The sequence below is a fragment of the Corythoichthys intestinalis genome, chromosome 7, assembly GCF_030265065.1.
Source record: "Corythoichthys intestinalis isolate RoL2023-P3 chromosome 7, ASM3026506v1, whole genome shotgun sequence".
Taxonomy (NCBI): Eukaryota; Metazoa; Chordata; class Actinopteri; order Syngnathiformes; family Syngnathidae; genus Corythoichthys; species Corythoichthys intestinalis.
The window spans coordinates 18,880,040-19,001,935 of NC_080401.1; the positions used below are offsets into that span (position 1 = coordinate 18,880,040).

General features: G+C 38.8%; 3 protein-coding genes and 1 long non-coding RNA gene across 4 annotated transcripts; 3 read left to right on the forward strand and 1 right to left on the reverse strand.

The window, feature by feature from the left end:
• The first annotated feature begins 57,309 nt into the window (after window positions 1–57,309).
• On the forward strand, window positions 57,310–58,396 carry LOC130919129 (uncharacterized). Its single transcript, XR_009063890.1, has 3 exons — window positions 57,310–57,392; window positions 58,062–58,144; window positions 58,235–58,396. It is a non-coding gene; the product is annotated as an uncharacterized LOC130919129 (long non-coding RNA).
• An 11,919-nt stretch (window positions 58,397–70,315) lies between these two features.
• LOC130919128 (uncharacterized) lies at window positions 70,316–77,120 on the forward strand. The gene is made up of 3 exons (XM_057841583.1): window positions 70,316–71,085; window positions 73,639–73,752; window positions 76,509–77,120. The coding sequence occupies exons 1-3, from the start codon at window positions 70,470–70,472 to the stop codon at window positions 76,601–76,603; spliced, it is 825 nt and encodes a 274-aa protein (XP_057697566.1). The 5' UTR covers window positions 70,316–70,469; the 3' UTR covers window positions 76,604–77,120.
• Window positions 77,121–78,394: 1,274 nt separating this feature from the next.
• On the forward strand, window positions 78,395–121,644 carry psmd1 (proteasome 26S subunit, non-ATPase 1). Its single transcript, XM_057841383.1, has 25 exons — window positions 78,395–78,562; window positions 78,862–78,905; window positions 78,993–79,066; window positions 80,191–80,360; window positions 80,454–80,662; window positions 80,759–80,902; window positions 81,031–81,257; window positions 82,538–82,598; window positions 82,695–82,823; window positions 85,919–86,007; window positions 86,096–86,174; window positions 86,312–86,485; window positions 86,568–86,679; window positions 86,889–87,085; window positions 87,226–87,321; window positions 87,712–87,776; window positions 101,533–101,647; window positions 102,953–103,069; window positions 104,338–104,440; window positions 112,808–112,977; window positions 115,968–116,060; window positions 116,142–116,228; window positions 116,524–116,685; window positions 121,183–121,334; window positions 121,496–121,644. The coding sequence occupies exons 1-24, from the start codon at window positions 78,547–78,549 to the stop codon at window positions 121,327–121,329; spliced, it is 2,880 nt and encodes a 959-aa protein (XP_057697366.1). The 5' UTR covers window positions 78,395–78,546; the 3' UTR covers window positions 121,330–121,334; window positions 121,496–121,644.
• htr2b (5-hydroxytryptamine (serotonin) receptor 2B, G protein-coupled) lies at window positions 88,383–94,453 on the reverse strand. Its single transcript, XM_057841384.1, has 3 exons — window positions 93,994–94,453; window positions 92,603–92,803; window positions 88,383–90,137 (listed from the first exon to the last, which is right to left on the reverse strand). The coding sequence occupies exons 1-3, from the start codon at window positions 94,244–94,246 to the stop codon at window positions 89,191–89,193; spliced, it is 1,401 nt and encodes a 466-aa protein (XP_057697367.1). The 5' UTR covers window positions 94,247–94,453; the 3' UTR covers window positions 88,383–89,190.
• Window positions 121,645–121,896: the final 252 nt, after the last annotated feature.

The window sequence follows — 121,896 nt, forward strand, 5'->3', positions numbered from 1 at the left end:
AAAATAAATTTAAACCATCTGGTGCACACTAGAAACTATCTGGTGCGCACCAGATAGTTTTCGCCGAGGGGCGGGGACCAAAATAGAAACTTGTTTTATTGTCATAGCATTGCCACGTTGACGTCATTAACGAGTCCAAAAGCAGAGGGGCAGGCGTACTGATATCCGTACTAACAGGCTGTTTCAGCAGACCGATACACAGAAGTCATGGTCAAGGATACCTTGATAAATGTGCTCTTGTTTTTTTAAGTTTTGCAAGCTCTGGGACACTCAAAAATGTGTCTGTCAGATACCGCGGGCATGCAGGTGGTGTGAACACAAACGCAGGGAAATGGAGAGAAGACAGACAGGCGGTTCAAAAATGTTTTAATTAACGCCAACAAAAAACAAAGTACGAACAAAACGACCAGGCAATCCAAAAACTTTTAAGGCAGACAATAGGATAAAAAATCAACTTACTGGGAACAAAGCAGGACGAGGACACAAGAACACCAGGAACAGGCAAACTGGCATAGACACTGACGTGAACATGGAAAATGTTGCCATAAAGACTCAACAAAAACGGGGAGCTTATATACACACAGACAAGGGGTAACGAGACAACGAGGAACAGGTGGGTGACACGGGAGGAAGCACGTTGGAGGTTGCACAAGGAGCAGGCATTACAGGCGAAATCAATGGGAAATCACAGGGACAAGTCATGCTAGGAGGAAACAAACACAAAACACAACTCAACTTGCTAAGGCTATGTCTACACTAGGACATATAATGGTCTTAAATGTGTAATTAGTTACACTAAACAGCATCTCGGCTACACTAATCTACCTCTTCTCCACGTAAGTTCTTGCAGGGAGTAGGTAGCCGGCTAAAATTACCTGCCGCTTAATATAGACGAGTGTATCCGTATAACAATCAGATACAAATGAAATGACGTACTGGAGCATGCCATTGCCATTTTTTGTGCGGCATGACGGCATTGTAAACAATGGAGGCGGACGATCAAGACGTGGCATTCCCACCCCTCTTCTCCACAACCATTGTTCACAGTTTATCCTAGAGTGTAGAATAGGTGTCAGGAACCTACAGTCATGTGAAAAAAATTAGGACACACCATTAAATATTCAGTTCTTTATTAAAAAATGTTCACATATTCGATCTTTTTTTTCTTTATCTCTGGAAAAGAAAGTGATTTAATTGCAGGTAAACAACAAAAATTAACTTTTTTTTTTACTCATTAAACCAAATATATCAACAAAAATGCATATTCTAACTGAGGAAAAAGTTAGGACACCCTACCACCAAATAGCTTGTGTTACCCCCCTTTGGCTGAAATAACTTCGATGAGACGCTTTTTGGAGCCATCTACCAGTCTTTGACCTCGGTTTGAAGAAAGTTTGCCCCACTCCTTAATGCAGAGCACTTTCAGCTGTGAGATATTTGAGGGGTTTCTTGCATGTACAGCCGTTTCAAGTCACCCCACAGCATCTCAATGGGATTAAGATCTGGGCTTTGACTCAGTCATTCCAGGACTCTCCATTTCTTCCTTTTCAGACAGTCTTTGGGGGATTTACTGGTATGTTTTGGGTCATTGTCATGTTGCAGGGTCCAGTTTTGCTTCAGCTTTAATTTTTTCACAGATGATTTCATATGTTCCTTAAGCACCCTCTGATACACGATAGAATTCATGGTGGATTCTACGATGGTGAGCTGGCCAGGTCCTGCTGCAGCAAAGCATCCCCAAACCATGACACTTCCACCTCCATGCTTAGCAGTTGGAATGAGGTTCTTTTCCTAGAATGCTGTACTGGGTTTATGCCAAACATGTCCTCTGTTCTGATGTCCAAACAATTCAATTTTAGATTCAACTGTCCAAAGAACATTACTCCAGAAGTCCTGGACTTTGTCTACATTAACCAGGTTGTCTTTCCAACCGGAAACTCAAATGAAAGCTACAGAACACCAAAATATAGTACAATTAGTGAAGTAAATAGGGGGTTCCAAGGATTAAGAATAATTTTTATTAAAAAACAACACCAGAAAATCTAAATAATAATCTGTTTATTTGAGTATATACCATATTGGCCCGAATACAAGACAGTGTTTTTTGCCTTGAAATAACACTGAAAAAGAGGGGGTCGTCTTATATTCGCGGTCAGGACGTTTTACCCATTCACGACGCTAGATGGCGGCGGATATCATTGAAGCGATGTTCTGTCATGACAAGTCTCAGCTACTCTCCCCATTAACGACGCTAGATGGCGCCAGATATCATTGAAGCGATGTTCTGTCATGACAGATCTCAGCTACTCTTTTTAGTTTAACCAGTTTGCATTATTTTATTGCAATGTTTTTCCTTACTCAGATTTGTTTCAAGACTACAGTTACAGTTAGACTTCCCTTTGATGGTTAATGCAGTTATTGCAATTTTGTGGTATATTCACAATTGATTGGTTTATTTACATTTCAGAAACCAGAAGCCATTCATTTACGAATGTGATTGCACTTTAGTTGACATATTTAAATGTTCAGATATAATAATAATAACATGCTTTTTCTCTCAAATATATTGTTATAATCATTTGTTTCGGATGTACTGTAATTATTATCTGTATAAAAAAATAATTTGGTGTTCAAAAAGTCTTTTTTCAAACTTGAGTCTTGAAAAAGAGGGGGTCGTCTTATAATCAGGGCCGTCTTATATTCGGGCCAATACGGTATATACAGTACATATATAGATATATATGAATATGTTATGAACACTGTCTACAATGAGATTTATAAGCACCAATTGCAATAGTATATTTGTCCAACAAACATACAGGTTCCTGATCCCTGACTATCTTTGAGTGTCGTGCAGATGAAGTCTTTCTTAAGGTGTTCTATGGCTGTTGCATGTGAGTGTGTGCTGATATTGACCCAATGATAAGGCCACATGCATACGTCAATTCACACTGATAAACTTCTAGAGATGGTCATAGGTGTCAAGTCAAAGGACTGCGCCAGACTTCTGGAGGGCCCGCCACCCTCCTTCCTTCCTCGTTCCTCCTCTTCCTCTTGTGCTTGTAATTGAAAATGTATTTATTGCAAGCCCAGAGGCTGGTCTGGAGAGAGGGAAGAGGGAGGTGCTGCAGCTTATGAAGATGTGGCTGAGGTGAGGGCCGCAGGGTTTGGCTGCTCTTCAGCGCCATCCACTCACTCAATCATACTTCTTTTTTTCCTTTTGGTTGTTCTCTTTGTTTGCTGACAGTCATACTTTGCGCTTGAATATTTACTCAAATTGCACATTTCTTTCTTCCGTTTCAAATTTTTTTGCCCGCTTATGCACTACATTCAATCAACTCCCCAGCATTTCTGAGTGTGCATGTTGTTTCTACTGACTAAAAGTCCAACCGGCATTACATTTTTTCAAAACATACTGTATTTTCAGCACAACAGCACCTTTGATTGTATTATTTTAGTTTTAGTGGCACCTTCAACCCCTCAACCAAAAAGATACGACATTTCTCAATAGCACATGAAAGTGGCTTTCGTGGTCTAATCTGTCACATAATGTCTACCTTTATGTCTAAAACGCTGTCATTTTATCTCTTTTCACACTCCTGATAGTAGATCAATCACCATAAACAAAGCCACTCCTTCGTTATTCTGGCTGTCTGCTTTGGGTCACTGACATGTTGAAGACCCAGTCACAACCCATTTTCAATGTTCTAACGAAGGGAAGGAGGTTATTCTCTCATATCATACTCATAATACATGGCACTGGCCATCCTCTCCTTAATACAGTGCAGTTTTCTAGTCCCATATGCAGAACAACACCCCCAAAGCATGATGCTACCACCCCAATTCTTCACAGTAGGGATGGTGTTTTTTGGGATGGTACTCATCATTTTTCTTCCTCCAAACACTATGAGTGACTCCTCTGTATCATCCAAATGGTCATTGGCAAACTTAAAACAGGCCTGGACATGTGGTGGTTTAAGCAGGGAAACCTTCCGTGCCATGCAGGATTTTAAACCATGACGTCTTAGTGTATTACCAGCCACCTTGGGAATGGTGGTGCCCGATCCTTTCAGGCCATTTACCAGCTCAGCTTAGTTCACAGTCATGTTTAGCTTCTTCCATTTTCTAATAATTGCTCCAACGGTGGATCTTACATCACCAAGCTGCTTAGCAATTGCACCGTAACCCTGTCTAGCCTTGTATAGGTCCACAAATCTGTCTCTGGTGTCTTTGGACAGCTCTTTGATCTTGACCGTCTTAGGTATTAGAGTCTTCCTGATTTTTTGGGGTGGACAAGTGTTTATATGCAGCTAACGCCTCAAACAGGTCAAAAAGTCAAGACTCAAAAGTCCACCTCCACTCCAATTATTCGTTGGACTTTTTAAAGGCGACTGACAGGTCATTGAAGCTCACAGCTCTAGCAAATAGAAACGTGTTCAAATACTTATTTACAGTAGTATAATACAATTGAATTGTTAAAAATGATATTCAGTGATTTCTGGATTTTTTTTTTTCTTTAGATTGTCTCTCACAGTGGACAATAACCTACCATGAAAATTTCAAACCCGCCCATCATTTCTCAGTGGGAGAACTTGCAAAATCGCAGGGTGTTTAAATACTTATTTTCTTCACTGTGTCTATGCTTTCAACTATTTCATATAAGCACTTTAGGTTGTGGGAAGCTGAATCCTTTCCGAGCTGACTTTGGGCAAGAATGGCAGTATTCTATACCCTAACTAATTTCCAGCCACTAGCATGCAGACAAAAACACATTTACCTTCCTAAAATTATCAAACCCAGCAATATTTACATGCACATTAACTGACCCCCAACGTGTTCAAAGGAAAAAAACAACAAACATCAATTTCACTCAAGAACAACACAATGTGAAACAAAAATTACTGCAAATGATTTGTTTATTTTCTGCTTCACCTTAGAAAATGCTACACTCATACAGTGGGGCAAATAAGTATTAGTAAATAAGTATTTAGTCAACCACTAATTGTGCAAGTTCTCCCACTTGAAAACTTTAGAGAGGCCTGTAATTGTCAACATGGGTAGACCTCGACCATGAGAGACAGAATGCGGAAAAAAAAACAGAAAATCACATTGTTTGATTTTTACATAATTTATTTGCAAATCATGGTGGAAAATAAGTATTTGGTCAATACCAAAAGTTCATCGCAATACTTTGTTATGTACCCTTTGTTGGCAATAACGGAGGCCAAACGTTTTCTGTAACTCTTCACAAGCTTTTCACACACTGTTGCTGGTATTTTGGCCCATTCCTCCATGCATTTCTCCTCTAGAGCAGTGATGTTTTGGGGCCGTCGTTGGGCAACACGGACTTTCAACTCCCTCCGCAGATTTTCTATGGGGTTAAGATCTGGAGACTGGCTAGGCCACTCCAGGACCTTGAAATGCTTCTTACGAAGCCACTCCTTTGTTGCCCTGGCTGTGTGTTTGCGATCATTGTCATGCTGAAAGACCCAGCCATCTTCAATGCCCTTGCTGATGGAAGGAGATTGTCACTCAAAATCTCTCGATACATGGCCCCATTCATTCTTTTCTTTACACAGATCAGTCGTCCTGGTCCCTTTGCAGAAAAACAGCCCCAAAGCATGATGTTTCCACCCCCATGGTTCACAGTGAGTATGGTACAATTCAGTATTCTTTTTCCTTCAAACACGAGAACCTGTGTTTCTACCAAAAAGTTGTATTTTGGTTTAATCTGACCATAACACATTCTTCCAGTCCTCTTCTGGATCATCCAAATGCTCTCTAGAGAACCGCAGACGGCCCTGTACGTGTACTTTCTTCAGCAGGGGGACACGTCTGGCAGTGCAGGATTTGAGTCCCTGGCGGCGCATTGTGTTACTGATAGTAGCCTTTGTTACTGTGGTTCCAGCTCTCTGTAGGTCATTCACTAGGTGCCCCCATGTGGTTCTGGGATTTTTGCTTACCGTTCTTGTTATCACTTTGACGCCACAGGGTGAGGAGGGAGTTGAAAGTCCGTGTTGCCCAACGACAGCCCCAAAACATCACTGCTCTAGAGGAGATCTGCATGGAGGAATGGGCCAAAATACTAGCAACCGTGTGTGAAAAGCTTGCAAAGAGTTACAGAAAACGTTTGGCCTCCGTTATTGCCAACAAAGGGTACATAACAAAGTATTGAGATGAACTTTTGGTATTGACCAAATATTTATTTTCCACCATGATTTGCAAATGCATTCTTTAATAAATCAAACAATGTGATTTTCTGGCTTTTTTTTCCGCATTCTGTCTCTCATGGTTGAGGTTTACCCATGTTGACAATTACAGGCCTCTCTAATATTTTCAAGTGGGAGAACTTGCCGAATTAGTGGTTGACTAAATACTAATTTGCCCCCTGTATTTTAACACCATAGTCGATTGTTTTCATGTGTACCATTCTCGTTCTATTGTCACACACTTGCATCACACTATTTACATGGCATAAATGTAACACAAATGTGCATTTGTGCCAGCGCAGTCAACACTTCGTATTTTTTAATTTGGTCGACTTGTCTGCACCATTCCAAGCTGCCTGGCAGAGTGAGGCTGCATCCTCAAAGATTTCCAAAAAGGTTTGCTTTACATCCTCATTCCAAGTGTGGGTTAACCTTCGACTGAGCAGACCAGCTTATAGAGGACTAGCAGTTAAAGGGAATGAAATAAAGCCTGTGGATTGGGTGCAAACCAGTCTAACAATTGGTATTAACCGCTACTTTGCCCGGCACACACGTTAGTCTAGATTTAGTCGGTGTACGAAAACAGGACCTTGCGTGTCTTAACTTCCACCCTTAAGCTTACTCACTGAACCTCTGGGTTTCGATCAAACCCGGGTTAAGAACTATTGATTTAGTCTAAAATAGCATAGTTTTGGAACTGAAGCCATGGTACGCAGAAGGGGTGTGACAAAATATCGAAACGGTGATATATCGTCATACTTGTATCACGAAAGGTTATTGATATGCTCCTGCCAAGAATCGAGATATCGTTTTAAAAAGGTGTCAATGTCTAAAAAAAATAATAATAAAAAGGAACCAACAAGTTGCTACCAAAAGCGTCCACCATAATAGTGTCTCAGTTAACTCTAAGACTGCATTGACGGTGCACGACGCTGAATCCATTTAGACTGGGAACGTTCGTTCATTCAAACCAGAGCATTCACAGTCATTTTGTCCGATTTTCAGGGCATTTATAGGTCATTTCCTGTTGAGTTTGAGTCACTGCCTATTCATTTGGGTGATTCCCAGGTCACTTCCTGTTCTGTAACACAAAATAAACAGGAAGTGGCCCGTAAAATATCCCAAAATGAACAGGAAGTAACTGAAAATCAACAGGTAAATCACCTTAGATAGCCCAAAATTACCTCATTGCTTGGCATTGGCTGCCACTGGCGGCCATAGACGTTCGAATGTTCATTCGCTGCCACCCTCCCAGTCTTCAAACGGATTGGACGTCTACTGGTGATAAACTCATTCCAATTCACAGCAGAAGCTTGTTTTTCTGTTTATTAGTTGTTTGTAGAATATCCTAAAATGATTTCTTGACCAATGTATCGATAATCGTTGCATCTCCATATTGTCATGTCATCATTATCGTGAGCTTTGTATCGCAAATCGTATCGTGAGGTACCAAGAGGTTCCCACTCCAACTGTGCAGACTATCAAAACCCTGCAGTGAAGTCTACTCTCGATCGCCTTTATCTCGCGTAGCATTATTATTATTATTGTTGGAAGTGAACAAACAAACCCACTGAAGGCTCAAGTACCAAATGCACAACCCATTGCTGTATAATACCGACTATGCCCTTGCATGTCTACCAGATAAGATGATCTTTCTGCATCACGAAACGAGTGGAACATGTTAAATGCCTCCTATAGTTGCAAAATTTCAGGAGTGAAGAGGGTTGCCCTAATGTAAACCCAGAAAATAAGGGTGGCGCCAGAGTGACGCTTTGCCAAGATGGAGAGTGACACGCCGGCACTCATGAAATGTGTCAGCTGCAAACAAAAATGATAGGAGTGAAGTACCTTGACGGCGCAATGGAGAAAAATAAGCCTCTGTGAATGTGTGATTGGTAGCTGGCCCCGAAGAGGCATCTTGGCAGGCGGCAGCATGACAATTGCGCTTCTCCAATACTGTAAGATGGAGAGCCGTTAGCATTGTCTTCCTAGCAATTCTTTGACTTCCCTATGACCAATCCCAGTAACACAGTCATTTGGCACGCCAAAGTGGGCCACCTCACGCTATAGAAGCGTTCGGCACATGAGAAGCCAAGGAGAAGATGTAATGCTGCTTTTTTATGCTCATTCTGGGCCTGTGATAGCTGCACTGGCAATGGATTTGTATCCCGGCTACACTGAAAGGCCTGCTCAATTGGATGGAGCTTTAAAGTGAAGCAAGAAAGCTCTGGAAAATCGGCCCTCAAAGGCACATTTCAACTGGAAAGCCTTCCTTTTAAGCTGTCACTCCTTGCTGCTCGACAATCCTATTATGGCACCAACTTATTGTAATTAAAAGGCTGAGGAGATATGCGGGCAAAACACATCCATCTGACCATCGGCGAAACAAAGAGCCGTGTTGTTGTCGTTCGCTGGCCAGTCAGATCGCCTTATTTGCGTTGACGTGTGGGATGGCGACAGAAGCCAGCTCTCCCTCCGTCCGTCCCGTCACTTAGCAGACATTTCTCCATCCTTTTCAACGGCGCTTCTCTTTTAGACGTCAGACAAACCAGAGCCTTCAAAAGAGAATCACCTCATCAACTCTTCCACTGAAGTTCAAATACACTTTGCTGGGAAATGGCTCCTCCTCTGAATGCTACTTTCTTAAAATGTGCCTCCTAGTAAGAGGATTGTGTCTCTATTCTTCACTCGCTTCACAAAGAGCAACTTTTGAAGGGGTTGACAGCCGGAGGTCTCTTAGCTAGGTCCTATACTCTTTGTTTGGACAGTTTAGACTGCAAGCTTTCACTAAACGAAAGAAAATGTCTGCTCAACAGTTTATTAACTCTGTGACATGAAAATAATAGGAGCAATAAAATCAGGTAATATACAGAAGCATCTCTTAGATCTCCACTCTTTGTGTTTTCTCTGTATAGGGGTCCTGTGTTACAAATGATGATGTGGAGAGAGCCAAGCCAGGAACTTTCGGAATTACCTACAGCAGCTGTGTTTCATCCCATCACTCATCCTACGAGAACCCGTCTGTATTGACGCTTTGCAGCTCTGTCATGAATCACAGTAAGGTATTTTTCTTTAGAGAAATTTCCATAGAATCTTTTTAGGAGGTTCACATACTACATTAGGTGGAACTGAAGCGTGGTATAAAATATGGCATCTAAGGCATTTACTCCCTTGCAGACTTTCTACAGGGTGTTGGAGCATTTGTTGACGGTGCTTGTTTCGATCAGAGCCTCATGTAAGCTTGAGCCCATATCAGCTGACTTTGAGTGTAAGGAGGGGTACTGGTAGTAAAGCAATGGCAGGGTGTGTATTAAGACTAAGGCTGTCCCAAACGACTAATTTCCTCCCGATTAATCAGCCGACTATTTTTACGATTAGTCGACTAATCTAATAATTTTCTATTTATTTTTTTTTACTACTTTAATAATAAAATTTTTGTTGAAGCTTATTAATTTACAAAAACATTTTGGAACACCTAAATTCTTTATTACCCCTTAAATAAATAACATAAATATCAATAGTAAATTACAAGCAATGAGGTCAAATGCTGCTGGCATTAATTAGTGCAACAACAAAAAAATGTAAACGGAAACACTCTGACTTCACCTCTTTAACAGGAGTCGAAACAATTCTTACTCTTTTTGTGGTATGTCTTTGTCTATATTGTTCTAAATGTTAAAATGAATTGCAGTGTCCCGGACAACCATTTTCAGAATACTTTGTGTGAGTTCAGATGCTTTTTCTGGTGTGCATTCTGCATTTTAGGGGGAGGGGAAAAACTGTTCAACTTTTGTTTTAAACTGAAAAGTAGAGGGCACACTGAAATATTCCCACAATTATTTTGAATGAAAGGCACACATACTTACAGTAACAAAAATTAAATATATATTATTAATTTTATAGTATACTACTATATGTATATACACAATAATACTTTATAATATAAAGTAACTAACATTAGTGCAGTCATGGATTACAGTAAGCAGGCCAGTGCTGTTTCCATATATATTTTTTATATATTATGTATATACAGGATATATGTATATATTTTGCCCAAGTGGGAGCTTCCATGATCCTAATAAATTCCATAATAATTTAAAAATATATATTTATATATATTAATTATTTTATTAATAAAAATGCACGTTGATACGACGCACATAAAGGCAACTTCCATTTTAAAAAATTGTTAGAAAGTTGTATGGACTTAAAATCCGCTAGCTTGTTGTTTCTTGTTGTCTGTCTTGGGTGACGGCGCTTCAAGTGTTCGTTCATAACCGACGTGCTACCGTGGTATGCGAGCTCAGCTTAGCAAAGAGTACACACAGTGGCACCCTTCATATTTTCCTTGAAATAATTCCAGGCTCTGGCTATTCTGGTCCGCTTTTTTGGCTTTATGCCGCTTTCACGTGTTACCAATTCTGCCCTTTTTGGTAATTGGCTGTGTTTTCACCTCCTTGCCGTAGAGTGGAGTGAGCCGGCGATTCACTTGGCTCGTTGTCGTCGGTTCGTCCGATTTCCTCCTCAGGAAGGCGGCGGCGTGCATAAAAACACCGAGAGGCGTCGGTGGGCTCTTTATGGATACTTTTATTGACCAAAACAAAAACGTGGTGGATGCAGTCACTCAACTCCGCGCTACCCGCGCACTTTCCCAATTCACCGATCTCGCTCCCTCTCTCTCGCTCGCCCACTTTCTTCCTCTTTGCTCAATCTGACAATGCCGGTCACATTGAAATAACAGCGGCCGCCTTGGGGGTGCCAGTAACAACCGCTTGCATCGCGAGCGCCCGCCATTCTAAACTTCATCCACATGTAATTTTTTTTTTTTAACCCGTCATTACCCGTCGACAGTATGTTTTGCCCGTCGACGAATTTACGTCATCGATGACGTCGACAACATCAACTAGTCAGGACAGCTCGAATTAAGACAACTGCAGGCACAATGAACCGAAACGATTGAACTTCGACAGATAGAAAACAACTGTAGTGTGTGTTGATTCTATACTTTATTTTGTTATTTAACCACAAAAACATGGTACAATCATCAAGGAAAAATCAGGTAGCCACAAAGAATTGAAAAACTGGAGGTAATTTGAATAGGGAGAGTGTGGGTATTTTGAGATCGTTCATCCCATTCACTGATGCCTGAATCCGTGCACGTCAGGAACACATGTTAGAAAGAAGAAACATTTACATATTCTTGATGTTCATACAAAACAATAAATGTAAAATAAATGGTCAAACTGTAAATTAGCCGTATCTGTAACTGCACACAGCTTGGAAAAAGCTTTTATTTATACCAACACTTGGTAACTTTTCAACTTTTATGAAATATTTTCATGACATTTGTGATAATTAGGGCTGTGAAACGATCAAAATTTTTAATCGAGTTAATCACAGCTTAAAAATTAATTAATCGTATTTAATCGCAATTCAAACCATCTCTAAAACATGGCATATTTTTCTGTAAATTATTGTTGGAATGGAAAGATAAGACACAAGACGGACATAAGCATTCAACATACTGTTCATAAGTACTGTATTTGTTTATTATAACAATAAATCCACAAGATGGCATTAACATTATTAACATTCTCTCTGTTAAAGGGATCCACAGATAGAAAGACTTGTAATTCTTAAAAGATAAATTTGAGTACAAGTTATAGTAATTTTATATTGAAACCCCTCTTAATGTTTTCATTTTGATAAAATATGTAAAAATTTCTAACAAAAAATTAACTAATTGCTCGCCATTGTTGACGTCGCCGAGCGGGACGTCATATGGGTTCCCTGCCGTTCTTCCACAGTGTCTTTAACTACGTAAGGTAGTGATTGAAATACACCACAAGGTGTCAATGGCGAGTTAAAAATAATTAGAGATCTAGCCAAGGCAAAGTCTGAGTACGTTTTATGTGTATTATGCATAGCTATTTTGATTGGGAATGCCAGTTCTCTTTGCATTGAGCGTTTTTCTTTTTGTGAACATTATTTTATTCAGAGATAGAAATATTATTTTTGTTGTGCTTTCACTATATGATACTGTAGCAACTTAACTGTTCCACCCAAATGCATGATGGGAAGTTGGGCAACCGTGACTGTCAGTGGTGGCTGCAAATGGTGTACAGTATGTTCTGCATTGTGTTCAATTAAGCTCTTAAGAAAAATATTGTCTCCTGCTCCGCCCAAATGCATGATGGGAAGTGTCTGCAAATGGTATACAGTATGTTCTGCGTTGTGTTTAATTAAGCGTGTTAAGAAAAATATCTCCTGCTCCGCCCAAATGCATGATGGGAAGTTGGGCAACCATGACTGTTAGTAGTGGCTGCAAATGGTATACATTATGTTCTGTTGTGTTCAATTAAGCGTGTCAAGAAAAATATTGTCTCCTTTTATTCTCCCCCTCGTCGTTCGCCACAATACTTATACAGTATTTGTTGTGAAAGAGTTGCCAAAGGTCAAGCCAATAAAAGATGCGGTCCAAAGAACGCATGTGTCCACTCGCATTTCCCTGCCTTTATCGCTCTCAATGTGCTAAAACGGCGTCATTGTAAACTGTTTGAGGCAAAGCATGAACGGGTCATTCCGTGCATGCGTTAATTGCATCGAATATTTTAACGTGATTAATTTAAAAAAATAACTACCGCCCGTTAACGCGTTAAATTTGTCAGCCCTAGTGATAATATGTCGACTGAAAACTAGTTGAATGACACCTCTTTTATATCTTGAGGGGTTCTGTATCGCTTTCAACGGCACTAATTATCTTTGAGGAGGTTTGCAGAAACCAGGACAAACACAAAAGTCTACAAATGTGCTGACTGTTTTACGGCATACGTCACTTCCACCTTTCCCCATTTATTATTAAGACGGAAGTCGATGCGAAAGCTTTCGCACAAATTCTGCAAAGATGGCAGAGCAACAAGAGGCAAGAAGTTTGGTTCGAGGAGGAAAAAAAGACACAGGCTACCAGGGTATACAGAATAAACACGGGCTTTCACTCCCTGGCATGACGCCCCCCCCCCAAACCGAACTCGTCAGTGCTGAGGAGTTCGGGTGGGGTCGTTGGTTAGCCACATTGAGCCACACGGTTGCTAACTGTCATATGCTATTGTTTAGCCACAACTGGATTCATTACTTTATTACTATTCGTCCTTCACACAGCCGCTGGAAACAGAAATGTTGTCTAATCCATCTGCAGGTGACCGGGAGATTGTTGCTTTTACAACACTGCGGGTGTGCGCCGGTCCTCATGGGAAACGCAGTCTTCCTCAAGGCAAAACAGTACCACTTTTGTCCAGCTGCTGCTTAAATCGACCAAACTGAAAAACTACCAAGTGTTTAAGTGTATGTTGTCCTCTATTTAGTCATATTTACCTCAAATTATACCACTGTCAGGGTATTGAATTTTGAAATGTCTACTGTATTTTCAGCTGTGATACCCTTAAACAACTCCCCACCCTCAACTTCCTTGACAACTGTCAATTTCAGAGTCCCACAACATACTAGTACAGAGGTCGGGAACCTATGTCTCGCGAGCCATATCTGGCTCTTTTGATGAGTGCGTCCAGCTCTCTGCCAACCCGTAATTTTAAATGTGGAACCGGCCGGCTCATTTTCTATGAACGTGCTGTGATGAGCTGATGGTTTTCTTGGACTTTCAAACATACGTCGCAATAACGTGCTTCAATCAAGTGCCAATTGGTGGTCGTCCCGTCGCGGATTGCTTGGAGCTGGGCGTAAGTACAATGCTCGTCTTGCGCCTCAAATCTCTGGCCCCTACCAACTCAATGCTGAGCGATTTGGAGTTTATAAAAATACGTAGCGGAAAAATGAAACCACGAAAGTGAACTGCATGGTACCTCAAGTCATAGAGGTGCGCAATCAGTTTGACTTCCATTACTTTTTCGCCTGTCGAAATTGTCGAGTTACCTGGTTGCGTTTTTATACTTCCAGGAAATATATGCAGTGCCACACCATGATTCTATTTGTTTTTTTTCAAGTGGTGAGTGCTTAGCGATTGTAACATACCAAGAAATGATGTCAGGCTTTCGTTGTTGCTTTCTAAAGATTTATTTCAATCACAACTTGGCGACTGCTCGTAAAAGCCAAGCGTGCCCTCACTCTCCCGCATGATGCATTCAAATGCGCTCACGAAAAAAAAAAAAAAACTGTGATCACAAAGCCGACAAGCTGGCAACAGAATATGTAAATATATATACAGTATACAGACACACACACACACACACACACACACACTGTATGGCTCTCGTGGAATCATAATTTAAAATATGTTGGGTTTTTTGGCTCTCTCGGTCAAAAGGTTCCCAACCCCTGTACTAGCAGGTAGTGGAATGCATTATCTGGAGTTTTTAATACATACATGTAAGTAGTCAGTAGTAGTGTGAAAACAGATGCCCTGTCACTGACACTTACACTCGCAATCCAACACATACTTTCTCAATCTGCCTCTCACTCCCACATTACAAGGGCTGAGGCTGAAAGGCAGTCAATCTTCACTCTTCCTGACATTCGCATGTGGATGGCCAACATCCAGCTGAGTTGCTTAACACGTTACAGCGTGGTACCAAATGTTTATACAGTATACGGCATCCATATTACCTTTTTAATCATCATCATCAATCAAGTTACCACTTTTTTTTTTATCCTTATTTTATCCATACATTTTCAAAGTCTTTATCTTATCAGTATCTTTGTGGGGTTTATTGTGGTAAATCAAGTCAGATTTCCTCACTATTTGTGTTGCAGCATCCATTGCTGAAAGGGAGAAGACACAGCAATAGCCAATCAATGGCATTTTATATTCTTTTTTAACATTAGATTAAGCATGTCAAAGAAAAGCAATGTTGTGTTGAATTTAGCCACCATACAGTGCTCAGAGAGACCTTATCAAAATCTTAAAACCAGTTGAAAAATAATTATTACACTTATGGATCTTAATGTAGTTTTAAGTAACACTACAACATGCAAAACCAAGAAGGGGGAGTGTGGCAATTAGCACTTTGAAAAAGTTGATCGGGTGTTTACTAGCTGATCAAAAGTTTAAGACTATCACTCAAAAAAATAACTAAACAAAACTAACTCTAAACCAGAACGAAAAAATGTTTATCACTCACTAATCAGTCCTGCCACTTTTCTTGTTAATCGCTTCAAAAATTTGTTTGGGCATGCATGATGCAAGTGTTTACAGGAAGCCAGCGTTAACATTATTCCAAATGTTCAGATGGCTTCATGAAGGGCATTAATTGTCTGGAACTGATGCCCATTTTTATCGACTTCCTCCCCAACCCCAAATGTTCTCTATGTGTTTTAAATGAGGGCAACATGCAGGATGGTCCAAAAGAATGATCTTAGTCTCCTTGAAGAAGTCCTTCGTCAAGCAAGTATTGTGAACCGCAGCATTGTCCTGTTGAAAAACCCAGCTTTTACCACACAGACAAGGGTCTTTAGTAAACATGTGCTCATTACCGGTTTCAAGGTATGCCATGGTATGAAGACGTCACAGTTTCGAAACCGTTAAAATTTTCCATCATATCGTCCCCAAGGTATTAGCTATTTTTTTATGTCCCAAAAATGCAAGGAGAAATCCTTTGCTATCAGCTGCAAGGCTCAACCATCCCCAACTGGTTGTTGCTCAGTGTCAGTGAGTCAGCTGTGCTACACAATGGCTGGAGGAGATGAAACTCCTGAACTTTTTTCCCCATCGAAGAAAGCGAAATCACTGGTATGGGAATATTTCAGCTACAGAAAAGCTGCAGCTTTGAGGAGGAGGGCCAACAGACATATTAAACATGTTTGCAGAGGATGGCTGCCGAGGAGGCAATACCTCCAATATGATTTCGCATTTATACAAAATTAAAGGTTAGTAAACATTGTCATGAACGTTTCCCACCAGCTACAACGGTTAACTCCAGCGTGTTTAGTGTGTCTAGCGGTGGTAAAACGTTTTTTTTTTCTCTCTGGCAACTGTCTGTGTTGAGAAAGAGAGTGTGTGTATAATGTTAACATTATACGAGTCATACACACTTGCTTTTTATGGAAAATAATTAAATCATTTTTGTTCTTATGGGTATAATGTTGAGCGGTGGGTTTAGGCTCACCTAAAGGACTGTATTTATTTAAATTTTATTTAGAACATATTTATTTTTTAAATTTAAAATTTTACTTATTTTTGCATTTTCTAATATGTTTTGAAAAATAGAAATCCTGTTCAATGGAAAAAAGTTTTTTAAACCCAGATTTCTCAAAGTAACACATTTTTTAGTTGTAATTGCAATACTGTGATCCCATGAAACCATCATATTTCAGCTTAAGGTTATCATATCATCAAAATATCATACCAGCACATGCCTACATACGACCATTTCGACTTACAAGCAGCTTCCTGGAACGAATTAACTTCATATGTAACAGAGTTCCTTAAAAATATCTGTAAGAAGAAATTATTATTATTTGTCTAATAATAATTATAATACAATTTTTTTTTTTTTTTTTGCTCTTATGTTGAGCTGTGGCTGTGGGCTTAGGCTCACCTAAAGAACTGCATTTATTTCAATTTTATTTGGAATATTTCAGGTATTTTCTGTTTTTTTTTATTTATTTATTTTAACTTAACATTATACTTAATGTTCCAATTTGCTAATATGTTTTGAAAAATAAAAATCCTGTTGAGGAGGGTCGGGAAGTCGAATCTCGGATTCAGGAGGAGCAGCGTCGGTTTTGTCCTGGCCATGGAACAGTGGACCAGCTTGGCAGGGTCCTCAAGGGTGCGTTGGGAGTTTGCCCAAACAGTCTACATGTGTTCTGTGGATCTGGAGAAGGCCTTCGACCATGTGCCTCAGGGAGTCCTGTGGGGGGGTGCTCCGGGAGTACGGGGGACTGAGCCCCTTGGTTAGGGCTGTTCGGTCCCTGTACGACCGCTGTCCGAGTTTGGTCCGCATTGCCGGCAATAAGTCAAATTCATTTCCAGGGAGGGTTGGGCTCCGCTACGGCTGCCCTTTGTTACCGATTCTTTTCATAATTTTTAAGGACAGAATTTCTAGGCGCAGCCGAAGCGTTGAGGGGATCCAGTTTGGTGGCCTCAGCGTTGCATCTCTGTTTTTTGCAGATGATATGGTGCTATTGGTTTCATCAAGGCGTGACCTCCAACTCTCACTGGATCGGTTCGCAGTCGAGTGTAAAGTGGTTGGGATGAAGATCAGCACCTCCAAATCCGAGACCATGGTCCTCAGTCGGAAAAGGGTGAAGTGCCCTCTCCGGGTCCGGGATGAGATCCTGCCCCAAGTGGAGGAGTTCAATTATCGTGGGGTCTTGTTCACGAGTGAGGGTAGGAGGGAGCAGGAGATCGACAGGCAGATCGGTGCAGCGTCTGCAGTAATGCGGACTCTGCACCGGTCCGTAGTGGTGAAGTGGTGAAGAAGGAGCTGAGCCGAAAGGCGAAGTCCTCGATATACCACTCGAGCTATGTTCCTACCCTCACCTATGGTCACGAGCTGTGGGTAGTGACCGAAAGAACAAGATCTCGGATAGAAGCTGCCAAAATGAGTTTCCTCCGCAGGGTGTCCAGGCTCTCCCTTAGAGATAGGGTGAGAAGCTCGGTCACCGGCAGGGACTCAGCGTCGAGCCGCTACTCCTCTGTGTTGAGAAGAGCCAGCTGAGGTGGCTCGGGCATCAATATCTCAAAGTAGCACATATTAGAGCTGTAATTGCAATACCGTGATACCATGAAACCGTGATATTTTGGCCTAAGGTTATCATACTGTCAGAATCTCATACAGGCACATGCCTAGTCCTCAGTCATGCCCGCTGCAACATCTGCACGTAACCAGCCGCTGTTTGGCAACCCTGCACCACCTGAAGCTCCAGTGTTCCACTGAATGAAAAGCACCCCATATCTAGATCGACCCCCTCTCCTCCGTGCTGAGTGGAAAACATCTCCAGATGGCTTCCAACGTTACTGGCATGACGAGTTCCCATCTGAGATGTGAAAAGGGTAAATTCTCGCTAATTTTCAACTTGTCTTATGATTTTAATCAGGTCTGTATGTCAAATATTTATATCTCAAATTGTAGGCTTAAACGTTACTTGTATCTTCACTCGTATCTGAAGTCACAGCTGTGAAAAATAATTGAAACTCAGATAGTCTGCAAGGGAAAAAACTTACTCTGCCCACACAATGATGAGCATGAACATAGCGTCTTTGTGTTGATGCCGAGCCTGATAAATGGCCTCAATACACCCACACACTTTCACACACGCCCAACCCCACAAACACACACGATGGCTGCTGTCTGCCTCTGGGAAAGCAAATAGAAGAAAAAGAGGTGTGTGACTCACCTGAGGGTATGTGTGTGTTTGTGGTTTGGAGCGTGTGTGAGAACATTCTAATGCTGCGTGTCCATGTGCAAAAGCGTGCCGTGACTTTGGGTGGAAATGGGCCTATAAATGGAAGGATGCTGTTCATTGTTTTTGCAAGCAAAGAAGAAAGATGGCTGCCCATGAGGGATTTCTGATCATCCCTGACGCCGTGTGTGCTTTAAGGGCCAGCAGCTGCACCAGGTGCCTGTCAGCCTGTTAAGAACATCCAGGTTGACTCCGGAGATGTGGAAGCATTCTATGTGAGTGTGTCTGTGTGTAGACATGCTAAACAACACCCCTGACTTGAAAACGAGGTACCGGCAACCAGTGTTGTTAATCTTACTTTAAAAAAGTAATGAATTACAGTTACAAATTACTTCTCCCAAAAAGTAATTGCGTTAGTAACTCATTTACCTGAATGTAAGAGTAATTAGTTACTTCGTAAAGTAATTGGTGATAATTTTCATGTTTTTTTTTCTCAAAAAAAAAAAAAAAAAAAGTCACACAATGTGAAGTTTAAAGGGTTTTTGGGGACAATTGGCCCTAACCCAATTCTTTACCCTAACTTTAACTAGACATAGGGGAGATAGTAGATAGTAACCTTTTGCTATGTGTGGAAGTCATTTAATGTTGTGAATCAACCGGTAAAGTTGTTAAAATTGGTCCCGTTATTGCATTAGTTCCCTTCTGTCTACTTTTGACATGTGTAAGTTTTAAAACTATTTCATCATTTAAAGAGAGATTTAAGTCAAGATTTTGCCGATTTTGGAGCATTTTAGATATAAAAGTTACTTAGGTCCGCTAGGAAGGTTCTCTACAACAGAGCCTTCCTGAGAAGGCTACTGCTTTAAGATGGCGGCTGTTTACTAGGGGTGCAACGGTTCAGTTAGCCCACAGTTCGGTTAGAACCTTGGTTTTGGGATCACAGTTTCGGTTCGGTTTCTATATGCGTTTTGCATTTTGTTTTTTAAAAAAACTGCCTTTATTTTTCTTTTTAAAAAATGAAATAAACACTTAAAATGTAAACATTTTCGACTGTTAAAATGCCTCTTAGCTCTTTGGCTAGTGTAGTGACTGACTACTGAAATACACACACAGTAGTAAAAAAGTTACTTGGCAAAGTAACTGGTGATACTTTTCATGTTTTTTTTTCCTAAAACAAACAAACAAACAAAAACAAAAACATAGTAACCTTTGCTATGTTTGGAGGTCATTTAATGTTGTGAATCAACCGTTAAAGTTGATAAAATTGCTCCCGTTTTTGCATTAGTTCCCTTCTGTCTACTTTCGACATGTCAAAATTTTAAAACTGTTTCATCCTTTAAAGATAGACTCAAGTCAAGATTTTGCCGATTTAGGAGTATTTTAGATAAAAAGTTGCTTAGGTTCGCTCAGAAGGTTTACTACAACAGAGCCTTTCTGAGAAGTTTACTGCTCTAAAATGGCAGCTGTTTACTAACGCTACTGAGGCTTTCATTTCGCATGTAGTTCTATATGCATGAGATATCTAGGCGTAGATTGTATGATGTCGGCTAAAGTCAGGCGTAGCCTAGCATCGCGTTTGCTACAGCGTCTCAACAAACACTCTTCCCTCTCCGTGTCTGACTTTTCTCGCGTCATTCAACCAACGTATTAACGAACATTGTCTCATTGCAGAAACGGTGACCAAATCCGAACGGATGAAAAAAAAAACGTAATGCATGAAAAACGTGCAGATTTTGAACGTAACGTACGGCGTACACATTTAAAAAATCAGTGCTCACTTGTACAAATCACGACAAGACCGTACAACTTGACAAGTATGAATTATAGTGGACCGTCACAGTTAAGTAGTAGCACTCTGTAGCACGGGACGTCCAACTATCAGTGGTCAGGGCGAAACTATGTGCTTTAGCGAAATCATGTTCGATGGCTTTGCGTGCCACTTCATAAATGTCGGGGATTACGTTGTTGGAGAAATATGTCCGCGAGGGAACAATGTAACGTGGGTCAAGTGTTGCAAATAAATTAATGAAGCCCGCCGTGTGTTTTCACTGGTGTCATCTTCGGGGTTGTCCTGCCCTGAGAAAGTGATATCTGTGGGTGATGCCGGCTGATGTGCCGGAGTCATGTTATAAAAGTGTTGCCATTAGCATGGGGAACAAGCGCTGAGCAATGCTTGCAATTTTTTTTTCTCAATATTTTCTCTCCCTCCGCATTGTAGTCCACGGGGAAACCAAAATGTTGCCACACCACAGATTTGAAAGAAGCCGGTGCTTCCTCACAATTCGGTCTCTCCACTCCTCCGCTCGCCATAGCTATTTGTTTTCTTTCTTGTTTCACTTTCACTTCGCTCGTAAGCGAGAGAGGGCGTTACTCGGCTTCTATTACACAGGTGCTTGACAGAGATCCGACATTTACTTGCGGGGCAGGAATTTTTCCACAGCGGTGCTTCACGTCACACACAGGCACACAGAGCTCGATCAATTCATTCCACAAGCGTTCGGAATACATTAATTGCAAAACCGAAAAGGCGCGGTTCATAAAGGCGTATTGAACCGTACAGGGCGAACTGTACGGTTCGACTTTGAACCGCAAACTGTTGCACCGCTACTTTTTACTAACGCATCTAGTTCTTTATTATACATGTTGCTAATGCAGCCGTGTCTGAAATTTGCATCTAGTTCTGTATATATGTGATATCTACCGTCGCGTTTGCAACGGCGTCACCCTCCCTTGCCTCCTCCCCACTCCTGCTCAGCTCTCTCGTCTCCGTGAGTCCGTCTTTCTCAGACTTTTCTCGCGTCAGTCAACCAACATAGTAACACACGCCTTTCTCGCCTCAGTAACGGTAATGGCGTTGCCGAGATGAGAAAAGTAATTAATTTGATTACTCACTACTGAAGAAAATAACACTGTTAGTAACGCCGTTATATTCTAACGCCGTTATTAACAACACTGCCGGTGTTCTGTCAAAATTTTCTCCCTCATAAAATTTTGCTCCCAAAACTTTTGTGGCGCTGAAAAAGCCCTCTTTTACATTCGGGTGGACTCTTAATGTTATCCAAAAATGCAAACTAAACTAGATACGTCATAAACATACATGTGCAACACAAAAATGGCGTAAATTAATACTTAACGACACGGCAAAGTCATTAACAGTGAGACAGCGGGGTGCAGTTGTTGTGTGCCGCTAACATGGTAGGAAAAGAACGTTTGTAGTGTTTACTTTGGAAACGCTGCATTCGCGGCCATTTTTAACGTTACGTGCATGCGCAGAACCACAAAGTAGCAGTTTTTGATGGGTTGCAAAATTTGTCAGAACGCCGGCAATACAAGATAAGGGCGAGGTCAGCCGCCGTCAACGATAGATATTGGACCCTCATGGCACGGGCACAATCTGTTCCATGACCAAACTCATAGCAGGAACATACTGGTGTCATGAATGTATTTTCTCTATAAGAAATAATTCAATTCCAGTTAATGCATGCAACACTTCCCACGAACACCCCCCCTCCCATGTTACCATAAAATAATAATTCAAGGCATTATTTTTCAGGCGAAATAATCTAAAATACAATAGTATAAACACAATTTTGTTTTTACTCAAGCACTTACCAGATTGTAAAACTTGAAGGCTGATACACTTTACAAAGTTCGCTAAGTTCTCTTTTCATGTTTTCTTATTGTGTTTTGCTTTGTTTCAATTCCAAGCATTCTTTTCTCTTTCTCACCATCGTCTTTGGTCACTGTTTAGCAGGAGGACATTGTTAATGTTCACTTGTAAGTAAAAATGATTCGGATGTTCTGCGATAAAAAAATTCTATCACTGGATACAACAACGATGAGAAAGAGAAGAGCAGATGGAGGATTCTTTGGATGCGAGATGCTGGTATGCCCCCAAGCGAGACCCCAAGACACTTGGAGTGACAAAGCAAGAGAGCGCTTGCATGCCACCTGCCAGGATGCCAGAGCACTTGGAAACTAGTGCTGTCAAATTTATCACGTTACCAGGCGGTAATTAATTTTTTTAATTAATCACATTGAAAAATTTGACGCATTTAACGCATAGACGGAATGACCCGCTCATGCATTGCCTCAAACAGTTTACAATGAAGCCGTTTTAGCACATTGAGAGCGAAAAGGCAGAAAAATGCGAGTGGAAACAGGCGTTCATTGGACCGTGCCTTTTATTGGCATAACCCACAGGTGTCAAACCGATTCCAGAAAGGGCCAAGTGGGTGCAGGTTTGCTTTCCAACCAATGAAGAGTCTTATACATGTGTAATCAGTTAAACTTTGTCAGGTGCTGCTTGTTTCAGCAGGAAGTTCATTGGTTAAACTCTCTGCGTTGTATCGGTTGGAACAAGATCCAGCACCCACTTGGCCCTTTCTGGAATCTGTTTGACACCTGTGGCATAAGCTTTGGCAACTCTTTCACAACAAACATAACTTTTGTGGCGAGCGCCGTGGGGAAGACTGACAAGAGACGATCTTTTTTTTAACATGCTTCGTTGAACACAACGCAGAACATATACCATTTGCAGCCACCACTGACAGTCATGGTTGCCAAACTTCCCATCATGCATTTGGGCGGAACAGTTTATCTTTAAAAAAAAAAAATGTTCACAAAAAGAAAAGTGCTCAATGCAAAGAGAACTGGCATTCTCAATCAAAATAGCTATGCAAAATACACATAAAACCTACTCAGACTTTGCCTTGGCTAGATCTCTAATTAATTTAAAACTCGCTATTGACACCTTGTGGTATATTTCAATCACTATCTTACGTAGTTAAAGACACTGTGGAAGAACGGCAGCAAGCCCATGTGACATCCCGCTCGACGACGTCAACAATGGCGAGCTATTAGTTTATTTTTTTGATTGAAAAGTTTACAAATTTTATTAAAAAGAAAACATTAAGAGGGGTTTTAAAATTACTTAAATTACTAAAAATTACTAAAATTATAAAATTACTATGACTTGTACTCAAATTTATCTTTGAGAACTACAAGTCTTTCCATCCGTGAATCCCTTTAACAGAAAGAATGTTAATAATGTTAATGCCATCTTGTGGATTTATTGTTATAATAAACAAATACAGCACTTATGTATAGTATGTTTGAATGTTTATGTCCGTCTTGTGTCTTATCTTTCCATTCCAACAATAATTTACAGAAAAATATGGCATATTTTAGAGATTTTTTTGAATTGCGATTAATTACAGTTAATTAATTTTTAAGCTGTGATTAACTCGATTAAAAATTTTAATCATTTGACAGGCCTATAGGAAACACTAAGCAAGAGGAAGGCTTTTATGGTGTTCGTATTGTGAAACATTGCTGGCGTAATGAGACTCATTTTTTTCTCCTGACAACGCTCGTATCTAGTCCTGCAACGATTAATCAATCAACTCAAGTAATTCGATTAGAAAAAGGCTTCGGATCAAATTTTGCTGCTTTGAGTATTCGTTTAATTAGAGTGGCGTTGTAATGGTTTGTTTTGAAAGTGTTTGCATTTAGTTTTATTAATTTGGGTGGATACACTGCTCACTAGTGGAAACAGTAAATATTACATAACTCATTTAACATGGCTTAATCCAGCTGCTCCCTGTTAAGACCAACATAAGGAAAGTTTTTGTTTGAGCTAATATTTTGTTTTTTTAATGCATTTGTAATTTAGTTTATAGGTATATTTAGACTTTTTTTTTTTTTGTTTGTTTTTTTTTTATGTGAGAATAACTGAACGGTTTGTTAAGGGCATTGTAAAACAACGTTAGCATTGTATAGCATTTAAGCTAGCGGACTTTCGCTCTGCAAGTTAGCCAATTGTTCTTTTGTTGTGCTTGGATCCTCATTTATTTATTTATTTTTTGTGCCGTTTGAAGCTAAGCTCAGGTATTTTAATTTATTTTTAAATGAAAGTGCAATTTGTATAGTTTGAAGAAACAGTCAGGGAATGTTATTTTGTATGTGCATTTAATGCTCTTTTGAAAGTACAATCTTTGTTTTACATCTCCTTAAATTTATTCTGCAACGCTTTAAATGTTCCTAATCCGATTACTCGATTATTCGGACTAATTAGTTGAAAGATTAATCGAATACTAAAATAATCGATAGCTGCAGCCCTACTAGTATCATGGAAAAACAAAAAAGGTGAGGTGCCTGTATCGCAAGTGTCCACTGTACTTATTGACTCCATTTATAATACTGTAGTCAGGGGTGAAAGTGGGCCAGAACGGTCAGGAACGTAGTTCCGGTATGAGATTCAGGGCCAGAACACAGTTCCGGTATAAGATTCAGGGCCAGAATGCTGTTCCAGTATAAGATTCAGGGCCGGAATGCTGTCCCGGTACATGGTGCTTTGATTCCGAAAATATGACAGCAACTGTCAAAACGCTATGTAAAAAAATGCTAAGCTGCCACACATGCATTTAATCTCCAAGAAGAAAAAAATCTACCAATATCAGAACAAGTGTTAACAACAAGCATAATAAAGTGCTTGTGTAGCGTAATCCGTTTCCACCCATATTTATTATTGATTTTATTACACGGATGGCATGGAGTTTTCCCCAGCTGCTGCAGTTGTCGGAGTCTGACGATGACGAGTCAAGTCAATGTGCGAATGCATATCCGTTCAATTGGCTGACATACTGACATATGATCAGCAGAGATCGTTAGCTCTGATTGGTTGAAATGTGCATGTTTTCTGGAACAGCAAAAAAAAATTTTTTTAATTGGGAACAGCAAAAACAAACAAAAAAAAAAGGTTGTTGAATTGAAACAAAAATGGGCAATGCAACATAAAATGGATCAAATTTTCAACTTTAAGAGCAACGAAACAGTTGAGGAGGCTTATTTATCATATTTAGTTTTATTTGCTCTGATGGGGAGGTTCAGAACATCTTAGCTGTCATTGTAAACTTTGGACTCATATTTGTTCATTTATGTTAGGCTACCTATTCATTTCCTTATGATTTAAAAAAGGCAATGTTTGCACGATCTTCAAGATATATTTCGTTTCACTCTGCATAATATAAGTAATTGGTACTTATTTTTCTGAATGTATGTTACTTATATCTTTATTATAAAAAAAAGTAAATGTTTACATTAACTTCAATTTTAATATACATCCTATGTTCTTAAGTAGTTAAAATTGAGATTTGGCATTTAGTATGTGAGGAAATGAGGGGAAATAAAAATTAGGAGATGGAGGTTGGGGTTATTGCTGTTTTTGTTAACTTTTATTTAGCAAATCATTGAAAAAATATTGAATGAAAATCAGTTTATGTATGTGTTGTAGAAATAACTGTTAAAAAAAACTTTTCTTTGCAAGAAAGGAAATGAAAGAAAAAAATGGATAAAAAATTAAATTTCCGTGGCTACCTTCACATCGGGGAGTTCGGGCAAGAAATTCTAGCCACTTTTACCCCTGAATATAGTGTATATATTTATAAAGAAAGAAATTTTGTGCATAGGATGCAAGCCTCCTTTGTGAGTCTGTGTGTTTGGACCACCACTCTACCAGTCTATTCAGAATCAGATGAAGCACACAAAAAAGCTCACCCTTTTCTTTGGTGGATCTACTATTAATACACGTTTAAAATATTTAACTACATTAAGAGAGTTAAGTCTTTAACTGTAATCTATAACTTGTTCTGCCCTAATACATATCCGTACATACTTACTATTAATTTTTATTTTGTGACTTACTAGTGTTCTAGTGTAGCATACAACAAGTGTAGTGGCTGCCGTTTACTACTACATGACCACCTAATTGCTGTTGTTGTTTAAACGACTAATAATAGCGACATCTTGTGCTAGACTCAGTTCTATTACATTTGAATCGATGATGCTTGATGTGGTGTTGAACTTAAGCAGGATGCGGTCTGACATTTTCCTGTATGGTTAAGTGTGTGTGGAGGGCTGACTGACTCAGACTTCCTATTTGGAAGTGTGCATGTCAAATACTCTGGAGGCTTTTCAAATCCAATACAGATGGATATGTTACAGACTTACATGCAAGAGATGAAAATCTGGAAAATATAGAGGGACCTGGTGATACAAATTTAATTTGTTGACCACACGCGTAACTCAAAACAATTGTGCTTTTTGAGTGAGTTAAGGTATACTGTATAAGCTGTGTTTTTACTAATAATCACTGCACACACCACTGTATTATTGTTTTGAATGAAGTCAATTCACATTTTCAACTAAGACCAAAAATTCTTAAAGCAAAATGCAACAATTTAGACCTTCTGAACAACAGTACAAATATGTCTCATAAAACTCTATTCCCTTTCTGTAAACATTTACAGAAGATTAAAACTTATATTAAGGGCACTTTTGTGAAAACCCAAACACTCATACAACTTCTAGTGTAAAGTTGAAAGAAGAAAAGAAAAACAGCAATGGCAAATCCTTCACGTAGATATAATTGGTGTGATATGATTTTGCATGCACGAAGAAAGTGACATTTCAGGTGCATCAAAACTGCTTTAAACTGTACCGGCCTCTAGTTTACAGAAAACAAAATTGTGTTGGAGAAATGTGTTGAGTGACTGTTAGCTTACAGTAACACTAGTGGGAAAATTAAATTTATTGGCTGACACACAAACAAGAAGTCTGCATTAGCAAACTTATTTACTTGTGGGTGAGGAATAGGCCTCGTCATTTACATTTTTCTGTTTTCTTTTTTGTACGCCTGATTTTGGGTGCCATAATGTCAATATTGTAGCGTCGCTAGAGACACTAGCCACGTTTACATGCTGACTTTTATTCATACCGATTCAAATCATTCCGAATGGAAATTTCAGATCAGCTGTTTACATGTCACTTCATCTATTCCGATCCAGCGTTTACATGTGACTGCCTTTATTCCGAAAGGACGTTTGACAACTGCCGTCTGACATGCGCAGATTAATTAAAACAAAGCGTCACGTTGCAAAACATGGAGATCGATCGTCGGAGTGCTGCTGTTTTAACTTTAACCCACTTGTTGTGTTTGTGGGGTCGTATCCGCTTCTGCTGTTTTGCTCTTTTGCCTTGTAGTAGCCGGTTTTCCACCAGTTTCTAATCTGGTCAACGCTCCGGTCTATTCCGGCTTCGTGTAACCTCTCGTGAACTTTTTTAAATAGTTCACTGTTCCTCGTTTTACGCCCGTCTAAGCGAGCAATTATATTCAATTCTTTTAAAGTTTGAATTAAATACAATCTTTCCGCCGGACTCCAATTAGGTGCACTGTGCTTGGAAGCCATGTTGCAAGTGACGTTACTTACATCACCAAGTGACGTCACCACGTCAGTACGGAGCATGTGCAGAAAGAACGCAACCAGACACCATTCCGCTTCCCTGTTTACATGATATAATTTTACTTCTAATCGGTTTGGGAAAAGGAATATTCCACCCCTGTGAATCGGAATGAAATTCCACTCGGTTTGGGCCTGTTCATTCCGAATGAGGTGTTTATATGGAACACATTTATTCGGTTTGAACAAATATTCCGATTGTAATTGGAATATTTGGCTCCATGTAAACGTGGCAACTGTCGGTCTCCCAGCCTGCTTACAGCACCATTAATTTGACTTCAGCCCGATTGGTCATCTTCACGTACCCGCCGAGAATGCTCTTTCCTCGGCTTGGCTATGAGCAGCGCCCCGCTCCGACGTCAGCCGGTTCGACTGGCAGATCCAGTCCGCTCTGTCATCTACGTGTACTCGCCGAGAATGCGCTTTCCTCGGCTTGGCTACAAGCAGCGCCCCGCTCAGAAGTCGGCCGGTTTGTCCGGCAGTGATTTTCCAGCTGCATCCCCGGCAAGGAGCACTCCTGCCCACAGCAGGGGAACGATGAGCCGAAACTTGCTCACCACCGGGGGCTGGGCGATCGGTGAAGACAATAAACCCCGCCACCATGTGTGACACGCCTCCTATTTTGTTTATGCTCTTTCCTCCGTCTCCGAAGCAGGGAAATGACAAAAGCTGGACTAACTCCGGTGGCATAAAATTAGGCAAATTTCGTAAAGTTAGGCAGTCGGCAGCTTTGACCATTTTGCAGTAGTTTTGCCTTGTCGTACTGAGTAAATGCATTTTAAATATTTCATATTCCATTTTGCACAAGACTTTTATTAGTCATGACTATACCATTTATTTAGCAAATGGGGAAAATACTTATATAAAAAGAATATCCTGTAAAAATGTTGGCGAGATGATGACATTTTTCTGCTCTGTGGAGTATTTTCCTTGTTCTGAATCTTTCCCCTCAGTGGGTTGAATTCTAAATCAGATGAAATCGTGACCCTGCCGACGTCATCATCCAGCTGGGGACGCTATTGAGCGCTATAATGACAGGCGGGTCCAAAGGGCAGATTAAAAGACTAATTTCTCGTCATCTGCACTTTGCCAAATTGTTAAATATAGTCGAATCGTCTCAAAATATGATTCTAATTCACATAATAATGCTATTTAAAAAAAAAAAATTATGCTGTCACGGGCTCTTTAAGGCAAAACACTACCTGCTGCTTTTAGCCACCGGTGTCGCGAAAATCGATCAAAACTGAAAAGTTACATAGAGTTGCTTTAAATCCCGTGAGTGCATCAATATTTTGTTCATTGTATTGCAAGATGTTTATTCGAAAATATTTCTGCATCAAATGATGAGAACTTGCTGAGGAGGGCTCGTGGAGTTTGCCGTTCGCTAGAACATAGATATCACATTTATGAGACTGGATGTCTCAAGGCGAAGTCGACTTGCTCAATTCTTGACAGATTTGCAAACAGTTTGGTTTATTCCAAACCGTATTATCGTCACTATTATTCAAACTCGATATTGAAAAAAATGTATAATTACTCTAAAGCAGGGGTCCCCAACCTTTAATGCACCACGGACCGGTGTCATTTGGGTGTTTTTTTCATGGACTGGTGTTCTGACAAATTTTGCAACCCATCAAAAATTGCAACGATGCGGTTCTGCACATGCGCGTAACGTTAAACATAGCCGCAAAATGCGCCAATGCAGCGATTCCAAAGTAAACGCGACAAACTTTTTTGAAAGAAAGGAATATTAACTTACGTTTGATCATGGAAGGACTTGTACAAAAGTTCTCCTCAGATACATCCTGCCATGTAAGCTGCACACAACAACTGCACACCGCTCTCACCATTAATGACTTTGCCTTGTCGTTAAACATAATTAAGAAGCCCGCTTCACAAAGATACGATGTTGGAAATTGTAGCAAGGTTTTCAAAGCTCTTGTAGCGATGTCAGGATATTCCAGAATGACTTTAATCCAGAACCTCGGTAGAGTTGTTGTCTCAAATGTACGTTTAATAAGGTCGCCGTCATTTGCGATCTCTACAAGTTGATCTTCCTGTTGCACAGACATGCTCGAATCACTCGGTTTATTCACAAACGGGTCACGAATCCACTCCTTCGCCGTTCGTGGGTCTTTGAGGTTGTAGGCTCGTCAGGTGCCCTTTTCGCCATAAAAATATCTCCAAAGATGTCTGTTTTCCCGTCATATTCGCTCGTGTGGGGGCTAATTATTTCCGGGAACAAATGTGCTGTGCCTGCGGCCCAGCAATACGTTATTATCGAGGACAAGCGCACATAGATATATTATATACACAAACAACTTGTACTGCTAGCAGTCCAATCAATGGATTTCTATGACGACATTCTAATCTATCCTGTAGTATTATATCTAGAATAGACAGGGATACTGGTGTGTTAAGCAGGGGCACAGGGGTTAATTCAGCCAGAATGCGGTCGTTATTAAATCATTATTTCTATGCGGCCTAGTAGCAAATGCGCCACGGACCAGTACCGGTCGGCGGCCCGGCAGATGGGGACCCCTGCTCTAAAGTATGCCGTAAAATGACTGAATCTCAGACGTAGAAAAAAAAAAACATTAGAAAATTGGTTGAAAGTTGATCAACCTATAACTACTAGTCCTTCTCCAAAAAATAGCATATTGTGATAAAGTTCATTATTTACTGTAATGTACTGACAAACATTACACTTTCATATATTTTAGATTTGCTACCCACAGGTGAAGTAGTTCAAGCCTTTTATTGTTTTAATATTGATGATTTTGGCAAAAAAGTCCAGAAAAACCAAAAATCCCTATCCCAAAAAATTTGCATATTTCATCCGACCAATACAAAAAGAGTGTTTTTTAATACAAAAAAGTCAACCTTCAATTAATTATATGAGCTATGCACTCAATACTTGGTCGGGAATCCTTTTGCAGAAATGACTGCTACAATGCGTCGTGGCATGGAGGCAATCAGCCTGTGGCACTGCCGAGGTGTTACGGAGGCCTAGGATGCTTTGAAAGCGACCTTAAGCTTATCCACAGTGTTGGGTCTGGTGTCTCTCAACTACCTCTTCACAATATCCCACAGATTCTCTAAGGGGTTCAGGTCAGGAGAGTTGGCCGGCCAATTAAGCACAGTAATGCCATGGTTAGTAAACCATTTACCAGTGGTTTTGGCACTGTGAGCAGATGCCAGGTGGTGCTGAAAAACGAAATCTTCATCTCCATAAAGCTTTTCAGCAGATGGAAGCATGAACTGCTCCAAAATCTCCTGATAGCTAGCTGCATTGACCCTGCCCTTGATAAAACACAGTTGACCAACACCAGCAGCTGACATGGCACCCCAGACCATCACTGACTGTGGGTACTTGGGTACTTGACACTGGACTTCAGGCATTTTGGCATTTCCTTCTCCCCAGTCTTCCTCCAAACTCTGGCACCTTGATTTCCGAATGACATGCAAAATTCGCTTTCATCTGAAAAAAGTACTTTGGACCACTGAGCAACAGTCCAGTGCTGCTTCTCTGTAGCCCAGGTAAGGCGCATCTGCTGCTGTTTCACCCACGCCTGTGCACGGTGGCTCTGGATCTTTCTTCTCCAGACTCAGTCCACTGTTTCTGCAGGTCTCCCAAGGTCTGGAATCGGCCCTTCTCCACAATCTTTCTCAGGGTGCGGTCACCTCTTCTGGTTGTGCAGCGTTTCCTGCCACACTTTTTCCTTCCCACAGACTTCCCACGAGGTGCCTTGATACAGCACTCTGGGAGCAGCCGATTCGCTCAGAAATTTCTTTCTGTGTCTTAGCCTCTTGCTTGAGGGTGTCAATGATGGCCTTCTGGACAGAAGTCAGTTCGGCAGTCATGCCCATGATTGCGTTTTTTAATAATGAACCAGGCTGGCTTTTTAAAAGCCTCAGGAATCTTTCGCAGGGGTTTTGAGTGAATTCGTTGATTCTGACGATTAGTTTAGTAGCTTCTTTAGAGTATCTTTTCATGATATGCTAATTTTCTGAGACATGAACTTTTGGTATTTCTTGACTTATTGCCAAAATCATCATTATTAAAACAATAAAATGCGTGAACTACTTCAGTTGTGAGCAATGACTCTAAAATATATGAAAGTCTAAAGTTTATCAGTACAATACAGAAAATAATGAACTTTATCAAAATATGCAATTTTTTTTAGAAGGACCTGAATTTCAAAGTACACACTCCAATGTCTACAATATTATGTTTATCTAATGGCTCAATTAAAAAAAAAAAAAAAAAAAAAGGCCAACAAGAGATGTCCGTTCCCATTGACTTACTTTGACTTACTTCATTTTATACGTATGCGCCTGAGCGTAGTGGTGTGAGTGGTGTGGCGACATCATGATGAGAGGTGATATGAAGGCAAATGAAATCTGTCTATTCAATGATTTATTACTTTACCTATCTGGTTTACAGCCTAAATAATTCTAACAAAAAATTTGACTTGTTGTAATGCACTTTGACCAGTAGGGGGCCTCAACGTGCGATTGTATCTCTACTTTTTGCTTGCAATTCAAAGCAAAATAAAAATGTCAAACAACTGGGCATATCTCAAAAAGCTCAGAGGTCATCACACTACTCTTAAAGCAGTACTTCTCAAATAGTGGGGCGCGCCCCCCTGGGGGGGGCGCAGAGCGATGCCGGGGGGGGCGCATGTGTCCTCGGGGAACATACTTTTTTCTTTTTTCTTTTTTTTTTGCCGGACTGGAATTAAGTGTACTTGCACATCCACTCAGTGGGTGGCAGTGGCGCTCTCATTTTCAGAGTGCGTGCAGTATTTTTGAACTAAGGAAGAGCACTCAGCACACAGCAAACAGATATGAAGAGCAGCGCGCCGCCGCCGTTTTAGAAAGCCGTTTTCCGACCGGACTCACTCACGCAGCGACCCACTGTCTTGTCCGGTTCTCACGTCCGTTTCGGCTTGGGATCGTCACGACGACCGCCCTCACCTACAGTTCTACCTTGGCCGCCGAGAATGCGCTTTTTTCGTGCCGTTTGTCTTTTAGCTTTGACTTTTAATACAATGGGTGATGAGGAAAGACCACTGTTTACTGTGTCTAAAAATAATTACAGCGGACTGCCAGAAGCCAAATCAATTAAGACGCCACTTAAAGACATTCGACCCCAATCTCATTGATAAGCCGCTTGATTGTTTTTCAGCGAAAACGTGCCGAATATTGCCAACAATCGTCCTGCTTTGTCAGTGTTATATCAATAAACCAGTGAGCATCGTTAGCATGCTCATTGCAAAATGACTCCACACCATTGCAAAGGAGGTAATACTGAGCGTGAGCAGCAAAAATAAAAACTGTCCTTCTGTCCAAGGACACTCTTTTTTTCCTTTATTCATTTTTGTTTTTTCGGTCAAATTTTTTGGCATATTGTCCTCATGACTGAATGTTTCTAATCAATTTGAATTTGTTATTATTTACGGATTTTATTACATTTTATTTTTCTGTATCAAATGGTCAAAAATGTACCTTGAGTGTATTTTTACAGTTTGAATGTGACTTTTTTTTTTTAATTCGGGCAAATTGATGCACGTCAAGTCTTCTCTGTTACAAACAAAACAATGTTAATAAAGTTATACTTTATTTTAAGTTGATCTATGTTACTTTTTTTCTTTATTAGAAAAAAAGGACACGTTAGGCAGATGCGTAATTATAATAGTAATTTTATAGACAAATAATACTATTTACAGTGGCGGCAGAGAGTTTGGGGTGGCGCGAAACATTTACGTCTTGCTTGGGGGGGCGTAACAGAAAATAATTGAGAAGCACTGTCTTAAAGCAATGTTTAAAATGACCATCTAGAAAACATTTGCACAAAATATTTACGTAGGCAAAACGATATTTAAGTATGCAAACTGTCTTTTTCTTAAATCATGACACGGCTGAAAAAACGCAGCTATTGTGTGACGAATGTAGCATTAATCATGCCAAGCACGTACGTCACATAAACGCGGATATACTCAAAACAGGTACAAAGCAGTTAATAGGGACAAATATTTTATTATTATTATTATTATTTTATAATTATTATTTTAGTTTCTGTATCTGTTCATTCTGTGGTTGTCGTTCTCCTTTCTCCATCTGAGACTGCTTCACTTCCTCGCTCTTATAAAGCTTGTTTCTCCAGTCGCAGTGCATACAACATTGGGTAGTCAATATGTGACGAGTAGACGGCACAATCAAAATTGGCATTTGTCTGACTGTAATTAGAACCTTCCAAGTATGACTACACCATATTGCCATCCATATCCTAAGTCAGTTCAAAAAGTATTTTAAAACATAAAAGAAAAAGAAAACTAGTTAAAAAACATCAGAAAGCAGTTCACTGACAAGCAAAAATGCTTGCTGGCAGTTTTAAAAACAATCCTTTCACACTTTAGAGTTTAATCCTGTTTATGATTTTAGGGCCAAAAAAGGATGGCCCCACATAAAAAAAAAAAAACCAAGATGTTTCTAATTCTATGTAGAATGCTAGGAAATGAGCACTGAATTAATTAGTTGTTAAACTGGATGTACTTTTTGCATCACTCGTGTAGTTGTTGTCGAGTGGTATAAATTATTATGCATCGCAACAGTGCAAGTGGAAAAAGAAGCCAATAACATTAAGTAGTATTAATATTTGTTATATTCACATATGTTGGTGTGGAGTTAATCACGTGTGAATTGGGGGTTTGTGCACTTGGGTTCGTTTCATATGACTGAGTGTCACTTGTAATGTAAAAGGAAGTAGACAGGGGAAACAAGTGACATAGGCATTAAATGGGAATGTGGAACTTGTAAATCCAGTCAATTCTGTTCCAGGATGCTGTTTGTTTGTTTTCGTAGGAAATAATAAATGAATCTGCCGCAGGGTCAAACTGTCACAACCATAAATATTAGTTTGACATTCTTAACTGTCATCTTACGAGAGGAAAGCAAAAGTTAACCACAGCTACTTGTGAAATTTACTGTAGATGCAATAAAACAATGTCTTAACTTGAACGCTGAAAACGGAATTCAAAGCCTCCCAAGTTGATAAATTTCTCGGATTTGTAAATGTGTGTAATAAAAAGTTCAGTCAATAACAGTCAACCGGAAGCATGACAAAAGCAGACATATGGTGTTACATTCAGTTTGTGTACATCACCTTGCGCCTTTGCTCATGCATTATAATTCAGCTTTATCGCACAAGCCACACATTTGGTCTCTCATTCAGTTCGAATCTCTTTTGAAATGGTGAGGCTTTCTATGTACCTACAAGTTTATCGACTGTGTGAAAACAACCATATAGTTTCGTGGCTTGATAAACTGAATAAAGACAAAGAGTATTCTTTTGGCATCCATATACCGTAATCTTCAAGTTAATGTTGTTGTTCTGATTTTCAACTGTGGGCAACTTGGTTTTCAATTGAGTAGTCTGAATGAGCTAACATTTAAAAAGTCAAGAAGGCATTTTTTTCCGCCACAATTTCAATCAGTTTCGTTGTTTTGTCCAATCCAATCTATACGGATGCTACCAATATACGGTGGTCAGCAAATCTTTAGTATGGTTTCATTTTTGTAAGAAAAATCCTATGTGTGGTTTCAAGTTGTGGCAGTTCAAAGTGGTCCTGGGAGAAGATGCTGAGTGTAGAAACGGAAACTTCCAGTTGCTCTGACACCCATGGAATGTCTTCTTTCATCCCTAGTAATGAACGCGTCTATTTGTGTCGCCCCCAAAAACGTCCGACGGGAAGCGCAAGTGGGCCCCGGTTGTCGGTTGAGGCGGTAAATATTCAGGATGTGGTTTTGGGGGAGGAATTTCATCTGTGATGATACCCTCGGCCACAGACTGTCTTTGTTTGTCATTAACCTCCCCCCATCCCTTTCATGTTCGTCAAATGCGATTGGACTGCTGGATCGCCACCAGAAACTAGATACTTAGTTAAACACCTTAATGTTAACACAATATTTTCATAATCTGAAAAAAGAAACCAATGTCAAACAAGAGAAATCAGAGGAGCTTAGACCTCCACCAAGGCTGAATAATGATGACAAATAGTGAAGTCCTCTCTCAGAACTAAGAAGCTAATGTAATGCTGGATGTCAGAACTTCGTCATAAAAGAAAATTATAGTGTAGGGGGAGGCGGGAACGAGCCCTGCCCCAAATAACGAAAATCCTCGAGTAATTGACACCCACAGCCGAATAAGGTTAAGAATTGTCTTTTGCACCAAATGTTCTATGGTTAAATGAATAAAATCCATAATGTAAAAACATGGGATTGCCCTCAACATGACAAGTGATGATACAGACAATGTACTTCCACACACTTAGTGCTATGGTGAATTATCCTGTGTCACTTATTCAGGCAAAAGATATTTTTTTTACATTACAGTGATCCCTTGTTTTTTGCTGTTAATGGAGAACAGTGTGTGTGTTCAATGTATTTATTCAGATTTACCATTGGAAAGAGATACATATAAGACCATAAGAGGAGTTTGACTTTTGCTGCAGGGGGGGCAAAACACGTTGATGACCCCGAAATGCATTGTCAGCAAAAAAATTAATGAACAAGCATAGACTTCATAATGTATTGGCGTGACACATTTGCCATTCACTGCACTGTCTTCCCAAAGGGGGCCGTCCCACACTGTGCTTTATTTATTAGCAGTCAGTCACATGCAGCGATCCAACCCCAGATTTAGGTTGAAAAAGTATGAAAGCTGTTCTGCATAAAAACAGGAAGGATTGTCTCAGGAGTGATTTGTTCGAGGATTCAAGGTAATTATTATATTTTTTGTACCATACATGCATTTTGAATCGTTGTGAAAAAAATCAATGGGAGAAATGAATCGGTACGGCGTTGGCGTCACAATTCGCAATATTTACGTAAAATAAATGCTACTTGCATGTTTTGTTTTGTTTTTTTGCTTTTAACCAAGAAACGAGACTGTTTTATGTCCATATCTATAAAGAATTTGGGGATTTAAGCATTTATTCACAAGACTTTTCAACGGAAAAAGCTCTTTGTTTACATACGGCAGCCGCAAATTTCCATACTGACTAGCTTCATTGTTCGCAATATTTACGTAAAATAAATGCTACCTGCACGTTTTTTTTTCTTTTAACCAAGAATCGAGACTTTTTTATGTCCATATCTATAAAGAATTCAGGGATTTAGGCATTTATTCACATTAATTTTCAACAGAAAAAGCTCTTTGTCTGTGTTTCCACTCGGTCAGCTTTGACGGAGATAGGCCCCCTATGAAACCTCAGCCCTGTGTCCCTTTAATACATTATGAAGTCAATGGTACAAGATATATGCCCGCATAGTAGCCTAGCCCATGCTCGTACACACAGGCAGGCTGTGTGTATGTGTGTGTGTGTGCGTGACCGAAAATTCCAGCCAGGAATATTTATAATAATATGTTAAAAATGAGCATTTTTTTTTTTGTTTGTTTGTTTGTTTGTTTCCCATCATATTTTAGGGGAATTCTAAATCAGGCTGCTTAGGACAGATATGCTTTTGGCCAAGATCATCGTGCATTGAATATGGTACGCCCGGTGTTCTGCCAAAATGTCCTACATCGGCGAATCGTCTACATGAGGGGAATTTGACACCCTAAGTACTACAGTGGGCTCTTAACTTGTTTTGTTTAAATGCATACAGGCAGAACATACTAAAAAATGCCTTAAGAATTTACTTAAATGAAGGACGCTTTAAATACGGTATGTGACTAATCTGCACTGACACTCTGCTTTAAAGCTACCACAAGAAAACACAATGGTTAAAAGTATGAGAGGGAAATACATGCAAAATGTCCTGTCAAAATGACGGATGGACTTCAGTTTTTTCCGTCACCGTTTTAAAAAACCGGTCAACGACGGAAAATATTCGGTTAACGCGACCCCTGATACAGTGTATCACAAAAGTGAGTGCACCCCTCGTATTTCTGCAGGTATTTAAGTACATCTTTTCATGGGACAACACTGACAAAATGACATTTTGACACAATGAAAAGTAATCTGTGTGTAGCTTATATAATAGAGTTAATTTATTTTCCCCTCAAAATAACTCAAAATATAGCCATTAATATCCAAACCCCTGGCAACAAGAGGGAGTACACCCCTTAGAAACTACGGACATCCCTAAATGTCCAAATTGAGTACTGCTTTTCATTTTCCCTCCAAAATGTCATGTGACTCGTTACAGGAGTGCTGTCATCATTGCTGCGGAGATTGAAGAGGTGGGGGGTCAGCCTGTTAGTGCTCAGACCATACGCCGTACTCTACATCAAATTGGTGTGCATGGCTGTCACCCTAGGAGGAAGCCTCTTCTGGAGACGGTACACAAGTAAGCCCGCAAACAGTTTGCTGAAGACATGTCAACAAAGCACATGGATTACTGGAACCATGTCCTATGGTCTGATGAGACAGGTGGGCTTTCTTGTGTTCAAGTCTTTAGCAGACACTCTAGGGTTCTTTTTTTTACCTCTCTGAGTATTCTGCGATGTACTCTTGGCGTCATCTTTGGTGGACGGCCACTCCTTGGGAGAGGAGCAACAGTGCAAAACTCTCTCCATTTGTAGACAACTTCTCTGACTGTCGATTGATGAACATCCAGACTTTTAGAGATGGTTTTGTAGCCTTTCCCAACTTTATACAAATCAACTATCCTTCATCATAGGCCTTCAGACAGCTCTTTGACCGAGCCATGATGCACATCAGAAAATGCTTCTCATCAAGACAATTCTTACCAAGTGTGCGTTTTATAATGGGCAGGGCAGCTTTAAACCACTACTACACACATCAGTGGGTGCATACCGGTCTTAAAAATATTTGGTAAAAATTGGTTTCCATTGCTCTTCAAGTCTCCTTAGGCAGAGGGTTCACTTACATATTTTTCCCCCTTCTGCCATTGTTTGCATGCTATCCTCATTAAAAAATAAAAACCTATAAATGTATGGGTGGTTTTAGTTCAAGCAGTCACTGTATTTTCATATGTGTGATTTTGACAAAGATCAGATCATATTTGATGGGGATTTTATGCAGAAATGTGAGAAATTCAAAAAGGTTCTAGTACATTTTCATACCACTGTACTTTGGTTTAAACAAGATTGGGGAAAACTAGTTTAGATTGCACTCTATGGGTGACTTCTATTATGAAGTGATCATCTTGAATGGAGGATTGTTTTGTTTTTTTCCCCCGTATATATTTTTTGTTTTGTTTTTATTGATATCATCATTAAACATCATTATATACTACTCATTCATTTAATGATTTCATAATAACTAAAGGTTATTAAAGGAAATTTTAAAAGTCTCAAATTTACTAATTGTGATAGTTTCTTAGGCATTGCATATAGACTGCCATGTCTTGAATGTCCTAAATTTTAAGTTTCACTGCATTGTGTGAAATATCTTTAGAAATGTCCAAGTGGCAAAGGAAAACATTCTCTCTGCTGGTGCAAATTACTGCATTTTCTGACATTCTAGGTTGACTGTGAAATTTGGCCCAGAATTGGCAATACCGGTAAATACTTTTTTAAGTGGTTCTAAATTTTACCTCTTGGAACCTATTACTATTTTGCTGCTATTATAACAATATAATATTATTAAACATTAAATGTCAATTGTTTGTTTGTGAAGCTCTTTGTTATTGTTATTTATTATTTATTATGGTGATTTAGGGTAAATCAAGTAAACTTGACCACTTGCATGCAGTTGCATGCATGGCATGCAGGAGGCTAGGCACTTTGTTCTCCAGAAATCGTACGCTTCCACTTAGCCCCAATTGGTGCAAACCGGTAAATTGGAGCAGTGGTTGCTCCAAGGAAGTTGTGAATGAAGTCTTTTCACGATGGGATGCAAACTGGAGCTAAAAATGCTAGATGAACAGATCCTTTATGTTCACGTGAGAGGAGCGCACACGCCGGACAGAGTGAGGTTTCGACTGGAAGGGCACTGTTTGTCAGAGGATCGAATAAACTCCCACGTGTCTGGGCCACACACGCAGACGCACACGCCACATGTGTCCGTGTTCACCCCTCATCTTAACATCTAGCCTTCCCTCTCTTAATTCAGGCCACACTCCTCGCCGACTTTGATGCAGGCTTTATTTCTTGGCGTGTACGACAATAATCTTCTTCACCCCTCCAAAAGAGCTGGCCAGGGGGAGAAAGGCCTCGCTCTCGACGCTTTACTCTATCTGTAACCCCCCAAACTTCCCGACCGCAGCGGCGCGTTTCAATTGCGTCTGAAAAGAGACCAAATCCCTCTCGTATGCTACAAAACAACACTGTAGCCTTTTCAGTTTGCCGGCCCACATGGAAACGGTCCTTTCTGTCCTTGGCTGACTCTGTGTCTGTCTTTCCATGCGCTCCTCACACATGTTGACACTGTTTGTTGCGGGTTAAGATGCTCTCTAAAGCGCATTGTTTCCCTTGTAGCTTCTCTCTTATTGAGTTTTTCCGGGCTCGCTTTGCGGGCTGGAGAGCTGCGAAAGAACTGAAAGACCCCCGGATGGCAGTCGGCACTCCAGGGGGCCTTTCCACCGCAGAGCCCTTGCCAAAGGGCTTCATTGTGGGTAGCAGCAGGCAGCCAGCGAGAGCTGTGCGCTGAAAGCATTGTGTCGCTGCATAGACCCACGCCAGTCTCTGCAAAAGGTCAAAGTGGAACCCCCAACACATGATTGGTTGCTCCGTACCTGCCCTGCCTGCCAGTCTTCCCCCTTTCCATCCATGCAGAGACACATATAAAGGAATGTAATCAGCACGCTACTAGTCAGACTCTTAACATTCCGAGGTAGTCCGAGCGGAGAGGCTAATTTACCGAGTTTTCCCACTAATGGCTAATACAACTGATGCAGGGAATAACGAGCAGAGCAGGTCATAAGCTGCGGTTGTACGCTTTACAAGCTCTTAGCACAAAAATCAAATCTTGTCAAAACACAAAAAAAGCTTTGATGAAAATCCGTCGTTGTTGATGTGGGTTTATGAGTCACGAGTGTGCGTGCTTGTGTTGGTGTGTACTGTTTGATAACTCAGATGGTGAAAGAGCTTGTCAAACATTTGCATCTATGCTCAGCCAGACCTCACCTCTATCTGCTTATCTGGACACCCTTGTGCATGGAGGGAATGCTGACTCTCACGCCTCCGTGCATCATCAGCATAAACACATGAGTACATCGAAGAACAGCACTGAGCTTTCAGAGTCCAACATGAAGAATAGACAGTATACACCATACAGATACAGTGTACCCCCACTTTTACGTACATCTCAATGTTCTTACTAATGGATTTTCAAACTACAGATCAAACAAAAATATAATGTTAATTATTTTAAACCTTTTTGTTGTGTGCGAACGTTTCATGTCAAGCTCATTCGGGATTTTATCGACAAAGAGAGCTCTGCTGGCTGCAAGCCATGAAATCTGCAATGTGTAGTACATTTTTTAGTCTTTATAGCAGAGGTGTCCACAACCATTCAATTTAGGGCCGCAGTGGGTGCTGGATTTCATTCCAACAAAAGAAGACGACACCTTTTCAACAATCTGGTGGCTTACAAGTGTAATCAGTTGTTTGCAGTCAGATGCTGCTTGTTTAAGTAGAAACTTCATTCGTTAAACTCTCTTTGCTCGATTAGTAGGAATAAAAAACAGGACCCACAGCAGCCCTTAAGGACCAGTTTGGGCACCAGTACTTTCTAGTGACCGAAATATTTAAGTTAAGGTCTTCTGTGGTTTCTTATTGTGAATACACCAGAGGGACTCGTGACACTCTTTGCGTGTCTGTCAGTCGGGCAGCTGCATAAGAATGAGGAAGACAAAAACAATAATAGGGCGGAAACACTCAAGAGACTTGAAGTTCCGCTCTAAGACCCTCAATATGGGCAAATTTCAAAATTGTCCCATATGCATGTGTGATACATCATTGGAAAGCTTAAAGTCTCATTTTTCTGGGGAAAGAAAAATGTTGAACTGGAGGGCATTTTTTTTTTTTTTTAATGTTTTTTTAAACAGCAAAACCCTATCTGGATTTGAGAGCACGCGACGGCAGAATTACAAAGCCATGACTTTAACGAGATATTATCGCGTACCTACCTTGTTTCGATCCAAAAACTCCATGTAGCATGTATCACTGAGTGTCAAGACACAGCTGTGAATGGCTGGATTTTTGGGGGATTTTATGGGTGAAACATGGTAATATAACAAGGGTCGCGATGCAGAAATTGCAGACATCAAGGAGTAATTGGGATTTTCTTTTTCATATAGTTACCCTTTTAAACATTTTTTTTTTCAATTTTTCTTTGTTTAGATCAATTATTTATCATCTAACATTTCGGAGAAAATTCAACAGTAACAAAAAAAATGCAATTAAGCGACAGTTATGAGGTAGATATCTGTGACTTTTTTACAGACGGCATTTTTTTCAATGTGACATAATTTATTTAAAAGTTAAAAATATCTGAGTGAATCATTTTTTAAACTCGTTTTTTTTTTTTAAACAAAATATGAGACATCAATTAATGATTCTAAGCTAAAAATGAAAGACATTTTGAATAATAAATATAATTAATTACTTTCGTGTTATGGCTGGGTTGAAACAAAAGCAGTTGCACGATGTCTGTAAACGTATGTAAAATGGACAAATTAAAAATAGTTTGGGGGCTGAATGCACCGTGAATCTTCTACGGCAGCATATAGGCATATTGTTCTATCAAACACAACAGTTGTTTTGGCTTAAATTACAGCAGTTTCTTTTAAAGAGGAGTGCAAGAGCAGAAACTGCTTTTTCAGTCTTGTCTGTGTTTTCCGCCATATGGTAAATGTATAGCGAAGTAAATCTCATATTTAAAAAAAAAAAAAAAAAAAAGGTCTACTCAGAAAACTAACAGGTCATCCTTCTGCCTTGATTTTCTGTGATTTTGGTAAATAGAAAAATAAATATTTAATTTTAATGTGTTTTTATTGTAAGTTGAGTCCTTCATGCCTAATATTGCAAAATAGTAGAATTAGATTTAAGCAGACTCAATGTTTTTTGCTTTTTTTTTTTTTTTCATCAACTATAGTTGCCTGTTGTCGCTAATTTATGATATAAATTAGCGACAACAGGCAACTATAGTAAGTAATTACATACATTTTATTATTTTTAAAATTAGTTTTATTTCATTTTTTATTATTTGTTATTTTACGATGTAGTTTAATTGACTTTCACAACTTGATTTAATATCTGCTTACAAGCAAAAACATAAAACATTTCTTATTTTAAGTCTTATTTTTGGTTTTATTTTATTAATTTCATGTTCTCTGCAGCTGTTAATTGATTTTATAATTGCAACTTACATGCTCATAAACAACCTCAAGATACACATAGCCAAAGAAGCACCTTATTTGGACACCAGTTACATAATTGTTACATTCCATTTTCTTCCTTGAGTGGACTGTGTCATTTTGAACATTCCTGAGTGCACAAAAGATGTTGATGTCACCAGTGTTTAGGACAGAGGAGATCCATCAGACATGGGTGCTGTCAACAGTGATTTATGAGTGCGACCTCACATTAACAGTACATGAGCCTCTTAAACCCTGACCCTCGCCAATTCACACCACCACAGTGGGCCTTCAGTCAACGCTGTCCCCTCAGCAAGATGCGTATTGTGCTCGGAAGGCCCTTTTTATGTGCATGTGAGTGTGTCCGTGCATGCAGCATTAACTTGCATTCCCCATGCTAACCTCCTGGCCACGTCCAGTGCCTGAGGGCAGAAATTTGGAATCACCATAGAAGGGATCCCCCAAAGGGACGGCCGCTTCCGTTCAAGCCTACTTGCAAGACAACCTTCCAAGTGTCCTGCTGCTAGAAATGTGTTGTCTCCTCTGGATGTCTTTTTAGAAGTGTCACCCAGTCGGGCCCCTGATGGGACATTTGTTGATATGATAACTTGATTAGGCTTCGGGACAGATGATATTTGTACTGCGGTACCCGGGAGGCCAATTTGTCATCTCCTCAGAAGGCTCAAATTAGGGGGAGGGATTGGCAAATTGGCTGGTTACGAACACTTTCCATTTTCACCCAAAAACAGCAGTGGAACCTCTGAATTTGAACACAATCTTTTGTAGTCATGGTGGTTGACTGTTTAATTTGTTCCAGGTTCACACCCGTGCCATCGTAAAACCTTCATTAACTCTACAGGAAATGCTGTGAGCAAAAACAACATTCTTATCACTGCTGCGGTTCTGGGATTGTGTGTCTGTTTGTCCCCTGTGGTTGAAACATGTCCATTCCATGATGTTGAAACGCTCTCAACCATAGTCAACTTGTATAGTCTCCAACTGCTTGAGTTGTGCATTAATAGGTGAATTAACATGAACAGTCAAACCCTTTTTATGCCCTGCATATACTACATTTTTTTGTCATATCACAAGGTTACCTTTTTGTTATCTTAAAGGGATCCACAGATAGAAAGACTTTTAGTTCTTAAACGATAAACGTTATTACGAGTTAAAATAATTTGATATTAAAACCCCTCTTGATGTTTTCGTTTTTATACAATTTGTAAAATTAGTTTAACTAGTAGGTTGCCATTGTTGTTGACATCGCAGGGTGGTGACATCACATGGTTACAATGCCGGGCTTCCAGATATGACTCTAGCGACATACAGTGCGACAAATAAGTATTTAGTCAACCACTAATTGTGCAAGTTCTCCCACTTGAAAATATTAGAGAGGCCTGTAATTGTCAACATGGGTAAACCTCAACCATGAGAGACAGAATGTGGAAAAAAAAAACAGAAAATCACATTGTTTGATTTTTAAAGAATTTATTTACAAATCATGGTGGAAAATAAGTATTTGGCCAATACCAAAAGTTCATCCCAATACTTTGTTATGTATCCTTTGTTGGCAACAACAGAGGCCAAACGTTTTCTGTCCCTTCACAAGCTTTTCACTCTCTGTTACTGGTAGTTTGGCCCATTCCTCCATGCAGATCTCCTCTAGAGCAGTGATGTTTTTGGGACTGTCATTGGGCCACACGGACTTTCAACTCCCTCCACAGATTTTCTATGGGGTTGAGATCTGGAGACTGGCTAGGCCACTCCAGGACCTTGAAATGCTTCTCACGAAGCCACTCCTTTGTTGCCCTGGCTGTGCGTTTGGGATCATTGTCATGCTGAAAGACCCAGCCACGTCTCATCTTCAATGCCCTTGCTGATGGAAAGAGATTTTCACTCAAAATCTCTCAATACATGGCCCCATTCATTCTTTCCTTTTACACAGATCAGTCGTTCTGGTCCCTTTGCAGAAAAACAGCCCCAAAGCATGATGTTTCCACCCCCATGCTTTACAGTGGGTATGGTGTTCTTCGGATGCAATTCAGTATTCTTTCACCTCCAAGCACGAGAACCTATGTTTCTACCAAAAAGTTCTATTTTGGCTTCATCTGACCATAACACATTCTCCCAGTCCTCTTCTGGATCATCCAAATGCTCTCTAGTGAACCGCAGACGGGCCTGGACGTATACTTTCTTCAGCAGGGGGACACGTCTGGCAGTGCAGGATTTGAGTCCATGGCAGCGCATTGTGTTACTGATAGTAGCCTTTGTTACTGCGGTCCCAGCTCTCTGTAGGTCATTCACTAGGTCCCCCCGTGTGGTTCTGGGATTTTTGCTCACCGTTCTTGTTATCATTTTGACGCCACGGGGTGAGATCTTGCATGGAGCCCCAGATCGAGGGAGATTATCAGTGGTCTTGTATGTCTTCCATTTTAAAATAATTGCTCCCACAGTTGATTTCTTTACACCAAGTGTTTTACCTATTGCAGATTCAGCCTTCCCAGCCTGGTGCAGGTCTACAATTTTGTCCCTGGTGTCCTTCGACAGCTCTTTGGTCTTGGCCATAGTGGAGTTTTGAGTGTGACTGACTGACATTGTGGACAGGTGTCTTTTATACCGATAATGAGTTAAAACAGATGCCATTAATACAGGTAACGGGTGTAGCCTCGTTAGACCTCGTTAGAAGAAGTTAGACCTCTTTGACAGCCAGAAATCTTGCTTGTTTGTAGGTGACCAAATACTTATCTTCCACTCTAATTTGGAAATACATTATTTAAAAATCAAACAATATGATTTTCTGTTTTTTTTCCACATTCTGTCTCTCATGGTTGAGGTTTACCCATGTTGACAATTAAGGGCCTCTCTAATCTTTCCAAGTAGGAGAACTTGCACAATTAGTGGTTGACTAAATACTTATTTAGCTGGGATAGGCTCCAGCACCTCCGCGACCCTCGTGAGAAATAAGCGGCATGGAAAATGAATGAATGAATGAATAAATACTTATTTGCTCCACTGTATACAAGTCATCTGTTCAACCCTTTCAATTTGAACCCGAGACCAACATTAATGAGCATTACAGCACTATCAATATTTCACAAAATGAGCAGCAAAAGCAAAATGAACGGGAAAGACAGAATGAGACGAGAGTAGGAAAAAAAAAAGTGTTCTGCCAAAATGAGCTACACCAGCTACAGCAGGCGAATTTGACACCCAAAGTACTACCATGCGCTTTTAGCTTGCTTTGTTCAGATGCATACAAACACAACATATTAAAGATGCCTTCAGAAAATCCTTAAACGTAGTAATATCAAATAAGGGTGATTTAAATATGCTACGTGACTAATGTGGTCAACAGATCAACAATGTGCTTTAAAGCTACCACAAAAAAAAACACTGCTTAAAAGTATGGGAGGAAAACACATGCAAAAAGTTTTTTGAGGCAATGAAAAGGTAATAAATGACTCAATAAACACGCAAATAGTAAGTACTCGCCGCTTTTAACTGTTGGGTGCATGTGTTGGACGTCTCACCGAGTAGAAGCAATTGCAGTAACTCGGTAGTTTGCGTCTAGAGACAGTGACAATCATCATCATCACCCCGATCGTCCATTACGCGCTTAAAACATGGCGCCCTCCGTAGGTCAAAACATGTACTAAATATTATAGATTTTTAAATCAATGGCAATATTTTTTGTGTTTCTAATCACCTATTTTAGTAAAAGAGAACAATTGTGGCTTATTAGAGCCTACAAGTCTTTAAGTCCAAGGTTCCCTTTAATGGGTGACTACCCAAAGAAGGGATTACATCCATCGTTCATTCATCCATCTTCATATCATAAATTAGAATATGCCAGAATCGCCCAAATGTGGTTGAGGATACACACAGCCGCCAATAAAGGTTCTCTTGTTATAGTGATCAAATAAAATAAACAGTTTAATTTGAATAAGCACAAAAATGGCTGAGTATTTACTCTCTATAACAAAATGTAACAATGAATAAGGGGCTACATTCTAATGCTCACTGAACAAAAGTGTTATGAGGTCTTCAACTCAAAGAGTTTTGAGATGTACAGTATTTTCCCATAAATATAGTGGTGTTTTTTGTTTTTTTTTAATTAACTCCAAATTGTTTGTCTATTGAAGCATTTAACTTTGGAGGTTCCATTGTATTCAGACGAGAGTTCAGCTGCCCCTCACCACATGCGCTTGTTCTATTTTATTGCTTTTTTTTTTTTTTTTTTTTTTTTTTTTTTTGGGCTGTCCCTTCTGAACTCAAGGTTATTATTCTTATTCATCCAAATTTGCGCTCATACACCAAAAACCAGATTCAATTAGGGCGACCAAGGTCCACATTTCAAATGTGGTCTGATTTGCATAATAAAAACACGTCTCAATAATTGACCCTGAAGGCCAGATGAAATAAATGTTCGCGCTTGTAACAGTCTGTTCAATGTCACCATGTACAATAGGAGTGTGCTGTTATTTGTTTGTATCATATAATTCATTGTACTGTAAGCTGTCTATCACAGTAATAAAACGAACAAAAAAAGTCAATACCTGTCTTAGAATGGGAGAATATAGAAGCCACTGTAAAATTATATGAGGTTCAACTCCTTGCCAATTTATTATCTAAAAATTGAAATGTTAAATATAGCATTGAAACACTTTCCACTACTTGTCGTTAATGGAATCGTAAACATTGCAGAGATCAACAAGTTTTGTAAAAAGTTGATATAATAACAGTCCAGCCATCTAGTTTTGTATTACACTTACCATCATTAAGTTCACGGGTGAACTGAAGTCTTAATATAAGCCAATGGGGACAATGCAAACTCCACATAAAAAGACCAGAGAGCAGATTCGAACCCGGAACCTCTTCACTGTGAGACAGACATGTTAACAAACGATCACCGACAAAGATTTTTTTTTTTTTTAAATTGTTTAAGCTCTCACTCAAAACACAATATGAGTGTTTGTTGACAACAGACTTGAATGACAACACCTCATTTTACTCTCAGGGCTGTGCGGCTTCGTGACCTCTGACCAGCCACAGAATGCGGGTTTCATGTGACGTATTCAAGGTTCTGCCATCTGTGACAACCCCCCTCCTCCTGTCTCCCTCAACCCCCTTTCACTAGTGTCTTTTTAGTGGACAAGTGCTCTGTGTCCACACTCACTGTCCTGGAAAAGTTGCTTATACTGTGGCTTGTTTGTTTGCTTTTTGTCCACACGGATCCTTCAGAATACTCTTGCTCTCTGCCTTTGCTTTTTGTGTTTGTGTGTGACTCTACGAGTTACATTGTAAACCAGTGACATCACAGAAATACCTATTTACCAACTCAACTTGTATGTGTTCCCAAAATATGTCTTGTTAAATTTCCATGCATGTATTAAATTATTCTCTTTAACACCTCTCCGAATAAGTGATGATTCTCCATACGAACACTGAAGGGCGCCCCTGGACCTTGAGAAGTTAGAGACATTATGCATTTTTTCATTTCAGTTTCTATTTAATAAAAGGATTACGTTACTGCTAGCCATGGTGGAGTTAAACCCATCATATTCTGAAGTCACTATTTATTCATTCTAACGATCGAAAAATTCCTAACCTCTGTCCATATTTTAAAGATTAGTCAAATGTTTGAGAACCACTGGTCTATAAGACTGAACACTTAAAATAAAATGAAATTTGAAAAAAGTAAGGTGTTCTTTTTATAACTAACAAATTACAATGCACTTGGAAACAAATGCTTTTCTTAGATGCATGTTATGCATGCTATTGGTTGGTACATCTATCTTACACTCACGTTCTGGGTTTTAATCTAAACTCAGGCGTTTTCCTTGTGCTTGAGTTGGTTTTCTCTGGGTATTGAGGCTCCCTCTCACATTCCAAAAACATACCTCCGTGAAGTTGGCCTCCCATCAGATCAAAAGCAAATTTCTAGATAATTTATGTCATTCGTTTATGCAAGATTTGTGCTGAAAAAAATTCCATTTGTGCTGCTATTGTTTTTAAGATATTAACAATTCTTTTATAGGTCAATCCAAGGTCAACCAGCTCCCCATTTTGATTAAAAATGGCTAAAAATGGTGTCAATTGTTTGTGCTATGTTTATACTGGTTTGTGCTGAAAAATTTTCATTTTTGCTGCACTCGTTTTTGAGATATTGAGATATTCATTTCGAGTGATGACGTCACACAGCCCCCTATTTATTGCAAAATGAACCCAAAATGTTGCCTTTCGTTTATGCTACTTTTGTGCTCGTTTGTGCTGTGAAAATTTTCATTTGTGCTGCTATCGTTTTATAGATATTGAGATTTTTATTTCGAGTGATGTCAATCGCAGCACCTAAGTCGTAGCTGACGAAGCGTACCAACTCTCTTTTTTTTTTTTTTTTTTTTTTTTTTACCCTTTCCGTTCATCTGGTTGACACGAAGAATGGAAATGTGTCCGATTGGTCCGAACAGTTTTAATGTAACACATGGGAGTATAACATACTCCCATTGTTATCCTTCAACCTGCCTCGTTTATTAGGAGAAAGCAGCGAACAGGAAGGGGTTATCAGGGGACAGTAGAGAAGAGAGGAGAGAGACAGAAGAAGCAAAAACAACAACAAGAAATACATTGAACGCCTACACTAATTATGAATATGTTGGTGCTCGTTAACTAGTTGTATTTCTGGTTGACACCATGTGGGAGGCCTGATGACCAAGTAGAAAGAGGAGTGGGCGGAGTCAGAAAGATAAGTGATTGGGAGGGGTGGAATGTATACAAATCAACCATGAGAGAACCCAGTATTTGTTTGAATCCCTTGTGATTATATGTTGGCATCCTATTCTTTACTGCTTGCTCGCTAATCCTGACACTGAATTTTTCTTCTTGAGTGTGTCTAATTGCACCTAGTCATGTGTGAATCCCATCAGACATGTGATAGTCCTGCAGACGAGTGGAAATGCCATGCAGGAGCCATCCCAGGGCCACAGCGCTTCCCCAGCCAATTGGGTGGGGGGGGGGGGGGGGGCAACTCTCTCAATAACAGAGGGGTGTCCCAACAACTAGCTATCAGCAACTTAAAAACTACAGTATGAGGTTAATTCAATTCATTCTTGTAAGATGAGTTTTGACACAGTGAATGATGCATTCAGTACAATTTGACCGAGGAAAACACTCAAGAATTGAAGTCTTCATCTGCCCTATAATATAAGTACTGTATTTGTTTATTATGACAATAAATCCTCAAGATGGCATTTACATTATTAACATTCTTTCTGTGAGAGGATCCACGGATAGAAAGACTTGTGATTTTGTATATTGTGACTAAATATTGCCATCTAGTGTATTTGTTGAGCTTTCAGTCAATCATTAATTGCGTTAAATATTTTAACGTGATACTTTTTTTTTTTTTTAAATTACAGCCGTTATTGGGATAAATTTGATAACCCTACCTTAAGCCTAAACTAAAGACTCTGGAAGAGTGTAACATATTATGTCTGTAACGGTAAATACAATTAGAAAACGATTCAATTAAAAAATATATATATTTTAAAAAAGCATGGCCGATATTTTTTTGCCGATTCAGATACTTTGAAAATGACGTGATCGGACCCGATCGATCGGCATCGATCGGGACATCTCTAATCTCAAGGCCCGAATGGGTGCCATTCGTTTGTACTACGTTTGCGCTATTTCTTGGGACACCCTTCTCTTATTGAGAGAGTTGGTATGCTTCTTCGGCCGCGACGAAGGTGCTACGATGGACATCATTACTTGAAATTAATATCTCAATATCTGTAAAACTATAGAAATTTTTTAGTGCACAAACATAACATAAACAAATTACACAATTTCTAGCCATTTTTAATCGGGGGGGTCGGGGGGGGGGCTGGTTGACCTCAGATTGACCTATTAAAGAATTGTCAATATCTCAAAAACTTAGCAGCACAAACGAAAATCTTTTCAGCACAAACCTAACACAAACAAATGGCATAATTTTGTAGAAATTTGTATCTGATGGGGCAACTTCAAGGAAGTCAGAAAACGTGTATCTTAGGTTCATTGATGACTGACTCAGGGGTCATGGTACAGCTCTGTCTTAAAAAATATAGCTCACGAGTGCATGAAACTCCTTTTCATGGAATGCTGTAAAAGTGATTTTTTTTTTTAAACATTTATTTGTTGTTAATATGTATTTATATCCTTGTTTGTTAATCATGTTGCAACCTAATTACCATGATTCGTTTTTCATATTGATGCATATCATTTGTCATCAATAATTACGGTTATTTCGAAAACATTTCATAAATGTGTAAGGGTGGATATTGGTAATTGTGGGTTATGTGGTGAGACGCTGAGTTATGAGGCTGCCTGCATACAACTATTATTTGGGATATGCTGCCATCTAGCGAATATAAAAGGAACTATAACAATCGAAACCTGGTTTTCCCCACATATGATTAGAGTCGAGCCAAGTGTCATTTAAACGGGTGTTTTTGGTGAGTAAAACAAATTTTCATATTGCCGCGCAAGAGTTCGAGTGAAACTCAAAATGAAGTGACCGAACAAATTGTAAAACATGTTTTATGTGTTCTTATACTTTATTCAAAAGGTATGTGTCATGGAAAATTGGTTTTAATGCTTTCTTATGATTGTGTCTTGTTTTTGGACAAAAAGATGTCAAAGATATGTTGAACGGTAGGAAATGTTTTAAATTATGAGTAAGCACAATATGTTGATTATTGATGATTTTCAGCCAAGGGTGTAGGTTTGCATAGGGACGGTAGGGACATAACACTGCCAACTTTTCAGGATGCTCAAAGTGTTCCCACCAACTTGTAAGAAACCTTATTTCCATAATGTAATGACTTCAGTTATAGAGGTAATTTAGATTGTCTTCCCCTTTGTTGTAAGAATAGAATTGACCCAACCATTATTAAATGAATTACAGGACTTTCATTATGTACAGACTTACATTGACCCCATTTCGCTTTCACTCGCTGAATGTGCCAGTCCATTTTTTTCCCTCAAACGCTCGTTTGATTGGCTGGTGACTTAACCCACCCCAGGCCACACACACACGCATTCAAACCTTGACAGAAATACAACATCCCGCCTCCTCCTCCCCCTTCGAAAACGAGGGATATTGGAAGGGTTTTTTTCCGCCAGCAGCAGCTTCTGTAAGTAATGTAAAGAGACGTCAATGTTGTGGAGGTGGAGAACACACCACTAATTTTCCTACTGAAAGTCCAACCTTCATCAGTGTTTGCATAACATTAATCTGTGTGAATTTCTGGAACTCGAGGAGGAAGTTGCTTAGAGAGAAATATCCTCCTGGATGTTTTCTACTGTTAACATTAACTAAACTGTAAGAAATGTAGTGAACCAAGGTTTATTCCCTTCTCCCCAGTTTTGATTTTGATTTTATTTATTTGGTCTTAAAGCAGCCCAAAGGAGCTTTTTTTTTTTTTTTTTTTTTGATGAGTTTGGCTGTGCCTGTGGCCAAAAACAGTAGTGTTTTACCCGAAGAAAGGCTCTATTTTTATTTATTTTTGTTATTCCCTGATAATAAAGTTGTGTTTTTTTTTTGTTGTTGTTGTTTTTTTGTTTGTTTGTTTTTTGGTCATATTTTATTTATTTTGACAATTTTGAGTGGTAATAAGACAAATGTTTATTTTTTTAACATTCCTGGATAATTAAAGAGTTGATTAACAAGTTTGTATTTCTTGTGTATATTAATATAATTTGTGTTCAAATATTGCAATTTAAATTTGCTAATACAATCCAGACAAGTTTTCAAAATGTTTCTCTAGTAGTTTTTGAAATTAAAGGTTTTAATTGAACGGTATATCACCTGAACCAATACATATTCACTGCAAAACCCACGTCCTTAAAACTGTGGGGTGGAGTGGCTTAAATTCCCTTGTTTTCTGTGTAAATCTACTAGAAATAAGTGAAATTATCTGCCATTGCTTCAAGTCGATTGAACTCTGATTTCTTCAAATAGGAAAAATAGCTAGCTGCAAATAAGCTTACAGTAAGACTTAGTTTAAGCAAAAAGTTTGTATATTTAATAGGACTGTCAAAATTAACGCGTTAACGAGCAGTAATTAATTTTTTTAATTAATCCCGTTAAAATATTTGACGCAATTAACGCACAAATGCCCCGCCCAAACATATTAAAAGGACAGCAAAGTGAAAGGTGTACTTGTTGTGTTTTTCGGAGTTTTGCCGCCCTCTGCTGGCGTTTGGGTGCGACTGATTTTATAGGCTTCAGCACCCATGAGCATTGTGTAAGTAATTATTGACATCAACAATGGCGGGCTACTAGTTTATTTTTTGATTGAAAATTTTACAAATTTTATTAAAACGAAAACATGAAGAGGGGTTTTAATATAAAATATCTATAACTTGTACTAGTTATTATCTTTTATTTTCTATAAATTTTTATAAATATTTATATATTTATTTATTTATATATTTATAAGTTTTATTTATTATTTTTATTTATCTTTTAAGACCTACAAGTCTTTCTATCCATAGATCACTTTAACAGAATGTTAATAATGGTAATGCCATCTTGTTGATTTAGTTATAATAAAGAAATACAGGACTTACGTACCGCATGTTGAATGTATATATCCATCTCGGTCTTATCTTTCCATTCCAACAATAATTTACAGAAAAATATGGCATATTTTATAGATGGTTTGAATTGCGATCAATTGCGATTAATTACGATTAATTAATTTTTGAGCTGTAATTAACTCGATTAAAAATTTTAATCGTTTGACACCCCTAATATTTAATCTTAAAAAAAACTGTCACAAAAGTTTTTAATTTAAGAATAGATATTGTTCAAAACATTATTTGAAAGCATTTTTTCTTGCTTTAGGTGAAAAATTACCAACTTTTAGATGTATCGGCTTAACAAGAACAAATAGTAATATTTACTTCAAGTAAGTGGAATAATCTGACCTATTAATCTGTTAACTAGCCGTTAACTCTCAAAACAAGATGGAGAAATTATTTGACTAGTTTTAAGAAAAATTCTCAGATTAAGATGTTTTAAATTTGCAGTGTGAACGTTAGTATAAGGCAGAAAACACTCAGGTGACTTGAAGTTCCACTCTGAGACCCCCAATTTAGCCAACTTTCAAAATTGTCCGGCATCCACGTGTGATACATCATTGGAAAGCTTAAAATCTCAATTTTCTGGGGAAAGAAAACATTTTGAACAGGAGGGCATTTTAATTTTTTTTTTTAAACATCAAACCCTATCTGGAGGTGAGAGCACGCGAGAGCAGAATTAAAGACGCCATGACTTTAATGAGATATTATCACGTACTTGTTTCAATCCAGAAACTCCATGTAGCATGTATCACTGAGTGTCAAGACACAGCTGTGAATGGCCACAGCTGGATTTTGGGGGGATTTTATGGGTGAAACATGATAATATAACAAGGATCGCGATGCAGAAATCGCAGACATCAAGGAGTGGTCGAGATTTTCTTTTTCATATATTTACCTTTTTAAACGTTTTTTTCCCATTTTTCTTTGTTTGGATCGATTATTTATCATCTAACATATCAGAAAAAATGCGACAGAAACAAAAAAAAAAATACAATTAAGCGATAGTTATGAGGTATATATATATATATATATATATATATATATATATATATATATATATATATATAATTTTTTAAACAAAGTATTAGACATCAATTAATAATTTTAAGATAAAGATGACAGACATTTTGAACAATAAATATGATTAATTACCTTCGTTTTATGGCTGGGTTGAAACAAAAGCGGTTGCGCGACGTCTGTAAACGGTGGTTTTCAGGGTAAAACGGGCAAATTAATAATAGTTCGGGGGCTTAATGCGCCATGAATCTGGTATGGCAGCATATAGACATATTGTTCTATCAAACACAACAGTTGTTTTGGCTTAAAATACAGCAGTTTCTTTTAAAGAGTGCAAGAACAGAAACTGCTTTTTCAGTCTTGTCTGTGTTTTCTGCCATAAGTCAATACAGATTTATTTTGCATTCATCACTTAGCCTATCAATCAGTTCGGTTCATATTGGTGAGACATGACCCCCCGTTCACCTAATCTATTTGGTCCCCAGCAAAAAGTTTACATGCTGATTATGCTGTTATATCGTCCCTACCAATATTGAGACCAAACCTACGCCCTTGTTTTCAGCTATATCATTGCTAACGTCCTAAATGAACAAAAAGTGTTGAGAGCCTTGCGTTGATAACGTCTAACATTATCTCTATGGATCGTTTTAGGATCGTCTGCATGTGTTGTGGTGGTAAAATACTGTGTGGCATTTTCAAGCCAATAATCAGCCATTCTCTGTGGCCAAAGCTTTATACATCTGTAATTTAAAACCCATTATTCCCATCACTGCCATTTTGGATTTCTAAAATTGGGACAGACTGTAACATCCCACACTTTTTCAATTCCCTCCACACTGCAAGTTTTGCTTCGCTATGACAATGAGGAAAGGTTCTTTTAGACACTTTTGCATCATGAAGTACTACTGCGTTTACTTGCTTGTTACTACTGTACTTCTCATTTCTCGAGTCATTTTGGACTGCAGTGAGTTAACTTTTTGTGGTCGATAGACACTTAAAAAAAAAAAAAAGCTCTATGGAGGGAGTTTTAGTTATGAGATTTAAAATGAATGTGTGTGTAAAATGTTTTTTTATGACAAAAAAAGTACACTTTAGGCCAGTGGCGCCTCCAGAAATTTTTCATAGGGGTGGCCAGATGGGGCCACTTAAAATCTAGGGGTGGCACACCAAAACTAAAAGCCATAATTTCAGGTTTTCATTATATTATTGCAGTAAAAAGTTCAGGGGAAAACTATCAGAAAGACTAAAGGACACGGCTACTGATAGAATTTGGTGTATTGTGTAATATTTGATGTTACTAATGATTTAATTTGCATAGTCAATAACTGTCCAGTCAACATTTTGAGTTCCACAACAATTCTGTTTTATTGTGTTATAGTGCTGCAACAATTAATCAATTAGGAAAAAAAAGATTCGAATTCGAGTATTCGTTTAATTATAGTGGCGTTGTAATGGTTTGTTTCGAAAATGTTTGCATTTAGTTGCATTGATTTGGGTGGATACACTGCCCTCTGGTGTGCCTCTTTTCACATGGCTGAATCCAGCTGCTGTCTGTTAAGACCAACATAAGCTAAGTTTTTGTTTGAGCAAATGTTTTTTAAATGCATTTCTATTTTAGTTTATAGGTATATTTAACTGTTTTTTGTGGGCATACGTGTTTGAACCATTTGTTAAGAGCATGGTAAAAGAAAAGTTAGCATTTTATAGCATTTAAGCTAGCGGACTTTTGCTATGTAAGTTAGCCAATTGTTTTTTTGTTGTACATAGATCCTCATTTATTTTTTTATACCGTTTGAGGCTCAGCTCAGGTATTTTCATTTTTTTATGTTCCTTATCCGATTACTTGATTATTCGAACTAAGTACTTCATCGATAAACCGACTAGTAAAATAATCGATCGCTGCAGCCCTATTTTGAACACTGCAAAAACACAAAGTCCTATCAGGATTTACAATTTAGACTAACTTAAAACTAAACTAGAACTTAAAAATAGCTTGACACAAATGGAAATTCAATTGAAACACGTGGAGAAAACACCTAACTTTTAAAGTGATGTCTGTAAGCGTAATGACATTTTTTGGTAAGAAATATAGTTTATTTATTTATTTATTTATTTATTTTATAAGATCTGGAAGTTTTTGGAGTGTAAGCCGTGAATTAGTTGTTGTTTTTTTTAGTCACGTTTGAGATGCAATTGTTTGCTGTTTTCAACAATGTACATCGAAAATAAAGACATTAATTGTCTGAAAATGGTTCAGTCTTAGGTGAAATGTCTTGTTTTTGTTAGGTTTTGTGTTTGGTTTCTTCTTGTGTGACTTGTCCCTGTGATTACCCATTGCTCTCACCTGTGTGTGTTTCCCCAGTGTATCCTGCAATCTGCATCCACCTGTGTTACCCAGCTGTTCCTCGTCTCGTTACCCCTTGTCTGCGTATATAATGACCCAGTTTCTTGTCACTCCTTGTTGCGTCATTGTCTATGTCAATGTCCGTGTCTACATCAATGTCCAAGTCAAGCCCCGTCCAAGTCCTCGTGTACCCGTCCCTTCGCTTAAGTAAGTTTTGTTTGAACATTGCCTTTTGAGCCCTAGCCCTTTTGTTTGTACTTTGTGATTTTGTTAGTTATCATTAAAAGGTTTTTTTTTTTGAGTTCACTGCCACCTGCCTCGCTGTATTTTTTGTTTCCCTGCATTTGGGTTCATACAACCTGCCTGCCCGCGCATTCCCTGACAGTTTTCTCATGTGTATTCATAATTGCTCTTTACCTAAAAAATGTTTTATCCGATTACTCGATTAATCGATAGAATTTTCAATCGAATACTCGATTACTAAAATATTCGATAGGTGCAGCCCTATTGTCTTATGTATACTGTATATTAGGCATAGGGTGTACATTTAACCAAACAAAATAAATGCATTCATTTGGGATGAAATGCATAACGGATGCTACAACAATCTAACGATATATTGGCAAGCGGGGTGGCCAGTGGGGTGGCCAACCAATTTATAGGGGTGGCCGTGGCCACCCCTGGCCACCCCCTGTTGGCGCCACTGCTTTAGGCTTCAGTTGAGTTTAATGTCATACTGTATGTTTTAAAGACTTTGCCACAGAGAAGTACAAAATCTGTGAATAATATTCCTTGCGTAAGACAGTCTGGTTTGTCTTGTTCTTGTTTTGCTGTTTGTTTTATCTGTTAACTGCTCACCAAATACCTCTTCATAAGTTTTGGAGAAGTCATGTTGTGGAAAAAAACCTGCGGGTGGCCATTGGAGGTGCAACCGCATTGGCAGCATTCTTTGACGGCAGGTGGTTGTTATTATTGCACATTGTCTGTTATTGACTGACAAGTAAAAAAGAATTCAAATTACTATTACCTTAATCGTGTAATTGTTTCAGTGAACATGAAAATGACAACGGATGGCGTCCACACAAGAGGAAGGAAAAACGTGGCCTTCGCTTCTACAACATGTTCCGGTGTCAGAGAGCAAGAGCACAAGACTGTTCATTTTGACTTTCTCAGTTTACTTTCTTAACTTTGTTGTTTTTATTTTCAACAAATTATTAGGCACAAAACAATATAACTGCCTTTGAATTTTAACAGTGCTTAGTGCTACTTTGAAGTTACTTCCACCTAAACAACTACTAAATTCTTAAGTATTCTATTCCAAGAGACAGTCAAAAAAGTCAGTTTTTCACCCCAAAAAAATCTTACTTCTTGTATTTTCCACTCAGAAAAATGAAATTGGGATCTATTTTCAACATTATCAATGCATTTTGGAACGATCTTTAAAAACGGACTCATCCCTGAAATGTCTACCGTACTTTTCAGACTATAAGGCACACCTGACTATAAGCCACAGCCCACCAAATTGGACACAAAAATGGCATTTGTTCATAGATAATCGCACCAGACTATAAGCCGCAGCTGTCCTCACTGTATTATGGAATATTTACACCAAAAGATATTAACCGTTCACATTTTATTTGACAGCGGCGTCATAAGACCGTCATAATAATTTCATGACACTGTCATGAGCAATAATGAATGCTTATGACAGATGTCATATAGGCTAGGTTTTTTTTCGTGTTTTTCCTCCTCGAGTGGGGCATTAACTTGACGGTCTGAATGGGAAAAGTCGCATAAAATTGGACCATTTCAATAGATCACTTTCGTATGTGGTTAAAATCCGATCTAGGCCACATTTTTCCAGAATGTGGCTGCGGTCTTAACTGTTAAGTTCCACCAAATCAGAATTCATGCAGCAATTACATCAGCAAACAGCGAGAGAGAGACAGCGCTACAGTAGCGATTGAGTTGTACATTAGCGTCAGCGCCTAGCTTGATTGCAGCTTTTAGGGAAGAGGTGGGCTTGACAACAGTTATTAAAAAATTAAGTGGGGGGTGGGGTCGGATAAGTATGTGAATGCTTGGTTTTCTCTCTTTGCTCCAAATGAGCAATATTTCAAGATTGCTTACACGGCCGAGAGTTGGGGCAAACTGTCCATATGTGTGTGCGACTGTGCGTCATGTACGCACAGAGCGTGTATGCGTTCTATTAATCCATATAAACTTGGAATTTAAGACTAAATGGGAATTATTTATGTCTGTTATTTGTGTCCTCTTTTTGGAAATCAAAATATAATCACCCTTGAATGACGTTGCGCCAGCATGTGTAGTCATTTGTTTTTATGCTCCTGCGCATGCGGGGCAACTTGCTCAGCGCATCTTGGATTGCGAATTACAGCGCATGCGTAAAACTTGAACGGGCCCAATGGACAAAGGCAATCTGAATGGGCACACCCAAAATAAATACAGATATGACAAAAAATTAGAATTGTGCATTAAGACCTGTGGTATGAACCTAGCCACAGTGTCATCCGGCAAATTATCTCACTTTTAAATGGATGTAAAAGATTTGAGCTAGACATAAATGGAGTTAGTTACAAAATTTGCCAGATGACACAATGACATCGGTCGTATGTCATTCTTATGACGCCGCTGTCAAATAAATTGTTACCTATTAACCCAAATAAATCAACAAACAGAGGTGGGTAGAGTAGCCAAAAATTTTGCTCAAGTAAGAGTAAAAGTAGTCATCCAAAAAATGTACTCGAATACAAGTAAAAAAAAAAGTATCCAGTGGAAAGAATACTCAAGTAATGAGTAACACTGTGAGTAGCTGCTTGTTTTGTTTAATTTCTTTTTTTAAACAGTGGGATTTTTTTCTCTCAGCACAAACTTATCTATATGAACTCTTGTTATATTGATACTGTACAATAACCCATTACATAACCCCAATAAGCCAAAGGAACCCCCCCCCAACAAAATGCATTCCTGCAAGACGAAAAAAAAAAAAACACAGAAATAAAGCATTATTCGTCCAAAGAGCATGAGTGCCGTGCCCTCTAGTGGAAAAAATAGTTTCTAATTTGAATACTGTAGTTCCTAATTTTCATTGATTGATTGATTCATTTATTCATTCACTCATTCATTCATTCATTCATTCGTTTATTTCAGGCCATGATTTTCCTTGTCAAGACAGCAAATATATACAGAACATATAGTCATGTAGCAAAAAGGAGCAGCAAAACTAAGGAACATAGCAACATCAACTAAATGCCTGAAAAGGAGTGGGAAGAAGAAACCCTATTTAATCCCACCCCTATTGTCATCTAATTAAGAACAACAACAACAACAAAAAATCTAGCTACTTCCTTCCAAAAATGTAGGCAACCAAAATCAGTTCAAACAGTTTTGTACATATGCATTTTTATAACAAATGTTGTCCCTTGTGATGAAGTTACCACAGGTAACACGCAAACCAAAAACAATTTCATACTAACATTGTAAATGAAAGTAAAACCATACCAACTACAGTAAAGGCCACACACACAGGACAAACAAATTATAAATGGCAACAAGAACTATACCAACAATGGTAACGGACAATATACCAGCAATGGTAAGAAATAACCAGCACTCATACCAAGACAGCTTATTTATGTAATTAAGACCTTAAATCAGTATACTGTGACCAGACCATAAGTTTGTATAACCGTTTGAATATGTAGATCGTTTGGCATTGCTTGTGTTGCATTCCCAGATTGTCCCAAAGTTTCACTCCACACACAGACACACAAAAACATTTACGGGCTGTTCGAATTTTTGGTATTATGAAGTCTCCATATCCTCTCAAGTTATGAGTTCTCTCTTTCATTGTAAAAAAGTTTTGCAATTTAATTGGTAATAATTTGTTGAATGCTTTATACAGGATTATTGAGGTATTATACTTTACAAGATCGTTAAATTTTAGCAGCTTTGAGTAAATAAACAAATTATGTGTGTGCTCCAGAAACCCGACCTTATGAATGATCCGCACAGCCCGTTTCTGTAAGGTGACTAAAGGATTTATCGTGCTCTGGTAGGTGTTTCCCCAGACTTCAACACAATATGAGAAGTATGGGAGAACCAAAGAGCAGTATAAAGTGCGGAGTGCGTTCTCGTCAATAAATTGTTTAGCTTTATTTATAATTGAGAGACTCTTGGCAATCTTTGTTTTTATATGTCTGATGTGGGGTTTCCATGTCAGTTTGCTGTCGATTGTGACACCCAAAAATGTATTCACATCTACGTTTTCAATTTGGATACCATCAATAATTACACGCAAATCAGAATAGTTTTAAAGCTACCAAACATCATAGCTTTGGTTTTACTTAAATTTAACGATAATTTATTTATACCCATCCAGTATTTAATTTTAATTACCGTACCTCCTTGTTCACGACGTTTACCAACTCATTATAAGTACTACTACTATAGAATACATTAGTGTCATCTGCAAAAAGAATAAGTTTTAGTGATTGAGATGCATCAAAAATATCATTTATATATAGATTAAACCGTTTTGGCCCCAACACAGACCCCTGAGGAACACCACTAGCAAAGCCAAGTTGTTTCGATGTATACTGTCCCATTTTGACATACTGCACTGCTTCGCTTAAAATCCCTTTTAACCAATCCCCTGCAACCCTGCGAATTCCATATTTTTACAGTTTATGAATTAGAATTTGGTGATTGATTGTGTCAAATGCCTTTTTAAGATCACAGAAAATACCAATTGCATATTTATTCTGATCCAGGGCATTCGTGATTTCTTCAATTGCTTCAATCATTGCCATAGAGGTTGTTCTTCCAGTTACCATACTGGCATTCATTTATTATATTATGTTTCTCAATGAATTTTTCTAGACGAGAAAAAAAGTTTTTCAAGAATTTTAGAAAACAGGGGCAACAGACAAATTGGTCTCTAATTGTTGAAACTATATTTATCGCCACTTTTAAATAACGGTATCACTTTTGCAATTTTCATTTGTTCAGGAAAACACCCAGATTGAAATGATAAATTGAAAATATAAGTTAATGGTTTTGCAATATCAAAGAAGACACTCTTAACCTCTCTCTCTCTCGCTCTCTTAACTTATGAAAATAAAAGGACCATATCTCCGGTTTTCCGCGGTCAATCGGTGCCAAATAAAAACTGGGAGAGAGGTTTAAATCTGTGCTTTTGAGTCATGTTGAGGGCAGCGCTCTATGTCAAATACTACATTTTTTATGGTGCTTGAAAGACACCACGTGATTGAACAGGCTGGCGTGATCATAGAACGGCAAGCTTGCGTCTGATTGGTGTAATGGAGTAATATGATTATTGTTACGACGTCTATTTGTCGAAATTAGTAGCGCTACTCTTGGCAATGGCATCGCAGGAAAAAAAATCTAATACGGTATGTAGGATAAAGAGAACGTAACAACTCTTGTGTAGCCCAAAGTAGCTGAGTAAGATTTGCGTTTTTTTCTTCACAAATCTACCCAAGTAAATGTATGGCTTGGAAATAGTAATACTTTTAGAAGTACATTGTTCTCAAAAAGTTACTCAAGTAAATGTAACAGAGTACATGTAACATGTTACTACCCACCTCTGTCAACAAATAAGCTGCAGGATTTAAAATGAGGGGAAAAAGTAGCAGCTTAGAAAAAATAGTACTTTTCATTTTGAAAAATTGCCACAATCCCACCAGTCTTGTGGACCAGTAGTGTGATGTCAGAGGAGTAACTGCAGACAATTTTTACATCGGCATAATCTGCATTCTTTATAATGTCTGAAAAGTGTCATCAATCGTCTCTGAAATTTATTTTTACGTGCCACTTCAACCTCTGAAAACGTGAATAATAAGCCTCCCAGTGCATTTGATATTGGAGAATTAATAAAAGAGGCAGTGGGCAGGTGCCAGGTGATAATGCACACTTGCACACTGCTTATTGGCCGTGCTGAGCAAAGTACCCGTCCAGATACAGTTCTGTTTATTCAGAGATCGAAGTGGGAATGAGTAGGAATGTGCACATACATTTTGTCGACGATCTGTCAGGAATTTCGGACTTTGCAATTTCAATACTGTAGCTCGACGAACTCTCGAACAACTGTGTCTTCCATAGAAGGCAAAAGCTCTAAGTCGGAGATTTGTATCCGTGTTTGTTTCCGAGTCTCCCAACAACAAAGCAAAAGTTTTCACTTACTTTTTCTCTCATCTTTGAGTGCCGAGTCTAACCGGCTTACACTTTTTTCGTGGTTTTTCTTCTACAAAGAGCTCGGTATTGCAGTTGGCTTTCGTCTTTTAGGTTTTTAACTCCGAACTCCAACCAAAGTCGGAATCATTAAAATGTGTGTTTTCAGTCAAGCTGTTGATCAAGTTTATATTCGAACACTGGTTCATGTTTTGTGAGTTTCTCATCCATAAAGAATATATGCTGACTGACATCTTTGAAAATGTTGTTACGCCCAGCAATACATCTGTTAGGCATACAGTATTTGCTTAAATGTTCCAAATAATTTCAAGGAAAAAACAGTCAATGATAAATAGTTGTAAATTCTTCTGTCCTTCCTTCACTCTACATACAGAGCATCGTCGGGCTGATGTGTCAAGCAGTCCCAGCCCTTAAAAATGGGCGGACAAGAATGTGCTAAAAGCAGTCACAAACCCTTTTTAAATCACTGCTGTTTTTTAAGGTGGGGGTTGTAGTGCTAACATTATTTTTGGATAGAAAAATGTCATTAAGTGTTCTGTGAATACACTGATGCTATTTGTGGGACAACAGCAAAGGCGTAGGGTTGCGTAGGGTTGGTAGGGACATAACACTGCCAACTTTTCAGGATGCTCAAATTGTCCCCACCAACTTTTAAGCAACCTTATTTGCATTATATAATGACTTCAGTTATATAGGTAATTTAGATTGTCTCCCTATATGGTGTAGGGATATATTTGACCTTACCATTATTAAGTGAATTATTTTCATTATGGTCAGACCAGAGGTTGCGCTAGACTTTTTCGTTGTCTGTCATTTTGACTGGCAGGGTCATAAAAATCCGGTCATAATCTATTTTTACCCGTCACTTAAATTTTTAAAATGATGATAATGACATTGTGGTGACCCTTTGTTTGGCATAATTCAACTTCCGTACTTGTGTGTCCATTTGGCCGAGCGCGTTAGCGGCTACGACAGTCACGTGACAGTTTTCATTCATTTTAAATTAATATTCTGTCCGAACAAGCTTAACAGAGAATCCACACCGTGCCATCACATATCAAGCAGATGAATATGTAACTTTTTCTCCGCAGTGACAAAAACAGCTGACTGTGGCCCCAGTAGGTAGGTAGCCTACCATATGTAGCATATGGAACAATGAAATTAACAGTTCAACTGCTGTGGCCTGAACGTAGTTTTCACACCTTCCTCCTGGTGCGCATGGACTTGAATTGCGTGCCCGCTTGTGCAGTCCCTGTTTTTTCACCTCTTTTATCAACACCATCGTCGTTTTGGGGCTTTCTTGAAGAAACTTCGGACACGCAGTTGCCTTGACATTTTTCCGAGTAAGGCCAACGACGTCATGCATCAAGAGAGACAATAGCTAATTAATAAGCTCACTCGCCACCCTGTGGTCTGGGGTGTGAATTGCAACCTGTCAAAATGACGGCTGGACTTAAGTTTTTTCCGTCACCGTTTTAAAAAATCGGTCAACGACGGAAAATATTCGGTTAACGCGACCCCTGGCTCAGACTTACATTTATCCCTTTTCACTGTTGAGTGTAGCAGTCCATTTTTTCCCCTGAAATGCACGCTTGATTGACTTTTTGATGACTTGCCCCCCCCCCCCCCCTCGCTCACACACGCACTTACAGCCCCAGCCCCATGCCACCTCCTCCGACCCCTTGGAAGAGTAGGGATACTAGAAGTTTTTTTTTTCGGCCAGCAGCAGCTGCAGCCACTGTTTTTAATGTAAAAAGACATTAATGTTGTGGAGGTGGGGAACACACCACTAATTTTGCTACTGAAAGTCCGTGCTGTATCTGCGTTATCATAACATTCAACTGTGTGAATTTGCTAACCTGCAAAACTTAGGGAGTAGGGAGCTGCTTAGAGAGAAGTGTCCTCCTCCATGTATTTTCTACTGTTAACGTTAATTAAACTGTGAGAAATGTAGTGAACTGAGGTTTATTCCTTTCTCCCTAATTTTCATTTTTATTTTATTTATGTGTTTTTAAAGCAGCCCAAAGGAGCTTTCATTTTTTTGTTGAGTTTGGCTGTGTTTGTGGACAAAAGCAGTAGTGTCTTTCCTGAAGGAAGGCTGAATTTTTATTTATTTTTGTTATTCCCAGACTAGGATGTTTTTTTTTTTTTTTTTAGTTATATTTAACTTAAATATTTATTAGGGCTGTCAAAATTTTCGCGTTAACGGGCGGTAATTAATTTTTTAAATTAATCACGTTAAAATATTTGACGCAATTAACGCACATGCCCCGCTCAAACAGATTAAAATGACAGCAGTGTCATGTCCACTTGTTACTTGTGTTTTTTGTCTCCCTCTGCTGGCGCTTTGGTGCGACTGGTTTTATGGACCATGAGCATTGTGTAATTATTGACATCAACAATGGCGAGCTACTAGTTTATTTTTTGATTGAAAATTTTGCAAATTTTATTAAAATGAAAACATTAAGAGGGGTTTTAATATAAAATTTCTATAACTTGTACTAACATTTATCTTTTAAGAACTACAAGTCATTCTATCCATGGATCGCTTTAACAGAATGTTAATGTTAATGCCATCTTGTTGATTTATTGTTGTAATAAACAAATGCAGTACTTATGTACAGTATGTTGAATGTACTGTAAATATGTCTTGTGTCTTATCTGTCCATTCCAACAATAATTTACAGAAAAATATGGCATATTTTATAGATGGTTTGAATTGCGATTAATTACGATTAATTAATTTTCAAGCTGTGATTAACTCGATTAAAAATTTTAATCGTTTGACAGCCCTAATATTCATATATTATATATATATGTTGTATTAATTTCTTAACAATGTTGAGTGGTCTTAAGACAAATGTTTAATTTTTTGCATTCCTGTATCGTTAAGAGATAATTAACAACTTTTTTTTTATTGTGTATTTGAATATAATTTGAGTTATGTTCAAATATTGAAATATAAATTTGCTAATTAAATCCAGACATTTATTCTGGAAGTTTTCAAACTGTTTCTTTAGTAGCTTTTGAAAACAAATTTTTGAATGGAACAATGTATCACCTGAACCAATACATATGAAAGTTAGTATAAGTCAATACAGATGTATTTTGCATTGATTATTTAGCCTATCAATTAATTAGGTTTATAATCGTGAGAAATGACCCCCTTTCAGCCGATATGTTTGGTCTTATTAATGTCCCGTCCCCAGCAAAAAGTGTACATGCAGGTTATGCTTTTATATCGTCCCTACCAATGTTGAGACCAAACCTAGGTGATTGGGCAACAATACCCAAAAACATGACGAATCATTTCAATTTACTTTTTTGCTTTACTTTGGTGTTTATTTACAAGCTTACAGATTAGTTTAAAAGTGAGTATCGGTATTAAAAATGACAACTAAAAAACAGAAAGCACATTGTGATACTGTTTAGCAGATGTTCGTTCCAGTCACGAGGTTTGAATACAGACTATACTGTCTATATCTTTTCATTTGAGTTCACCTGAGCTTGTGACGGTTTTCCCAAGGCAGGCTCTTCATCCACTATCTCAAAAACATGTGGGTTATATTAATTAAAGAATCTTAACAATGCAGATTGACTCTAGTCAGGCACCCTCAGTTCAGTTACCTTTGGTGTCACTATATTGTAATTGGAACGGAAAGTTTTTAGTGGTGCCTTCCATTATTGCGTTAGAGCAAAAAGACATTTGTACTTACTTTTCGAACACCAATGTTTTTCTATTATTTAATTAAGTTTGCTTTGATAGGAAGTAAGCTTGCTTAATCATACTCCTTGACATCTTTTTTTGTAATTGTCTCACCAGCATGTCTGAGGCTCCGTGTTACTGTGCCAGATATTCTTGACCCTCAGATGTGGCTGCATTTAAACAACGAGGTGAGTACGTGGAAAGCAAGTACAAACACAACAGAGACTTTGGAAACAAACATAGCTTACTAACTAATCAACGCTGGTCCAAAGGGTAGTATTTGTATTTGTTAAAGTCAGCTTTGCAGTCAATTATATGTACATCTCTAGTGAAATTGTATGTGAAGTGTACAATGGTATTTCTGATTGAGAGCACCTTTTTAATGAAGAAAAAGGCATGTCAGGATTAAAGGATTAGACTCTTTTGAACTCTACAGAGACTTTTCCCCCCCATTCTGTTAATCATAATGGAAAGTCAAGGCTGGCTTTAGCTTTTCCCCTCCAGATGCACATAAGTAAGGCTCTTCAAATCAAGTTGCTACTCGAGTCATGCTTTTGTTTCTTTACAATGCAAAGTCCGGCCTATACAACATAGGAGGGAAGGCAGGAGTTGCCTACATGTGGATACTCAAACCCTGCTAAGAAATCTAGCATATGATGCTTTCTGTACCAGCAAGACCAGTAACAAAACAACAAATTTAACAAGGTCCCGTTGGATTTGTTGTGTTTTGGTTGTTGGTACAGGGACCAGCATATGCTGGATTTCTTGGCAGGGAAGTCAAAAGTCGCCTTTGCACTCTGAAATTTCATCATCCAAACTTTAGACTACATTTATTAGCAACACAACACGTGATTTTATTTCTAGTTTGCTCACATTCCCATAATTTATGTTTTAAAATACACAGTGATTTTGTTTATCGTTTCATAAAACCTATAATAACATGAGTTCTATTGAGTTCTGAGTGTATGGTCATTCATAGACTTACTGTATGTACATAGACGCCTCATTAATACAGCAGCACGGCCGCCTTATTGGATGTGTCAGACTGGGGTTTCTTCACACACAGGAATATAGACCCTACCCCACCGACGTCACAAAATCACGTGATCGCTGTATTGTTCCGCCCCCTTGTCCGTCATTTTGTGTCTGTATTATCACTGGTCTCAATTGATCGAGCAATTTATAATGCATTTCATGGAAGACCCGGTGCTTTTGGATGCCGTAAACTCATTTGATGCGTTGCATAAAAGGCGTTATGTTGAAAAACTTCAGTTTATCCATTCGCCAGATCCATATTTGATGCCTAAATCGATGTTTTTCGACCCGCTGTCTTCGCCGTATTTGCCTGACATCTGCTAGCTACCCTGATATTTAAAACTATCTTGTCCACACAAAATCAGCCTATTCTCACGAAAGTTTGAAAAACTTTAAGAGCTTGGAGGCTTATAAATACTTCGTTGCTGGTTGGGTTAAACAGGTCCTCGTCCACGAAAATTCGGCAGGAATCTATCTTGTGCTTGGAAAGGCGAGTTACGAAATTTTCAATTCAAAATCTTTTGTTCTTGCTAACATCCACTGTCAAGTCTAATGTATTTCATGTCATTTGTCAATGGAGCTAAGGCTTTTAATGTTTATATGGTTTAGCGATAGCACTCTCACTACATACATACGTGTATGTTGTCGGCGATTAGCCTAGCAATGATCTTAATTGTGGTTGTCAGCCCCAAACCCTCTAAATATATATTAAATGCATCTTACCAGATATAAAATGACTACTACATAATCTGTGGTAATCGTTTGGAGCCCAGTTTTCTCGTCGAATTGCAGCAGCCCATCTCGCTCTCTCCTCTCCGGGTCTCTCGGAATCCGGTAGAACTTCAAGTCTCTCCGTCTATCTTCTCTGTTATTGCAACCGACCGCGACACACGCCTTCACCATTTTGATTATTAATGTTAACGAGCAGAAAAACACGCCGTAAATAGGAGGAATGTACGTAGCCGTAACAGGTAAACACGATGTGTTGACGGACAATTGGGCGGCACCAGTCAGGAGGGCGGAGTTGTGACGTCACGTGGGTAGGGTCTATACTTGGAGTAAATGGCTGGCACAAAAAGTAATTAGTGTATGTAATAAAATATCTGGTCAATGTTCTGATGAGGTCAAGTGGCCCTTTTTAAGGCCTATTGTACACCCCTCTACACTGCACATGTTTACTATTATAACAAAGCAAGTTTTCAGAGACTACAAGTGGCATATAATGACTCTCTGAGAATCTTGTTGAAAAGGCCCAGATGGACAAGTTCTTCAGATATGTTAGTAGCAGCTCGGGTGAAAACCCTCCAATCTGTTTTAAGGGTACTCAGCTTTAATTTTATTAGTCGTCTGAATGGTTCAAAAAATGTGATTGTGTTGGGCCTGATTAACATTTTGTACAGCTTTACATTGTACTTGTCACGGTTTTGGAAGCGCTATGAGCATTTTAAAAGTGGGTCGCTAGGAGACCCAGTGTTGTGTACTGAAGTCCACTTGTTATTGTCTAATTATTTTCATTATTTTTGTCTTTAATCTCTTGCTTGTGTTGTGTTGTTGTGATTTGGTCATTGAGTCTGTTAATAAATCTATCAGTCAATTAATAAATATTATCTTATTTATTTTAGGAGGATTATATTTTTAGGAGGATTTGGGTAAGAACCAAACCAATATTTTTTTCCTAGAGTTTTCAATGACGTTTCCAGCTAAGAAAATAAATAATCAAATATTTAAATTTCCTCTTTGACCTTTAACTCAAAAAGGTTATCTAGATGTAGATGGAAAGTGGAGGTTTGTGTGTTGAGTGCTTGGGCATGAGTTGTGACCGACAGCAGCTCTTTTATGATGCATTCTGTTATTTCTCATTGTAATAAATATATCAATGAGTGCAGGGAAATACCATTTTGATAGGTATAGAATTAGTCACAAAGCCTCTACGTTTAGCGTGTAACATTATGTCATAGTGGAAATGTACCAAAAAATACATAATTATAAATGTACCACTTTGCTACATCCAACATGTCATCTTGATTTCGCCGTGCGTGTTAGCGTTAAATGCGGGGTTTGTGTGGTTATTTCTCGATGTCATTTTTGGAACCTTAGGAATTGGTCACGCCCACTACGAAAAGAAGCCAATAGAAACCGATTTAGCGCTGAAGTTCCGCTCATTAGCCCCGCCTACTCCGTCGCATGTCGTTGACAAGTTTACCCGTGCGGTCGGTGCTGCCAGCCTGGCATGAAGGTGGCACTCATCCCTTTTTCTTCAAGTCTGGTTTGGCAAGTCTCTGCAAAGCAAAGCACGGAAGAAGACAGCAATGTCGGAGGGGAGTGACTTTGAGAAGACGCTCGCCTCAATCGGAGGCAAAGAGAGGATCTATTTGGTGAGCGATGCTGCCGAAAGCAAGGACGCCACCGAGAGCGACGCCAGCGTGCTGCTCGAATTTTTGGGCGATTTGTTCGGCGACCGACGGCCGCTTTCCACTACCTCAGCGGGTGGCCAGAGCCACGTCTGCCACGACAAGCCTGCCCACAATTCCAACTCAGGAGCCAATCCTAATGGCGCTCAGAGGACAGTCACAAGGCAAACGAGCAGCTCTAGCCGTCGGAGAGCCATTGACTGTCCCGCCATCGTTTTCCTATTCAGGCAGACTTTCATCAGCAGTGAAGTGTGCTTGAAGGAGGTCCTCAAGGACGTCCGTGCCCGTACCAAAGGAGCCATGCCGGCTTTGATTGGATTAGTCCGCATGAATGCGGGAGAGAGCGATGAGAACCGCCGGTGTGTGCAGCGCTTGGAGATGCTCATCCACAAGGTGTTTTCTCGACATCCAGCGGACGCTGTCTGGGTGGGCTCGTTCGTCCCCGGCTCGCCGAGCAACGTCCTCGACATCAAGAAGAACGTCTGCAGGGTCATTGCTTGTTCCCTAACTGCAGGTGTGAACCAATGAACACGCTTCTCTGTTTTCCCGACCTTAACATTGGCTGTCACGGACGGCGATAGGCGTCCAAATCTGTTTGCTGACAGAACTCCCAGCCCAAATGGATTTGACGCTAATCGCCATCAATGGGACTGAAACATAATCATTCTTTCCCAGTTCAAATCAAATGGGTGAGACGTCTGTCGTCGTCAATGGCTGCAAACACTTTCACTTTCGTCACTGCCACGTCATAGACTGAAAATCTATGTAGACTCGTCATCAGGCAGTCGTTTTACAGTTACCCATACATTTCATTGTTTTTATGTTGTAAAATTGGGTCAAGTGAAATGAAAATGAAGTTAAGGACACATATCTGAGAAAATTCATTGGGCAAAAATAATTTCACAATAAATGTGCAACATTTTCCTTTAGTGGGCCACATTAAATGATGTGGCGTGCCACATCTTGATTTGGACAACAATGTCACAATGTCTTAAAGTAGATTTTCTCAAAACCGCAGCCTGAGTTAAGACTAAAGTAGCACTGAATGTAACGCCAATATTTAAAAAAATTTCAAATGAAGTACATACGATTTCTGCAGTGTAGCGTTCCAGGAAGTATAAGAAGAATACTTGTTTACTTTTGCAGCATATTTTGCTTGAAATCTACAAATTGTTGCACTCTCTGTAGGCCCAGGAATGGTTTAATTATATAATTAAACAAAAACATCTGTTTATGTTAATGTAACTTATCATTTAAAAATATATATAATAATATCACAAAGTTTATAATGATGAAGAATATCTAAAACTGAACCTGTATTGTTATATTCTAAAAGTCACACTTTTTCATGGGCCCAAATTTTCATGTCAAATTGGACGGTAAGCAGTGAATTAGTTATTAAAACAACAAACATGAATGAAATAAAGTATGTTCCGTAAATATTGGCACAGTGCCGTGACAGTCTATTTTTGGCTTTAAATAATACTGCAACAGATTAGAAGTGAAAAGGAAACCAACAGGATTTGCTTTATTGACTTTCATCTTTAAAAGCATTTACATCCAAATTCGGCAAACATTTTAGGAATTAAAAAGACCTTTCGATGTGCCTAAAATTATTATTAGACAAACTAAAATACAGTAGGGCTGTCAAACAATTAAAATTTTTAATCGAGTAAATCATAGCTTAAAAATTAATTAATCGTAATTAATCGCAATTCAAACAATCTATAAAATATGCCATATTTTTCTGTAAATTATTGTTGGAATGGAAAGATAGGACACAAGACGGATATATACATTTGACATACTGTACATTAAGTACTGTATTTGTTTATTATAACAATAAATCAACAAGATGGCATTAACATTATTAACATTCTGTTAAAGCGATCCAGTGATGGAAAGACTTGTAGTTCTTAAAACATAAATGTTAGTACAAGTTATAGAAATTTTATTTTAAAACCCCTCTTAATGTTTTCGTTTTAATAGCGTTTGTAAAATTTTCAATCAAAAAATAAACTAGTAGCTCGCCATTTTTGATGCCAATAATAATTATGGTGCTGAAACCCATAAAATCAGTCGCACCCAAGCGCCAGCAGAGGGCGACAAAACACCAAAAAACACAAGTAACAAGTGGAAATGACACTTTGCTGTCATTTTAATCTGTTTGAGCGAGGCATGTGCGTTAAATGTGTCAAATATTTTAACGTGATTGATTTTTAAAAATTAATTACCGCCCGTAACGCGATAATTTTGACAGCCCTAAAATACAGTAATCATAAATCAACAATATTTGTTTACAGTCACTGGCAACCAGAGTCTCGAATCCATGGGCATTACCAGATGCCAGGATTTGTCCTATGCGGGTTCGAGCTTTGAGACTGCAAATTATTTGCAATACCTATGAGGCAAAAGCTGAAAGTATACCTGAAACTCTGCAGTGAAAGGACATTCTGTTTAATATCTAATCAATTGCAGTTGTGTTTAGTGTCAAAAAGATAAGAGTTACAGTATGTCAGTGTCTAAATATTATGGACCTGATGGCACTTCTGGAATAATAGAGGATAGGTGGATTTTTCCCAGTGAAAATCTAAGACTTGCGATGTTTTCTTGGATTATAAATCATTTAGATAGCTCATTGATTCATAACAATCGTATAATGTGTGGCAAGCCAGATTGTGAAAGGAAAAAACGTACAAACCGTCTGTACTATCTTTTAACATGTTTGCTTTCAACCTTCGGGTCTTTAACCTGATGTACAGTGTGCACTGTAGCTTTGACCCGCTCATGTTACAATAAGACAATACACATTTTTCCTTACGATAATTTTCAAACATGTCATAGGTTATTATGTTGATTAAAGTTGAGGGCCATCGCCCATAAATTTCCTAATGAGCGCCAATACCCGGCAGACATGGATGAAAGTAGGTTAATGCATGACATTCACAAGACTGCTATTTCTTTCTATGATGGCTTCAAAGGTTCGAGAACAAAAGGTGCATTCATGGGATAATAAAACACTTAGGATAAGCTGCCAAGTGTTTAAATGCCCTTTATTGCTTTCCAGATATTACCAGGGATAGCGGGGACCAGCTTTTTTGGCCATTCCAGTGTTTGTTCAGGTCTAATAGAGGAGGAACCAGAGGAGCAGCCAGCAATCCTCCAACCAGCAAGCAAAGAGGTTAGCAACAACATGTCATTGACAGAACTGACTGACCTGAACCCCTCACACACCCGCACCATCTGTTTCACAACCTTTATACATTCAATCGCTACTGCACTTTCACTTCTAAATTTATTGTAGCTTAAAACACCATGGCTGAAAAGCAGGCAACACCCAGTTAAGACAACATACTCTTCGCCTGTCTCCAGTGAAGCATACTGTGTTATGCAGGTCTTCACAACAGTTACCAGACATCAAAGAACTTATTGATTCCAGTGCAGGCAATTCATTTACAGCCACCTACTCTCATTGTGCATTTAGCCTCAACAAACACTCAGTATGAAAACATTGCTAAAGACATGGAAAATATTGGTCATGGGGCAATTGCAAGAATTTAATGTGTCTGCAGTTCGTTTGTCAGCAAGAATTACAGCAAATTTAGGGCTGACTTCATGCACTGGTTGAGTACACGATATTTTAAGGTTGAGTGGGGCTTGGTGACTCCATGTTGGCGACGTTAGAAGAATGTCACTTCAGGAGTTACAATTGACATGACTTATGAGTTTCTCAACATACAAACTTCTGTTCAGTAGTTTTTTTTTTTTTCTTTGACGTGTGTGAAATTGTAATATCCGAATCAAATATAGCAACCGTGACCGCAACTCACTTCACATTAGGGCTGTAACAAACAATTGTTTTGATAGTTGTTAGAGAGTAATAAAAATAAATGTAACTGTATCATGGTTTTCCAAATGCAAAAGCAAATGTTAGCAGATTTTCAACTTGGATTAAACACAAATGTAATCATACATTAATTGCTACTGTTAATGTGTTCGGAGAGGATAATCTGGACAAACTTTAGGTAAACAATGTATCCAAACGAATAACTGATTGTCACAATAGTTGTCAATACGGTGCTGGCCAGAAGTATTCGCACCCCTGCAGTTCTGTAGATAATGTTCAATTTCTCCCAGAAAATGATTGCAATTACAAATGATTTGGTAGTAATATCTTCATTTATTTTGCTTGCAATGAAAAAACACAAAAGAGAATGAAAAAAAAAATTAAATCATTATCATTTTACACAAAACTCCAAAACTGAACTGGACAAAAGTATTGGCACACTCAGCCTAATACTTGGTAGCACAACCTTTAGACAAAATAACTGTGAACACAACCACTTCCGGTATCCATCATTGAGTTTCTTCCAATGCTCTGCTGGAACTTTAGACCATTCTTCTTTAGCCAACTGCTCCAGGTCTCTGAGATTTGAAGGGTGCCTTCTCCAAACTGCCGTTTTCAGATCTCTCCACAGGTGTTCTATGGGACTCAGATCTGGACTCATTGCTGGCTACTTTAGAAGTCTCCAATGCTTTCTCTCAAACCATTTTGTAGTTCTTTTTGAAGTGTGTTTTGGGTCATTGTCCTGCTGGAAGACCCATGACTTCTGATGGAGACCCAGCTTTCTCACACTGGGCCCTACATTATGCTGCAAAATTTGTTGGTAGTCTTCAGACTTCATAATGCCATGCACACGGTCAAGCAGTTCAGTGCCTGAGGCAGCAAAGCAACTGCAAAACATCGGAGAACCTCTGGCATGTTTGACTGTGGGGACTGTGTTCTTTTCTTTGAAGGCCTTGTTTTTTTTCCCTATAAACTCTATGTTGATGCCTTTTCCCAAAAGCTCTATTTTTGTCTCAGCTGGCCAGAGTACATTCTTCCAAAACATTTTTGGCTTTCTCAGGTAAGTTTTGGTAAACTCCAGCCTGTTTTTTTTTTTATGTCTCTGGGTCAGTAGTGGAGTCTTCCTGGGTATCCTACCATAGGGCCCCTTTTCATTCAGAGGCCGACGGATAGTACGGGTTGACACTGTTGTACCCTCGGAATGCAGGACAACTTGAACTTGAGTGGATGTTAGTCGAGGTTCTTTATCCACCAACAATCTTTCGTTGAAATCTCGTCAATTTTTCTTTTCTATCCACATCTAGGGAGGTTAGCCACAGTTCCATGGGCTTTACACTTATTGATGACACCGCGCACGGTAGACACAGGAATATTCAGGTCTTTCAAGATGGACTTGTAGCCTTGAGATTGCCCATGCTTCCTCACAATTTTGCTTCTCAAGTCCTCAGACAGTTCTTTGGTCTTCTTTCTTTTCTCCATGCTCAATGTGGTGCACACAAGGACACAGGACAGAGGTTGAGTCTACTTTAATCCATTTTAACTGGCTGCAAATGTGATTTAGTTATTGCCACCACCTGTTATGTGCCACAGGTAAGTAGCAGGCGCTGTTAATTACACAAATTAGAGAAGTATCCCATGATTTTTCAAAGGGTGCCAATACTTTTGTTCGGCCCATTTTTGGAGTTTTGTGTAAAATGGTAATGATGATTTTTTTCCCCATTCTCTTTTGTGTTTTTTCATTGCAAGTAAAGTAAATGAAGATATTACTACCAAAGCACTTGTAATTGCAATCATTTCCTGGGAGAAATTGATCATTATCTGACAGAATTGCAGGGGTGCCAGTACTTTTGGCCAGCAGTGTAATTAATTTGTTGTCAATAAGTCAAATACTGACCAGCTCTTAAAAATACAGGCCTCGAGTTGTTTAGTAGTACTCACTCTTGAACTTTCCTGTCAAAACACAAAACAAATAGAAGTACTCATTATTTACCCATTTATGATAAACTAATGTCAAAATAAGCTAACCGCAAACTTGTAAAAACGTGAAGAGGATTTGCATTGGGTACCAACCTTATCACATTTTTTTAAAGGTGACTCTGGAAGTACTGAAGAAAACATCCCTTTAAAAAACAATTCTACATCTGCTGTGGGGCCTAATGAAGAATCCATGAGACCAGACGCCTGAATTCATGTGACTGAGAGCGCAACACTGTGGTCAGTAATGGAAGGGAAGAAGCTTGTGTCAAGAGCCTTCAGGTTATCATCGATGTCAATTCCTGTTGCTCCATGTATCTCGATGCTGAGCCAGACAGAACATATGATACAGACTTGCCTTATCATGATATTTAATGCTGCCTTGCACACACACGAGGAAGTACAATCAGTTCTTGCACAATATTTTTTAACCAGTTGAACAAACTACTGTAACTCATGCATTCTGAATTTTGTGTTGAACATATATGAGCTGTATTATTGAAAACTGGACTTTATATTGGTGTAAAAAAATACAGTACCAAGGGTGTTTTTTTTTTTTTTTTTTTTTTTAAGCCCTTGTGAGGAAATGCCCCTTTTTTTATTTACCTTCATTTTTAAAAACATGATATTGTGCCTTAGATTTATGCTTTTGACAACTCTAATAGTAGAGAAATGAGCTCTAACATTGTATGTATTTATTAGGTTTATGGATTGTCCATCACATACTTGAATAAAACATGTTCACAATCATGCTCTCAATGTGTTTTTATAAATGAAACCTGACCAACTATGGAGTGTTGAGTCGTGTAGTTCAAGATATATTTTTAATCTAGTAATTCCTTAATTATTAGAGGTGCACGATAATTATCGGTCCGATAATAGGAATTATGACATCGTCCCAATAAATCCAATAACTTTATTAATAGGCCCGATAATATATATTTTTGGCATGGTGTCGGTGGACTGGGATATGTGCGTTTGTTTCCACTCCTGTTTTGCCAGTATGCAAAGTTTTGTGGCCGTATTTCGTATTTTTCCATCACTGAGTGATAACCCATACTATGGCAATTAGCAAATGTTGGCATTTTAGTTATGTTTACAAGTTCTTGCGAGGCCTTTTGGTTATTGATAATCTTGCTGTCCGATAATTGCCAGGTTAAGTTGTTTCATGGACCAAGACCACAAAAGTCTTCTCTCCTGTTGCACCAAAAGTTTTATCTCCTGACAAAGCACAATATCTGTTGGGTTTGTGTTTGTTTTAGTTAAGTGCTCGTTGTTCAGGGGAACACATCGTCAAGGACATGGACTGATTGTGATTGACTCAAATTATATTTATTTGGAAAAAAAAATATGGGCACTTTATTTGAAGTCCAAAATGTTCTTTTCTTTGTTTTGTTCATTATAATAATGTTCATGTCATAATTAAAATTCTGGTTAAGTCAAAGGCAAATCTGCTGAATCCACCAGTAGTATTTTTGACCTACACGTGTTCTAAAACTCAGATGAATATACATTTTAAAATTATATATAAATCGGTATCGGCCTTGAGGAACAGGAAGTTATCGGTATCGTTTTTGTTGTTGTTGTTTTTGTTTTAATGGATATCGTGCACCCCTAATAATTATAGATGGGGGGGGGGGGTTACATCGAATACGCTTAACTAGTGGGCTTAATTGTGTTATTAAGTAAAATAGCTTTTTTTTCTTGCCTTCATATTTATTAAACTGCTGATTAATTTTTGCATAAACTATTCGTGTTTGGACTGGTAAAAGGGATACGCGGTTAGCGCCTTTCTGAAAAAGCCTGAATTCTTAGATATTTTAATTTTCCATATTTATTTTACCGTTATGCTTTCATTTTGAAAATATGACATGTCTCAACTACGTTCAACGGTGTGAATGGTTTTTAAAAAATAGAAACAATAATATACATTTCTGCTATACCATGTTTTTGATCAGGCTACAAGGAGGGCAACCAAATGGGAGGTCCTCGTTGGGGACCTCCGGCTTTGTCAAAAAGAACTTAGCAACGGGCACGTCGGATAGCATTGTTTTACATCTGGAGAGTTCTACTAAGATAATTTATTACCAAATCCTTAATTAATTGTATTTTCGAATACTAAACCGAGGATAGACGAGGGAATTCAGGCTGACCATGATAACATCCGCTGGTAAGTTTTAAAAACTGAAATGTTGTTGCTTGTGTCAAGTTAGCTCGCCGCCATTGATTTAGCTGAGTCACACAGATCACTGTATGCTGTCAGTTAGCTTCTAGCCTAAACGAGCTCTTGAAAATTGTATATTTGATATCTACAAAACTTGTTTACATCCTTAATATACTTCTAATGTTAGTTTCGAATATCGTGGGAGTAAAAAACAAAACAAAACTGCCGACAGTTGCCGTTGACAACAAGAAAGTGCGTTTGGCAACAGAACTTCGGAATTAAACATACTGTAACTTTCCCCCCAGCTGGAATTATATCCCTCCTTGATGAGGAGGAACCACAGCTCAAGGTAGGACATTTCACACAGGCCAGGTTTTACATGTTACCTTTAAATAACCAGCCATGGTTATACATTGTGTTTGAATTCTCTTGGTAGGTTTTTGCGTTGCAGAAGCTTGACTACCTTGTCAATGACTTCTGGGCGGAAATTTCAGGATCTGTTGACAAAATGTAAGTGGCACACTTGTGAGAACAGTTTTTTTTAGTAATACTGCAAGAAGTAAAGTCACGATAATTATTCATACAGAGCATCTTGCTATAACGGTCAATTGTCAATATAAAATATAGTGCTAACTCCCTGGGGTTTCTCCGACAACACATGGATTGTAACCTCGAAATGTTATATAGTAGGACCATATTCATTAGAGCTGGGAATCTCTGGGCACCTAACGATTCGATTACGATTCAAAGGCTCCGATTCGATTATAAAACGATTATTGATGCACCCCCCTCCTTTTTTTTTTTTTTTTTTTTAAATGTTTTGTACATTAGTTCCAAAATTGTTCAAAAATCCTCTCAGGCTAAACCAAACTACTATTTCAGTATCAAGTTAACATACAACAGTAAACAAATATACAAAAATAACAGTTAAAAAAATACTACAGTCCCCATTCTGTATCAGCAGCTTTAAACTACATTCAATTAATTTAATGTTGTGAATCAACTGTTACAGTTGTTCAAATTGCTCCCGTTATTCCCCAATTTCCCTTCTATCTACTTTTGTCAAAGTTTTAAAACTATTTCATCATTTAAAGATAGATTCAAGACAAGATTCTGCCGATTTAGGAGTATTTTAGATAAAAAGTTAATTAGGTTCGCTACAACAGAGCCTTCTAGAGAGATCTACTGCTTTAAGATGGCGGCTGTTTTCTTACGCCGGAAGGTCTGTGTTTCGCATATCTGTTCAATAATACATGCTCTAATACCGATGTCGTCCGTCATTTGCATCTAGTTCTACATATATATGACATCTGCTGTAGCCGTATGTTTGTAGCAACTAGCAACTGGGCGTTGTTTGTAGCGGCTGTCAGCCGCAGTCAGGTATGATTGTTTTTTTTATCTTAACGGCATGAGTTGAACATGATATTTTTTCTCGGTCCGTTCCTCATTGTGTCCTAAAGACCGCTGACTGTGTTTTACTTCTGCTTTACCTGGTATAATTCAATAATCGGAATTTGGATATTTGTGAATCGTTCTCGAATCTTCCACAGCCGAATCGCGAATAATCTAAGAATCGGAAATTTCGCACGCCTCTAATATTCATGCTTCTTTCCTTGTGTGTTATGCGCACTCAGCGAGGTCTTATATGAAGATGAGACATTCCGAAACCGAGAATTTGCCGCACTGGTGGCCTCTAAGGTCTTCTATCATCTTGGAGCATTTGAGGAATCTCTGAATTACGCCCTCGGGGCCGGGGATCTCTTCAATGTCACCGATGACACTGAATATGTGGAAACCATCATTGGTGAGTGAAGGAAAAACTCAAGTTTTGATGATCGTGATGTTTGAGGAAAGGTGACAGCGACACCACTCTTGATTCGCTGTTATGTCCTGATAGCTAAATGTATCGACCATTACACCAAATTGCGCGTGGAGAATGCTGAGCTGCCAGAGGAAGAGGAGAGGAAAAGTATTGACCCCCGCCTTGAGGGCATTGTCAACAAGATGTTCCTGCGGTGCCTCAACGACCACAAGTTCAAGCAGGCCATCGGAATTGCCTTGGAAACTCGCCGCCTTGATATGTTTGAGAAGACCATTTTAGAATCGGTAACAATTTTAGCTCGGCAATTGCAGCTTTTATGAGAGCTCATTTGTTATCATGAGTGGTAAATGAAATGTTTCTTTCCCCTTCCTCTTATGCAGAATGACGTCAGTGGGCTACTTGCCTACAGTTTGAAGGTGTGCATGTCTCTCATGCAGAACAAGAAATTCCGCAATGAGGTTTTGCGGGTTTTGGTTAAGCTCTACATGAACTTGGAGAAGCCGGATTTCATCAATGTTTGTCAGGTAACCACTGATCTTCTTTTCCGAACACCATTACCTTTTTACTTCTCTCACAAGAATCACCCAAGCTGTCCAATAACACTCTGCTGCATCTGAATCCAATCTATTTTTTCTCCTCTTCCCTACTTCAGTGTCTCATATTCCTGGATGATCCTCAAGCTGTCAGCGACATCTTGGAAAAGTTGGTGAAGGAGGACAATCTGCTGATGGCCTACCAGATTTGCTTTGACCTATATGAGAGCGCCAGCCAGCAGTTCCTCTCCTCTGTCATCCAGAACCTGCGAACGGTTGGAACGCCGATTCCAGCAGTTCCCGGATCTACTAATACAGGCACTGTTGCCACCACAGAAAAAGACAGGTGATGGTCACATTAAATACAACTAGGCATGTGCCGGTATGAGATTTTGACGGTACGATAACCGCGAGCAAAAATACAGCGGTTTTACGGTATCACGGTATTGCAATTATAGCTCCAAAATGTGTTATTTTGAGACGTATGAGTTAAAAAAAAAAAAATTTATTCCGGGATTTTTTTATTTTTCAGAAAATATTTGCAAATTGGAACATGAATATTATGTTAAAATAAATAAATAAACAAAAAATATTTTAAATAAAATTAAAATAAATAGAACTTATAGACTACCCACAGCCACGGCTCAGGTTGCTCAAGATTGGAGCAAGAACTAAATTAATTGCTATAAAAAAGTAAAAACACTTCTAAATAAAATTGGAAAAATATTGACTGTACTTTTTTTTTTTTTTTTTTTTTTTTTTTTTTGAGGGGGCAAAAGCTCAAGTGAAATTTCGCCATTTTCAGCCACTGTGTCAACTCTAGTCTACATGTCATGCCTTTGTGTTAAAAAGATGCAGAATTCATAAGTTAATAAGTTAAAAATGGATAAGTTAGTTAAAATGTGATTGTTGTTGTGTAAAGGTTTCATCAAAAAACACTGAGAGTGAGACCTCTCCGTATCCAGCGAACGTACATTTGTGCTTAGGGCAAGATCATCTGTTGCAATTAGCGATCTTTGATGTTATCCCTTTTCCTTCATTCAAGCTTGTTTCTCAGTGGCAGTGAGATTTATAACCTCGACGAAGTTGCTCTCCCAGCTAAGACTAGGCTAACATTCGTCTTTGCAAGTGTTTAGTTAATTTGTATTTTGAATTTGAAAGGAAAATGTGTGTGTTGTTTTTGGCGAACTTTTTTCATGGATGACTTCCTCACATTCTGTTGTGTTTGTGCTAATGAAGCTACTCACATATGTAAAATACTATTGTACAACGTTTTAAAACTGTATATTTCAGTTACCGTGATTTGAGACCTCCATAAATTCAAGAAAAGTACGCCTTTTGTTTGGAGTGTTTCTTTTTTGGTGTTTAGCAGAAAAGCGTCACTGACACACACACATCAACAACCGGAGAGAGAGGCTGCCGCTCCAAGATACTTCTGGCTGCATTTTTGAGACTTGTAAAATAGCGAATACCGTACTACGGTATGACGGAAAATTTCAGTGGTTTTGAAACCGTAACGTTTTCATACCATGGTAAACCTTGAAACCGGTAACCGGCACATGCCTAAATACAACATACTTTACCTTATTTAGCTCCCTGTGATGGCTAACACATTTTCTTTTCCAGTGATGCAATGGAGACGGATGAGAAAGCTGGCAGCTCTCCTGCAGGAAAGCAAACAGAGACGGTAAATGATACTGCAACCTTTGTTTTTTCTCTACAGAAAAACTTCTTGAAAAACAAATTGGTCATCAAATCATATTGGTTCTCATTGCAATCACAGAAGGAAGAGCCCAAAGACCAGAACGCCAAGATGATCAAAATACTCAGTGGGGAGATGGCCATTGAGTTGCACTTGCAGTTCTTAATTCGAAACAACAACACTGATCTCATGATCCTCAAAAACACAAAGGTAATGTGTGGGTCTAGAATACCTGAGAGATAAATGAATAGTTCGCAAGTCCATAGTTGTGCCCCATGATTCCCACCGCTAGTGTTTAGTGTGTCGAGCGGTGGTAAAATGTGTTTTTTTAATCTCTGGCAACTGGCTGTGTTGAGAAAGAGAGTGTGTTTATAATAGAGCTGTCCTGACTAGTCGACATAGTCGGCGTCATCGACGTAAATCCGTCGACGAGCACAACATCCCGTCGACGGTTAATGAAGGGTTAAAAAAAAATATGCATGGAAAGTTCAGAATGTCCTGTATATTAATGATTATATATAGTACTATAATATATTAATGCTAGGTTTTTTTTTTTTAAGAATTGTTTTGAATCATGTTGGAAAGGTGAAGTCAGTTTTCTGAATCTGTTGACATTCCATTCTTTTGCACTAGTTTATTTTATCAGCATTTGAACTCATTGTTTACTTGTGATTTATTATTGTTATTTACGTGTTTTTTTGTACTTTAATAAAGAATTTAGGGTTTCCAAAATGTTTTTGTGAATTGATAAGCGTCAACAAAAATTTCATTACTACATTAGTAAAAAAAAAAAAAGTTTTTAATTTTTAGTCAACTAATCTTAAAATCATCTACTGACTAATCGGGACAAAATTAGTCGTTTGGGACAGCCCTAGTTTATAATGTAAACATGATACGAGTCATACACTCGTGCTTTTTATGGAAAATAATTCAATTATTTTTGTTCTGATGGTAATAATGTTGAGCTGTAGGTTTAGGCTCATTTAAAGGACTGCATTTATTTTATTTATTATTATTTTTTGTATTTTAACTTAACATTATACTTATGTTCCAATTTGCTAATATATTTTTGTTTTTTGTTTTTTTAACCCAGATATCTCAAAGTAACACATTTTAGAGCTGTAATTGCAATCCCTTAATACCGTGAAACCTTGATATTTTGGCTTTAAGTGGAAGTTCAGGAATTTTAATATTAGGCTTAATCTTGAAGTTAGGTTGGGTTTACTTAGTCTGTGGAGTTGATTTGAAAAAAACTCCGTGGCTAAGCTAACGCAAGTCAATAGTCCCCTCCTAGCATGCCAATAAAAAGTAATATTAACAGATCTAACATAGTCAAATAAATTTAAAATGTAGCTCAAATGGTAAAAAATCCCATGCAGCCAAAACAATGTCGCATCGAACATATCAACAAAAATCAGCGCTGAAAAAAACAATGTGATATCCCTCCGCCCTGCTTGCCCAGGCAGCCTTTTCTCTGCAAAGCAGCTAAATTAGTAATGTTGCCGTTCATACTACAGTTTTTGACATGCAATGGTAAGTTTTAATAATCATGCAATGTTAAGTTTTAATAACTTTATCCTGAAAACATAGCCAACAATATTGATTGCATGCGTCATCGATGATTTTCCTGCGTGCATATGTTGTTTTATTGGCGTGCTAGGAGGGGACCATTGACTTGCACTAGCTTAGCCACTCCGGAGCTCTGAAAATAATTTTAAAAAACTAACAAACTGCAAGGATTTTAAAAAAAATCAACTCCACTGACTCATTAAACCCCCTAGAGCAGGGCGGTAAACTGAAAATTTACCGTTACCGAAATTCTTCACCATGACCGACGTAATTTTGACCATGTCGGTAAATTCGGTGATTTAATAAAAGAAGAAAATATAGTCTTTTCATCCCGCTTTGACTCTGTGTTGTTCGGCTATGTTCATTCCCCTTTAAGAAAGCAGACAGTGTGCTTACGTTTGGAGTCACATAGTTTTCAGGAAGCCAATCAAACAGAAGCCCGTTAGGCTAACGCTAGCAGCTAACGCTAGCGGCTAACGCTACAAGTAAACTGGATGAGGTCGGGCTTAAGTTAGCTTCGCCAAACTTTCACCCGACATTAAGTAAACTCTTGACGGGTTCCAGATAGGGATGGAAAAACCGAGGCTTTCTGAAACAATGAACCACTTTTAAGACAATTGCCCTAAATTGAATCACTGTTTGACACACTGCAAGAGCCCCATCTACTGGATAAACAGTGCACGTTTCTTTTTAAAAGTAAAGTTGACAAATTGCCTCAGCATTACATATCTTCAATAGAATTAAGTGGATGTCGTCTATTTCAACCAGGAGATCGTATCGTTATTAAGTGTGATTTACACAATTAAACTATGTGAAACCTGTGTCATTGCTTTTGTCTGTGAAGATGTGTTCAAAGCAGTATTTGTAATACACGACAGTGCTCGTCTTGTAAGTGGCTCGTCCTAGATGACGGGGTGTAACTATGTATTGTTTATTTTTTGTAAAAATTACAGTACAGTAAGCACAGTGCTTGGGAACAGGAACATTATTTATTGCATACTGTAAGGATTTCCAAAATCATAAGATGTAAATAATTGAGCCGAATAAAAGAAAGGAAAGGTTTGTGAAACATTTTATTTTTTAATTAAGTATAATTTCTGGGGGGCGGGTGGATGTGTCGTATTTGTATCTATTCTAAATATCTAAACGTATGCCACTATCTAGTGTATAACAATGCGGAATGAATTTAATGAAATTCAAGTGATGATATTTTTCAAGTCATACAAGCTGTTATAAATGTTCACTAAAGAATTCTTATTGTTTACAAGATTTTTTTTAATACTTAATGTTTAGACTGCATGTGCAATTGTTAAATTGAAAGCTGGTAAATAAATTTAATGAGAAACTTAATTTGTATTCCATGCATTGATTCAAATGTTCAAATTATATAACAGTTTGCTTGGGCGAATTTATCGTCATTTATCGTTATCGAGGTAAATCTGCTCAATTTATCGTGATACGTACTTAAGGCCATATCGCCCAGCCCTAAAACCCCCCCACCCTTAACTCGGAAGATTAAGCCCAATGTCAAAAATTCCGAACTTCCCCTTTAAGGTTAGCATACCATCAGAATCTGGTACTGTTTTCTGTGCCTTAAAACACAGAGCGCGTGTGGACAAAAAGGCCAATGCCTGTGCTTACGTACACTTGGTCATATTTTACAAAGATTGAATTAATATGCTTTCAGCTTTGTCTTTTTATGAAGCAATTTAATTTTAAATCTATTGCCATTTTAGGATGCAGTTCGAAATTCAGTGTGCCATACGGCCACCGTAATAGCCAACTCTTTTATGCACACTGGCACCACGAGTGACCAGTTCCTCAGGTGAGTGTTGTATTCCAGGAGAACCTATGTATAATTTATCTACAATTGCTCATCATTTCTAGCTAATATTATTTATTTTTTTATCCAGAGAAAACCTTGAATGGCTTGCGAGAGCCACTAACTGGGCTAAATTCACCGCAACAGCAAGCCTTGGTGTCATTCACAAGGTTAGTCATAACAATAATCAATAGATAACCTGAAAACATACAGATTTTACAAAAGGTATTTTTTCAAATCAGTTAAAATGATTGAAGTCCCTATAATGCTAGTTGTTGTTAAATTCATGTTTTCTTGTCTTTGCAAGGGTCATGAAAAAGAGGCCCTTCAGTTGATGGCCACATACCTGCCAAAAGACACCTCCCCTGGTTCTGCCTACCAGGAGGGAGGAGGTCTGTACGCTCTGGGCCTAATTCATGCCAATCATGGTGGAGACATCATTGACTATCTGCTCAGTCAGCTCAAAAATGCCAGCAATGATGTAGGTTGACCTTTCAGAAATCCTTATATGTAAATTGTGCTTCCTACCCCCGAATGGTGTACTTCATCTGCTTTTTGAACAGATTGTTCGTCACGGAGGTGCTCTTGGTCTCGGTCTGGCTGCTTTGGGAACAGCTAGACAGGATGTGTATGACCTCCTTAAATCCAATCTGTATCAAGATGATGCTGTCACTGGTACGTGGAACCAACACAAGCTGTCTTGCTTCAATTGTTGGTCTGTGATCTCAGGACAATTTGATCCCTTGTTGTTTTTATTTTTTCTAAGTAATATAATCTTAAACTTATTGCTGTGTGATATACTCTCAATTATGATTTTCCTGTGTGATTTGCTCTCAATAAAAAAAGACATGCCAAACGTTACAATACACAGTTTGTCCTTTCAGGTGAGGCTGCTGGCCTGGCTCTGGGTCTAGTCATGCTGGGCTCCAAGTCAGCTCAAGCCATTGAGGATATGGTGGGTTACGCGCAGGAGACCCAACATGAGAAAATATTGCGTGGCCTAGCGGTGGGGATCGCTCTGGTCATGTATGGACGTATGGAGGAGGCTGATGCCCTCATTGAGAGTCTCTGCAGAGACAAGGTGAAGCAAACATAACGGAACCTGTTTGTCTGTTGCTTTTTTTGTTTTGTTTGTTTTTTATTGTTGCGTGTTTGTCAGCAAATTGTAAAAGCAAATTTTAGTTGCATTTTCAAAGGATTGCTATCCTTTCTCACCTTTAGGACCCTATCCTGCGGCGATCTGGCATGTACACCGTAGGCATGGCTTACTGCGGCTCTGGGAACAACAAGGCCATCCGACGTCTGCTACACGTTGCTGTAAGTGTTTTATTTATTTATTTATTTTTGCTTTATCGGCTTCACAAACCTTTAGACTGTGAATCAAATGCTGGAGCCGTAGAAGTGTCATTACATTACAAATTCGTGATTAGTTTGATTTACACTTATAAAACTTGATTTCTAGATTTCAACAATTATAAAACTAGTACCGTAGGTTCAACTTTCAGCATATCCCAACAAGGGTTGAGGTTTGACGTTCATTCAATACTGAGAATTCGTCCTGCAGATGGCACCATTTGCCTGCTAGTATTGGTAGAACGAGACTTGACATGCTAGCCATGAAGCAAGTGCCTATATTAGGATCATTCAACGGGCTTGAAAAGCTTTTACATTTTTGCATTAGTGAAATGAATGCCTCTTTAACTTCAGGTGAGTGATGTAAACGATGATGTCCGGAGGGCAGCTGTCGAGTCCATTGGTTTCATTTTGTTCAGGTAAGGAGCAGAATATATCACACTGATATCTTTATAATTCTTGACAATCAGTGGCCTTCCTGTTGACTACAATTTAGCACACATTTTTGTTATTGATATATTGTGACTTTTCCTATAATGTTGATGTAGTGGACATAAAAACGGTGCAACATATGTAGATAATTGTAATATTTGAAATGTGTAGTATGTAATTTAAGTGACCAATTCATTTTTTAAGATGAAAACCAAAAGTTCCTTTTGATTCCAAAAGACCTACGAAAACTCTTATATTTATATCAATTTCTCCTCGAAAATAACGTTCAAACCTGTCTGTGGGTTACATGTGACACAAGTTATTCATCACAAATTGGAGAACCATTTTTTATTTGTAATATTTTTGAACATTACATTTTCTTTTGAAATTCCGTCACCTAAAGAAATTTGAAATATTTATTAAACATATTATTGTGGGCTCTGCACACCACACAGCGATATGTTTATCATGCAGCTTATTCTTTTCTGGCTTTTTGAGAAAAAAAAAATGAAAGGGACTATTACGAGTGAATTTTCGTTTGAAGATTGTCGACTATCCCAACACAACTGACGATGATGCGCAAACAACCCATTTAAGGTCTTCTCAGGGATGCGCAAAAGTCTTAACGTTAATTATCAACAAATAAAATGAATGTTTTGGAGAAAAGACACATTTCATTTTGGAAACAAATTTTATTTGGCATGTTTAGAATCATCGTGATGTTTCCATTCTTTATGGTTATTTTATGAAGAAACCCCATGCTATTACATTTGAGCAAGTATAAAATTTTCTAGAGATGTAAATGAGAAAAAAGCTACTGTACATATGTTCTGAGATTTTTTTACCACTGTCCAAATTAATGCAACAATTTGATGAATGGGTTTGATAATTTAACTTTCACTGCTAGCTTTCCTAGTAAACATGGATGTTTGACTTCTACAGTATAACCGTCAGTGGCAGTTTTTGAGTTATTAAAATACCTCATAGAATTTATTTTTAAGCTTGAAATAGTTTATGATTTTGTTTTTTTTCTTTTCTTTTTTGTCAAGTAGTCAATGGTTTGACTAAGGTCTTGTCCTTTTTAAGTAGATGGTAAACTATTAAGTTTGTTACAGGATGAGCAGTAACTGTGTTGTTTTCCCTAAATGGCATGTGATTTTGACAAATGTTATGACAACAGCTGGCAAAATGCTATATGTAGCGATTTTTCAGTGTAGCATTGTGCAGTTCTGGGGAAAATTCCAGTAGGTTGGTCGAGTTTCAAGGAAAGTACATTACATTACAAAGCCCCATTAAAACATAATCCAATCAATCCAGCTTTTTGAAAATGGATGCCGTTGTGTTTTATATTAGGGAAAAAAAACTAGGTTTTGCTTTCATGTTGATTGGATTGTTATAGCTTCATAGGCGGCTTACATGTTCCTCATGCTTCGCATCATAGTTGTCAGCCGAGTGCATTTGGTCTAACACGACACCGCTAAATGATTGAACAGATGTATGGTGATTTTGGTAACTCGCTGCGCCACTGCCATTCCTCATGCTCCTTTTCATGAAGAGTTTGGAGTTCTCGGCCACAGAAGATTTGAATGAAAGTCTCGTTAGAGTCCGTTCTGCATTCGAGTTCTTTGGATTTCTGTCAGTCTGATGACTTGCGCAGGTCTTATAATTACAGGTAATGTAGCGTGTAAATGCCTCCCTGAACGTCTTGTTGAAGAGTGTGTAAACCAGCGGGTTGATCCCAGATGATACATAGCCCACCCACACAAAGATTTCCATCAGTCGGGAGATGATGTTGGCATTACACGTGGTACATAGAACAGAGGTGACATTAGTGATAAAGAACGGGCACCACATGACTACAAACAGGAGGAAGACTATGCCCAGCACCTTTGACGCCCGCTGCTCATTGCTTAGAGTCTGCATTGACTTCTTTCCCATCGTGGACAATCTGCGGATGGGCATCTCAATGATAGGAGGGTTTGCTGTGCCTACAACAGAGTTTTGTTGCATCCTAGGAAATCTACTGTACATCATGTGACATTGGTCAACTTGATTAGCAGTCCCAGGATTTTGTTCCCTTTGGAATACTGTGGACACTGTCTGGTTGCTGCAGCATTGTATCACCTTTGACCTGAGTAAATAAACCTTTTTGCGCAGCACTTGGACGGTAAGCAGGTAGATGACCATCATTATGATCAAAGGAACAAAGAATGCTGCCATGGATCCAAACATGATGAATTCCCGGAAGGTGTCTGTTTTAAGCTGGCACGTGTGGTTACTGTTGAAGGTGATGTTGTTTCTGGGTTGGTAGTTATGGAGACCCTTGATTGGAATAGGGATTGCTATACCTGGAAAACAAAAAGATAAGTAGGTTTTGGATGAAACTCTTGTGGTTGTTTAGGTCATCATTGAAGTAAAAAAAACAAAAACAAAAAAAACTGATTCCCATTTTGGAAATTGTAAAATGTGAAATTTGTGTTGTTTTTTGTTTTTGTTTTTTGTTTGTAGTAAATAAATGGAAGTGCCAGTCGTCACAACCGGTGTACATTAAGATGCTATAATGAATGCCCTATATTGGTAACATCTTGATTCATTTAATATACTTTTGTTTTGCTGTCCCGGTTTACCTCACGCACACCTTGTCCCTTCCGCTGGTACAGTGAGTGTAACTGTATATATTACATCTGCTTTTATTCCATCCGGCCTTTGTTTTATGAGGCTGTAAACCAGGTCTGCATTGGATCTTATGTCAAGAAGTATATTTCGAAAGTGTGCCAGTAGTCTTTAAAATTAACAATGGTAAAAATGTCGACAGAGATAAAACATGGGAATCAATATGCTTATCAATGAGACGACACAGTAGATCGGGGTGTGCCATCTTAGGCACCCTACGATTCGATTCGATTACAATTCAGGGTGCAACGATTCGATGATTGAACGCTCATCAAGGTATTGACGGTGATCACAATTATTGATGCATAATACATTATTATTTAATAAAGTAGCCAAACAAATTTATGTCCCTTATTTATTTAAAATGTCCTAATGATTCTACAGGAACGATTGAAACATGCCCGCCCAACAAAAAGCTGCCCTTAAGCTACTTTTTTTTTTTTTTTTTTTTTTTAAATCAACAAGAAAGTGCAAAAACATTAACCTTTTGAAAGACAGTACAGTACTTTTCAGACTATAAGTAGCACCTGAGTATAAGTCGCACCAGCCCAAAAATGCGCAATGAAGAGGGAAAAAAAAAACATAAGTCGCACCGGAGTATAAGTCGCATTTTGGGGGGAAATTTTACTTGATAAAATCCCACACATAGAACTGATATGTCATCTTGAAAGGCAGATTAAAATAAAAATGCACTAGAGAACAACATGCTGAATAAGTGTACAGTATTATAATGTTACATGATGCATGAACAACGAAATGCGAACGAGGCCGGTATGTTAACGTAACATAGCTATTAAGAGTTATACAGATAACTATAGCATAAAGAACATGCTAACAAGTTTACCAAACCATCAGTGTCACTCCAAAACACCAAAATATCATGTGAAATGATATAATAATGTGTTGATAATTTTACACATTAGTCGCTCCAGAGTATAAGTCGCACCCCCAGCCAAACTGAAAAAAAAAAACTGCGACTTATAGTCCAAAAACTATGGTACTTATTTCTCAACATGCCTATACAACACAGCTGACCTTAAGGTGCTCTTTTTCACAGGAAGGTGCAAAAACATTAGCCATTTCAAAGGCAGTACTCATTTCTCTCAACAATACAATAAAGTTTACACTGGTGGAATGAAGTCCACATTTTCTGGAAACAAAGTGCCTTTAGAAATACTAGTAAGACTATATTTAACCAATATACTTTGTTTTCACAGGTTTCTGTACTATTTAGCATGTTTGTAGTGTTACCACTGTACTTAATCCTGGTTTTATACGTTCTGCATCTGGAGTAACTTTTGTACACCACCAAACAACGCACGAAATGACACGTAAGTGAATTTTCTAATTAGCATAACGCTCGGCGCGAACTAGTAACATCTCAAAAACAATAACAATGAAGGCTAAACAGTACAAGAGGGTTCGTGTAGTCACCTCTTATAGACGCACACGGGAATGTGTAACACACTAGGGACATTTTCCAATCAACACGACTTGAACCAAGTGCAGGACAACTGAAAGCCAAAGAGCTACGAACTGTCTGTCTTCCCCCCTAAAAAATTACTTGCGCACAGAAGAGGACCCAAAGCGAGACCTGGTGCTTGCCTGTCCCATTCAGAAATGTATTTTCAAGTCTTTTGAACAGGAGTAAATTTCTCGCTCAGTAACTTCCGCTGTAGCCATCTTAACCTTGTGCATCCCTTTAGGTGTCCGGGCGGCAGTGTCATGAATTTCGTTGCGCTAGCTGCGGACTGTCATTAAGGTATTAGGGAAAACCATCGTTTTTGAACATTAATGAATCGTAATCGAATCTCAATGAATCTAATAATGATTTCTTTGGTACACCCTTAACGGTAGATGAGTGGTTAGAACATTCGCCTCACAGGTCTGAGATCAAGGGTTCTGGCATTCCTGTTTGAAGTTTGCATGTTCTCCCCCATGCCTGTATTGGATTTCCCCGGGTACTCCAGTTTCCTCTTAAATCCTAAAAACATGCGTGGTGGCCTGATTGAACCCATCAACAAATTGCCTGTAGGTATACTGTAAGTGTGTGCGTAAGAAGTTGTTTAATGTCTAGGACTCCAGTACCTACGCGAACTTCATGATGATAAGCGGCATGGAAGATGAATGATATGCTTACAAATGGATATAAGCCACACCAGTGCTATCTTGACCATGGCCTTTGCTCTGGATTTGAATTGGCTGTGCTGGATTGGCTTCTTGATGGCAATGTAGCGATCCAGTGAGATGGCGCACAGGTGCATGATGGATGCAGTCGAAAACAGCACATCCAGGAAGAGCCAAATAGGGCAGATGAAGTCTGGAAGGGGCCAGTCGGAATCTGCAGAAATAATAGTAGAATGTATTATCAATTCACAACTACTTCCCCTCTTCAATACAAATTGTTTTTCTATCATATTTGTTTTGAATCAATGGCGTGGCAGAGTCTTGCATTGAAGGCTCTATAACTCAGCATGGGATTAGAAGTGACACATGGTTTTAAAAAAAAAATGTTTATATTTGTGAGGTATGACTGTGCTGGAGAGAGGAGGGTTCATACTTTCTTGATGCAGCTAAGAGCCATTCATCTAGAAGACTCTGAGACTTACAGTAATGTTTATTTTCACTTCCAAGCATTCACTTGCTACTTGAAACTTTTATTATATATATATTTTCCTTTTTCAGATGAACTCTGAGCTTCCTTTATAGTGGTTTTGATTTTACTTTCCAATGTTGTCCTTTCGCCCACATGAATGACCATATTTAATGAATTCTAAGTGATTAAAAAGATACAAACAGAAAAAATCAAAAATACAATTTTCCATCCATCCATTTTCTGTACTATTCATCCCCAGTTATTATTTACCATTTAAGTTAGCTTCTTGAAAGTTGATGGTACTCACAAAATACTGTGTAATGTGTGTGTTATATAACAAAGTAAATCTAATTGAACTATGGCTAAGTCTTGAATGCTGAGTCTTAAATTTTATTTTGTATGTTGGCGTAGTGTACTAGTGGTGCACCCCGTATCCCTAAACAGAATAAGTACTTTTGAAAATGGATGAAGAATATATAGTTGCTAGCTGAAAGTTTTTTTGTTTTGTTTTATTTTTTTAACGCAGTAATTTCTTCCCAACACAAGATTTAGCATTACATATGAGAATATATTACATCTACTGGAAATGGTTGTACATTATTTACATATGCATAAGACTAAAATCTAAATCTCGTATTATCAAATGGGCGAATGCAAAAATGTACATAAATTTAAAGGGCGTTCCCAGCAAAGCAGTAGTTTTAGTTTTTTGAAGAACAATAATAACTACCCCAAGCCACAAAAAAAATATGCATTGTAACTTTAATATACTTTTACTACGGTATTCTTATTATAAGAAATAAAAATCATGCAGCATATTCTCTGTAAAATGCTGGCTTGGTATTCTTGTTGAGTGCTGTTTCGGATTTGATTAGACGGCCAATCTCACACGGGTTTCCAGTTTAACCATTTTCCAGTTCACATGCTTAACTTACTGTAAAGAACAGTCACCAGGGCAACTGGCATCACCAGAAGTCCCACCAGTAAATCAGCCACCGCAAGTGACATCAGGAAGTAGTTGGTGGCATTTTGGAGTTTCCTCTCAAGCGACACGGCAAGAATTACCAAGATGTTTCCGCCAATAGTAGGAATTATGACCATAATAATAAGCAGCGCAGCCCACTTTAACTGAACCCCAGAGGTTTCGGAGCCCCCAACCTCCAGTGGAGCCACATCTGACTGGGACATAATGCAGTAAAGGTTCCTGCAGGTCTTATTGTGGGTATAGACTCTGATCTTTGTGGTTTTGCAGGCTTGGTCAGCATTGTCACTGGTATCCACAGAGAAGGGCAATTAGGTAGGCCAAAAGAACTCAGGGGCAGTGTAGATGCATCATCCCCTTAGGCAAAATATAATATTTAAAAAAAAGAGACAACCTCTGGATGATTGTGGGGAAACCTCCCGTATTGTTAATCCATACACGTGTAGTATTTCCACATGAAGACACCAGCTGGAGTCCTCATGTTCTCTCGTTTTCCCTGGCAGATCATGCTATCCACTTTTTTCACCTGTAAGGGCAAAAAGATCCATCAGTGGAAGACCAACTACACAAATGATATTACAGCATGATTTGGTGGTTAAAAAAAGACCATATTTTTACAGAAGTTTGTAAAATTTGTGAAAATTGCAAAATATTTATTTTATTGAAACCATTTCAATTATCAAGCTTGCGCTTCAAACATCGAACATCGAATCTGCTGGGAAAGAGGCAAATAAACATTTTTTTTAAAATTGTAAAATGTGTGCTTTTTTTGTAAAAAGTTGAGATAATCCACAATACAATGCAAATTTATTCTAACAGCCAGTAAACAATGATCATACCTAAAACAACACTTGACCATAAAGGATTTCTTACCTCTCTGGAATATGTTGCTCCTGGATGTTTCAAGTCTGGAGATACCCCACCAAAAAGACTTGGAACAGAGCAACGTTATATTTGTAGCCCTCCCAAGTAAGAACATGAGACAGTTTTCTCCATGTCCATGATGGGAGATTGCTTTTGCATCCAAAATGTCTGGCTATGCATCACCTCCCATGATCACAGCTTTAGAACTTTCAGATGTTGTGGCTTCTGCCTTTCTCTTTCCTTCTCTCTCTCTCCAACCTCGAAAGAGCTTGCAATTGCTCCCTCTTCCTCTCCTCTCTTACCCCTTCTTCCCTCCCTCCCCTCATCATGGTGAGTCACAATGTGTGCATAACATAAATGTCTTCATGGTGGCCACGCGCTAGTGGTTCCTGGGGGACATTTTCTTAAACCCATTCGCCCCCATTGTTTAGATCCTGTGTGTCTTTTTTTTTTTTTTTAACCTCCTCTTCTCCATTAGAAGTTACACAAACACTTTCAGTGTATGAGTTGAAGTGGGTTTAACATCTATACGTTTTTGCCTTAATCTTTGTGCCTTGGCCGCTATCGATGACGATAGACATTTTGGAATTTTCGGTGCATGCACGGTTGGATTTTAAGAAGGCACAAACATAATGGCAGGCAGTGAAGAGGAGACTATTTTTGTGGGTGAAATCGCCAATATATAAACACTTTGAGGTATGCAGACTAGGGGAGGCTTAGCTAGAAGCTTAAACTATATATTGGCAATAAAACTGAATAATTTCAGAGCTCTGGGATTATTTTTTTTCAAGGAATGTTGGCCAAGCACAAAGCCGTGGCCGTACTAAGTATTGTATACGACACACATTAGTTTTAATTTATTTATTCTGTTAAATAAATGCAAAAAAACATCAATGGTCAGTAGAATTTAGAATAAACAAAGGGAGCCTCACAACCCCTGTATGTATCAGCAGGAATCCAGGCTTTCTGCGGCACGTCCGGTGTTGTCAGAGTAGCATCCTTTATGCTAATATAGGTCTTTTCCCACACATTAAATGTTACTAGAAGCGCTTTATACTTATAATACTTGTTAAATTAAAAAGTTGTGCACAAAGCCCTTGTGGGGGTACACTGGACGTATTTGATAAAGATGTGTTAGCTGCCACCTAATTCTGTATTAAAATAAAGATTTATGGAACATATACAGTGAGGAGCAGAAGTATTTGCACCCCTTGTGATTTTTGCAAGCTCACCCACTTAGAAATGGGTGGAGGTCTGAAATTTCAATCATAGACGCATTTCCAGTCATAAAGACATAATCTGAAAAAAATCCAGAAATCACATTTTATGATTTTTTAAAAAATAATTTATCTGTAATTTACTGGGGTTCATAAGTATTTGTACCCCTGAGAAAATCAGTGCTAATATTTAGTTTGGTTGCGATTACAGAGGTCAGACACTTACTGTAGTTCTTAACTAGATTTTCACATTTGGAAACAGGGATTTTGGCACATTCCTCCACACAAATCTTCTCTAGATCTGTCAGATTTCGGGGCCGTCGTTGAGAAGCATGAAGTTTCAGCTCCATCCCTAGGCTGTGGGGGTCCCGCGGTGTGCCACATGGGTGGCTGGGGGTCCGGGTATAGGGAGCGGTGGGACGTCCCCTCACCCTTCCTTGGGGCCTGGTTAATAGGGACACAGATGGTGTGGGGGACCACCTTGGGTCCCGAGGGGATGAAGGTGGCCCCTTTGCTAGAGCTGTGGGGGGATGGGTCTGCAGCACTCAATTGGCTGGGGCGGTGCCCAGGGATGGCCCCTACGCAACATTTCCACTTATCTGCAGGACTATCTCACGTCTGACCAAGACTGTATGCAATTAGAAACACACAGGTAGTGAGATTGTCGGTTCCAGTATTACTGGTCAAGTAGCATAGAATAGGATGTCAACATATCCACACTTACAGGTGATTGACATAATACTGGGTTACCATCTCACTTTGCTGAACTGTGAACGCTCCACCCCACCTAATCACGTCTCCTTTTGACTCACTTTCCTCCTTCCCGTTCGCTGATTTCTCCTAATAAAACATTATGAATAACTACAATGGGAGTATAACTAACTCCCATGTGATACATGAAAACTGTTCAGACCACAAAGACACTCTAATTCCAATTCTCTGTGTTTTAGCAGTTGAACAGGACCGGTTCAAAATAATAATTATGCGCTGTAAAGCATATAGGTATACTAATCCTACAGAAGACTGTTAAAGGGTGCCAGTATGCATTAGAAAATCCTATAGAGCTTGTCTATTAAAGTCCTACTGTATTGTGCCATGTTTACAACAACGCTGTCTAGGTGTATTCAGTCTTTATTAATATAATTTCACGTCACAGTCGGGAAGTGTTAAAAGATCTTATCACTGAGGCATTGCCTCAAATAAATCGATCATCTGTTTTCCTGCCAACTTTATTTACGTGACGTTCTTTCCAAAGGCCTGGGATATGTAGAACGCAGGGGAGATTAAACTTCAGCACTCTGCTACTGCCATTCCTCACGATACATTTGAGGCATGCGAACCATGATTTAGTACTTAATTAAACAGTCCAATGATACATTCAGAGGACATCACAGGTGGTATTGTAGGACGTCATCAGACTACCAGAATAGAATACTTTATCTCTGTAAATTAAATCAAAAGGCCATCTAGATCTGTCACATGAATCAAGTTTGATCCTCGTGTGTGTTTGAACCCATCTACACTTCAGAATCAATTTATAGCCTGTACACAGAAAAACCCAGTGACATTTATTTGGATTCTCTAGGTGCCTAGCCTTTTAAAAAAAAAACAAAAATCTTAACTTTTTTTTTTTTTCATGTGGTCCTATATCGTATCCACTCATCTTTTCCAGACTGAACTGAATTGTAATCGATCCTTTTTTTGGCTTTAAAGAGATTTGTAGCGAATCACAACCCGTGTGTCTAGATTCATAATGATTCGGACCCATGCCAAAGATTTCATATACTAGTATAAGTCGCAGTTTTTTTTCCATAGTTTGGCTGGGGGTGTGACTTATACTCTGGAGGGACTTATGTGTGAAATTATTAACACATTATTATATCATTTCACATGTTGTTTTGGAGTGACACCGATGGTTTGGTAAACTTGTTAGCATGATCTTTATGCTATAGTAACTGAATAACTCTTAAAAGCTATGGTACGTTAAAGGGATCCTCTATTTTTAAGACAAGTAATTCTTAAAAGATAAATGTTAGTATGAGTTATAATAATTTGATATTAAAACCCCTCTTAATGTTTTTATTATAATAAAGTTTGTAAAATTATTTTAAGTGATAGGTCGCCTTTCTTGTTACGTCGCAGTGCGTGACGTCACCGGTCCCGTTGCCGAAATTCCAGCGTGTCACTCGTTAGCTTTCCCAACATGTCGTCAGTTCTACCCTTCCTATTTGAACCAGATCTGAAAAGTGAAGAGCAGGACAGCACTGTCGATCGTTCACAAGACGAGCTTCAGGGAAAAATGCGTGCAGCAAATACCTGATAAGACAAAAGTTGGGCAAAACTGGTGATGCGAGAGAGTGCTGTTTGGAACTCCGGTTTTATTAGCAGATATTCAAGGTAAGCATATTGCGTTTTCAAACTTATCCCAATATAATTATGTAGATTTTTAGCATCCAGAGCTGTCGTGTGCTTTACATACAGTACAGGCCAAAGAGCACACCTTGTGTAATCCATGTCTTGTACATTGTAACGCGTGGTAGCTAGGATACGTGTATAAAAGTACCAAAAAGGGGAGAAGCTTCCACTTATGCGCATTTGTTCACAAAAAATATTTCCACTTTGACCACTCTTCACTCTGGAGACCAGCAGTACGCAAACACTCGTTCCCTGACGAAATCCAACATTGTTGTAAGGTCCACGTCAGAGTCACTGTCGCTACTGTAGCGTGCCATAGTGCTTTATTATTTGGTATGATTTGGGGAAAACTCCCACGAAGAATAATCAACATAAAAGATAGCAATAGTAATCCAAATCCGCGTTTTTTACTCACTCGAAGATCCAGGAATTAGACCGATCCCATGGCAATGTTGCAGCCGCGATCAGGCCGTCGATTCCACAAAATAGACTGATCTAAAAAGCCGCTGTGGGACCGACGAATCAAAAAAATGGACAGATCCGAAACCAATATTGCAGATGCGGTGGGACCGTCGGATCCAGAAAATAGACGGATCCCTTACTTGTTTGAGGATCCAGGAAAAATGTTCGGGCGCCAGTTGTAACACGTGGTGGGTAGGATACGTGCATACAGGGACCAAAAGGGGGAGAAGCTTCCACTTCTGCACATTTATTCACTAAAAATAATAATTCCACCTTGACCACTCACCTCACTCCCCTTGTTTCCATTTGACTGGAAATTGCATCCAAAAGCAGCACATCGTGGCATTTTACTTCGCGAGTTTAGGCAGCAATAAGCAATTGTTGAACACGCTACACATTTGGAAAGATCCCAGTGATGTCATCACTGCGAGCCGGCAAACCATGGCGCCAACTAACGGTCAAAATATGGACTAAATATTATAAAATATTGCCATTGATTTAACATTTTATGTGTTTCTAACAACATATTTTAGTACAAGAGAACAATTGTGGTTTATTAGAGCCTACATGTATTTAAGTTTTAACATACCGGCCACATTTGCATTTCATTGTTCATGCATCATGTAACATTATCATGATGTTCACTTATTCAGCATGTTGTTCTATATTGTATTTTCATTTTAAATGGCCTTTCAAGATGACATAGCTGTTCTATGTGTTGGATTCTATCAAGTAAATTTCCCCCAAAAAATGCGACTTATACTCCGGTGCGACTTATGTTTTTTTTCCTCTTCGTTGGGCATTTTATGGCTGGTGCGACTTATACTCAGGTGTGACTTAAAGTCTGAAAAATACGGTACTCCTTTTGAACATGATGTTTTTGTTGTGACCTATGAGGCTGCCGTTATATTATTTTGTGTATTTTATATATTGCATGCATTGAATTCATTTTCCGAGCGGCTTATCTTCACGAGGGTCAAAGGGGTGCCAATCCCAGCTAACTATTTGCAATAGGCAAAGTACACCCTGAATCACAGGGTGCCAATCACTTGCCTGGCACAGCCAGACTATTCTCCCTGTATTTTTCAAACACTGTGAGAAATTGTCTGGGACCCAGCCTATTAACGGCCTTTCGAGCTAGGTACAAAATCAATCATCCAATCAGATTAGTTTATTTGCGTGACGTGTTCTTAACGAGTAACGTCACTCTTGCGCGCCGAAAGTCGTGTCTACAACAACACAGATGGCGAACGGGAGAGCCGAGAATATGTTCCAATCCGCGATAAAACCAGTTTTAAATGACCAAAAACACATCGAAAAAAGTCATTGACAACAGTCAACATGGCTCGCGCTAGCCATGTTGAATAAACTTCTCCATTCTCCGCACACGCTAAATACTTGTCGCTTTAAAAACGTCATGTCTGCCCGTCGCTGATTGGTCCACTCCGCTGTGTTTGCTGTGGCTTGCTCCGCCCTCGGAATTTGATCCGCGGGACAGTCGCCAGACTCAATCGCTGGAACAGCGGTGAGTCTGGTATACCAGGCAAGCCAATCACAGGGCACAAGAAGACTAACAACCATTCACGCACACACTCACACCTAGGGACAATTTATTGTGTTCCATCAACTTAGCATGCATGTTTTTGGGATGTGGGGGGAAACCAGAGTACCCAGAGAAAACCCACGCAGGCACGTGAGAACGTGCATACTCCACACAAGACGGCTAGAGCCTAGTATTGAACCCTTGATCTCAGAACAGTGAGGCTGACGTCCGCCGTGCAGCCTATGCAATGCAAAATATTGTCATGTAAAGCATTTTTTTATTTTTAATAACCATGTTCAAATAATGGCGTATATAATCATATCTAACATTGGAGAATGTTCATTGTAGATCTACCATTTTAGTTCTTAAATATAAACGTAAGTGGATTAGCAAATCACATCACATTGTGTTATTCTTAACGTCAAACACGGTATTTCATTTTTTTCCTGTCATGCTTGTGTACAGAAACAAATTCCTTCCTTTTGAAAGATGGTTTGAGCAGACATTCCCGAACAAAGTCTACTCTCTACTGTCTGACTATGGTGGATTGAGTTCATATGACTCACTTGTTCAATACCTTAAAACATTGTTTTGAACAAATTGGGCTGACAGACTTTCCATCAGCCGTCCAATGCTCACTGTGATGCTTTCAACACACATTTTTATGATCCCACACAACTATTCATTTTTTGGTTTTCCTGTATGTGCTTTACTTGACTGCTTTGACTATTTTTCTCAAATTGTAAAGTTCAGTTCAGTGTGTCATATATGGTTTGAAATGCTAAACCCTGATCTGTCTTGCCTTTCAAAACGGTGGCAATGTTTTTTTGACTATGAATACTACCAAAGTTTACTAGTAGCATGGTGGTACATCCCAAAATGGGTATAGGAAATTTCATTTCAGCACTTGGCGGTGCTGCTTAATTGAAATAGAAACGTAAAGGGTTTTTCTTCCCCCTCTGATTTTTTATTTATTTTTAACCTCTTTCAGAACTCCTGAGCAGTGTCCCAGTGTTGTGTCCCTTTTGTCAGAAAGCTACAACCCTCACGTTCGCTGTGGTGCTGCCATGGCTTTAGGCATCTGCTGTGCTGGAACAGGCAACAAGGTAAGTTACCTTGTTGAAATGAAAGCAAGTGCATTTTCCGCTTGAACGGTGTGGTTTAAATTCATCGGGAGGCAACAGATCTGCGAACTTTTAAGGTCAGTGCCCAAACTGGTGTGCTCAATTTCCACCGTAATTCATGTTATTTTGATTGTATGTACTGTATTTATCCACTTGTGTTTTCAATAAAATAGTACAGTACAATACATGTACTACTGTCAAGTACTGTACAGGTAATTATCAGAAGAATTTTTAGTGGCCAAATGAGGCAAAAACTGTCAAGAAATTGGTCTCATTACTTAATTACTACATTACCGTAGGTTCGTCGTGACATAGTTCTGCTTTAGGAAGAGAAGTAAACTAAGAACTCTCATGAATTACATGCCAATAAGAACTAGGTAAATTTTTTTTTGTTTGTTTTAATCAAACACCGGACATATCTAAAACGAAAACATGGAGGATGTACACTAAGCTCATTATATTCAACAAATGTAAATGAGGCCTCAGTAGTTTTCATTTCAATTTTCAAAAGCACCAGTTAGAAAAGGACTGGCAAAGTGTATCCACACAGCTGCCAAGCTTATTATGCCCTTTATCATGAGAGTGATCGTCTTGTGTCCAGAGAACTAGGTCACCCATTTAAAAAAGTCAATTATTTCACTGTCATTTCTTTGGAAATGACGTTGTTTGATGTATAATTGTGGCCTTAAATAAAAGGGTTTTGTTAACAATATTGTGAAGGAAAATGTATTAATCAAATTTAGAAAAAAAAAATTTCTGTAATAATTTGCATTCCCTCAAGGTAACCTAGGACTTAATGAATTACCGAGGAGCATAATGTGCTCAACTTGTGTTGGCGTTACCTCCTAATTTTTCAGGAGACCTCTTATCTTAAAAACATCCTGTTTCTCTGCACTTGACAGAATGGTCAACTCCCTCTGATCTTCTCCATAAATGTTACATCCTTCAGCACTCAATGAGCAGCAAAGTGAGAAGTACAAAATCATCCCTCTCTGTCATAATAGAAGCAAATTGTCAAAGGCGGTCTTTGCTTTTACTGTAACACAGTTACCCTGGGCAACCAGATATGGATGCCACTAATCTCATTCATTAGTATGGTCTTGTTTCCTCTGTTAATAATCTTTTTCCTGGACACATGTTCCCGTTGTAGTGCGAATGTTTCAATTACAAAATGGCAAATATAGAATATGCATACTTGTATCCTTTTTTTCCAACCCTTGGAAATGAGAGTTGAAGCCTGTAAAAACTCTTGACCAAGTTCAAGTGTTTCATCTGTTGTTCCTCCAGGAAGCCATCAATCTGCTGGAGCCCATGACCAATGACCCAGTGAACTATGTAAGACAAGGTGCTCTCATTGCCTCTGCACTCATCATGATCCAGCAAACGGAAGTCACTTGCCCTAAGGTTCGTTCGTCTACTGTATGTTTTAGCGGACAGCCTAGACTGCAACTCCTTTTCACAGGATTTTTTTTCTTTTTAATTTCAATGGAAAATGGTAACAACATGGTTGTTTTTACATGAAATGATAGCAAAGGGAGAAAATTGATTGAAAACTCTATATCTAGACTTTATAAAGATAGAGGAAAAGAAATGTTTCATGGCACACTGGAAAATAAGTCGTCCCAGTATAACTTCACACATTTGCTTTGGGAGCACCTAATATATTTTCACAGACAGTTAAGAAATTCCAGACACCTTTTCAGTGACTCCTGAATTGTACCGCAACAGTTATTTTTCCCTCAAAGCTAATGGCCTATGCAGAATTTTGCAAGAGCCATTTTTCTAAACAGTGGAATGTTTGGCGGTACTGCATCCACGACAGTTTATTTTAAGCTACGGCCTTTGTAGCTTAACACATCGTCTCTCGTTGAAGACTGCAGCTTGCTTCTCAAAGTATAGCCCAGGGATCGATATTCTTTTTTCACTGAAATAGCCACTTAGACTGGTTTACATCAAACAAACAAAAACAATCTGAGACCAGGGCTGAACGATATTGGAAAAAACTTGCATTGCGAATTTTTGGGTGTTTGCAATATATTGCGATATACTGCATATTGCAATATTAAAACTAGAATAATTTTCACCAGATGACTTGAATAGCTCTGTTTGGAAAGACTGGTTGACTCGCCATGCTTTTGTATTAGTGTATTAGATTCAGTATTTTATTAGACTGTTTTTCTTGTTTGTCTTGTTTTTCTCATTCATCCTTGTATTCTTGATTTTTTTTTATTTTATATTCTTTAAACAATTCATCATATTCATCATTTTAAAAATGTTATAATAGTTTCTGTATTTTCATTGTTGCATTATAGATTTAAGGTGCTTCAATTTACTTTAATTGTGTTTGTTTATTTAAGAACTGTATTGGGAAAAAAATTGCAAAACCGCGATTTATGATTGTATTTCTATAATCCAGGCTAAGGAGGTTTATCTGTGAACGATAAAGATTGCTGTATATAAAAGGGATTTAGGAAGCCATGTCTCTGCACGCTTGCTGCTTTTATGAAAAAAAACCCAAAATTTTACATTTTCAAAAAATATTTGCACATGCCATATCTGGCGATATTGAAATGATATATTGTGAAGGCTAACAAGCTAAAGTTGCCTTGCCACGTTTTTCACACACTGCATCAAAGTTGCCTATGACTTATACTTCTCCCTATCGTTTACAGGTGAATCAATTCAGACAGCTCTATGCAAAGGTAATCAACGATAAGCACGACGATGTTATGGCCAAATTTGGTGCCATCCTGGCTCAGGGAATCCTTGATGCAGGTCAGTGTGTACTATTATGTTGAATTTGTTTAAAGGGATCCTCGGACTTGTAGGCTCTAATAAGCCACACTTGTTCTCTTTTACTAAAATGTGTTATTAGAAACACATATATTATTGACATTGATTTAATAAATCTATAATATTTAGTACATGTTTTGACCTGCGGAGGGTGCCATGTTTTACACGCGCAATGCGAGCTTGGGGTGATGACGCGGTTGGCCTGGACTGGGAGAATAGCTGTGCTACCTAGCAAGCGAAGCTAGTGTGACGATTTGGCATGATTTTGTCACGTTCTGCTGCTTGTCAGATTGTTTTGTTAGAGATGTGGATTGAGTTCCCAACATCGTACCTGCATCCAGTTCCAGCTTATCAGCAGTGTCTTTATACCGATCCTAGGAAGCTTGCATTGACTTGCGGCCATTTGTATATCCCTTCGTTGTTAGTGATATCATTGCCTTTTTTCGTTTGTCTGCCTCTCACATCGGTTTTACCTCGTTTTTTTTTTTTTAATTGATCCCGACCTACTGTCAGGAACCCTTTGTGTGTCTCCCTTTATGCGATCAATTGTTTTTTTTTTTGTGTGTTTAATAAAGTTTTACGCAATCCCTCTGTTCTTGTTGTCTGCTTGCTGACTGATGTGAGCCGCGTTTTTTAATTCCATGGTCAAGCCAGCCGCACTTTTCAGTTGCCTTTCCCTTATAAGGACATTCGTGACTCTAGCGTCACGCGGAAGTGTAGTGCTGTTGTCGAAGTGCTCGTCTGTCACACGGGAAACACGGTTTCGAATCCCGCTGAAAACTTTTATTTAATTGCTTTTGCTGCTCGTTTTGTGAAATATCGACAGTGCCTTCCTGCTCATCACCTTTCCGCTCGAGTTCAAATTGGAAGTGCAGATTGCAGAACCAACGATATGTTTATGTAGCTAAAGAGTGACACTGTGGAAGCACGACAGCACTGCCCAGTGACGTCACAGCATTGCGTCTTCAACAATGATGGCAAAATTTTATAAAAACTAAAACATTAAGAGGGGTTTGAATATAGAATTGTAATAACTCATACTAATATTTATCTTTAAAGAACAAGTCTTTCCGTCCGTGGTTCCCTTTAAAATAATACTTTTCGCATTCCCAGAAAGTGTACATTTCACCGTTCAACCAAATTGTTGTAGAATCTATTTATCCACCATCTTGTCCACTGCTCTCATGTGGAATGAATGGCCTTTTTCAGTGGAATTTACCTCGAATTGCTGCCATTCAGGGTATTTAATCTCATCTTTCAGTGTAGTGTATTCTACTAAAACACGATGCTCGTTTCACCTGGTGAAAACTGCAATCCCTCTGTAAAACAAGCAGTTCAACGTGTGGTTTTGTACGATTGTCTGTGAATTTGAGTTAACATCAGGTGACCAGTGTACGCCTCCACGCCTGGCCACCCACACACTGTAACTATGGACGAGATCACATTAAGGTTCATTAGCAGCTGGCTTTTAGCACGGCTCTGCTACGTTCTGAGCCATATGGCCAGTTGGTGTCCCGCTGGTGATTGTCTGCTTGTCCCTGGCGTGTGTGTGTGTGCGCCTGCACCGCTGTTTGTGGACTCAAGCACACAAAATGGCTTTACATGTGTGAGGTCCCAGCTCCATACTCACACTGACACAGCGCGCACCAATTTTCTCGTGTATACACAAAGCCTTGGAAGCAGGCGCGAGCAGATTTTCCCTGTGCCAGCATTAAAAAGAATTGTGCTTAGGCAGAAAGAAGCCACGTTTTTGCGCACTAACTCATTGTGGTGTGCATTTCTTAGTGTTTTAACATTTCTCACACATTTAGTGATGTCTCGTGGCCCTTTTGGTTGCTTTTAATTGTGGACAATGGATAACAGCCAAGTCATCAATCATGGCAAGCACAGTAAGAGCAGGCATTGGCATGCCATGATGACCTTGTGTGACAGTTTCCAGAGTATCATTTCTCCCGCTGTAGACGTGCTCCCATACCTCCTTCCGATTTAAGAGACTTTGCATTTTTTGCGACACTTTGTGTCGTGGCACCTGAAATTTAACCCTTTCACTCTCGTCGGGCGAATGAAGGTTTTCAAAAAAAATTCACAGTGGGTATAGGAATCATAGCAATTTGATATTATTTATATCATTCATTTTCGGGGGGTGGGGGGGTGAGATCGATAGTGAAAGGGTTAGGCAAGAAACGTATCCCTTCTAAATGCACATTCAGGTGCATATTTTGTTTTCCTTCTTGGAGCTTTAGAGGAGTCGTTCTATGTGAACAGGTGATTTTATCTCTCACTTTCATGATCGCTGTTCCTCATTTACCAAGGCAATGTTGTCATATATGTCATATAGCGAAAAAGATATTGATTGATCGGTAGGGACTTTGGTTTTTAATATTATCCGAACTTGATCCTTCTAATGATTTTTTAAGATTGATTTTTCTATTTTATCATTATTATTTTTTAGAATGTTGGTTTTAACTGTTCGACTGCCGCCAACGTACTGGTACATGGAGGAAATTCCATTACCATGATGTGGCACCAACATAATGGCAAGTTTACATCTATCCCAATTAGGGCTGCAGCTATCGAATATTTTAGTAATCTAGTAATCGACTGAAAATTCTATCGATTAATCGAGTAATCGGATAAAATATATATATATTTTTTTAGGTAAAGACCAATATAAATATACACGGGAAAAAGACATTTAATCCAATATTGAACCATTTTCAGTCAATCGATGTCTTTATTTTCGATGTACATTGTTGAAAATGGCCAACAATTACATCTCAGATGTGACTAGAAAAAAAAATTGACTGCTTTCACTCAAAAAACTTCTAGATCTTATACAAAAAATTAATAAATTCTTACCTAAAAATGTTAGTACGCTTGATAACACACATCACTTAAAAGTTACGTGTTTTTCCCAAGTGTTTCAATTTAATTTCCATTTGTGTCAGGCTATTTTTAAGTCCTAGTTAAGTTTTAAGTTAGTCCAAACTGTAAGTACTGATAGGATTTTGAGTTTTTCCAGTGTTCAAAATAAATGTATGATACCTGCTGTATTGGAGCACATTAGGGACCAGTGCTACTTGGCGTTTTATTCAGCAATGACTACTGAGCTAAAACTGACAGTTACCTTTATTATGTTATAATTTTACACCCTCATTACTCTACAGCGCTGTGTTTTTACAGATTAAATAAAGCCTGTATGTAAGACACGTTAGCCACGCATCGACAGTGGTCACAATCAATAGAAACCTAGACCTCCGAAGGGCTAACGTTACGTGAGCGAGTGACAGTAATGTTATATTTATTAGCGATAAGAAGTCTACTGCTTAAAGATGGCAGCTGTTTACTAATGCTGCGCAGACGCAGCCGAGTCTGTCATTTCGCATCTCGTCCTAAATGCATGCGATATCTATGAGACGCATCGGACACTACCTGCTACCACACTAGCATCATGCGGGCGTACTTTTTAGCAACGTCGGCGTAGTTTGTAGCGGCTGTCGGCTGTAGTAAGTTTTTTTTTTTAATTGGTTCTTCCTCTACGCACGTGACGTCAGCGCGTTGTCCGGCATTAAAAGTAGTACGGGCAAAACGTGATGCTTAGAGCTGGCAAAATTAAACGATTCCTCGAAGTGAATAAAATTACTCGGATCAGTTTTTAAACTCGAGTTACTCGAGTTGCTCGAGTATTTGTTTCAGCTCTAATCCCAATGCGTGTGAATAGAGTACGCCACCTATGTTCATTTTTCACCCGCAGATTCATGCAATCTTTGTTAGTCTCCCAGCCCCAAGACGGGGTCTGTTTCATATTACTGCTTTCCTTGTCGTTTTCACTTATACACCTTTACTTGCCTCCTCTCCTTATATCGCAGTGTCTGCTCCGCAGTAAAAAAAAAAGTTTCACTGTTATAATGTATTTTGTGGTTTTCCAGAAAACTACAGGACATTGCTTGTTAATTTAACTGTGACCTCGTAGGTCCAAAAAAATCTACTGAGATTCTGGTCTATCTCCCTCTTGTTTGAAGTGAAATCATCTTATCTTAGAAAAGTGTATGAATAAGTTGACTTCCTATTAGGCTTGTACATTGGTATGAAAAAGTATCTGAACCTTTTGGAATTTCTCACATTTCTGCATAAAATCACCATCAAATGTGATCTGATCTTTGTCAAAATCACATAGATGAAAATACAGTTTCTGCTTTAACTAAAGCCACCCAAACATTTATAGGTTTTAATGAGGATAGCATGCAAACAATGACAGAAGGGGAAAACATAAGTAAGTGAACCCTCTGCCTAAGAAGACTTAAAGAACAATTGAAACTAATTTTTAACAAACATTTTAAGTGAGGTGTGTGTCCAATCACTGATGAGTGGTTTAAAGCTACCCCTCCCCACTGTAAAACACATACCGGGTTAGAATTATCTTGATGAGAAGCATTGTCTGATGTGCATCACGACTCAGTCAAAAGAGCTGTCTGAAGACCTACAATCAAGGATTGTTGATTTGTATAAAGCTGTGAAAGGATACAAAACCATCTCTAAAAGTCTGGATGTACATCAATCGACAGTCAGAGAAGTTGTCTACAAATGGAGAGAGTTTGGCACTGTTGCTTCACTCCCAAGGAGTGGCCGCCCACCAAAGATGACACCAAGAGTTCAGTGCAGAATACTCAGCGAGGTAGAAAAGAACCCTAGAGTGTCTGATAAAGACTTACAGAAATCACTGGCACAGTCCAATATCTGTGCATACATCAACTTTATGTGAAACAATGGCCAAGAATGGTGTTTATGGAAGGACTCCAAGGAGGAAGCCACTGCTGTCTAAAAAGAACAAAATATTAAATGTGATGCTTCACTTACTTATTTTTCCCCTTCTGTCATTGTTTGCATACAATCCTCATTAAAATATGAAAACCTATAAATGTTTGGGTTGTTTTATTTAAATCACTGTTTTTTTCATCTATGTGATTTTGACAAACATCAGATCACATTTGATGGAGATTTTATGCAGAAATGTGAGAAATTCCAAAAGGTTCAGATACTTTTTCATACCAATATATTTGAGGTCATGGTGTACTTGGAATAACCACCTGTGTGGGGAACTCACTGGTCAAATGTTCTTAACCTGTTGTCACATTTTGAAGTGAGTCTTCAGCAACCATTCCTGCTTATGTGACTGATTTTGGCCAGCATTCAGTCAGTGGAATAGAAACATTTCAACACTTACTCATGTTGCTGTGCCAGGACTCATTTAGCTAAATGACCTCAGATAAGACTGAGTTACCTGCTATTGTCTTGACTGATTTCATTTAGAGTGCGATGGTCCACTCCCTTGAACCATCATTTGTGTTCATTATGACAGGACATGACTGATTCATCCTGGTTCCCTCCTATCCGTCCTTCCTTTCACTGTCTTTGTCTCTGAACCTTTTCAAATCCTCCCTATTGTTTGCCTTTGGTAGTTGGAGGGCGTTTGCACACTGTTGACATACTATTTGAATAGAAACTCTTATCAAGTTCTGTCTTCAACTCTTCAATTTCAACACCTCACTTCCATTTCCTTTCGGGTGAATCTTTTTGATGAGAAATCACCGACTTTTTTTGTAATTGCATGTTTAGCATTGTTATCTCACAAGGAATTATTTTTGGATAATCAAATGCAAACGTTGATTTAATGCAGGATGCTACAGACAACGCATTCTTTGGTTTTATGGGTCACTGTTACCGAATGTCTGTGTTCTCGACAAGTCGTAGGGATCAAAAGTTTTCTTCTGAAGTAAGCTCTTGGCTTCCATATTTCATGTTATATTCAAAAGGGTTTGGTCAACAGTCAAATGATAATCTATTAGTCAGGTCCAGAAATATTTGGACAGAGGCACAAATTTTGTAATTTTAGCTGGTTACAAAACATATTCAGGATGCACACTGTCAATCAATATAGGCATAAAGTGCAGACTGATTTTACACTCACATCCAAATAGGAGCAAGGGTTTAGGAATTATTTTATACAGTAAAAACCCTCATTATTTCAGGGGCTCAAAAGTAATTGGAAAACCGACTCAGAATGTTGCCAGAAAAAAAAAAAATCTAAAAATAATAACAAGGCTGCATGGGCTCATCCCTCGATAAACTGTCATCAATTAATGTCTTATAAGGTCCAGGGTTGATTCCAGGTGTGGTGTTTGCATTTGGATGCACACACAACTATGTTATGGCCACACAACATTCAAAGGATGACATTCAATAAGCGGAGGTTAAACCGACCATCCTGAGGCAAAAAAAAAAAAAAAAATTCCATCAGAGAGATGGCAGAAATGCTCACGAGCAAACCAGATCATCTGTAAAAGATGGAAGAGACAGTTTATGGTCTGATGGCATGGACATGCATGGCCTCCAACAGCATAGTCACTTTTGTTTATTGATGATGTGACAAAAGACAGAAACAGCTGGATGGTTTTTGAAGTGTATAGGGATATACTTAATGTCCAGATTCAACCAAATGCAGCTAGGTTGATTGGAAGATGTTTTGTAGTATAAATGAGCAATGATCCAAAACGTACAACTTACTGTAAAATCGACCCAGAAGTGTTTGTTTTTGTTTCTCTAAGGAAAGAGGAATACAAACCAAAAAGTATGTGATCACCATTCTCATTTTATCATGTAGAACAAACTCCGATAAAAAGCTTGAAAAAATAATGAATTAGTTCAAAAGTGCAACACTTTAGCATTCAGAAAAACTAAAATAAATGAATAGAAAACATTGTGGTGGTCAGTAAATGTTACTTTCATAGAGCAATTGCAGGGAAATATATATGGAATCATTCCATTCTGAGGGAAAAAAATCATGTCTGGAATCATGAGAAACAAAGAAATACCAATCAAAACACATCACTAGTATTTAGTAGCACCACTTCTGGCTTTTATGACAGCTTGCAGTCTCTGAGGCATGGACTTGATGAGTATCTTCATCAATTTGGTGCCAACTCTTTGATTGCAGTTGCCATCTGCAGGTCGGAGCCTTGCTGTGGACCATTTTTTTCAATTTCCACCACAGCTTTTCAATAGGGTTGAGATCTGGGCTATTTGCAGGCCATGACATTGACTGGATGAGTCTTTCTCCAAGGAATGCTTTAACAGTTTTAGCTCTGGCATGATGCATTGTCATCTTGGAAAACGACAAACATATTTTCAATTGAAGGGATAAGAAAGCTGTCTAAAATTTCAATGTAAAGTTGTGCATTTATTGAAGAGTTAACGATAGCCATCTCCCCAGTTCCTTTGCTTAACATGCAGCCCCATATCATCAAGGACTGAGGGAATTTTGATGTTTTCATCAGGCAGTCATCTCTGTAAATCTCACTGGAACAGCACCAAACCAAAGTTCCAGCATCATCACATTGTCCAATGCAAATTCTTGACTCGACAAGGTGATGATGCAGGAACATTGGTCTGGGGCCAAACTGTCTGAGTGAGTGCTCGTCCGAGACTGGTGATTCCATACTTTTTGCTAGGGGTTGTATTCTGCTATGGCAGTGTCAAAACACCAGATAATAACTCAATTGAGCATGAGTTGCACTTGCTTAAGTCAAACTATAAGGCAGAAAGACTCCCAAACAAGGTACATCTTTAAGAGAGCTGTAGTAGTGGCCTGGCAAAGCATAAATAAAGGAGGAAACCCAGTGTTTGGTGATGTTCACGGATTACAGATTTCAGGCAGTTATTGCCTGGAAAAGATTTTCAACAAAATACTGAAAAGTAAGATTTAAACTTAACTGGATAAATAAACATAACCTTATTTTTAAGCCCACAATACGAGGAGTGTTTGAATAAAAAATGCTGTAATACCTAAACCCTTGCTCCGATTTTTGATGTGAATCCTCCAATTACAGCAGCCTGCACTTTAAGGCCATATTGATTATATAATTGTATCTTGAATATTTTTCCGTATACACGTAAGATAACACAACTTGTGTCACTGTCCAAATATTTCTGGGCCTACCATATGCTGTTTTCCCTTTATGCTGTGATGGGAGATAAGCAGCCGTTTATTTGAAAAAAAAATGTGTTGTCACACTCATTCTGTAAATGTGCCACTCTTGTGGTAACTACTCTTCATTGGTGCCTTGACTTCTTATTATTCAATTAAATACGTTAGAGAGTCTTAGTATGAATGACCTTCATGTGAAAGATGGTTACTCACATTATGTAAACATGCAAAGTGGGAATTTCTTAATCCTGATAATGGAGATGATAATTTTTTAATAAAAAACAGATAACACCAAGTCCTGTTGTTCAACCCACAAACATAAACAACGATAGTTTATCCAAGCAACGGTGTCATCTGTGTTGCAGGGGGACGTAACGTGAGCATCTCACTTCAATCCAGGACCGGTCACACACACATGCCATCCGTAGTGGGTCTCCTCGTCTTTACCCAGTTCTGGTTCTGGTTCCCTCTCTCCCACTTCCTGTCCTTGGCCTTCACACCAACTGCCATCATTGGCCTTAACAAGGACCTTAAGGTACTAACTAAATCACCAAGCAAAGTAACAGCCTTTCTCATTTTTTTAATTGTCTTGCCGGCACCAGGCTGAAGACTCTTTACTTAATTGTTTACATCAAGATTCATCAGTAATCCTCACCATGTTAAATTCTAAATACTTCAGAACCAGAGCAACATGTGCAGGCATCATCATCATCATGCTGCGATGTTGTGGTGTGCTAGAGTTGTTTCTGTATGTCACATCAGTCAAAGCTGCAGGTCTGCTTTAAGTCTAAACGCATACTTGACCTTAACACTTCAACAACAATACCATCATTAAAGTCTAACACAGATGAGCATCTATTATGTTCTGACTAGCATGCTTTTCTCTCTGAAAGGGAAAGCCACTATATTTATGAGTTAAGTAGTTTATTAGTACATAAGAAAATTTTACACTTCCGAATTAAATCTTCACCAAGACCAGACTCAACTCTACATATTGTAAGTGACTACATAAATTAAATGACTAAATAATCTTTAAACAAATAAAATGTTTTTCTGATTAATGGTTCAAATATAGCAATGTCAAACTTTGCTACTTTCTTTACTACCCATCTGTTATCACATGACATGTCTTGGTGATAGACAGAAGCCAGATAGTTGCATTTCTCTAAATGATTTAAAATAGAATTGGTCGTCCCCGAAGTGGAGCACATTTAGGCTTCAAAATCCTTGAAAAAATAAGCCTTCACTTCTGTTTTTTCGCTACATATTTGTCAATAACAGATAATGAATTATCAAATGCTTGATTAACTTAACTTACAAAGATCAATAGTAAAATGGTGATTACATTACAGTAGTATGCAAAAGTTGGGTGCCCCTGATCTTTTTAAAGATTTTCCCTTGTAAAGCACTGATTGGTTGGAACAAAAATTTCAGGTAAATATATCATATAGCAGATGAAAACCGTAATATTCGAAAAGTGAAATTTAAGTTTATGAACAAAGTGCGTAATAATTATTTAAACAAAAATAGGCCATGCATAAATTTAGGCACCACTACAACAACAAAAACATATTAAGTTGAGCCTCGTTTTGCAGAAAATAACAGCCTCTAAACACCACCTCTAGCCAGGGTTCTTGCACTCTTTTAAAAGTCCAATTTAATGCTTTTAAAGACACTATAAAAGACCTTAAAAATATAATTTAAGACTGGTGATTTTTCTCCTCCCATGTGCGACTCGATGGAGGTTGTGTCACAGGACATGTACATTTGCTCAAAAATGAAGTATTTTGTATGCAGATTATTTAACATTCGAAGGGTAAGACGTAAAATTATTTCATCCCTTGCTAAATCAACATTAACCCTTGACAGTGCACGCATTTAAGTCATTGGCTGCCTTTGCTAGATAGCCAACCCATTTTAACTGGGGGATCATTCACTGCCAGCCTGCTCTTCGTCAAAAATGGGTTGGACGTCTAGCACCGTCAATGGCATTTGTTAGATGAGCATTCACAGTCAGACCTTCAGTTTAAATGAATTGGACATCAATTGTTGTCAATTATAAATTGTTAGGCCATTCATTAAAATAAATGTGAGCCACCAATAAAAGTCGCGCTCATTCTTGAAGGAGACATTCAATCTATCCAGTAGATCAGTAACGTTTTTGGCAGCCATTTTAATTTTCGTCTTAGTTTTAGTCTTTTGGACGATAACACTTACCGTATTTTTCGGACTATAAGTCGCACCTGAGTATAAGTCGCACCAGCCATAAAATATCCAACGAAGAGGAAAAAACATATATAAGTCGCACCGGAGTATAAGTCGCATTTTGGGGGGAAATTTACTTGATAAAATCGAACACATAGAACAGATGTCATTTTGAAAGGCAAAATAAAAATACAATAGAGAACAACATGCTCAATAAGGGTACAGGAGGACAATGTTACATGATGCATGAACAACGGAATGCGAACGTGGCCGCAATGTTAACGTAACATTGCTATTAAGTTATTCAGTTTCCCAAACCATCAGTGTCACTCCAGAACACCAAAATAACATGTGAAATGATATATTAATGTGTTAATAATTTCACACATAAGTCGCTCCAGTGTATAAGTCGCACCCCCAGCCAAACTATGAAAAAAAAACTGCAACTTATAGTCTGAAAAATATGGTACTAGTCTGTCATATTTTAGTCATCTCATATTGTGTTTGTGTAGTTTTTGTTGACAAAAACTCAAGACTAATTTTATCTAGTTTTAGTTGACGTTTGCTAAAAATGTTTTCGCTCATTAAATTAAAAAAAAAAAAAAAAAACCCAAAGGTTTCCAACTATTTCGAATGAACATTGACAGACAAGCACATTTCGAATGAACATTGACAGACAAGCACATATTCTAGTGTAATACACACTCAGCAGGAAAACGGTAGATTATTTTCAATTAATCCTACCCATCTGGAAGTCACAAACTGTAAGGAAAAAAAAAAGTTGTCGAAGAGTTTAAGAGGACGTGCGCCATTAGCATTAGCCTAAGGTTAACGCGAATGCTTTGCCAACGCAACGTAGTTACATTTAGTGTGTGATGATTACCAACCACAGACCTTTAAAGGCTAAAGCAACTTTGCATATTCTCTCTGGTGAAGATAAGAAAACAAATCTTCCCGTGTGGGCAAGAGCACTGCACTGCTGAGTGAGGTGGGCACAGCACGTAACGAGTGACACTGCTACGATGCATGCTAACTACACATAAACTGTTACACATTTTGCATATGTGACGGAAACTATTGCGCATTTTCGTCTCGTCAGACGAAAACTGGCATTCATTTCGTTATGTTTTAGTCTCCCAAACACGTTTTTAGCACATTACCGTCTCGTCATCGTCTTGAAAAAAAATGTTTGTTGCAAAATATTTTTGTTGTCTGTATCGTTGACAAAAACAACACTGCTGTAGATAGATTGATCCACAAGTGAAATTGGCTGTCAATTGTCCAGTCAATGACCCCATCCCCTTTCTGTCTGGTCTTCAGATGCCCAAAGTGCAGTATCGTTCCAACTGTAAACCTTCCACCTTCGCCTACCCACCAGCTCTAGAGGTTCCCAAGGAGAAAGAGAAAGAGAAGGTGAGACATCCATTCTTCCTTTGGCATGTAGGTTTGTTCTGTTATGATAATACCAACATAAATGGTGTCTGTCCCTGTTAGGTCTCCACTGCTGTTCTCTCCATCACAGCCAAAGCAAAGAAAAAGGAGAAGGAAAAGAAAGAAAAGGAGGAAGAGAAGATGGAGGTGGTGAGTGCCATTATTTTTATTGAAAACGTTTACATTTGTTCAAGTCAGAGCAGCTTTTGGCTCATTCCTTTTGCAATAAGCACTTAAAGAAGCCAACATGTTTAGACATCCCTGCCCAATGGACCCCACGAGATGATGAAGTAGACCTAAAGTCCACTCAAGAGTTCTTGTTTGGTTCTCCCTTCATGTTACATCTCAACTCCGGGGCTTGCAGTCAAACGTGGAACTTTCTTGCTCCTGATTGATGATCAGCTAAATTGTCTGCTGAACACATGGTACTGGTCTTTGTGAACAGGAAGTACAGGAAGGTGAAAAGGAGAAGAAAGACGAGGAGAAGGAGAAGAAGAAGGAAGCTGAGCCAAACTTCCAGCTCCTGGAGAACCCGGCCAGAGTGATGCCGGCACAGCTCAAAGTCCTCACTATGCCTGACACCTGCCGCTATCAGCCGTTCAAGCAGGTGAGACAACTCAGCCGGCACTGTTCGTTGAACAACTCCACGCAACATCAAAAGTCAATGTTTTCTTCCCTAAAAGCCAGTTGGCGCACAGCGCCTTCCGGCAATGAGGAAGTCCTCTTTTGATTGGCCGGCGCTCCTTGTAAGGCTTTGTTTTGTCATTCAAAGAGTGTGCACGATTTTATAGACCTGGCTGACATCTGCTCTGTGTTCGCGTCACAAGAAGATTAAACACATGAAGTAGCTTTCATTCATGTCTGCACCATCGTGCACGTGTAGTATACTCAATGCTTCGGAGGTCATTCACTTCACATTTCCACAATTCTTGGCTGTACATTTCAACAATTGACCAACATTTTGAGGAAACATCCATAAGTTATTATAATTTTTTCTTCCTCAGGAAAATTAAATGGGAATATCATCAAATTAATATTTTGGAGCAATCTGTATATATTGATGGCTAAATCAACATACTACCACTGGTCTTGTGGTCTAGTTGTGTGACATCTGTGGACTCGCTGGAGAGTGGTTTTACAAAGGTGCATGCTTCGCTTATAATGGTCACCAGCATTTATTTGTACAATGCAACTTATTCCAGCACCTATATTTTCAGAAATCTAAGTAGACAAGAGTAGTAATGTTAACGTGAATATTGGTGGCAGTTTCCTGACTTTCGGCAATCTTAATGCTACAGCGTCAACTAGAATGCAAATCAAAAGCATTCCCTTACTTTTTGCTCATCTTTGAGGGCCGAGTCTGCCCAGGCTACTGCACTTTTTGGGCTTCGGACGTGCTCTTAATTGTCTGTATTGCAGTCAGGTTTGTCTTTTAGATGTTGTAACTCTGACCAAAGCCGTCCATCTTCATAATCGTAGTCCTTAAGATGTGCAGTCAGTCAGTCAAGATAGTGTCACTTGTGATTTTTTTTTTTTTTTTTTTGCATTTTCTTACCCATTTTGGAAATTATACAGGCTGGTGAACACACACACACATGCAGGGCACACATGTGGACAAAACAAGCCAGGAAACAATAGTAAAATCCCATCTCTGAAGTCATCAGTAGGGTTGGTCATCGAGCATCGATGGGATCCAGGACTAACACTCCGGTTCTCCTGGAACCGTTCAAATTTTTAAAATTTCGATTCCAAGTTTCGATGCCCTGACCGCCGACCGGAAAATATAGCTGCTGAACACCACGAAGAAGCAGCCAAATGAAGACTAGCTCCGTTATTAGCAAATCATATCAAGTGGCTAATTTAGAGTAGCACGAAAACCGTGTTGCTTTGCTTCACATAAATGACAACAAAGTAACAGAATAAACATTCCCAAATTATATCAAACCCTCTGTTAAAACATGCAAACTTAGATTTTGTTTAATCAAGGATTGCCAATGACGTGTAGTGCAGAGGAGGTGTGTGTGGCGTCTGTAAGCCTCAAGGATTCGTTTCCAACTTAAAGCTGTAGTGTGAACTAATTTCTTCACATGCCAAATAGGGTCACAAGTAAAGTAAACATTGTCCACCAAATAAAGCATGAAAAAATAATTTATATGTTGTATATTTGACAAAATAATCGCGTTTCCGAAGTTCGAGCCTGAAAGGGGACGAACCCGGAAGTGATACGTCACACCGGGAACAGCGTTGGCAGCTCCATACATACGACCGCCAAACAAAGCCCTTCAAACAATGATTCAAACAGCGATATAAGCGATAGACCGAGCGCAAGGGAGTAGATCCAAATTTTTGAAGAGTTAGAGGAAGAAGAGGAGCTTGGAATTTTATGTTGGATCTAACATGTATTAGCCAGACGCTAATCAGAATGCAAACAATGTACCTAGACTACCTGACATGGAATGGATACAAGACCCATCAAGATTACAACATTGGTAAGATATAGGCTGTTATTATTTTTATGATTTGAAGATGCAGGCATTTGCACATAATGTTATGTTTTTGTCTATCTGATGACATTGTTAAAAAAAATAATCAGACTTCATGTTCATTTTGGCAGATCTGGCAGCTCTCGTGCATATAAAATAATAATATAAAAACATTGGGGGGAAAGAAGGAGATGAGTCTTCGATGGCTTTCTCCACTTTATTGTGGCAACAATAAGAAAACAAAATAATAGCGGACTGCCGCCACATTCGACCGCGAAGTTTTGCTTCTCGCCGATCTCCTCCTCGCCTCCCACTCCAGCGTCTCTTAAACGTTATGAGCGTTATGTTATGAGCTTTTTGTTTACAAATGTATCGAACACACGACGCGCTGGTAACCTTGTCTCTTTATTAACACATGGAGCAGTTCTTATGGAAAAGTTAGAACACAGCTCGGCACAGCTCTCGGCAGGAATTGGCGTCTAATGGCGTGAGGAAATGTAGTTTTTTCACACAAGCGAACAGATTACAAAGCACCACTTCAGTGTTGTCCCGAGACTACATTTCCCATGATTCACTGCGTGACCTGCACGCTCGCTGATTTGCTGCGAGATTGACTCAATGGCTACGCTAAACCAACACGCTATTTTTCAGCTGTCACCTGTCAGCGGCTCTCATAGCTTATACTGTTCAATTCCACAACAGTAGGCAGCTATGCTTTGACAAAGTCATCAGTCATCTATCCAAAAATCACACTTACTTTTTGGCAAATCCTTGATCATAAGCAGACCGGTTAAGGAAGCAGGCATCTTCGAAGTGTTTGCAGCAGAGAACACTACTCGATGATGGCGTGAAATTCATTCGCTTCGTGCGAACGAAAGATGTCCATTTACGTGCCCTGCTATCCTTTGGCCACTCATACAACTTTTCGATTGAGCGAGAACAAAACATTGCCACACACCGCTGTGGCATCTTACCGAGAAGCAATGCAACAAACAATACTGTTCTATGGTGAACTTCCCTCGCACGTCTAGGTGTGACGTAATTTCCGAAGATTGCCGAAGAAAAGCATTTTCGTTGTCAGGGGCGTTGCTTTGGGTTAAACAAAGAATCTGGAAGGGTTGCGTTAAAAAAAATAATGAAAATATGCTTATAATTGTTTAGCCATTGATATTATTCAAAAACATGGTTGGCCAACCTTACTTCAAAGTTCCCTTAAGAAATAAGTTCTTTTTGCATGCTGCTTCCAGTAAGTCACCACTAGGGGAAACCAAGTGCACATAGCAAAACCAAAGAAAAACTGTAGAGTCGGGAGTTACAATAGTGATATCTTGTGGACGGATGAACAATATATTAGTTTAGAAAAAAAAATCAAACTTAAAAAGTGTTAACTTGATCAAGGGACAAAACACTCCCCGCCTGTCAGCCCTTAACTAACTTGTAGAAATACCACTTCAAGCAAATGATGCAATACAATAAATGCCTGCAGCATAAGATACTCTAAAACATAGGCAAAAGAATATGTGTAAATGTTTTCTCCTTGAGCGTTTGAAAAATAAACATCTCTGTGAAAGTGCACTTCAGTGGAAAGAAACTTCATGATATTCAAGTTCAAAGACTGATATTTATATACAAGTTAAAAAATAGCCCTGTGAAAAATTCATAGCAAAGGTAATTGAAAGTTCATATAATTTAAAAAATAAACGAGATTTTTTTTTTTTACCCTGCCTATTAAAAGAATCTGAATCGAGAATCGTTTGGAACCGGAATCGAAATGTGGACTCAAAACGGGAACCGCTCAAATTCAAACGATGCCCAACCCTAGTCATCAGGCTCATGTCTCAAAAAAACAGTAACTACTCTTGAAATCGGAAGTTTCCAGAATCTGCTGGAAGCTTTAACAAATGACCCTTAATTCACTAATGAGTTTTTAGGGGTCTTTCCAAATTTGACCATCACTACCCAGTACCATTAGTGTATGAATTTGTGCATGAAAGGTTAAATGTGTGCTAATGTCAAGCGTTTTTGGCATGGTAAACATGTAGATGAATGTGCTATATAAGTACTCTCCATTTACCAGTATTACACATAAGTGCAATGTACATTAATTTCTAAAATGATGTTATAGAGTTCAGCTGCATTTGACCAACATTTGTCTTTCTTCTTCTGAACAATATATATTTCAGAAATTGAGAAGTTGATCACCGCATGAAATGCAACATAGGTTATTGCATTAGGGATGTCCCGATCAAATATTTCTGTATGCGAGTCAGTCCTCTAATTTTGCATATCTACCGAATCCGAATTGCTTATGGACTTTACATTTCAGTGCTTGACTTGTGCCCCGACGGTTGTGCAATTGGGAGTTAGAACAACATTTGACAAGAAATCCTTATGTGGAGCTACGTTTTAGAATGGGAGCAACGACAAACAGGAAATGTGTACTTCTGAAGCCATACATTTTCATTTTGACCACAATTTTCACAAAGTGCACTTTTGTAAAATGTCTCAAAGGTTTGAACTATTTTGTAGTCTTCGGCTGTTGGCTTCACAATTTCAAGAGGATGCGTATTAACGTATTCACCAAAAAAGGTTGTTTTTGACCATGTCTGTCTGCTGTTCAGCTGCACACAGGCGGCATCATCATCATGAAAGACACAAGTGAAGAAGAAGAGGAGCTTGTTGAGCCGGTCTCAGCGCACGGCCCAAAAATCGAGGAAGAAGAGCAGGAGCCCGAGCCTCCCGAGCCCTTCGAGTATATCGACGAATAAATCAGGTGACTGCAGTTGTGAATATCCCTGTGGCTTGTAGTCCAATGCGGCCTATATTTGAGTACTATTTTCTTGTCAAATTTGGTTAGAGTTAAAATATTACAGTAGTTTGGATATCAGCAGATGGGGACATTTGGACTGACATCAGGTGTTTTCTTGTTTTCAGGCCTCAGAAGAAAAAGCGTGTGTCCTTTCCACTCCCAATATTTTTGGGGGGTGGTTATGTTCCTGTAGTGGCCCCTTTTGCTCATAAAGGACCTGTTTTACATGTTCACCTTGTATTCTGTTGTTCATTCAATAAAGTCAGATATAGAACAGTGTGTTATTTCACCTTTTTCCATTCATTTTCTAACTTTGATCGAGAGAAGGGAAAGAATGTTTTTTTTTTTAAAAAACCACATCATAAATTAAGCTGCGTCTTTTCATTTTTCATCACCAACATTCACTCAAAACTGGAATACATTTTTCCTTAACCCTTTATTGCCAAATGTATAACATTTGATACACTTAAAATTTCATGGTTTTGAGACCAATTCAGAATTTTGACATTTGTTTTTGAAAAAAAAA

Bases quoted from the DNA above. Each gene is read 5' to 3' on its own strand.
- LOC130919128 (XM_057841583.1), top strand. From the start codon at position 70,470: ATGTCGGAGGGGAGTGACTTTGAGAAGACGCTCGCCTCAATCGGAGGC. The intron at 71,086-73,638 runs GTGTGAACCAAT...ATTGCTTTCCAG, and splicing joins TGCTTGTTCCCTAACTGCAG to ATATTACCAGGGATAGCGGG. The intron at 73,753-76,508 runs GTTAGCAACAAC...ATTTTTTTAAAG, and splicing joins TCCAACCAGCAAGCAAAGAG to GTGACTCTGGAAGTACTGAA.
- psmd1 (XM_057841383.1), top strand. The intron at 79,067-80,190 runs GTAAGTGGCACA...ATGCGCACTCAG, and splicing joins TCAGGATCTGTTGACAAAAT to CGAGGTCTTATATGAAGATG. The intron at 87,086-87,225 runs GTGAAGCAAACA...TCTCACCTTTAG, and splicing joins AGAGTCTCTGCAGAGACAAG to GACCCTATCCTGCGGCGATC.
- htr2b (XM_057841384.1), bottom strand. From the start codon at position 94,246: ATGTCCCAGTCAGATGTGGCTCCACTGGAGGTTGGGGGCTCCGAAACC. The intron at 92,804-93,993 runs GTAAGTTAAGCA...TTATTTCTGCAG, and splicing joins CCTGGTGACTGTTCTTTACA to ATTCCGACTGGCCCCTTCCA. The intron at 90,138-92,602 runs GTAAGCATATCA...TTTGTTTTCCAG, and splicing joins GGTGTGGCTTATATCCATTT to GTATAGCAATCCCTATTCCA.